The following is a 144179-nucleotide window of genomic DNA, read 5'->3' as shown; positions in this document are numbered from 1 at the left end:
AATATCCCTTGTGAAATTACCTTTTTTCTGGGATTATTATTATAAGTTGTTGTGTAACAGGTGGTTACATTTTCTGCTATCCTGGGTTAAGTACATTTTTGACAGGTTTAATCCTGTCTGGCGCCCGAAGGTTTTCTTTAAAATAATTTATTTAAGTTAGGGCGGCCACCACCGTTACAATCAATTCACACTGCATATTTTGGGATAAATTAGGCCTATGTCCTAACTATTTATCTGTCTGTAGTTTATTAATATGAATCTGTATTTTCTGTTCACATTATAAATATCATTAATAAATTATGGGTAAAATAAATTCTAAACATGTCTTAAAATCTAATGTAGTACACCAAGTTCAATTTAAGATGCCTTATTACTCAATTTACTCATTAAATTATATAAATGTATTTAATAATCAGATTAAATGCATATTTAAACTGTTTCAGTCCTCCATGTGAACAGGTTTTGTGGCTATTAACTTGAATATGTGAATATTCAAGTGTGGATGCGTGAATATATGAATATAAATAATTTTACAATTTGACACTCATGCTTTATATAAAACTCTCAGCATAATCAAAATTAAGGGTAATCACAATTATTTTAGCATATTTACAGCCCTAATTTAAATTGTATTGCATTACTGAATTTTGGAAATATTAGCCTCAACTGACATTTTTTTCAAATTCTTTTTCAATAGATTTGGCCTTGACTAGTCAAGTGAAGAAAGCTCCTCTCATGAGATTGCAACAGAAAGCAAGCAACAGAAATGAAGAAGAAAGCAACAGAATGCTGAAGTGTGAATTGTAAGTGTCATTATATTTTATTCTTTGTGCGGTACAAATTTTATTACATGACGAATGAACATGAAAAATTTAAACCTAACTAAATGATATTGAATTTAGACTTTTATTCACATATAAACATTAATCAACAAACATAAACAGAAGAAAAAGAAAATGGGGACTAAACTGCTTGGTTCATATGGATTAATTTTAAAGGGACTGTATGTAGCTTTTTAGGTATTTTATTATCTAAAATCAATAATTTTATTAATAAATATGCCCTCAATGATGTACAAATACCTATGCCAATGATCAGACTAATCCTCGTAAACGAAGAATTTATTAACTTTATATACATGGGACGGGTAGGTCCACGGAGGCTTCCATGTAGTTCCGCCATCTTGAAAAACTATAATAGCAGAGAGGGACAAAAAGTACTAGGCCAACGCGTTTCCACAACGCGCTTTCGTTCAGAGCCTGCCCAGTCAGCAAATTTCCTTTGGCAAAGATGTGGGCCAGATAAAACAACAAATGTACTCAAAACGATTTATTTTGACAAGCATTTAAATAATTACAGCTAAAGTGTTGTACTTAATTACAGTAATATTCAGTTGAAAACATTTCATAAAAATAAATAAAATTACAGCAAGAGTTGAATAATAATTACAGTAGTATTCAGTTGAAAACATTTCATAAAAAAAATATAATTACAGCAACAGAGTTGAATTTAATAATTACAGTAGTATTCAGTTGAAAACATTTAAGAATACATAGAATTACAGCTACTCAGTTGTACTTATTTTAAGTAGAATTCAGTTGAAAACATTTAAGAATACAAATGAATATTTAATAGCATTCAAAGTAAATTTTTACACCAAAGTTCAAAACACGATCAAAGCATGTATTAATGTTATGTTCAATTAGTCTAATGAGAGTAATACAAATAAATCACAGTAACTTGGTAAAGAGAACTTTAAAGAGAAATTGAGAAAGTTAAAGCAAACTTGAAAGGTAAAGAGTTGAGAAGTGTGTTGATGTGCAGAGAAGTCTCCAATGAGGGTCGGCAATGTGTTGACCTTTTCCAGTAAGGGGATTCTGCCTGACTGCACCTGCAATAAAGAAGAATTTAAATAATGTTAGCAGCAATACAACCTGGAAGCTAGAGCTGCAGGAGAATGAAAAAAAATAATCATTAATGTAAATTTCCTTTAATATTTTAATTGCAATTATTAACAAATTAAACACCTCTGAATTACCACTGTATGAAAGTTTTTTTCCAATAAATTTTCAAAAGGAATTGCAAATTGTATTTTTCAATATGTGGGCCAGAATTATACCGTAATTCCTTATGACAAATTATTTAGATTTTTAGAATACTTTTGCACCAACAACCGGTTAAAATTTACAGCACTGCATGTATTCTGCGTTTAAAAAAAAAAAAAAAAAAAGACATGCACACTCTAATGTAAAAACACCAACAGAGATAGCATTAATGTCATGTTTTAGTCCAAAGACAGAGTCTACAAAAATAAGCGTTTTTACTAACACAAAATAAACTCAAGGTAACCCACAATGATGCGAGACAATTTGGAAGCAGAAACACACAAACAATAATGGGCCAAGTACTGAATGCAAGGAGGAACATAAAGGGTTAGTTCGCCCAAAAATGAAAATTCTGTCTATAATTACCCTCAAGTTTTTCAAACTTCTGTGTTGTACGTCAGAGCGTAAACTCACTATTGCCCGACGCTGGTCATGTGTGGGATGCTGGTCAATCGTGAGCCTACGCTCTGATGTACAACACAGAAGCGCTGCGCTGTTACACTATGTGAACTCACTTAGAGGAAAATGAAGAGTTGAATAAAGTCGTTATTTTTGCTTGTTTTGCGCACAAAAAATATTCTCAAAACTTGATAAACTTAAGGTTGAGCCACTGTATTCTTAAACTATTTTAACAATGTCTTTACTAACTTTCTGGGCTGGCAAGTTTCAATAACAGAGAAGCCTATGGAGGAGTGAGAAATCTCTCAGATTTCATCATAAATATCTTAATTTGTGTTCCGAAGATGAACAGAAGTCTTACGGGGTTGGAACAACATGGGTGAGTAATTACCGACAGAATTTTCATTTTTGGGTAAACTAACCCTTTAAATACACAGTGATAATGAACTAAATACAGATAGTTGTAGGCATGCGCTGGTGTTAGGCTCGATCTCATGGTGCAAATGACCCTATAGGTTGATTTTACTCCGAACCATCCCTTTAAGCTCCGAACCATGAATTTGTGACTATTACTATTACTGAGATAACAGAAATAAAAATGCAATGTTCTGTAAAACGGTTTTGAAAAGTTGTGTAATGTGCAAAGTGCAATACAAATAAAAGTGACTTCTAAAAAAGGTCTCACCAATGACAACTTCCTTTACAACCAGGCGTTGGACACCAATCTTCCCATTGACTACTCTCCAATTCATAACGTGCCACAGCAGTTGTAAAAGTGGCTTTCAGCACTCTCCACATGGTGTCTTTCAGGTCAAAGCCACCAACCTATGGAAGTTTATGTGTAGCAATATTCAATTTGAAATGTAATATGCAAAATGACAATGCAATATGTAAAATGGCAATGCATTTCTGTATTTAAATTTTAATTTCCCCATACATTTGTGCAATGTTTGGTGCAAAATGAAAATGAAAATTCAATTATATAAGTTACATTTGCCATTTCATACACTAGTTTTAATATGTAAATTGAATACATTTTTAACGCTTTATAAGTTGCAAAATTAAAATTTAAATGTATTACAGAAATGATTAGATGTGTTTAACATGTTCAAGCAAAAACTGTGGCAAAATTGTAATTTAAATGTAATTTTTTCTTAATTGCATTTACACTCACAGTTAAGACACTTGCCATTGCATTTCCATTAAGTGTCACGCAATGAATGTAGCAAAATCCAATGTGCATTTTGAAAATGCATTCTGAGCCGATCACGTGCCTGTTACCTCGGCAACAGGTAAACATAGGCTTTGGTGCGTATTTAGAGGTGTTGGAAGGAAACAGTGCGGCGGCAGAGCTGATGCGAGCGTTAAATTCACTAGCAGATGAAGTGGAGCATGGACAGAGAAATGGTAGTGTTTCCGAAGATTATTACGCGTCTGCAGGTGATAGAACCAGTACGATGTTGGACCGTCTGGGTCTGGGAGAATGTTCTGCCTATCAAGCGTCGTCGACACCCATGTCAACATTGCTGCGCTGCTGTCTGATGCTGAACTGTGTTGATGGTTTCGTTTTGTATAAAATATTGTCATTGTCTGATACATGCTTATCTTTATTCTTATTAGCCTACTATTAACTGTAATACCCAATAATGTTGGAGATCCTATAGTTTTTCCTTACAAATGCATAGGCCTATTACCCTGTGATCACATAATATGACAAAGCTCCATTGGTATTCGGTATTAATAGCTACCGAAAAATAAATGTGACCACTTTTTTATTTATTTATAACTGACTGTAATGTTCAATAAAGTGACGAATGTGATGTGACCACCTTTGTTTATTCAGCTGTATAATCATAAAATATGAGGCAGACATATGCGAGTCCCTTTCCATTTTAATTAATACATATGTACATGGTCACGGAATCTGACGGGTCAAATTCATCGACCTAGCCTTTTTTGGGTGAATGTGGAGCAGGTTTAACAACGAAGCAGCACACGAAACTTTAACCGGCACAAACAAGACTATTTGGGGTCAATGTGGAGCAGGTAGGGGGGCTGAGTGACCTCAGAATGACCAATAAATAATATTTTAATATTTAAGAAAGCGAAGCAGCACAAAATAAACGTTTATCGGCGCAAATTAGAAAAAAACATGAGTCTATTTTGGATGAATGTGGCCTATTTTGCCGACGTTTTGCATTGGATTGGGGGCGGAGCCAACTTCACGCAGTGACTGACAGGGCCGGGCGGGCACGTGATCGGCTCAGAATGCATTTTCAAAATGCACATTGGATTTTGCTACATTCATTGCGTGACACTTAATGGAAATGCAATGGCAAGTGTCTTAACTGTGAGTGTAAATGCAATTAAGAAAAAATTACATTTAAATTACAATTTTACCACAGTTTTTGCTTGAACATGTTAAACATATCTAATCATTTGTGTAATACATTTTAATTTTAATTTTGCAACTTATAAAGCGTTAAATTATGTATTTAATTTACATATTAAAACTAGTGTATGAAATGGCAAATGTAAATTTTATAATTGAATTTTCATTTTCATTTTGCACCAAACGTTGCACAAATGATGGGAAAATTAAAATTTAAATACAGAAATGCATTGCCATTTTACATACTGCATTGTCATTTTGCATATTACATTTCAAATTGAATATTGCTACACATAAGCTTCCATACCAACCAGACCCAGATAGGTAATCTGATAGGAAAAAAAAAAAAAAACATTGTGTAAGTGGTTGAAATATGCATTTAAATAGACCACCCTAAAATGAAAGTGCTTTTATATTCAAAAATGAACTATAAACTATTACTTACTCCATCTGAAACCATATTTTCTAGGTTTTTAATATGGAAATATATTGTCATTGCCCCACCTATACCGCACATTAGGGCTGGGCGGTATGACAGTATACCATAGCATGGTATATAATCTCTATCGTTAGAAATCAGAGTAATTATAAAATTTCCTGCCTCTTCCAAGCTTTATAATGGCAGTGAATGGCCGTTCAATTAATTGATAGTTAACAGAAATACAGCAATTCATTGTTTGTTCATGTTAGTTCACAGTGCATACTAAAGTTAACAAGTACAATTTTTGATTTTGAATGTGTTAGTAAATGTTGAAATTAACATTAACACATATTAATATATGCAGTAGAAGTGCAGTTCATTATTAGTTCATGTTAACATTCAGGTATTGTATCGAAAGTCACAATTTTGGTATTGTGACTTGACACTAATAGCCTAACGTTAACATTACAACTTTAATTTTAAAGAGGGAAAAGTCATGAGAAAAAGTCTTGGTTGAATATCATTTCAGAGTTAAATTAAGATACATACAATAATGCACAAGTATTAATGTGTTTATTCTTGGCATTTTTATATTATGATTAGTTGAATGATTGTGAACACAAATTAGGATTTAGGTTTTTTGACACAGTAACACCAACAATGGACCGCGTCTATACTATTTTATATGTGTACGACAGTGTGCTGTTGATTTATAAACAAAAACATCTTAATTTAAAACGGCAAACCAGCGAACTGCTATAGCCTACATTAAACTTTATTGTAAGTTATAGGAGGAAAATATTAGCTAGTTCAACCCCTTCCTCGATGAAACGAATAACTAAACGCATAATAACATGCAATATTGACACATAATGCTGCATATTTCAATTATATGACTTTAAAATGCCAAAACATCACTTACCTGAATACACAGTCGTGAGGAAAGCAGAGTAAATGACGTCAGCTGGCCAGCGTCGCAGTCAAACTCGCGCCGTAGTCTCACTCCACCAATAGGAGGGGAGATGCAGAGCAACCTGAGGTGTGGAACGGCGGATGTCTGCCGCACTTAATTTCAGGATTCCTGTGTTTTTCCACGTATAAGCCAAATGTCAGAGGCGGGTGACGTCACGTACCAGGAAGCTATAAAAGCCGGCCCGAAACAGAAAACGAAAGCTTTCTGAGTCTTCAGTTGCGCTCTGTGTGAAATCTGTCTGTATATTTGGTGTTGTCTGTCTATATCATATATATATATATTCAGTATGGCGAGCGAGCAGCAGTTTAGAGTGTGTGTCCATCCCTGCCCGCGTTATTTAACGGGAGGTGACACACACACTCTTTGTGTTTTTTGTTTGGGAGAGGAGCATGCCCAGTCAGCACTCGAGGGTGGTGACTGTGTGCATTGCTGTGCGCTTCCATTGCGTACGCTCCGATCCCGCTTGGCTCGGTTCAATCCCGACCACGCTCCCCAGGGCTGTCGATCTCAGACCTGGGGTTCACAGATGGATTTATCAGTGGATGTTGAGACGGGCTCTGCCTTATCTCAGCATCCGTCTGATAGATCCAGTGCCTCTTATCAGGGTGTGGAAGCACGCGCTGCGGTTTCTTCCCCCCCGATAGAGGTACCAGTACTGCAACTATCCAGCTCTGAGGAGCTGGATGTTGTGAGTATTGTAGCTGAGTCTGAGGATTCGCCACCTCAGTCTCATGCGTTTGAGGAACTGCTCGATGTCATTACTAGAGCTGTTGACAGACTGTCTATTGAGTGGCCAGAAGATAGGCAGGACGTTCGTTCGAAAAGTAAGCTCGACGAACGCTTCCTGCCATCTCGTGCGCAGCCCCAGTGCAGGAGCCTGCCGTTTTTCCCCGATCTCCACACCGAGGTGTCGAGATCGTGGGCGAAACCAGTGTCATATCGAGTGTATACTGCACAAACATCACACTATTCATCCATTCACAATTATAAAGAGCATGGTTATGGGGAGATGCCGAAGGTGGAAGAGAGATCTCTCTCCAGCAACGGCATCTTCTCTGAAGGCTCCTGCACTTCCATCCAAGCCAGTAAAAGTTACTTCTTCCCTGGTTCATAAAGCTTATGCCGCCGCCGGTCAAGCTGCAGCGTGTTTACATACAATGTCCATAATGCAGGCTTACCAGGCTGAGTTATTGGGTGATTTTGAGGAGGGCGGGGGTATTAGTGCTGATACGGTGTCTGAACTGCGTAGAGCCACGGATTTGTCTCTCAGGGCCACCAAGGAGACGGCTAAATCCATCGGCCGCTCTATGGCAGCCCTGGTGGCCACTGAGAGGCATCTGTGGCTCAACTTAAGTAACATAAAGGACAAAGAAAAACATGTTCTTTTAGATGCACCAGTATCCACGCAAGGGTTATTTGGAGACGCAGTTAATAGTGCTGTAGCGAAGTCACAAGAAGCTTCAAAACAGGCAGCTGCACTTCAGAAACTTCTCCCCCGCCGTTCTTTCTATGAGGCTGCTGAGCGGGAGCAGCCTCACTCCTCTAAAAAGAGCGCTGAGCACCGCGCCACTCAGAAACAGAGCGTTTCCTCCCGTGCTCCCCCACAAAAATCTCGGGGACACGGAGGGCGCTCTCAAACCCAGCAGTCTTCGAGGGGTAAAACGGATCTGCGGACCGTTATTACCGCCAAGAAGGCTGCTGGGAAAAAGTCCTGATGTCTGAGGGCTCAGGACAAATGAGGGTAGTCCCCCCGAAGCAGAGCGGTTAACACCTCTTTTCACGGTGCCCGTCTCTCTTCGGTGCCCTCAGGGGACCGTTCTGCCAACCCTGCCGCCTCCGGCGTTACAGGGCGCTGCGGTCTCCGGCGAGCACATATCTCAAGGTCCACCCGGAAACGTAGTGGCCTCGGGATGCCCGCCCCCTCTGAGGAGGGTGCTAGAGCAGTCTGTTTGGTCGTTCCCTGCCGGTGCGCCGTTACAGGGCGACGAACCGACTGCTCAACAGCAGGAGAAAAATACGGTGCCGTCTCTCTTCGGTGCCCTCAGGGGACCGTTCTGCCAACCCTGCCGCCTCCGGTGTTACAGGGCGCAGCGGTCTCCGGCGAGCACATATCTCAAGGTCCACCCGGAAACGTAGTGGCCTCGGGATGCCCGCCCCCTCTGAGGAGGGTGCTAGAGCAGTCTGTTTGGTCGTTCCCTGCCGGTGCGCCGTTACAGGGCGACGAACCGACTACTCAACAGCAACAAAATCCAGAAACCAGTCTCGAGAGACTGGTACCTCTAGTAGAATCTTTGACAGCGTGGAAGCTACTGTCAAATGTTTCTCGTTGGGTCCTGCAGACCGTGGAAAAAGGGTATTAGATACAATTCTGGTAACGCCCACCGCGGTTTATGGGGGTCCTGCCCACAATGGTGGGCCCCGAGCAGGTTCTGGTTATGGAACAGGAAGTAAACACTCTGTTAGAGAAAGGGGCCATAGAATATGTACCTCCCTCCAACAGGGAAACCGGGTTTTACAGCCGGTACTTCATAGTTCCAAAGTAGGACGGGGGATTGCGTCCCATTTTAGGTCTTCGAGTTGTCATGCAGCTCAAGTTCAAAATGTTAACATTGAGACAATCGTGCCACAGATTAGTCCGAGGACTGGTTTGTCACGATAGACCTCAAGGACGCATATTTCCATCCGTCCGTGTCATTGGAAGTTCCTGAGGTTTGCTTTCGGGGGCAAAGCATACCAATATCGAGTTCTTCCATTCGGCCTGGCTTTATCACCCCGCACTTTCACCAAATGCGTGGATGCAGCTCTGGCGCCTCTGCGCCTCCGGGGTATTCGCATCACGAACTACATCGACGATTGGTTGATTTTAGCTCAGTCGCATTAGATGGCCGGTTCAACATCGAGATGTTGTTCTCGCCCATATGAAAGAGTTGGGGTTACGGCTGAACGCCAAGAAGAGTGTGCTTCTCTATTTTAGAGGACCACTTTTTTAGGCGTGGTTTGGGATTCAGTGTCGATGCAGGCGCGCCTGTCATCGCCACGCTTCGATCCTGGCAGCTGTGAGAAGTGTAAAGCTAGGCCAGCTACTCACTGTCAAACAGTTCCAGAGACTGTTGGGTCTCATGGCAGCAGCTTCCAACGGGATACCTTTTGGACTGCTGCACATGAGGCCCCTGCAGTGGTGGCTCAGGACCAGAGGGTTTTTCCCCGAGGGGCAACCCATTTCGCACAATCAAGGTCACGCGGTGATGCCTACGTGCCTTGGTTATGTGGAAGAAACCTTGGTTCCTGTCCCAGGGCCCAGTGCTGGGAGCTCCTTGTCGTCGCAAACTGCTAACGACGGATGCTTCCCTCACGGGTTGGGGAGCGATCCTGAGGGTCGCTCATCTCAAGGTCTGTGGGAAGACCATCATCGTTCCTGGCATTCTATAGCCTAGAGATGTTAGCTGTCTTCCGGGCTCTGAGGAGCTTTATCACAGGTCTCAGGGGACACCATGTGTAGTACATACGGACAACACGTCGGTAGTCGCCTATATCAAGGGGGTTTGCGCTGGCACGCCATATCCTCTTGTGGTCCCAGGGGAAGTTGCTGTCACTCAAGGCAGCCTACATCCCCGGGGTCCAGAATATAGGAGCAGACACTCTGTCGAGACAGGGGCCGAGGCCCGGGGAATGGTGGCTCCACCCCCGAGGTGGTGGAGCTGATATGGAAATTATAAGTGGGTCTGTTTGCGTCTCGAGAGACGTCTCACTGTCCACTTTGGTTCTCCCTCACGCATCCAGCTCCTTTGGACTGGATGCTATGGTGCAGACGTGGCCGAGGCTACGTCTGTACGCTTTTCCCCCAGTTGCTCTGCTCCCGGGAGTTCTGGAGAGAGTTCGCAGGGACCGGGTTTGCCTGCTTCTTATAGCCCCGCGCTGGCCGGGCAGAGTATGGTTTCCCGATCTTGTGTCGCTCCTCGACGGGCCTCCTCTGGAGCTACCCGTCAGGAGGGACCTTCTGTCCCAGGCGGAGGGCTCGATATTTCACCCCCGCCCAGAACTGTGGAACCTGTGGGCTTGGCCTCTGAGGGGGCCCAGCTCATAGAGTCAGGTCTCTCAACTGAGGTTGTTGAGACCATTCTACAGTCCAGAGCTCCCTCCACGAGGAAACTTTATGCCCTGAACTGGAGAGTATTCACCTCTTTGTGTAGTGACCGTCGGTTGGATCCAGTCAACTGCCCAATTGGTACAGTTCTGGAGTTCCTGCAGGACCGGTTCACTGCAGGTCTGACCCCGTCCACTTTAAAGGTTTATGTGGCGGCCGTAGGTGCTTACCACAGTCCTTTGGGTGGAATGTCTGTGGGGAAAGACCCCTTTGGTATCTCGTTTCCCTCGTGGCACTTGGAGGTCCTCCTCCCTTTCGAAATCGGACCAGGAGGCTAATAATTTGCTTTGCCCTGTTCGGGCGTTAGACGCGTATGTCCACAGAGCTGCCCTGTGGCGTAAAAGTGACATTTGCTCCCCTAACAAGGGAGGTCCAGTGTCTAAGCAAAGGATGAGCAGTGGGTGGTTGAGACTATCTCACTTGCTTATGAGGCGGCTGGACAGCCTTCTCCTTTGGCTGTCCGGTCGCACTCTACGAGGAGTATGGCGGCCTCTAAGGCCCTTATATCAGGAGTTTCGTTACAGGACGTTTGTGATGCGGCAGGCTGGTCCTCACCGCACACTTTCGTCAGGTTCTACTCTCTGGATCTAGACTCTGCTCCAGGGTCTCATGTTTTGTCTTCCTAGTGCTGCTCACCAGATTTCACACAGGACAGACATTTGTAGCTATGGAGGCGTTGGTATAGACGTTCCCATAGCGTCAAACTCGACGCAACGCGAGTTCCCTTGAAAGGGAACGCCTCGGTTACGACTGTAACCTCGGTTCCCTGAAGAGGGAACGAGCGTTGCGTCACCTTGCCATATCTCCTTCATGCCTGTCAACACGACTTCAGACTTTACAAAGCTTTCGTTTTCTGTTTCGGGCCGGCTTTTATAGCTTTCTGGTACGTGACGTCACCCGCCTCTGACGTTCCGCCACACCATTGGACTGATTTTACATGTGCTTCAAGACGTCATCACGCAAAGCGTTCCCATAGCGTCAAACTCGACGCAACGCTCGTTCCCTCTTCAGGGAACCGAGGTTACAGTCGTAACCGAGGCGTTTTGTTTTCACTTTCACATTTCATGTCTTTAATTTTGTAATTTACCTATAGTCAAGGTTCCTGTCATGTGATTCCCTTTTCCCTCATGTGTTCTTGCCATGAGCTCCTCTTGTGAATGTGTCATGTTAGGTGTGTTACATCGGCTGATGTAACCGATCGGCGAGAGTCGCTGAAAACAGAGACGTGAAGTCTGAAGACACTTTCTGCTTCCCGTAGTGAAGCTCACATGATGTTTGCATACTTTACCACAGCTTTACCTCAGATATCAACAACAAATAAACCCCGTCCATCTCCAGACATCAGTCACATCAAGTCTCTCTAGGAATGCTTTATATTCTGAATTAAGTGATGAGAGTCGGCCTGTGGACATTTATCAAGAGCGCTGTCAATCACAACACTGAAATCCCCACCTATAGCAAGTAGAGAGTTAATAACAGATGAAGCCTTTTGCATTGACATATCAGAAAACTCAAACACACTTTTATGATTTGCAAGTTCCCAAAAGTTAAAGGGTTGGTTCACCCAAAATGAAACTTCTGTCATTAAATACTCGCCCTCATGTCGTCCCGAACCCGTGAGACTTTCGCTCGTCTTTACAGCACAAATGAAGATATTTCAGAAATCTCAAATTTCATCAAAAAGATCTTCATTTGTGTTCTGAAGATGAATAAAAGTCTTACGGGTTTGGAACAACATAGGCCTGGTTGTGTTTAGATCCCGAATGATCCCGACCAACCAGCGTGCTCTATTGCTGTGACGTCATCATCGCTGAGGTGGCAGTACTGGTGGATATAAATATGTAGACTGAATACTCTTTAATTATTTAAATGGATGTTTATGTTTGTGGAACATACAGTGGGTATAGAAAAGAATCACCCCCCTTTAAAATAATCACATTTTGTTGCTTTGCAGCCTAAAATGAAAACAGACAAAAACAATTTTTGTTTTATTCAGGTGCATTTACAACTTATAACATCCAAGTGAAAGATATAATACCAACTTGTCAGAAAAAAAAAATACAAATTAAAAAACAGAATCACTGAGTTGGAAAAAGAATCCCCCCCCCCCTCCCTCCTAAAAATGACTTGTAAACCCAACCAGGTGTAGTTAATCACCTTCTCAATAGCACACAAAGCCAATTGACTTTCAACTGTGATCAGCTGTGTTCATTTTGATTATCTCAGCATGAAACAAGCTTTTCCTGAAGCATTTCAGTCCTTGGTAGTGCAACTGAAGAAAACAATCAACTATGGGAAGCAAGGCATTGACAAAAGATCTCTGGGATAAAATTGTGGACAGGAGATGGATACAGTCAGGAGATGGATACAAAAAAATTCAAAGGCTTTATCAGTGCCTAGAAGCACAGTGAAGTCTATTATTAAGAAGTGGAAGGTATTTGGTACAACACAGACCCTCCCTGGGTCAGGACGTCGCTCCAAACTGGATGAAAGAGCCAGGAGGAAACTGGTCAGAGAGGCAACCAAGAGGCCTACAGCAACTCTGAAGCAGTTGCAGGAATTCATGACAAAGAGTGGTCATTGTGTGCATATGTGACGGTAGCCAGCCCTTCTGGATTATCCTCACTCAAGTTTCAGCGCCCCCTTCTGTATGTTTATGGACTCACGTACTTGCTTCCTAGTATGCATTGTTGACTGCTGATTGACTATCACCTGTTCTGATTTAACTCTGATCAGTTAACCTATATCTGGCTTGTTAACCTGGCATCTCTTTGTGCAGTATTGTTTCACTGTTGTGTGCATGTCTGAGCGTTCCTGGTTTTCCTTGTCTACCTGTGTCTTGACTCTTGCCTTGCTGAATCTCTCTGATTGTCCGCAGCCTGCCTAGTGACCCTCTGCCTGTTTCTGGATTCCATTTGCCTGCAGCCTGCCCATGATCTCCAGCGACTGAGCTTTGTCAAAGCGCACCTTGAAGATTCTAAGGCCACGTGGAAAAAGGTGTTATGGTCTGATGAGACTAAAATTGAATTATTTGGCCTCAACGCCAAACGATATGTCTGGCGAAAATCCAATACAGCTCACCATCCAAATAACACCATTCCTACAGTAAAGCATGGAGGTGGTAATATCATGTTATGGGGTTGTTTCTCTGCAGCAGGGACTGAAGCACTTGTCAGGATAGAAGGAAAAATGGATGGGGCAAAATACTGTCAAATTCTTGAGGAAAATTTGCTGTTCTCTGCCAGAAAGTTGTCAATGGGAAGAAGATTTACCTTCCAACATGACAATGACCAAAAGCACACAGCAAAACTGACCACAGAGTGGTTGAAGGAGAAAAAGATGAATGTCCTTGCATGGCCTAGTCAGAGCCCAGACTTAAACCCCATTGAAAATCTGTGGAATGACTTGAAGACAGCAGTCCATAAACGGTCACCATCAAATTTAACTGAACTTGAGCAGTTCTGCAAAGAAGAGTGGTCAAATATTGCAACGTCTAGATGTGCAAAGTTAGTAGAGACATGTCCCAACAGACTAAAGGCTGTAATTAAAGCAAAAGGTGGTTCAACAAAATACATAACAAATTATTTCTGTTGTATAATTTGTTACAGAAGCACACATGTATGCCCAAGTTCTTCAGTAAATAAGTAATATAGATAGATAGATAGATAGATAGACTTTATTGCAGACTCATGGTCCATACTTCATAAAAAAAACAAAAACAACAACAGACAGCACAAAATTAAAACACATCACATTAAATACATATTATAAAAAAAAAAAATAAAAAAAAAAGATTCTATCCTTTCAGAAGACAGTCATACCAGTGTCTCCAAAGTTTAGATGTGTAGCGTATGGCGCTATATTCAGTGTTAGTCAGTATCATAATGACACTATTTCCAGACTCATTAAGTCGACAAATGAAATTATACATTGTGTTTCTCAAAACAGCCTTCAATGTGTTAACTCGAGCAGACACAAACAAGTCACTGGCACTAGTCCATCTCGGCTTTTTTAACAAAAGTCTTAGTGCATCATTATAAGCCACTTGTAGTTTCTGAAGGCTGGCTTTTTTGTAGTTCCACCAGAGATTTGCTGTGTACAGTGAAGTACAATATGCTTTGAATAAAGTTAATTTAACTTCATCAGAACAATAACCAAATTTCCGAAGGAGTACATTAGCTTGTGCATATAACATACGACACTGACGATAAATGTCCTCATCATCAGACAGACGGTCAGTGATCACATGACCAAGATATTTGACTTCATCACAAACCTTAAGGACATTACCAGACAACTTAAAGTCAGGGAATGTCATACATTTGTCCTCTTTCGTTCGACAGATCATGATTACACTTTTAGAAGGATTATATTTGACATCATGTTGTTCTCCAAACTCAGAACACAGTTTGAGAAGATGCTGGAAACCAGCTGTACTGGGACTAAACACTACCAAGTCATCAGCATACATTAGATGGTTTACTACTGAACTTCCAACCATACAGCCCGTTCTGCACTGGTTTAACCGCTTAGACAGGTCATTCATATAAAAATTAAACAAAACAGGGGATAAAACGCTTCCTTGTCTGACCCCATTGCAAACCTGAAAAGGAGCAGACACACAGTTTGCCCACTTGACTTGCATAGTCTGGTTTGCGTACCAGTATGACAAGCATCTAACTATATACCTAGGCACACCCGCTTGACACAATTTATGAAATAATTTTCGATGATTCACACGATCAAACGCCTTAGAGGCATCTAAAAAACATATAAAAACAGATGAATTCTTGCTCTTATAGTCACTTAGTAATTCCTTTAAGGCATAAATGCACATATCTGTGCCATGTTTGGGCTTAAACCCAAATTGATTGTCTGTTGAAGGAATTATTTTGTCAATCCTTGCCAGAAAGATTTGCTCAATAACTTTAGAGAGTATACTAGCAAGTGCAATGGGTCTGTAATTATCTGAGTTGCCCACCTTTCCTACTCTGTCTTTTACTACAGGGACTAGGAGAACCTTCATCATGGAGTCTGGCATAAAACCATGTACAATAAAAGCAGTGAAACATAAGGCAAGAAGAGGTGCTAACCTTAAACTTGCAAACTTGAGATGTTCAGCAGAGATGAGATCCATACCTGTAGTTTTATTTACAGACAAGTTTTTGATTGCTTGAAAAACCTCATGAGTTTTAATTGTGTCCACTACAGTAACATTATCAACCTGGTAAGGTTCACTCTGGACACAGGTGAAAAGCTTACTATAATGCTGTTGCCACAGCTCTACAATCATATTTGTTCCAGAGACTCCGTCTACTGTACAGGGGAGAGAGGGTTTGCTATTATTAATAATTTTTACATCTTTCCAAAAGGCTTTTGTGTCCTTGCCTAAAAGTTTTTTAGCCATGGAATCAGCTCTCATGATTTGTTCATTCTTCCTAATAAATCTAATTGCATATTTGTATTTTGCATTTGTCCTCTTTTTATAGTCAAATACGGGCCCCTGTCTAGGTTTTCCCGCAAGGACCCAAGATGTTGTTGCTTCACGGGCTTCAGTGAGAAACTGAGATACATGTGTGTTCCAACCAGGCCTAATTTTGCCTTTCTTTATACTTTTATTATAAGGTGAACTTGCTTCAAGTAATATTCTAACTATGTCTGAATACATAGAAGAGATATCTGTTCTGTGCCTGATGTTTGAGCAGTTAATCTCTGTACACAGAATAGCATCTCTTGGCAATTGTACGTTGCATAATAATTGATCTGTGCAAGCATAGTAAGAGGCCAATTCTTCTGTAGCAAGCTTGGTCCAGTCTATGTGTTTCTGGTTTGGATTATTTTCAACATTAACAGTAACAGGTATACAATTAGATCTAATTGTCACCTCAACAGGGATGTGATCAACAGTAGACATATTATATAGAATTTTCATCTGTGCCAAAGCAGCATGAGCGTCAGCTGTAGTGATGCAATGATCCAACCAAGATGTAGTGTACCAGGCTTCACTTATATGTGTATAACTCTCTGCTGGTAAAAGCGCTCTGCTCGATAATATTAGATTAGTATCTGTACAAAAATGATCCATATGCTTGGCAAAAACTGATTTCTTATCAGAGATGTCGGCATTCATGTCACCAATTACATAGACACAAGTAAATCTGTCATCTTGTATAAAGGAACTAATAAAAGCAAGCTGACTTAAGTATTCTTCTTCATTGTGATTGCATTCATAAGGAGCATAAACATTTAAAATAATAAATTCTTTGTCATGCTGTGACACGTGTACTCCAATACACCAGTCCACACCAAGCCTAACCACACTGATCACTGAGTCCAGCCTCTTATTCCATAAAATAGCCACACCTCCTGGTATCCTTCCTTTTTTAATTCCCAAACTGAGGTCAGTAGTTGACTCTCCTGCACCAAAAAAACTGCCATTAATGGAGTTTAGACCTTCTAGATCTTGTTTAGCTAGAAATGTTTCTTGTAAGCACAATATGTCACAGTGTTCCAACAACTGATCGACAACAATTCGGCGAGCTTTATCATCAGCGCTCTGGCTCAAGCGCAGGCCACGACAGTTATATGAAACAACTTTAATGTCCATAGCAGTCTTATTCGTTTGTACTCACTCCAGCAGCAGGTACACTTAAAACCCCAGTAGAAAGCGGAACATTAGCGCCAATGCCAGCTTTACGCTGCTCATAATAGCGCCTCACAAAAGTTCCCTCTGGCCACAACTCTGGGTTATACATGACCGCTACATCACTGCATTCCGCAGACACTTTGAATGAAGCATATCTGTTGTTTACAGTAGTGATTTTTTGACACGTTACGTCATGCCCAAGTTTGCCTTCCAAATACGCGCGTAATGTTTCCGTGTCAATGTCTGGATAGAATTTCGAGGCAAAGACACTCACCAGTTTGGTTTTCACCATTTTGATGTTCCCTGCTGCTCCAGTTCCCACGATAGTTTTGACAGCTTTCCTCTGTCTTTCAGTGTAGGATTTCCGGAGTGAGACGCTGGTTTAGTAGCGACAGGCTGACCATGTTGTCGGAGACCCCGTTTCACAACCTGGCTCCACTTTGGAGATCCGGGAATCGGTGTTGTTCCTCCGATGCGCATTGCTGGTTTGTCTCCTTCCACGCCCAAAAGAGATTCTCCCTGTGTCTCGTAGAGGCTGTGTCCCGCGTCCAAGGCTTTAGATCCTCCGGCCAAGACCTCATTGGCTTCCATAGCCTCCAGCTCCCTCGCTGGGGTAATCTGGTCAGCGTATCCATGCTCAGCTCGCAGTTCAAGGGCGCGTACCCGGCTTCTCACATCCGCCGTGACAGCATGCAGGCCTTCGCTGGTCTCATTTTGGAGTTGCAGAGTATGCTTCATAGCAAATACTACCGCATGAAGCTGCTCCATTTTGCGGAGCAGGCCACATATATCCACATTGGTGAACGTCACTGGCGGCAATTCATCCAAGTAATGAGACACAAATCTGGGAACATTGTCCCCACATTCGTTTAACACTTTGAGGCAGGTCTTCACATTATTGATGTCTTTTTGCGCACCTTTATGAGAGATATTGCGCTGCGTAGTAGTGCATAATTCAAAGAGCGTTTTCTTTGATGTTTCTATCCAATCAGAGTCAAATGTGTTGACAGCCAACAAAACAATCTCATCCTGGCTTAAAGTCCTTAATTTAATAGAGAGGAAGTGTAGAAATTCATCCTCAACTATAACTTTGCCGTCAATAGTTTTATATACCTCTGGTTTCAAGCGGGGTCTAGCAAAAATAGGAGCTCCAGAAGAACCTGAAGAGCGTGCAGCCATCTTAGAAAGTCAGCGTGCAGCCATCTTCATATGAATACAGTGTATACTACTAGTATACTATATTACTACTATAATTACTATAGTATAATATATATATATATATATATATATATATATTGTAGCATAAACGACTCAGGGTAAATGCGAATTAGCTCAAGGATATAGGGAATTTTGGAAATATTAATAATCATAACTCATGGTCATAATTCATAAGTCGCATGTACATTTACTTTATCAATTATCAAGATTACCTTGTTCTGTAACTGGTCTGGTCATCAGTCATTCGTCCAGCGAATAAATGTAAGATCATCACAGTTAAGAAGGGGTATTTACAAACTCCAAGAAAGTTTTATCTTCTGGCCACGAACATCAAACTTTCTGAGTTTATTAATTAAAACTACTCAATGTAGTCTATAATATCGAGCTTGTAGCTTAATTAGATCTTTTTGTTTCATTGACTTTATAATGGTGAGTTTTCAAACACAGAGACAGTGAAAAGTATAAATGAATTTTAATAAATGCAAACTAGAGAGATTATATGAGCTACAAATATAAACGTATGTAAAAATGCAAACAATAAAACATACAAACATTTAACCAAACAAAAACATAAGACATAATGTGATCGGAATGAATGAAATGAAAGAAAGAAAGAAGGAAAGATATAGAGAGAAGAGAAAAGCTAGTAATTATTACATACAGAAACCTAAGAGCCAGACACCTGAAATCAGCTTTAGAGAGATCAAAAGATACTTGCAAGTCTGTTCTCTGTTCGGGTGAGGCTGAGACAGGAAGGAAGCGCGGACGGTGTCCTGTTTCTGCTGCGTCTTCCGGTGTCGCGGGAAGCTTAAAAAGGCTCACTGAATGTAATGTTTACCGGAAAATAGGATTCATCTCCCGTGAAGGAAGAGGTAAAATATAACTCAGTTGCAAAGAACGGCAGCTTCTACATGACGCGAGGGTATGCGTCCCAGAGGAGAAGCCAAGGCAAGGCCTGGTCCAGCTGGTTCCGTTGGGAGGAGAAGCGCTGCGCGTGGAGAAGAGGAGGTCAGAGTGAGAGATCAGGAGATGAGAGAGAGCGATAAGAGGAGGTCTCTTCTTTTTAAAAGACATCTGTTTACGCCCTCATTTTGGACAACAGCAAATCAGGTCTTCTGATCTGAAGCGGGAAAAAGTTTATTTGTGTGAAGAAGACACGCCTACTTTGACCATATGTCTTATGAGAGAAAGAATTCATATTTCCTCTTAAGATTGTACACACAGAACAATACATCTTACTGTAATCTCCTATGTGTGACTGATTGAATTAAAACAGGACGGTCAGACAGATACCAATTGACCCTTCGCTAAGCCACGCCCGAAAACCGCCACAGGCCAATCGTGGCTTAGCAACCGTAACTAGGCGCGGGAGGTCTGGCAAGCTTTCGAGCGAGGGAAACATGCCGAAGCGTCGTGCGTATGGATTGTGCAAATCTGATACCCGGTATCCTAAAAGTTTGGACGGGGTGGTGGATTTTGTTCCCTTCCCGAAACCTAAAACCCAAGGGGAGAAATGCCGGGCGTCATCTTCATTTATATAGCGTTTTTAACAATGTAGATTGTTCCAAAGCAGCTTTACATTGATAATAGGAAATTAAAAGTAAAGTGTTTTAGCTTTATAGCAGCTCTAGAATAAAGTTATTGTCCAGCTCGTGGATCAAGCAGTGTGATTAAAGGCAAGACGGAGGCTCACTGACATAACTTAACGTTACTTAAAAATATATTTCAACATTTTGTTAATCGACGGCCAAACCGTTACCCCAATCCGATCGCGACTCTCCTGTTAGTTCTAGTAAAAGTAAAAGGTAGTTAGTAAAAGGAGGGAACATCACGGGGCTTGCCCGAGATCTCCAAGGAAAAGGTTGGTATGCAAACTTAATTAGTTCATAACAGTAAGTTAGTCCGACGTGTGAGCAGTAACGTTAGCCTGGCGCGCTAAAAATATAAGCGGGACAATGGTATCATTGCAAAGTGGTCAGGCTAATGTCTTGTGTTTATTCCACAATACATATGGATAAGCTGTTTGTTTTATAAATATTAGAATATTTTCAAATTTCACTTACCCTACTGGGCATTCACAAAGCTGTTCCTCAAATTTGTGTGTTTCCCATTTAAATGGTCAGCATATGAGGCGGTTGCTGCTTGCGCTGGGACCTAACGTTATGCTTTAACTTCAATTTTGATGAAATTATTCTCTAATCGTTTGCATATTATGTCGTGGATATAGCCCTCGAATGCATACTGCAGTATTGCACTCTCATATTTTCACCTGTTTGCCAAAAATGACTAATTATCTCCTTAGGAATGTCTGAAACCAGTGCATACATACTGTAATAGACGTGCCAGGCGCAAAAGCTTGACAGGCGTAGCAACAGTAACTAAGGAGGGCGGGGCTTAGCGAAGGGTCAATTATGACAGGTAAATATGGGGGAAACATAACGTTACATTTATATGCATAATTACACACAAATAAAGTTTGATTAAACACACAATAAAATTGTCAGTGTTTCCATTATGGCAAGTGAAGACACCTGGGAAACAAAGGAATACGTATCAAACATTTGAAGAGTTTTCTCTGAAAAGTCCCATGAAAAGTTCCATGTGTGTTAATGTGTTGGAATGTTGGCTTGCAGAGGAACTGGATGAGCTGCAGCTTTGGGGTCATAAAGTTTATGACCATGTCGAGGTCGGGTTACAAGACACTATTGAGGAACCTTCTTTCAGTGAACATTTAGAATTCAAAACTATACTCTAGCAAACCACACCTCTATTATAAAGCAAAACTAATCACACATACATATCGGAAGGTATACATTCAAGAGCCATATTTCTAAATGAAGTTGCACCCAAAGGATGTTTTGTGTGTGTGTGTGTGTGTGTGTGCTCTGGAATGTCACACGGCTATAAAGTCACTAGGGGTTCACACTGAGCTGGAGGGGAGTCCAGCCACAAGGGCGCCAGAAAATCATCCCCGAGAGAATAATTAACCAGCGCTGTCTTCCTAAGGACAAAGACGATGTGTTCGACACCCACATGATTCACTTAATGTGAAAAGCAGATGTCATTGTTGCTACAATATATATATATATATATATATATATAAAATACTACTATAAGTACAAACAGTAATATTGTAAAAATATTATTACAGTTTAAATCAGCTGTTTTCTATGTGAATATACACAAAGAGTAATTTATTCCTGTAATTTCCAGCATCATTACTCTAGTCTTCATTGTCACATGATTCTTCAGAAATCAGTCTAATATGATGACTTGATGCTCAAGAAATATTTATGATTATTATCATTATTGAAAACTGTTTGGCTGCATAACATTTTCTGTGGAACCAATGATACCATTCATACATTTGTGATCGGATTAAAAAAGAGACATTACTTTTATTCAGCAAGAATGCATTACATTGATCAAAAGTGACAGACAACATTTATAATGTTAAAAAATATTTATATCTAATAAATGTTTTAATAAATTGAATAAATACACGTGAATGCTGTTCATTGAACTTTATATTCATCTGAAACTGTTCTGGTCAGAAATAGCCCAGAAACTCACTGAGACGTTTCATTTGACGTGATCAGGCAAAGGTGGCAAGAGCGTGGGCAACTCTGGAGGAAGCCTTTAAGAAAATTAAACACAACAATAAATCCACTGGACGAGGTGTCATTAAATGTGAGTTTTACAGTGAGATGGAAGAATTGATCGGATATAATCATGACGTTGACTTCACAGAAAACTTTACACACTTCTACAATCATTTCTGGAAAAGCAGTAGAACGAATGTGCAACTAACAAAATGTTAGTTGTTCAAAACCTTTATGATTCTTCTGTTCAACACAAAAGAAGATAATAAGAAGAATGTCAGTAACCAGACAGCAAAATAAAGAAATTCATACAGGTTTGGAAAAGCTGTAAGTAATGACAACATTTTCACATTTAAGATAGAGTTCACAGTGTTGAGCAGACCAACATTGTTCTGTCATTTTCATTTACATTGTTTAAAGTGCAATAAATGGAAATGCAAAAAGTTCCATTTATTGCACAATAGTTTTAAAGAAGTAATAAAATAGTTTCTTCCATTACAGAAGATTGTTCAACACCTTTTGACATCACAAAAATGATAAATATTCTCTGCTACAAAATTGACAAATTTCAGGAAAAGCCAAAACAACTTGAACCATTGGGTCAGCAAGTGTCAGATGTTCTAGAACGGCTACAGCACCTTTAATGAATGTTCAATTAAATACATTTTCACTGTTTATAAGAATCTAACTGTAACACTAACCTTAACCCTAAGTGTGGATTTCTTTCTCCACCAGATTGTTGAGCGCCAGATCCTCGAGGAGAGTTGGAGATCATTGGAGTGTCAGAAGATGACGAGATGCTCATCCTTCTGGACAGTGAATTGGAAGATTACACTGTACCAAGTCATTTTTACTCTGGCAATATTAATGACTCGGTACAGCAACGTCCAACTAAATAAAAAATCCGGCACATTAATAACCGTATGCTGAGTGTTCAACACCTTGAGTAAATTCAGACCGCAGAATCCCTGGATACAATTCGGGACAGTGAAACAAGTAACAATGAGGCTTAACACTGGTTAAGTTTATGTCATGATCATTGACTTTTATTTTTATTATGTTTTGTTTTCTTAAGTTCTGGTTGCTCTGTTTATGGTTTCCTTCTTTTCTGATTGTGTTCTCGTTTGTTCCTTTGGTTACATATTATCTGCATCTGTCTGTCATTGTGTTAGCCTTGTATTTTTAGTCTAGGGGAGAGCCGGGACAGTTGAAACACTTTTCAGATAAACGTTGTTTTTTAAGATAAGGTTACAGATAGATTTTTTGTTTTTTGTTTTCAACAACTCACATTTGTGTTCTCTTAGTATCATGTGTTACTTGGTACAAATATAGAATGATTTAAGTAAAAATTGACTTTGAAAGGTAGTTGTGCTTCAGGCGGGACGATTGCAACACAGGGGTGGGACGGATGAAACATAACAGTTTAAACGGTACCTATTCATCTAATGCTTGTTTTTATGAACAATACCTGACAAGTAACTTATGTACATATTGTTACAAACATATTTTGTAATTTAATTTAAAGGTTCATATTAACATTTTTGTTCTGTCGCCCAATAAACAATAGGCAATAAGCCCATGCGCATTTTGCGTAATCTTTCTAAAAGGCTATTTTGACGAAGACAGACAAATCCTTTTACGATTCATTTTCTTACATTTCTTCCTTGAGTTTTTTTTTTTGTTTGTTTATTTAAAAGGGACAATGCACATCAATTAACATTTTTTGTTTACACTCAAAATGTAAATGCGCCAGAGTTAGCTAGAGAGTTAATTTTCATCTGAGTCATATTGAGTGTTTGCTACAGTTGGTACTCAACCAGAATAATACTTTTACCAAATTGGGGATGTGTATTTGCTGCCCTTTACCGCTAAGTGGCGCTGTAATCACAGAAAAGTGTCAGTTTATTCTCTCTATGACGTAATCTGCCGCAGCTCATTGAGAGCTGAGGTCGCAGATAAATGCAAGTTAAACATTATAGCTAAACAAATTCATAATCACAGTACTGAAAAGAAGTACAAATTTAGAACTGAAAAAAAATAGGCTTCTATTATTGCATCAAATTTAAGCAAAGTAGGCCTAGGCACACGTTAACATTGTGTGTCCAGTTTTTCTATAATTTAGAAAGGCTATGCATGTCAATAGGTTACTTGTCTTTTACTTCATGTTATTTTAATTTGTTAGATGATTTAATAACTGAAACATAACAGTGAAATAAATTAAAATAAATGATCGTAAAATTAAAACATTGTCAAGACTTGCTAACCGATGTTAGTCGGCAACATTTGTGTTTTTGGATTAATTAAGAATTAAATAGACTTACTTATAGGTTGTTATTATTTGCACAATTTTCTTTAATAAATAATGAAAACATTTCAACATAAACATTGCAATAGAAAAATGTCACATCAATGAGGCTTTGTGTAAGGATAAGACGTTAAGCTCATGCTCATGAGACAGCGTTCAGACGATAGCTGTGTGGTCAACGCTTCAACAAATGCCTCGCGGTGCTTCAAGCGTTCTGAGTTTGAATCTCAGCTCTATCATATTCATAATTTTGTTTCTTGTTTAATATGCTATTTGGCAAAAATAAAAACTTCTGAAATGTTAATTTATTGATTCAAAACACTTTTCAGAGCTTTGTTAGCCTATTCATTGTCTGTCCTTATTATTTATAGGCGTTTACATGACATTGTAGCCTACATGATATAACCGCTGTTAGCCGACAGCGTTTATGTTTTACCGTTCTTGATGCTTAAATAGAACAGATTCAGTAGAAATAGAACAGAACAGAAGTCAAGCATTTTGTTTAATTAGTAATGGCACATCACAACATAAATTTGCTACATTCAGTTGAGCCTCTGTTGCGCTGTAGCCTACAGAGGACAAAACCCGAAGGTGCTGTTGAAGGAGATTAGGCTATCAGCCGATCGCACTAGAAAATGAAGATGACGAGGCTCGAATTGAGACGATTGACAATTCGATTGACAGTGATACCAGGCCATAGCAACGAAAGAACATTTTCAAAACAGATTTGCAACATTTTAAATTTGTATTGACAAAGAAATTGCAGCTTTGTTGTGTACAATTAAAACAGTACAAAATGAAAATAGTAGCCTACAAAGCAACATTTAAGAACGGGCGTTTTTTTCTGCCTCTCTCTCGCTGGATCTCTTTTTAGCAAGTTTCTTTTGTCTCCCTCCCTGCGCGTGCTGGGTGTCTCTCGATATTAAATGTTTCACGGTAGAAACACATCATAAAGCTGATAATACTGTATTTCGCTGCGTGTCATCCACACCAATTACAAAAAATAACTGTAAAAATTATTTAGCCTTTGTTGCTTTAAAGAAAAATAATGCTTTTTTGAATTCACCCTACAATAAAACGAGGTTGATCGTGAATTAAAGAGCTCTGTATCTGCTGCTCACTCGCATTCATTTAGTTGGCATGAACTAGTTTCGTCAACAGGTCATGTTTAGACAAGGCCAGATTGTTGACAATCATTCACACTGCTTCTAAAACTCTACAAAACCAGTTGAAACAACTGGATTGAACCCTTCAATTTATTTATTTATTTATGGAAAACCTATTTGGACACATCGAGAGATTTATCCTGAAAGGAATTTTGCCTTTGCCTGTTCTGTATCATTAGGCTGGCTATCCGACACTCTCCATATGAAAGACGGGACATTAACACTTGGCTATTGTCCTGCAACCCCACGATAACTGAACTGACCAAACCCCCCACAGGCTCTGAGAGGAGTCTGAGAAAAAGAAAAGTCGCAGACATTAGCATTATTTAAGTGTTGATAATGAAGGAATTAAATAATTTAGGCTACATGTAGTAATATTTCTGTCATAAAAAAAGTTTATTAACTAAATATTTCATTATTTCAATAGGCTAATTGAAGAATTAAAACACTACTTCGGTTTAGGCCAAGCAAAAAGAAACACAAACATCAAACTCATGTTCATTTGTTGTCATGAAAAAAAATTTCAACTCAATATTAAATTCCACAGGCATCTTTCAGTCGGGCTGGATCTTTGGATCCTTAAAACCAGGGTGCGATTTGTGAATTAAGCAGAGGGCGGTTATTTTTATTTTCTCAAATAAATCTCAAAACTCAGTGGGTATTTCGTGCTGCTGTTAAACTAAATAACATTTAGGCCTATAGAATAATTATGAACTTAAATGAAACAATATCGCAACATTTCGACAAAGAAATGATTTGATCTATTTTTACATTTTAATTCAGGGCGATTTACATTGAATTTTTTCACTCTTGAGATTTTCACTCTTGCCTTGTCCTTTCCTCATTGGACGCGCTCATAGGCTACACATGATAAACATGTTTGGGTACTCGTAAAACCGAAACACACAGCTTGTATCAAATGCTAAGTTATCTCAGGGCATGTTTTACAGCTAATCTCGGCACATTAGTGGGATAAGAAGAGAGACCAATTGAGAAATATAGTGATAAAGAAGATTAGAAAGACATGAGAAAGTATATTTCCTCCTCCTGATGACAACAATTCCAAGTACAGATGCATCAATATCGTGGAAAAGTTATTTTTTCCCTCCATACTTTAATTTAAAAAGTAAATCTTTAATATATTCTACATTCCTTACATAAAAAGTAAAATATTTCAAGCCTTTTATTGTTTTAATCTTGATGATAAGGGCTTACAGCTCATGGAAATCAAAACTCCAGTACGCCTATCTCAAAATGTATTAGAATTTTAGAACAAAGAATTTTTTATATGTTGCAGGTCAGGATGACTATTCTCAGATTTTCAGTATGAGGAAACATCATGTAAATCCCATCAGGGTCATTCCATGTGAACTTAACCAGAGGTCAAACACAAGAAGTGCGTTTCCCCGTTTTTGAACTGACACCGTTGAATTATAATGCAACAAAGATTTCTAAAGTCAACAGATTTAACTACCAATCTCTGTGTAAAAAATAAAATAATCAAATGACAGAAGTGAAAACTCTCATTTTGGTCCCATTGACAAAACAGTGGATTACTCAGTAAATATATACATCTGTGACATTTAATATTTTGGCTTTCTGAGCCGGGGAAGTTTCTGAAATTTGCTTGTGACCCATCAATCATTCTTGGTAACCGACACGCTATCTGGAAAAGCAAGTTTTTAAACAAGTAAATGTGAGGAAAAAAATGACTGATACTTCTTATCTTATCTTAACTGATCTTCTCTTAACAGTTCGCTTATTTAGGTTTCTTGAAGAAGACAAGATCTCTAATCAGCTAATCAACTCAAAACACCTGCAAAGGTTTCCTGAGAATTTAATCTGTCATTCTTTTCCTGGTGGTGCAGCACAATGACCTTTTCCACAATATTCAAAATGTTTGAGATGCGCCTGTAATAATGTAATAAACATATTAGTATTTACATAATTAAAGGAATTGTTATGGTGAACAGTAATAATGAATAAATAGTAGCAGCAGAGTATTGCTAATTAAATGAATATCACTGTCCACAATTTTATATGTAAGCTTTTTGGACAACGCATCATTATTTTACTATAACATATTACACAATATCATCTATATTCAATATATATAAATATATAATAAATCATACATTTAAATTTAATAAATATATAATATATTTATACTCCCGGGGGAGTATATACCCCCTCTAGGTTTGGGCTAAGCCCCGAATGTTTACATTGTCTGGCTCCGCCCCTGCTCTGTGCCTCTTGGTTTCATATGGATTACATAATCAGATAACATTCTTTAAATATTTTGACATTTGAAGCTTTAAAGCTTTATAGACATAGCCTATTTCTTATTGTGAATGAGCTGAGGCAAGTGGCTTTCAGTTCATTTTTGTGACACACAGTTTCCGGAGACAGAGATAAACTTGTGTCATTAGCCTATTGTGAGTGTACATTAATAAAAGTTTATAGTTTTGAATGATTTACTCGTATCTGTAAGACCAAAATATGGCCTATAGTAGCCTAGCCTATATTAAGTTGTTTTATGAGAAAAATAAATCCAAATGAAAGCGCCGCTGCGTCTGTCGAACACTATTCAACATGCCAGAATAAAACCCGATTTTAGAACAATGTGTAGCGCCACTCGGCGTGGTGTGCCAAAATACTTAATTATAAACTTCAATATTTTATTCAAAAAAATCCCAAAACACTTTGTGACATTTTGAAAAGCCGTGCATGCACAAGGCCACTGGAAACCGGATCGTAACTGAAACGCGTTGCATGTTATCTCTCAAAACAGGAGCATAAGCACTGGTTCTAATTTTATTGTTTGTTGTTTAAACGTGCGTGTTGAATATCTTTATTTTATATATTTTATATGGTATATTGGTGAAGTATAGCATTGATTACTGAGGGGATAAAAATATTTCAGCAAAGGCAGGGATATTTAGACCAAATGGAAATCCCCGTTCCCCTGGCAAATCGCACCTTGCTTACAACCATATTTTTAAAAACTCTTTCTGTATAGGGAACCCCATAAAGTTTTTTTCTTCTGTTTTTAACAGAACTGCTTTTGAAATTACGACTGGAATTATTATACAAATTCAGTTATTCTGTTAGATAATAGCCTATTTGTTCCTTAGTGTAAAATGGAAATACATGCTCATTTTATTTTATAGTAAATATAAGCAAAAAAAACCTATATGCTTTTTTTTGAGTTTTAGAATTCGACAAGTAATAAAAAAATTACAGTAGCCCATGTTTGAACCGGTGTCATCTAAATCATTGAAACCTAAATTATACCACTCGACCACGAATTTACTAGAAAGCCCAGTAGTTCGGTTGTCTAGCAGTCAGTGTGTGTTTGCTAACACGAGAGAAAAGTGCTCTTCATTCGTCTCATTCCTCAATAGAATAGTGAAAATAATCAGCATCATTGCACCTAATTTATTTTCATTGACTGCGAGATACGCCTATAATGGTCTTTTGGTGTAGCCTGGCTAACGAACCACATGTTCATTTTCTCGTATTTGAGGCGTGGTTTACGAATGCCCAGAGCCGTTTATTGGGCGCTATGAATGTCTATCAAATGCGCCTGTACGTAGCTCATAGCCAATCGTTTCAATTATACCAGATGACGTATGTAGAGCGACAGAAATTCAACGAGGAAAAAGACGATGGGTCAAAGATTTATTTGTACACGATGGCGTTTAGCGAATATTACCGTTTGTGCAAGATAAACATGAGGGTAGAAGGTAACGTCGAGTCTGATGCCATGTTGGATCCATAGATATAAACAAACTGCTTCGGTGTCGTCATCGTCTTGCTGCTCCCCGTTCTGTGATTGGTTCCCTTTTTCAGGGGAAAATCTGGTCCATGGTGTCCAGGCTGCCTAGCAGCGTGAATAAAATCGCGCTGCGAGCAAGGCAGCATGGGGAAACCCAGGCTACTTTTGGTGTAGGCTATTTTTTTTTTTTTTTGCTGTCGCGCAGGTCCCCCGAGGAATAGGTTTCTGTTGCCCACCAACGCAGTTTCAACTCCACCAAATCTAAGGTTGTTTCATAATTGTCCTTGAATGTCAATAACTCTTTTTTTATTTTTCATGTTTGTTGTAGGCTTATATGGAAATTACCATAGTTGCAGTATTTCATCCTTACTGTTAATTGACATTAGCCCCACTTACGTTTCAAAATGCGTCAATTGCTGCTGTTTTGCAAAATGTCCCTTTGCGCCACCTCATTTCATGAATGACTTTGAAATGCGACTGGTTTATTTTTGCCGCGGTGACTTTGCCGTGGTGACTTAGCGCGGTGGTAATAGGCATTCTGGTTGACTACATACTGTAAGCGTCCTCAGGTTCGCTCCTGAGCGAAGCTGAGGACGCTATATGTGTAAAGGACGCTATATGTGTAAAGGACGCTATATGTGAAACGCGTTGTTCACTTTGAATAAAATAAAAGAGTCAACAGTGTGCGGTAGAGTGGTCTTATTTTTGTCATTTAAATCCGTTCCTGCTATCTACCTGCACCTACCAGGCTGTACATGGACCTTGGTTTGAACTGAAATATAAATGAAAATGATTGTGACAGATGTGAAGGGGGAGGAGAATTTATACGTGCATCACGTTTAGTCAATAAAACTCTTCCGCATAGGATACACCCGTGTATCCTCACTCATGACTCCTCTGGAAGCTCCTCACTCCTCGATCCTCGCGGTGCAATTAGAGAATTGAGATGTCCTTCAAGATGGCTGAGCTCGATAGGTTTCCAGGTCATAGGATGGAGGACGGAGGAGAGAGGAGACAAGGAGAGATATTGAGAAGCACCCAATGTGTCTCCTCTGACCGTTGTTCTGTCTAATCCTGGCCTGTCCCTGCTCTCTTGACTACATAGCAGGCTCATAATTATATGGCTGAGGTCCGTCATACGAGCAAACATTTAGGCTACAATTTCTTCAGCGTCCGAACTGTCATTGCGATTCATTGCTTTCCTATTGTTTACTTTGGCCGCACTCTCTCCCGTTACGTCACTTCTGGTTTGTCGGTTTTCAAATGTGGAAGTAAAATTTTCTCACAAAAATGACTCCAGAAGCCTAAATAGCGTTTTATAAGTATATGTTTAAATCTAATTCCTACATTATTTTTCTATACATTGGCTCACTGGGTACTCTAACCTGCAATATGCCCTTTAAAGCTGATGGCCAGGTCAGATATTAGATGATTAGTGCATTGCATTTAATTGATTAAACTCGCAATGGGTTAGTAAAAGTTGCTTTTATGCATGTTTGGCCTGATTTTTTTGTTGCATTTTCACTCTTCTCTGGTCAGAAGAGTGAAAATGCAACAAAAAATCAGGCCAAACATGCAGGGGACACCTCTGAATCAACCAACAATTGGTTCAACTGATTCGGAAATTTCGGAATTTCTCCCATCACTACTATGTAGTCTTAACTCACAGTGAAAATACATTATTAAATGTTCCAGTAGCACTTTATTTTACAGTCCTGTTCCCCATGTACATACCTTGTACTTATTATAATAATTGCAATAAATGGGTAATAACTAAATACTAACCCTGAACCTACCCCTAAACCTTACCTTAATCCATGTAGCTACCTAATATTAACCAATATCTTCTTAGGTAAGTACACTATAAGTACATGTAAGTGCACGTACTGTAAAATACAGTCAACCAATGTTCCATACATGGAATAGGGAGAAAATAGACATTAATAAATGATGACGTGGCCCGTGCTGTTCTCTGTGCCAGGAGTTGTATTGACTTGTAACAGACAAAAAGTTACTTGTTAAATTATTGTATTTTAGCTCCTCTATTGTTGTTGATTTCCTAGTGTGATGTATTTGGGTCACATGTATTACCACTAGGAGCAGCTGGACGGCGCTATTGCCTGGAGGTAATAGGATATATAAGCTTGGCCACCATAGAGTAAGTGAGTTTGTTTGGTAGAGGGAAACCACATGGTTGAACTGAAGCTACCTACTTATTCATCTAAAGTAATTTGTAGAGAACTCTTTGAGTTTTGAGAACAAAACCACGAGAATAACAGAACCGGAAGCAACCATAACATGTACAAGAACTGACAAAGTAACAAGTGAAACACAAGGGCTATAAATACACTGGGGCAAACAAGCTTAAAGGGGTGGTATAATGCCCTTTTCACAATGTAAAATAAATCTCTGATGTCCCCAGAGTGTGTGTGTGAAGTTTTAGCTCAAAATACCGCACAGATATTTTTATATAGCATGTTAAAGTTGTCACTTTTTGAGGGTTAGCAAAAACGAACCGTTTTGTGTCTGGCCCTTTAAATGCAAATATGCTGCTTCTCCCAACACAGAGGGCGGGGTTTCAAGAGCTTGTGTGTTAGCAGCTCTGATTACCTCACGCAGACACACACTAAAATGATAGAAACTGTTCTGCCTTTTATGTTTAAACGGAGTCAAACAAAGATGGGGAGACTCAAGAAGAAGTGACGCAGAATGCAACAGGACATTTCTTAATGGTTAGTTGATGAATTTATGTTGCTGATGTGGAGTTAACTATCTTCAATTAGCATATTCTGTCATGATAATCTATAAATCGCTCGTATAGGAACTGTTGTGAGATTCACACAGAGTGACTTTCTATTGCATGTGAAAAGACTGATGTTACAGTTTGAGCTGACTCACAAGTGTGCTTGACTGTGTGTTCCTGGGGGTGGGTTTATGTAAATTTCAGGGTTGGTGATGTCACTAACCCGTGAGGAATGTCGTGTAGTCCCAACCAGTCATTTGTTGTAGTCCTTAAAAAATGATTTCTTTAAAAGCAAATATCTCCCTTTGCTTTGAACTTTGGGCGTTGTAACTTTGCATATGTTGTTTATGCTCAAAAAGCAACACTACACACAAACTAAAGTTAGAAAAGTGAAATCATAATCAACCACCCCTTTAACAAGGTAATGAGGAAACAAGATACTCCTGGGGAGACTGATCAACATGAAAAACTACAAAGAAGTACAGAACATGACACGAGACAGGAAATATCAAAAGACAAGGGGAACACAAGACAGGAACCATACGTGGGTGACCATACGTCCTCTTTTTCCCGGACATGTCCTCTTTTTGGAACTAAAAAAATGTGTCCAGCTGGGATTTCTAGATGAACCTAAATGTCCGGGATTCGGCTTTTGCTTTCTACAGTCGCCATTTTTGCATTGCTTTAGGTCCCGCCTTCTCGCACGCCACCATTGGTCGGTCGGTCATGTAAGTAAGGCAAACATTGGTCAAACTGCATCTCAGTCATTACCCTCAGCAGAGAGCACAAGGGAGAGACAGAGCAGCGCTTGCTTATCAACAGTGGTACATGGCTCCTGAACGGTGTAAAAAAAGCCCAAATGTAAATTCACAGATGATTTACAGAGAAAATTCTGGTGTTTTCGTTTCGGTCGGGATCCGTGTAAAGCAGAATGCATGACCTGCAAAGCTGGCACGTACGTGTCAGTGTCAAATAAAGGTGCTAGCGACCTAGAAGCCCACATAAGGAAAGTATACAAGAGAACAAGGTTAGGGTTAGGAAGTGGTGGAAATCAGGAGATCAGGAGGATTTAAATTATTTGTTACTGAAATAGTGTAGTAGATTTTTTATTTTATTTTAACCCATGGCCATGAAAAGAAAGAGTGTCATGTAAAAGGTATTAAAAGCTAAACTATTATTATTGTTTCTCTATATTATCCTATTGTTGCGGGCCAAACGTTGAATGGAAAGGATGTATTACTTTATGTATAGTTGCAAGGTTGTGAATGCATTTGTCAAGTATTTTTTTGATGCATTCATCCATTCAATCCTGTTTCCTTGTTGCTGCAACCAGAAACCTAACAAAAATATGGTCACTCTATTATATATATATATATACCTCAATTAAATATGTTTTGAAAAATATTTAAAAAAACCAGCAAGGCTCAATCGTCCATTTCATAATGTATTTTAGCACTTCCGTCAGTGAAACAACACACTACAACCTGTAAAACCTTGAAGTAAATAATAGTAATCTAAATAAAATAAGATTATTATTTACATTAAACATTTGTTTTATATTTCCCCACAAGATGTGTAATATAGCTACCGCTCTGCGCTTTGAGAGGGATATGGGACACGAACAGTAAAGACCATCTCTAAGTTTTCTAATATCTTCATGTTTTCTCCTGATGTTCCAAGCAACTGACACTTATTGTAAAAGGTCTAAAGAGCAAATTTTATCTTCTGCACATTTAGGCTATGTTTGATTTTGTGCTGCCATGAAACTAAAATCACCATTGTGTGTGAAATGCGCTATACAAATAAACTTGACGCCATGTCTAACAAGCACAAACCTTTTAAATAGAATTTGATGTGCAAGCGAAAATGTAAATGAGAACCCAAAGGGAGAAACATTTATAATCCGCTGCGGAAATAGGTGAGATGTGAGTGAAGATTTGGAAAAAGAAAGGATTTCATGTCCAGTGAAATAACTAGCCTAATGGAATACTGTTAAATTCGCTGATAATCGGGTGACCAGATTGCAGAACAAAACACAAAGCCGACAAAGCTTAAATTTATGGGCTCACGTGACGTACCTCTCTTATTCGGCATGAATCCAAATGTTTCCATGGCTGTGATGTAACATTTAATTGCTAACCTATTATTTCTTTTGTAAACAAAGTTTTGTGCTATAATCTCATTATGACGCAGAGTTGCCATCCTGCAGTGTGTATATAAACTGCCGAGCGTGATCGATCACACAAATCACATGACATGCACTTGGTTGGAAGACAAAAATTTAGTAAATAATATTATTATTATAATATTTATTAAAAATACAGCTCTTATTAGTGGTTAAAAGTGTACTAATTACTATTTAATCCAATGTCAAGGAAGATAAAAATAGTTTTTGTGCCATAAGGTGAAGTGAGAGCTGGGTGAGCAGGGCAGCAAGGGGGCAGGGTGCCCCATACAAAAATGTAATATATGGCCATATATGTACTTATATTTTAAATAGCATGACATATATCTATACATATATTTGACTTATCTGAGAACACAATATATGACTGCAACATAAATCTATACATATATTTGACTTATCTGAGAACACAATATATGACTGCAACATATATCTATACATATATTTGACTTATCTGAGAACACAATATATGCCTGCAACATATATCTATACATATATTTGACTTATCTGAGAACACAATATATGCCTGCAACATATATGAACATTTATGTGTCCAAACATGTGAAGAAAATATTTGAGTTCATCCATATATGATACCATATATCTGCATATATTACAGTATAGTTTGGTTTCTCGCATATGGACAACATTAATTATAAATATGTGACATACATATTTGTTTTCAACATATTTAATAAATGTATGTAAACATACACTGTAACCCTTTAGCCTACTGTAAATTTACAACGAATTTCTTACAGAATTGTACTGTATTTCCATAATACAGTATTACAGCTGTAAATATACAGCACATTTCTGTTTTCGTCCTGATAAATTCGTTACCATCATACTGACTGAAAAGGCATTGCATTGTGGGATTGATTTCTTTCGCACTCAATTCAGTTCAAATCAGTGTTGCCAACTTAGCGCCTTTGTCGCTATATTTAGCGAGTATTCAGACCCCTCTAGCGACACATTTTCAAAAAAGCGACTAGCGACAAATCTAACGACTTTTGCTGGTGTTATTGGAGACTTTTAGAGACTTTTTGACGTGAAACCGCACATTGTTCTTCAGTTCTTACTCTTCTCAACGAGCCACGGGTGCTGCCGTTTTACCCATCCCCGTGGCAAAGCACTCACAGGCGGCACAGTTCTCGCGCACCAGCCCCTCCCAGCTGCATTTTTGGACAAACCTCAGTAACCTCCAAATGTTGCCAGCACAGTCCTGCGAGCGCGAGGTTTGCTTTCTCCTTGCCGTCACGCACCTCTCTCTCTGCGTCTACCCTGTTCAGTGAATGGTTGAGAGAGGAGCAGCAGCACGGCAGCTAACGGACGTGAATGAGCAGTGTTGTTTCCATGGACTTATCACTTATCTTTTGTTTTATATTTAAAGAATTTAGTTTGACCATTTTTTCCCCTTTCTTTTCTTGTGCTTATCACTTGTAATACTCACTATCACAGTGCTAGTTCACCCAGTTCCCGAACTCTCAATTCAGATAATTTTACACTCGTTCTATTGTCTGACAAAAAAATATAGTAGGCTAAATGAGAACAGCTTTATTGGACATTCGGCTATAGCCTATTATATTATATTATATTATATTATATTATATTATATTATATTAAAATACAGTATGTGAGCATGATTTTAATGAGAAAAAACATTAGGCAAGCAGAACGCAAGTATGCCGCGATGACGTCATGAATATGCTAATTGACGTATTACGTCATTTAGCGACATTTAGCGACTTTCAGGGGAGGCGTTAGCTACTTTCCTTTGAAAATAGTTGGCAACACTGGTTCAAATGTGACGCGTCATGCGAGCAGACAGTAACGTTAGGCAGCTACAACAGGCAAACTTGTTTTGTCAGCGGGATTCAACTGAACAAATAATCATTCCTGTTATCAAGATAAACAATGTCTGCGAATCTGTGAGCAATTTTAAAGCTTTTTTGAGGTTCGGTTCGTGTTTCAAACATTAGTTGCCTGTGACGCAGCAGAAAATGGACGACGTTAACGGTAGCAGCTACCTGAAGACGGATGGAAGAATTTGTCATTGAATAATCTAACCTGCGCGTGACGATAAGTGGGATTTAGAGTTTGAGAAGATGGAGAATTGTTCAACTGAGTGATAAGGTAAGCCAATATATAAGTTTTTTTTTTTTTTTTTTGCGTTCGCATTTCTACATTGTTTTCACGTATTTGGTTTGATTTTGCGAACGCGGTTTACTACCGTGGCCGCGCAACCAATTCACTGACTCTGTTCCACCTGTTTACCAAGTAACGTTAACTTCGACATTTCATATAATAGGCAACCTTTACCATGCTATTTGCATGACGTGCATTTGATATATATTTTTTTCGTTTTAGGCTTTGTAATCTGATGGCCATTGTTAATGTAAGTGCTTTTAAGTAGTGTTACAGTTATAGTCTATGTGGTAAAAAAAAAAATGCTGTCAAATTCTGTCAGTTCTGTGATCGTGCTTTTGAATCGTTGTCAGAATTTTGCTAGCACATGAAAATCCATGTTCCTAATGCTGTTTTCAAATGTAGTAGGCCTATTCCTGATTGCCATCCCATGGTCCTACAACTACTCCCTAATTCAAAGAAGTTAGACGGTGTTATCCTTCAAGCAGATAAGTAGAGATTATTCAGCAAATCTCATTAATTTGTAATATGTTTTATGTTTTGGTTCTGTTGATCAAGGTTGTGCTGTCCTTTTTAAAAATTGTTTCAGGAATTTGCATCGCTGATGTCCAGCAATCTACATTTGCCAGAAAGTCCACGACTTATTTCCTGGTATGTAAACATTAAAGGGGTAGATGAAACCTAAAATGAAAAGCCATCATTTACTCACCCCACTGCAAAATATGTTTTTCTTAATTAGTGTTTTTATTTTGTTTCCAGTCCAGATATCTACAATTCTTACATGAAGAAGCATTTAATAGACACGTAAAAATTGTCGTTTTCTGAAAGAATAAGTCAAAATTAAGTGAGTTTATGCTTAAAACAAACAAAATTATATGCCAGTGCATTTTAGCATTCTAACCAATTTTAATTTTTAGTTGAAAAATTTAATTCATAGAACTATGAATAGACAACTACATCGAACCACAGTGGAACCCACAGTAGTTATTTTAATTATTAATATTATTTATTTATTCTTTTTTTAATTTTTTTTTTATTCCATTACAGGTCAATCTCTAAGCAACCAGTGCTGGATATTAAGTTTGGAAGGTCAAGGTGTGTGTGAAGGATCACAGCCTCTTCATCACTGGCCTGGCAGCGCTGTTTGCCTCCTCCTATAACTTCAGCTTGCAGTACAGGAAGAGGCAGCACCTTGAGTTTGTTCAGAGGTTAGTCACTGGCATATTTGCCATTATATATATATATATATATATATATATATATATATATATATATATATATATATATATATATATATATATATAAGACTGAATTGTGTCACTAACCTTGACTTGACAGTATTTATTATGTTGACTACTGGTATGAACAATATGGCCCTGGTTTCCATACAGGGCTTAGCTTAAGCCAGGTCTAGGCCTTAATAAAATTAGGGTATTTAAGCAGCTTTTATAATAATGTATCATTTAAAAAAAAAAACATTACTGGTGTGCATCTTGAGATAAAACAGTGGCAGTCATATATTTTAAGATATGTCAGTGCAAGTTGTTTTCAGTTAAATGATTAGTGAAAATTCTGTCAGTAATTACTCACCCTCATGTCGTTCCAAACCTGTAAGACCTTCGTTCATCTTCAGAACACAAATTAAGATATTTTTGATGAAATCTGAGAGGTTTCTGAACCACCCATAGACAGCAACGTCTTTGCAACTTTTAAGGCCCAGAAAGCTAGTAAAAACATTGTTTAAAGGAACACTCCGACTTTTTGGGACTTTAGCTTATTCACAGTATCCCCCAGAGTTAGATAAGTCCATACATACCTTTTTCATTTCTGTGCGTTCTGTAAGTATTATTTGACGCACCCACCGCTAGCCTAGCTTAGCACAAAGACTGGATGTAAATGGATAATGGTAGCATACTAATCCCAATAAGTGACAAAATAATGCAAACATTTTCCTATTTACATGTTGTGATCTGTATAGTCACAGCGTGTACAAATAACAAGGCTATATGAGACAGAGACCATTTTTAATCGTATTTATACTGGGAACTATATTCTCACTAGGCATAGGAGCACAGCTAACGTTACTTGGGCGGAGTGATTAGCGCAGCACACGAGACGCCCTGTGGTGAGGAGCAGAGAGTTCGCTCAGAGTTGGAGTAATAGAGTCAGCAATTACTAGATAGTAAATTTATAGTTTACAATCATGAGTGTTCGCTGTATTGTAAAGAGCTGCGACAATAAACAGGGGAGACCAGGTAATACTATGATGTTTCATAGAATTCCAACCAAAAACGCTGACCTGATGAATCGATGGCTACTAAACACACCTGTAAACAGCATCACGAAGTATTTCGTTTGCTCTGAACATTTTACTATAGACGACTATTTTGTAAAAATGCAAGTTGCCACACGGACCATGAAACGCGTGCTAAAGGATACAGCCATCCCATCGATAATAAAGACAGGACAAATTGGATCACCTGTTGCTGCGGTAAGTGTTCCGTTATGTTTTGAGATGACTAACATTAGCCATACTGTAACAGTGCCATGCTAATGTAATGTAACCTTAGTAGTGAGTGACACTATTACGTGAATAGGGGCTCCATGTATCCCCTTTATTGTTATTATTGTGTTGTCATGACCACACTATATGCCATGGCTATACTACAATTTCATTGAACTATGAATGATCATTATAACAAAATCACTTACTTGGTGGACAGCTGACCATTAGGTCATGTTCGTTCTGATTCTCCCTTCTACATCAATCTGTTCGGCATCTTGTCTTACAGCTTCCAAAGTTTGTAACTCCTCGTCTGTGTATTCTGGCTCAAAACTATATGGTTCTGGATCTTGGTTTGATACACAGTAAAATTCCTCTGACAATTCCTCAAAATCAGCCATGATCACGAGTCACGTCTAGCTAGTTAGTCACGTTTGTTTTGTTTACGGAAAACATCAACAGGGCGTCTCGTGTGCGGCGCTAATCACTCCGCCCAAGTAGCCACTCCGCCCAAGTAACGTTAGCTGTGCTCCTACGCCTAGTGAGAATATAGTTCCCAGTATTTATACGATTAAAAATGGTCTCTGTCTCATATAGCCTTGTTATTTGTACACGCTGTGACTATACAGATCACAACATGTAAATAGGAAAATGTTTGCATTATTTTGTCACTTATTGGGATTAGTATGCTACCATTATCCATTTACATCCAGTCTTTGTGCTAAGCTAGGCTAGCGGTGGGTGCGTCAAATAACACTTACAGAACGCACAGAAATGAAAAAGGTATGTATGGACTTATCTAACTCTGGGGGATACTGTGAATAAGCTAAAGTCCCAAAAAGTCGGAGTGTTCCTTTAAATAATCCATGTAACTAGTGCAACCTTAAAGGAGAACTCCGGTCAATTTTAACATTTAAATTTGACTTTAAAAAATGTGCAGAAACCCTGCTTCATAATATTTAGGTTGAACCACTGTAGCTATATATTTACCAATGTTTTTACCACTTTTCTGGGCTTTGACAGTTGCAATGATATTGATTTCAATGGAAGGACAAAACTATCAGATTTCATCAAAAATATCTTCATTTGTGTCCCGAAGATGAACAAAAGTCTTGAGGGTGAGTAATAATGACAGAATTTAAATTTTTGGGTGCAAACATGCATTTTAGTCTGGTAAATCATGTTGTCATATATGCAATAAACATTGCAAGGCTTGCAATTAAGTTAAATTATTTCTGTCACAAAGGTTTGGGCTGGATTCTGGCAGTGTGTGCTCTATATAAACGGAGAGTCTAAAGACTGCCTTTCCACTGATACTCTGATGTAGGGCTGCATCTAACGATTATATTTGTTGTCGATTAATCTATCGATTATTTCTTCGATTAGTCGACTAATCTAACGATTATTTTTCCGATTAATCTAATGATTATTTTTGGGATTAGCTGATTTATCCACTGGGAAACTTTACAATAAATAAGTACAACAATATATCAGCTGTATTTTGAAGAGGGTAGTGCATCTGTATATTATTTTATCATGAAATCTATGAATGATGACAAAAAAATATATTTCAGAAAGGGTAATTGTCATTTTATTATGAAATATGCGAACAGGAAGCATTTTAAGCTTTATTTTTAACTAATGGTACAGTTTCATAAAATGTAAGATACAGTCACAGGCCTATTTAGGAAACGTGTTTAATATAGTCTGTTATTAATTACTTTAGTGGGAGTATGATGATTTACTCAATTAACTTGTCCGAAAATACACTTGTGTTTATCTGCAAAAAGGTTCACATACACTAGATTGCAGCCTAGGCTACTGTTAATGTAAATATAACGTTAGTCGTTTGTTTCTAAAGTCTACATTAGTCCTGCGCGGGACGGATTTCTCCCTTAATAATTTCTAAAAAGCTGACATCTCAGTTCATCGCGATCTCACAAATATCTGTTATTATAAATGAAACTGGCTGCACAATTAATCTTTCATAATATCTACACTTTGTTTGCTATAATCAGATGATTTGCCAGTGTGCAGAATTCAGCACTAAACAAAAAGTCCATTTTGAGCGGTGAGGGGATTCTATAAATGCATCTGATTTGCGTTCAAGAAATCAACACATCTGTCTGTGATTGGCTACATTGTTCAACGCTGCAAACATGTTATAAATAGATAGAGACTCTGGCCTGTAAATCGTTTCTATTTTGTTTGTTATTGTTGCTTTTGTGCAACAGATGAATGACAATTTATTTGTTTATAGATGTTCAATTTATAGATAATTCTATTTTGCGGGAGTCTCGCGAATCGTTTTATTCTCCCGCAACCAGCACACACACACACGGGTGCATTACCGCCCGCGCCCGCACTCGGCCATCAGATCCATATTTCCGCGCCGCACTCTGTTGCGTTGGGTCCCGCGGGAGTGCAGGTCTGCAGTCTACATGTGCATACACAACTTTTAAAAACCGTAGTTTAAAGTATTCCCATACTTTGGATGATCGTGGTCTGTCATTTTCACCATGAAGCAGAAGCCGCCATTACTCGATATTTAAACGTAAATAATTAATGTGACGCGTCGGCGCATTTCATGCGTGTCGACGTATTTTCATAGTCGACGTAATCGATGACGTCGACGCGTCGTTGCGGCCCTACTCTGATGGCACCGGATGAGGGGATGATATTGTTAATGAGCTGGGTGATGAGTAGACAAAAGTTGTAGAATAAAACTTTAAATCTGGCAACCCCACTTCCAAAAATTTAGTTAGTTGACAGTGTGCATGTAAACAGACACATTGAGTTGATGTATTTTACCAGGGCAGAAAAAATATCAGTTATTGATCACAACATCCAACATTGCATTTTTTTTTTTTTTTCACAACATCCAACATTGCATTTTTTTTTTTTTTTTCATGTTGTTCAGTTTTAGACAGCTTTTGTGCCGTCTCTCTTTGTCAAAATATATACACTCAGTTAATAATATTTAATTGTTGCCTTTTAGACGCTTTCTTGACATCAATCCTGAACGTGGATCAAAAACAAAGAAAGGACAAGTAACTTCAAAGAAAACTGGCCAAGTTGTGCAAAACAAGAACACCACTGTAAGCCTACAGGTGTCCTCACTTCTGCGAAACCTTGCAGACTTTGAATGGGATTTCGTTTGCACTTTTATGGACTTCAAAAAAGAAACAGCATTTCACTGTCGTTATAAAGCTTGGAAGAGCCAGGACATTTTTTAATAGAACTCTGATTGTATTCGTCTGAAAGAATAATGTCATATACACCTAGGATGACTTGAGGGTGAGTAAATCATGTGCTAATTTAAATTTTTGGGTGAACTATTCCTTTAATTAAGTGCTAACTGTTACCTGTTTGTTGTTAAGTGTTAAAATTGCATTTTATGTTTAAAAAGTAATTCAGCCAACATGTTCACAGAAGGCAATTTAACTAAATAAATGTTTTAAAACCCAGAAAATGTTGTTTTCTTTTTCCTAGTGTGACTACTCTTATGAAACCTTAAAGTATAATATTTTAATTATGTAATAATAAAAGCAGTATTCCCTGTAAAAATACAATTTATTGCTGTCGACAAGTTTAATAATGTAAAATGTGGTATATACTGTATTTGGTAATTACAGTGGAGTACTGTAAATGCTGTTTACTGTAGTAGTGTTGTAAAAATACAGTATGTGGATGGCAACCCAGCTGCCAGTATTTAACTGTAAATTTACAGTGAAAAGTGACAGTGTACATGCATGTGATACTGATGCATTTTTAAAGCTGTGGCATATGGTTATGGTACTTTGTGGATGTATTTGTCAAAAATGACAAAGAAAACACTGCATTATTGTATTAAAATACTATATTTGGTATTCACACAATAGACAAAATCTCCAACTATAGGCATTTAATTTCAAGGCATTCAGATATAAGATTTGTATCCCTAATATATGTGAAAGTATGTACTATAGAAATAAGTACATATAGGCATGTATACATATATGCGTCATATAGGCATGTATACATATATGCGTCATATAGGCATGTATACATATATGCGTCATATAGGCATGTATACATATATGCGTCATATAGGCATGTATACATATATGCGTCATATAGGCATGTATACATATATGCGTCATATAGGCATGTATACATATATGCGTCTTACATATATTTCACATTTATGTGCATATACGGGAAAATATATGGCACTTACATGAAAACGGCCATTTTTGATATATTTTGAAATATATGTTTCATACATGTGTTTTACATATATGAATTTTGCATATATTCTCATATATGCAGCAGACATACATGGGCACTAACATTATATATGTAATTTACATATATTGACATATATTACATTTCTGTATGGGGCGTTCGGATCGACATGAGTATCGCGGTTCTTACCGTGGGTGGTGTATTGCATTTTTTCGGTTTGGTTTGAATATCGTTACACCCCTACTTATATGTAATGCTGGGAGTCAGATGCAGCCCATCGTTTGGCAAACTTCCCATTAGAGGCTGAGTTAGTGTCAACTGCACTGGAGGCTGATGTAGTGGCAACCTTCACTCCTACTTGTTCATTCTGTGGAAAATACTTCAGAAGTGGCCCTAAGGTGCGAAGGACATTGGCAACGCAGGTAATTCTAAATTCATAGACTATCACATGAAAATCATGAAGAAATGATTTGCTTCTTGCAAATCTACTCTTTACAAGAAGATTCCACTTGTTAACATTAGTTAAATCTTAATGTTAGTTAGTTAATAGACCTGTTTTGGGCTAATGTAGTGGGACGTACTGCTGCGTCTAATTAACCTATGCGTTCGGGCGTGAGTTCAATCATAACGATGCGGGACCATATAAAAAGGGTTTCGAGTCACTAGCTGCGTTTACATGGACCCTTATAATCGGATTGAAGGCTCAATCGGATTGAAAAACCTTCATGTAAACACCTTAATTGATCCGATTGAGCTCGATCCGATTGAAATTTCGATCGGATTGAAAGGGGTGGTTTATTCCTTTTCTAATCTGATCAAGAGAACATGTAAACACTTAATCGGACTGAAAACCAAATCTGAAAGGAATGCGCATGTGACGTAGAAATGACGTAATGACGTATGACGCACTGTTGTTTTTGAAGGGAAGATGGCGTGCGGTAAGCAAAATTGGTCTGTAGCAGAAACCACGTTGTTGCTGAATATTTTGAAGGAAGAAAAAATAGTTGAAAGATTAGACGGTCGCAAGTCACGCAATAATGACTTGTTCAAGCAGGTTTTTGAAAAACTTAAAGAAGCTGGAATTAACAGGTCAGTCGAGCAAATAAAAAAACGCTGGAAAGGGCTTAAAAGTGGGTACTACAAGGCGAAAAACCAAAACAACAAAAGTGGAGAATCCCCGGCTAATTTTCCATTCTATACCATTATGGATGAAATAATGGGAGGAAGACCACTGGTGAACGTCACAGCACATGGTGTGGATGTCGGCTTCCCAGAAGAAGATTCCCTTGATGCGAGTGCTTCTACCGTCCCGGAAGACGCGTCTGGTAAGTTGTGATAATTTTACCGCAGCGTAACGCATGCAGAGATGTGCACACTAACATTACATGTACACTTATTGGTCATATAGTTAGCTATTATTCATAATGATTTTGATATGTAGATATTGAGAGCAACTTTGAGGAAGAGGGAATGAGCAGCTCTGTACACACAGAAGAGGAGACAGCTGATGGCCATGCTCTACCAAGCGCTGCAAAAAAGAGTAAGTTTCATGCCAAATCATTCATTATGAGAAAAAATAACTTGACTGCATTCTACAAATGCTTTTATTAATGCATTATTCATTATTAATTCCTGTGTTGCCCAACAATCAAAGCCATAACATTTGGCATTGCTAGACCCATGGCATTTAGTAATCGAACAACAGGAACATTTTAGTAACACGTTTTGAAACATGGGAACATCCTTGCTTTCTTGTTAAGTGTTTAATAGAATGAAACACGTTTTGTTAGTAATTTCTCCCAAAAAAAAAAAAAAAAATAAATAACATGCCCCACTAAACTTGCATGTTAACTACAGTTTTACATATCCTGTGTTTAAAGAAGAACACAAACTCACAGTCTTGAATTTGGGGTTTGTGGAACATCTATTTTGTTGTGATTGTACAGTAAAAACAACATCTACATCTTGTTTCTTTATCTCTGCTTACTCTCATTTTTGAAATCTGAAAACTTTGGTCTTTAAGTAATGTAAATTTCACATTAGGTTGAATGGAAATAATGCATATCTTTCTGTTCATTTAGGACGAAAGACCTCATCTGGTTATGCCAAACTAATGCACGTTTGGTCAGCTGAACAAAGAGCCTTCTTGGATAGAATTGAACAACACCAAGAAAGAAATCAACAACGTGACGAGATGTTACTCTCAAGGTTTCTGGAAGAAAGCACTCGCTCAACTGAACGTCTGTTGGGACAAATATTTGATGGTCTCAGGAGTATTATTCCGCAACCCTATGAAGCAGCTCCTCATTTCCAGGCACAGGCTCCACCACTCAATCCTTATATGCAGCCTCCGCAGCACTACCCAGGCCAATTTTACAGTAGGCCAGTGCATTATTCTGCTAATGTTCCAAACGGCAATTAAACCAGTAGCTCTGATCACAGCCTGCATGACCTATAGATTAAAATAGTAAAATTAATGCTGTCAAATCAATTAATTGCATCTAACATAAGTTTGTTTTATATATATATATATATATATATATATATATATATATATATATATATATATATATATATACACATACATACATACATACACACACATATATATACATACACACATATATATACATACACACATATATATATACATACACACACACACACACACACACACACACACACACATATATATATATATGTGTGTGTTAGGTGCAATTAATCGATTTAACAGCACTAAATAAAACAAAAACGGTCTTAGTTGTGTAGAGACAGTTGTTTAAGCTATTTGTAAAGAAAGTAATGTAAGCCAGTTGGAGTATTCAACAGTTTTTTTGTTTAAGTGTCACTTCAGTGAAGTGTTTAAGTTTAACAAAATTGTTTTTGCAACTTCACTTTGTTATTGCACCTGTTAACATGAACATTTTTGTTGAAACTATTGCAATAAGTATTGCACTGGCACTTTTAAGAGCTACCTTGTATTTGTTGTATGAAACTGTTTCTCATTAAAAGTTATATTTTCATCTCAGAGGTGTTTTTTAAAGGCTGCATTTAGTGGAAATGTCCTGTACGAAGGGGAAAGTGGGTGGACATGTAATTGGTCAGAGCTATTCTTGCATTGCTACCAGTAGCATTGCACTCCATATTCACTGAGTGGTTAGGTTGAGGATAGATAGCATTGAGGTCACAAGCCTCTTCCAACCACCTGCTGTTGGCATTGTCCTTCTCGGCCTGGCAAAAGTTATGCAGTGCACAGCAGGTAGCAATCACAGTTGGTGTGAAGGTGAAGTGAAAATCGCTTCTTTTTAGCAGCACCCTCCACCTTGACTTCAAAATCCCGAACGTGTTCTCAACTCCCACCCGTAGTGAGCTCAGGTAGGCATTAAAAGATTCTTGCTCAGGGGTCAAATGTGCAGAATTTATGTATCCTTTCAAGAGCCAGTCAAGGAGGGGATATGCAGGGTCCCCAACTATTAAAAGCCTAGTGTCTTGTCCCTCGATGTTCTTCACACCCTAAAAATAAAAAAATAATTACATGGTATTATTAAATTAATATTCCCTTTAAAAAGTAAAGCTGTCACCAGCCTCACCTTTGGTAGCAGGTGGGATCTTTGGAAGAGGTCAGACTGGCGTAGAACATTGGCATCATGAGCACTGCCTGGCATTTTACAGCTGATGCTCCAAAAACTACACAGAAGTGTGTATATATATATATATATATATATATATATATATATATATATATATATTAAATCCACTTAAAGTATGCAAATAGTTTATAAAATTGTATACAAAAATGCAGTTTTTAAAACAAGCATGATATGTTATTACTCTTAATTATTTTTACATTTTTAATTATTTTGAGAAAATACATTTCAAATAATTCATGCTAAATAATAATTTGGCTTACCATAATTTGTGATCAACAACAGCTTGCAAAACGTAAGAAGGCCAGCCTTTACGGTTAACAAAATCTTTGTATCCGTCTGAAGGTGGAAGGATGGGAATATGTGTTCCGTCTATAATTCCCATTATTTGAGGAATGTTGTGCATCTCCTGAAACCTCGTGGCGATCTCCAATGCTTCCTCCTCATTTGGCACCTGGATCAGCTGTTTTAACGGACCTCTCACCATGCCTTTGCAGAACATGTAGATAAATTTCTTCACTGTGCTTTTATGGACGCCAAATTGATTGGAGATGACACTGTATTCCGCACAGCTGCCGAGTTTATACAGTACGATTGCGACTCGCATTGTCAATGGTATTGGTGCTCTCACCGTAATTTCATCGGGTGCCATGTACCCCTCTACCATTGAACATAGGGTCATAAATGACTGTCGTGTCATCCTAAAATTTTCCTTCCACTCCACGTCCGTGAAGTGGTGCAAGACAACGTTGTCCCACCAGTCCTTGCTTCGGACTTTCATCCACAAACGCCTTGTTCTGGGCTCTGGCAGAGGCATTTTAATTGCTTGATAAATACAAGCAGCACGGCACAAAGCATCACGCGCTCGTCGTCTCCTAATTAGCAGCTGAAGTATGTAAATGTTAAATCTGATTTTTAAAACAAAAAAAATAAGCAATGGTAAGAGGGTGGCTGTTATGCGCATCGTGGAACGGTGGCGGGAATCGTCTAGTGCACTGATTGTGCGTAACTGCGCATGTCTAAAACGATCAAATCAGATGTAAAGCTTGTGACATGTAAACGCGCACATCAACCCGATTACTTTATTTGTCGTCCATGTAAACACCTTGTTCGGATTTATTAATCGGATTGATTTCATTCCGATTGAGCCATGTAAACGCAGCTACTGTTTACCTGTGGCTGTCGTCTGCGTGGTGCGTCATTGCCCGGGCACTGCCCCTCCTGGTTCTTCATCCGTTCTCGCTTGGAGGTATGTGTTTGGTTGACTAGTTAAACAGATGCGTGATGTCATGTAAACAATTGTTCCGTTTTAGCTTCGAGGATAAATCGCGGCTGTGGGCAGCTGCTACTCTCCTATGGCGTTCCTCTTGCGCGGTTCCGCGTCTGGTGATGCGTTGCGCTTGAGGATAAATCGCAACTGTGGGCTGTTGGCAGTTGTTACTCTCCTTTGGCGTTCCTCATGGTGTTGTCTTGTGTGCGCGTGACGTGGACGGGCGACTGTTATGAAATGAAGGTACGTAAAACCTTCACTATTGCGTGGCGCTCCCTTTTTTAGATTGCAAGTATATGTTTTGTTTATATTTTAGGAGGAATAGACTGGTCAGTGACACCTGTGGGGCAACGCTGCTTGACGCTGCTGCTTTATATACCCGGATTCCTGCTGTTTGTACGTCCATTCTTCCCGGCCATAACATTTCTCATCAACACGTGCGCTCGACTTGTGCGTCTTGTGTGACGCCTGCTCTCTAGCGCTCCTTCTTGTGATCGCTGGGTTGTTTCTCCAACTAGTCTTTCAATTTGTGTGATTTTATATATATTTTTCTGTGTATTTATTTATGCATGTTTTGGTTTGTTTATGCCGGTTCTGCTTTTGAAAGTATTGTTAGAAGAATCCCAGGTAGCAAACAGACGTTGGCCCAACATTGGCCCGACGTCTGTTGTTGTGTTGGGCCAACGTTGGGTGCTGACGTTGGCCCAACGTAATTTTGTCCGTTGGGCCAACCATGCTATTGGACGGCCAGCAGACCTTCTGCCAACCTAAAAAATACCTTACCAACCTTCTGCCAACTTAAAAACCACTAAAACAACATTGGGCCAACGTTGGGCCAACCATGTTTTTGGATGGCCAGCAGACCTTCTGCCAACCTAAAAAATACCTTACCAACCTTCTGCCAACTTAAAAAACACTAAAACATTGGGCCAACCATGTCATTGGACAGCCAGCAGACCTTAAAACAAATTAAAAAATATAGCCTATTTTAACCATCTGCCAACTTCATAAATAGTAAATCTGCAAACTTATAAATAAATAGGCTTTACCTACCTTACACTCAAATTTTAAGATTTTAACATGGCCTATTCATTGTTGAATTGCATTAAGAGATGGCACAACAAACAAACTGAATTGGATATAGAACCTATTTATTGGTAACAAAATTAACTCATTATATAGACATTATATACAGATACATTCTGCAGATTTTCATTCTGGATTTGCAACGATGAGTCAATCGACAAAAAAGTAGAAAAAAACTACATAAAGGCAGCGGAAAAAATGCAAAGAAAAATAAAACAAAGTCAAAGAAATCAACAAGGAACCAAAAAGTGACAAAAAAGGTGGCAAAGAAAATGCAGAAGAAGACCAAAAAGATTTTTTTGCAGATTTGAAGTGAATTAGAGATTGTGTGTGGCTCTGATGATGAAGACGGAGCAGAGGAGAAGTAGCAGCATATACTCCTGTAAAAAAAAAAAAAAAAAAAAAAACTTTTTAGAACATTTAAGATGTGTTGTTCTATTTTAATTACACAACCCAAAACAGAAAAAAAAGTTTTTTTGCAAGAAATGTATCATGTTGGGGTAACAAATTTTTTATACATCTTAATGCAGTGTACACCTAGATGAAATACACTTCTGTTTAGCGGTGGGGTTAGACAGAGGAAGAAAAAACAATCATTGGAAGACACTTACATTCACTTTCACAGCTGCTGGAATCTGCTTGAGGCATCTGCTTTTCTGTGTTAAAGAAAAAATATATTAATTATCAAAATGTAAATTACTTAAAACTTATATATTAATATATATATAAGTAAGGGATAATGTATAGAGAGGCGGTCGTTATAGCGAATAACAACCCCGACAGGCTGAACAGGACCCCGACGCGAAGCGGAGGGGTCTTGAATCAGCCTGAAGGGGTTGTTATTCGCTATAATGACCGCCTCTCTATACATTATCCCGCTTATTACATGGCTACCTACAAAATAAATAAATAATTTGCCACGAATTATTGATTTAAAAAGGAGTTTATTGATTTAAAAACGATTGTATTGCTTCCGCCAAAGAAAATGTCCGGCAACGGTCTGTTATACTTCGCAGTGGTCTGTTATCAAGAAATAACAGACTGCATTCTACATTGGAATTCAGCCAAGCCATGTAATAATAATTAATAACATATTTGATCAGCCTTAAAAAGGGCTTGTGTACCTTTTTCTGTTGCTCTTTTTTTTCTTCCTCCATTTCGGTCTCCACTATACTTCAGCCAGGTTTTTATTTTTTCCTCGGCTTTCACCACTTTTGTTCCTTGTTTTTTGGCTGCATCTGTCAGCATGAAATTAAAGAAAATTAAACAGAGAAAGGGTTAGCAGACAGATCATATCTGAGGTGTATTTTGTTGAGTTCTGTATGATTAGTGGATTAATTGGCATTCTTTCATTGACTTGCATTGTATTTCATTCAATGACACATTATGTGTATTATATGTAAGGAGTTTTTTAAAACATATCACCTATGACAACTTTTGCTAGCAAGAGTGTAGAAAATGGGCTCTTCTGTCCTCTCCCTTGCCAATTAAAATTGTTGGCCAACTCATTGGTTATTATTTCCCTCATGATTCTGTGGACAATGTCTTTGGCAGATGTTCCACCCAAGCTGGTAAGATATCTTGTCTATGAAAAAAAAAAATGTTAAGCAGCAGTAAATCAGATCTCTACAATGTTTGTATTCTTTTAAGTGAAGTAACAGAACATCATTTGAATTTACCAGAGAACGTTGTGTGTCTCTGTTTGACAGCCTATCCTCCAGATCTTTTATGCCTGTCATGCTCCTTAATGGAAACTGAAACTCCTCATTTACAACTTCAGCTGCATTCTCTCTTCGCATAATGGCCTGAAGGAGGAGCGTATTCTGCCTGACTTGACCCTTTATCTCTTCCAGCATCTGGTAGAGCCGGAGTTCTCTTTCTGATTCAGACAAACATACAATGCAACATTATAACTACACAGAATTGAACGTATAAAGAGAGAGACTGCATCTCTTCTTTTGTTGTCTTTATCATAACATAACTTTTCCAGCCTTTTATTGAATCCATCCAAGCTTTTTTTTGAGACGTGTTGCTGGCATTAAAGGACAAGTTCGGTATTTTACACTTAAAGCCCTGTTTTCAGATCGTTTCTGATGAAATAGAACGGTTAAGATTAAAATTTGGAATTGGGGGAATCAAGCAGTATGCAGTAAAGGATATGCCACAAACCCATCCTTATACTGTAAAAGAAGGACTTTTGAAACAGTCTGTGTAGGAACAATAGTCAATGACTGCCCGGGCTGTTTCACAAAGGATATATCAAGACTTGATGAATCAATGGGATAGGTGAAAAAAGATGACTTGTTTTGGAATTTAAGACAGACTAGATGCGATGCTTCCTTGTCTTTTAAAATGTTTTTCACTATATAAATATCTCCATTGAACAGAATATAGTTGTCTCCCTCTGATAAACTAATTAAAGTTCCACCATTTACATATTTCTTATACTGTGTAAACTGCTGAGATGTCACATTGTATGGAAAAGGCCCATTCTTATGTTCCTGGTAAAAACCATCCTTGCACACCCTTATTTTAGTTCTGACACTTGCTTTTTCTGACAATCTCCTGATGATCTGTTGAAGGGGCTGGGTAGGGGTCCTTATCAATTTTTTTAATGTGTAGAGGAAGTTCTCAAATGGGAAAGCTGCGAAATTATGCAGCACACCAAACTGCCTTGCATCATTGGCAAGATGTGTCAGCCCGTGTATGTTATACACAACGTAATTACCATAAACAGATTGAAAATGCTCGACAAATGTGATCAGTAACTTTTCAGCAAAATCACAGTACTGGAGACACAGTGAGGGGCAGCATAATATTCGAATGGCTACATGCAGAAGCATAAAATTGTGGTATAGAACATTCGGCAGATGGTCTTTCAGTGCTACTGGACCAGTGTACAGGAGGAAAGTTCTGAACTCTGTTGCTTTCCACCTATCTACCTCAACAAGGGATCTCCCTTTCCGTGCAAACTCTCTGGGGAGTCTCATGGCAAAGGACATAAGCACTGCAGAAATCAGGCCTATCTGATGAGCACCTAAACGAGTTGGAAGTGGTCCCCTCATCCAAAACCCTATCAACTTTCTCACAACCCCAAGAAAAACCAGGTGCATAACATCTAATGGAAATTGGGAGACCATACCAATTCCAACCCTTGTCAACACACTGGTCCCTTTATGGTGAAACTCATCGTCTTTATTAATAAAAGACGTATCTGTCCGTAAAGGTGAATCGACTTCAGGAAAAGTCATGCGATTTTCCAACCATGTTCCCTCCTGTGTGCATTTTTCACAGCCGTGGTATGCATTGTGGGCTTTAATGTTTTTTACGAAAGCCCTCGCACTTGCATCGCAAACAAAATTTGAAATTTTAATATCTACACATTTGCCAATTACATCCACACCCTCTAATTTAAGTTTTCCATATTCATTCACAAATGATTCTAGGAACAGATTGACATTCTCTGGTTTTTTAGATCCAAGATATAAAGCGATGACGAATGGTTGCTTTGTTTTGTCTTCCTCTACCAAGCCTAGAATGGGCCAGAGCTGCTTATTGCTGCTTTTGAACAAAGGTAGTCCATCAATATTCACTTGTAAATGAATGGTCTTTGGGAGATGGTCTATCTGGTTTAACACATGCCTAATGCCTTTCTCAATTCCAAAATAATGCATGGTGCCACCAGCAATCTGCTGGACCTCATAATTAGTTGGAGTGCCTAAAAGAGTGCGGGCATCCTTTGGGAGATATGGATGATGTTTTCTCAGGATGCCCAACAGCCCATTTAGATGGCATTGTGGTATTTGGCTGTCTATTGCCCAACCTCTGAGCTCCTCCCCAAGACACTCAGCAGACTCAACAAATTCGTCATCACTTGAGTCAGTTTCTGTCAGAGCATCTGACCAAAATCCATCAATCACGTTATCGTCAACATTAAACTCAGTCTCTAACTCGTCTGATTCATAGGACATGGGCCAATCAGATGCAGCATCTGACCATACATCATCAGCAGGGGCGTTTTTTTCCAGGCATATGTTTATGTCGGCTGCGTCAGATTCAGCATTGAAGTAAACCTCACTAGCCCTCCGCTTTGCCTGACGTTTAAGTGTTCTGTCTGAATAAATGTTGTTTGCAGACATAGTTAGTATGCTGCCAAACAAATAACTAATGTTAATTACAGTTACTACAGCTTATTTCGATTCTGTTTAATCTATACTACGAAAGATACAATGCTTGCTAGGTAGCTAACGTTAACTGTTAGAATCTAGCAGGCTAACGGTAGATAGTTACATTGTTACATTGAAAGTAAATTATGCTGGCTAAATTATAAGGCTACATTTACATCAGATTGCTAACGTGAAGCCATAACAATGCCTTACTAGATAACAGATTTATTATTATATTAAAACAATATATTGAATCGAGCAGATTACCTTGGACTGGCTGGGTTAACGACTGTTCAGTGAAGTCTAGAAGAATGCTGACGGTTTGAAGATAACGGTAATTCTAAATCACCCGATTGTTCTGGAAGAATGAGCTCGCGCCTCAGCTCTTCTGACGTGAGTGCGCGCGCGCGGCCGGCGCTCAGAGGCTTTAAGTCAAGCGCACTAGCGCAGCAGTCATTCTATTCTACATCACTCACTTACTCAATCATACATTGTGATAATATATATGATCACTCACATCAAGACGCCGCTGCGGTGGTGGAGTCCATGCAGGAGGAGCAGCGTTCGGCACTGCGTCGCTTTTCAGCTCGAGCTGTGTGGAGAAGCCCATTTCCACCTCTACTGCGTTGGAGAAGCAATCCCGCGTAAAATTAACCTGAATTTGAGCACACTTGAGCTACACTGGCACCTAATTTCCAAGTCTGAAGCTATGCCGTCCAGCAGTGCTGTTGCAACCAGCAACACTACACCTACGTACCCTCCTGACCACTGTACTAAATATAAATCTCGACGCTAACTTGAAGCTGTCCTAACTGATGCAATACTATGTGTGGTAGCTCGTACAAGGGAGGGCGTGGTGAGCTGGAACCTGCTAACGTCACGTAGTACCGCTTGCGTCATGCAGCACCGTGTACAAAAACGTAAATTATAGTTAGCCTCAAAGTTTTTTATTTGTGTATTTATTTAATTTGTATTATTTCTTCCCCAAGCTCATAAAATTATTTTGTGTCGCACATAAATTGACAGGGTCGGTCGGAAACAGGAACCAAACAAAAAAAAAAGTATGCTAAGGGAAAATTGATTTAAGACCAGATGTAACGTTTACAGCAGACTGTGTGTCACAGCACTTTATGAAAGATCCTGGACTTTACACATTCAATGCATATATTATATTTTGGACATCATGCAATGGTTTGCACATATTTTGTCTTGGTTTTGTATGTTATTACTTAAACTGTATTTATACAGTAAACTTGTTTAGCATAAACTTTAATAATAAATAAAATACTTTTTAAAAAAGGAGAGATTGAACCTGTTAACTAATTTTACCCACTTATGCTACATATTCAGTTTAACACAAAATGTGAATGTAGAGGTAACGTTATCCATTTTTACTGTTTTTATTTTATGTAACCATCTTTTGTCATACGATGTCCTGTCATTTCTTTGTAATCTTTAATAAATACATTGTTCTGATTTCACACATTTGATGCATTGTATTGCTTAGAAACAACGTCATAAAAAGGAGCCAGACACTCTTTTCCCCATGTTTACTGGGACGAATGATAAAACATGAAATGCTGCATGCATATATTTGAGGGAAGTGGTGGGCAATTGCAGCTGACCATACCAACGTTGGCCCAACGTTGTATTTCTGTCAGATAGGTTGGGCCAACGTAACCAACCAATATTGACGTTGGCCCAACGTCTGTTTGCTACCTGGGATAGTTTTGTACTACATGTATACACTCTGTGTTGGCACAAAATTTTAAATATCATTTGTGTTATGTTCTGGTTTGTTGATTACGGAGCCCGGGAAGTCACCTGTAGGAAAAAAAAAAAAAAAAATCCGTGGCAACGGTTTGGCAATCCGTCCGCTCAGTTTATAAACCGTACTCACGAATTCTCAAACTGTTCCCTCGGTTTAACAAATCGTGCCCATGGATTAATAAACCGTACCCACGAGTTTCTAATCCGCGCTCTCAGATTTGTAAACCGTGCCTTCAGTTTTTGCAATCAGTAAGTTACCCACAAATTCATAAACCGTGCCCACGCTTTCGCAATCCGATCCCACGGGTTTGTAATCTGTACTCACGGATTTGTGACTCGCCCTCGTTTTAGAAGAACACGTTGTTAACGAATCCTATTGTATATTGTTTTATTGAATATTAATGGAATACATCAAATTGACATAAGTCTGAATGCTTACAGTGATTCTCAATTGTAGCGGGTATGGGTGGAATATACGATTTAATATGAATGACGTGCATCAAAATATTTTGTTCATTTGTGATAATCTTAGCACTTTATTATTTTCTAACCTGTATTATGACTGATATTTGACGAATTGCTTTGTTCATTTTTTTGTAAGTTTTGGACAAAAGCGTCTTTTAAATGTATAGCCTAAAATGTAGTAGTAGTAATAATAATAATAATAATAATTATTATTATTATTATTATTATTATTAATTATTATTAAAGTTATAAATGAACTATAAACGAGTTAACTTAGTAATACAGTAATATGTTTGTCATCAAATAATTTATCAATGTTTTATTATTATAGGCTATAACCTAACCTTTTACAGTTTTGGATAAAATAGGCCTACATTTTTTTGCATAATTTTTGCTTAAAAATAAAGCATTCATAAATTATTTTATGATACACATATTACTGTCTAGTGAACTCATTTATAGTTATTAACTCTAATAATAATAATAATATTATTATTATTATTATTATTATTACATTTTAGGCTACATATTTTGTCCAAAACTTACACAAAAATGAACAAAGCAATTCGTCAAATATCAGTCATAATACAGGTTAGAAAATAATAATAAAGTGCTAAGATTATATCACAAATAAACAAAAGATTTTGATGCACGTCATTCATATTAAATCGTATATTCCACCCATACCCGCTACAATTGACAATCACTTTAAGCATGCAGACGTATGTCAATTTGATGTATTCCACTTAATATTTAATAAAACGCTATACAATAAGATTCGTTAACGTGTTCTTCTAAAATGAGGGCGAGTCACAAATCCGTGAGTACAGATTACAAACCCGTGGGAACGGATTACGAAAGCGTGGGCACGGTTTATGAATTTGTGGGTACAGATTACAAAAACTGAAGGCACGGTTTACAAATCTGAGAGCACGGATTAGATACTCGTGGGTACGGTTTATTAATCCGTGGGCACGATTTGTTAAACCGAGGGAACAGTTTGAGAATTCGTGAGTACGGTTTATAAACGGAGCGGACGGATTGCCAAACCGTCGCCACGGATTGTGTTTTTTTCTCCCACAGGTGACTTCCCGGGCTCCGTAGTTGATTTAAATGTCTTATTTGTGTGTTTTCTTTTGTAGTTAGCGTCCTTGTAGTATGTTGAAACCAGTGCAGTAATTTCTGCTCTCATTCTAGGAGCCGAGGCTTCAAGGCAGGCTGCTAGTAGGCCCTCACGTGCTGTGGTGGAGGTTTTGTCACAGAGTGCTGTGCGTTCATGCTTGACCGTATTGGAGTGTGCGTGTGATACCTGTGCACAGGGTGGTAAGAGTGATTTATAGGAGCCTTGTGCTCACTAAAGTAGTGTACCTGCCATTGTTAAGCCTCGGCTTCCTCCTTGACGTCTTGAGTATTGAGAGTGTTGCATGACTACCCAGTCTTTTAATGTTGTCTTAAGATTGTTGCTGACTACAATAAAAAATTTGTATCTTTCTATCCACGTCTCTGGCCCTTCCTCGATAACAACGGTCCTGTGTGTCCTTTTTGTGGGTTATTAAATTCATGAGTATTTCCCTGTTAAACAGGGTGGCGTAGTCGTGCATGTAGAGGTAGTCGAGGAGTGCCTCCCCTTGAGCGGCGCCCCGCTACACTAACATGAACTAATAATGAACAGTTGCATTTGTATTAACAACTATTAATGAAGATAACTTAAAGCAATAATAAGATAACTTAAAAGGTGACAGTGTTGATACATTGACGCAGCGATCCTAGAGGCGATTTTAGGATTTCAATATTAGGGGAGCTCAGCCCCCAATGAGGGTATGATTTAAATAATGTGTGTATATATATATATATATATATATATATATATATATATATAATTTAATATATTGTTTGTATACTAGGGTAGGCATGAACAATACAGTAGGTTCAACACTAGCTATCAAGTCAATCCCTGAATATTGAATTATTTTCTAATCATTTTAAATAACCAGCTAATATTCATTGATATTTTTTAAAGAATATAGACAAATGTTATATTACTGTAATTTTCAAGATTGGCAAAATGTGCGTAAAATTAATACATTTAAAAGTGTTTTAAGTGTGCTATTAATACATGTTATTTATGTTAAAGTGTTATTTAAGTGTTATAAGTATGTTTTTTAAAACATACTCACAAAGTGAGATGTTATAGTGAGACCGTTGCAGTGTGTGTTGAAATAATTTGTCCACAAGATTGTTCTGTGTTTTTATTTCCTGTCGTTGTGCAGGCTCATGACAGTTTAAACAGCCCCCTACCTCCATTTCATTTGATACCATTGATGTCTGTTCTAGGATGCAATAGCGCATGTTCCGCATCACTTTTAACAATAAAACCCACGTCAAAATGTTCTTCCAGGAACCAGTAACAAGGCCCATACTTTGAAATTGAGATGGAAAACTATGCATATATATATATATATATATATGCATATATATATATATATATATATATATATATATATATATACATATATTTTGGATTAAAAGTCATGTGTAATTTTATGTTGTTGTTTCAGCAAAATGCTATTATTATTATTATTATTATTACTACTACTGACAAACGTGAAGGGAACTTTTGCTCAATCATTTTTTTGACAGATTCAAACACGTTTTGTCATTCATGGATAATTATGTAAGACCCATATTTGCTCAGTGGTAATGTTTTCTTGTTGAATATGAGGGATTCCCTAATCCAACCAAATAGAACATTTCATGACTTTTTATAACTCTACGATATAAAACTTGAGCCCAATGTCTGATTGGCGTTTATGTAAAGTGTAACTATGCTTGGACAGATCATATGTTTAGAAGGTTACAGGAAGAAGGATGAGTGGCACTCTCCTACTATTGGCCAATCACAGCCCTCTGCTGTCAGGATAGACCAGTCACAGTCGTGATAATACTTGTTATTTGATCCTTCAGATCCTTCAAGCTTAGAAATCGAAACCAAAAGTATTTGGTAAAACGCCATTTTAGACTGCTGCACCAACGACTACAAGTTCTATCATATTTATTGGTAAGTCCAGTAATGTCCTTCTCATAACTTCCATGACGTTTTCATATAAATATCTTGACGTGTGTGTGCATGCGTGTGCGTGTGGTATTTTTATTTATGATAAAACTCGATTGAGAGTTTACTGCAGGGTATACTCGAGGCATGAGGCAAAAGAGAACGTTTATCATATGTAGTACATGTCTGCAAAACATGAATCAGTCCAAGTTTTAATGAGGTTTTCCCAACATTCACATCGAGGTCAACATTTTTTTTCTATTTCCCTCAGTGTAGCCCATAGACTGTAAAAAATAGGTGTAGCCACAGGTTGGGTTGGGCCTTCCGAGGAAACGTGCTTCCATTCTTTAATTGTTTGCTGTTACCATGCTACATTGTCACCATGGAAACATTTGGATTCGTGCTGAATAAGAGAGGTACGTGAGAGCCCATTAATTAATATAGAAATTAAGCCATATGTCGGTTTATTCTGTTTTACGATTTTCCACAAATTTAACAATAATCTATTCCATGAATTAACCTGTTCCCCTGGACAATGACTCTCGTTTCTTTTCCCAAATTGTCACGTCTCCTTTGGGAGAGGATTATTTTCGTTCATTTTTAATCCCCGCATTTGCTATGGCAAAGGAGGAAAACACTATCTTGTTAGTTTCAATCTTTATTTCACATCCAGTTACATTTTTATACAGTTTGTGCTTGTTGAACACGGTAAGGTATGTCAAGTTTATTTGTATAGCATAGTGCATTTCACGCGCAGGTAAAAACTGTTTTTTTTTTTTTTTTTTTTTTTCGTCAGCGCAACAAATAGCTATTCATATCTTGCTCAAGTGGAAGATAAAATTACCTCTTTTGACCTTTTACAATCAGTGTTCATTGCTTTGGAACGTTGGAAGAAACCGCAAAGATATTACCCAGATAGCAAAATACACTCGGGCCAGATCGGGTTAGGTTCTCACCTGCCGGAGATTTACCCGTCGGCCCGCTTCCTTCTGCCGCACTCGTGCCGGATGCCTGTTTACTCACTGGCCGATTCCGGTCCGAATCAATCGGCCCAGATGCAGCAGCCGTTTACTTGCCGACACTGCCGCAATCAACCTGGAATCGGGCCGTCACAAATGCGCACTGCACGCCGGAGCTGGCGCGATTCAATCTTGCCATGTTATTATGACTACCTATATTGATGCTTCTTGAATAACCTAACCCATGTAATCAGTTTTGTGTTGATATGAAAGAAAATGCTAAACGTCAATCCAAAATGCAAACATAAACTTAAAACATTTTAATATTTATCCCATAATTATTGCAAATGATAAGGCCAGAAAATATGAAGAACATATTTATTTATAAAATTGCACATCATGAAAACAACTTAAAACACCCAAGTCATTTAGGCAATTACACTAGTATAAAGAAATAAACTTGCATCAATTTTCGCAAAAAAAAAAAAAGAAAAAAAAAAAAAAAAAAAGTGCACACTGCACAGGTGTAAAGAAACACATTAAAAGACTTAAATTTGAACATGAGAAACATAACATTGCACAAGTTAAGAAATATCCTAAAACACCAGTTTTTAAAAACTTTAATAAAAATAAAAAATATGCCTGTGTAAAAAGCGCACAAGTATGAAGAAACATCTTAAAAGCCTTCTTGAAGCCTGCTCAAAGCACGTTGTTAGATTTAGCTCTTTCCTTCCTTCATCCCTGTCAGGAGCAAGTTGTAGCCATCTTGTTGTACATTTTCCCACCTCTTTATCAGTGGACATCTTGGTAGGGCATTTGTCCTCACTGCATCTGAATATAGAAAACAATAGTCAAAAATAGATAGTTATACTTTGTCATGCAACACAGTGTTGATAAAAATAACATGATTGTTATCAAACAAGTGCAACCTACATATGATGGATTTTTTCCCCTCTAACTACAGATCAGAAAAGACAATGTTACTTAAACCCTTAGAAGAAAAAAAAAAAAAAAACATATTCAACATATTCATATGAAAGTAGTCTTACACAACAGACAGTATAACAGCCTCTATGCGCTGGAGTATATATAACATCAACTTACTGACAAAAGTTCAACAAAAGCTTTCCCAGGATACACCCCACAGCTTCTTTAGTGGAAAACCCACCAATAATTCCAAAATAGGTTACCTTTTTAAAACACACACACAAAACAACAATAACAGAGTATACATAATAATATAATACATACAAGACAAATTGTGTGAAAAATGCAAGTGCTTGAACTTACCAACTTCTTAATTTGTTCTGGCTGATCCTTTATTTGATTTTCAAGCCTTTCCAGATCAGTTAAATCTGACAAAGGAAGGTTGAATGAACTGATGTCTGGACATTCATCACTCTGCGACTGAGCACTGTTCTGTTTTTGCTGATTTTTAAGAACCATGACAAGTTGTTGCTTGATGACCTCTTGTGCTTTAAAAACTTCAGTCAGCAGGCTGCAAAATACAAAAATAATAAATGAGCATAAATGAACTTGAAGCTTGTTTTTTCATATAGTGTTTGGTAGGATAAAGAGTCAGTTAAATCTTAAATATTTACCCACTGGACAACCATCCAAAGAAAAACAATTAGAATAAAACAACTTAACAGTGGGTTATTTTAAGTTTAACAGAACTCTTTTTAGTTTTGTTAAAATTGTTTAGTTGCGCTTTACTTTTTAGTTGAATTAAAAGATGAAGTTGTGTATACTTACAAACACATGAAGAACTGCAACAGGTGCTGTCTCCATCTCCAACTGCACCGGTACATGGACTTAAATTATTCCTAGAGATGTTGGGACTTGTAATACCATATGTGTGTCTGGATGGAGTTCTCAGGGCGTCTACCATAGTCAGTGGGGGTGACGGTATTTGCGGTGCTGCAACAACTTCTGAATGATCCTGAATTCTGCCTGCATGTTTTTTCCAGTCTCTCTGCCTGTTTTTTCCAGTACTTGCTAGCAAAGAAATTATCTTCATCACTCTCACTTGAGTGGTTTCTTTTATTCCCCCTGAACAGATAAATGGGGGATAAAATTAAAATAGTGCCATAGCAAAACATACAGATTATAATGGATGAATGCAATATATGTACAATTTACATACACAAGACATAGTTCACCCAAAATTAAAGTTCTATAATCTATTCCCTCATGATGTTGTTGCAGACTTTTCATTTTGGGGTTAACCACAGGGCAATTCCATGCACAGGTCATCTTTACCATGAAGAAAAATTTACCAAATGAACCATACCCTTTTTAAGTTGTCCAGTTAGGTCTAGATTATTTACGGAGTGGCTGGTATTAAATGCATTTACTGAGAATTTATATTTAAAATAACTGGATCTAAAATAAAGTTAGCCTACTAATCACTGTTACAATTTGACATTGTGAATGTTTTAAAATAACAAGAGTCCGAGTCCAACAGCATATCAAGTAGTAAAAACCTTACCTTTGTGATTGAAATCCAACGTTGAAATGTTGTCAAACTTTTGTGAAACTGGATCTCTTAACGGTGTACCAGTCTATGGCGTGTACACCTTTATCGTCCATTCAATGACCGTCGTCCAATCAGTGTAGGCTACGGAAATACGTCATTCATTATGCAAGATTTGAAATTTGCCGTGCATTGTTCGAGCTCAGCTAAATGCTATAGGCTAGGCTATTTGAATGTGGCATTTACCCAGTTACTTTGAAACTGCTTTTAAAAACCAATGAATGATAACATTATCTGCATATGGCCATTGGATTGGAACAATTTTACAAACAAATTTTAAAAGAACTGAACTGTTTGTATGGTATTAATGAGCACACCTGCTATCACTTAGGCGAATTAGGTGGTAGGAGGATTTCTATGCAAGTAAGTTGCGCTAGCAGCTGTATGTGGTTATGCAGTCTCACGCGTGCTGTTAACTTCCCTTTCAGAGCGTCTGCTAACGTTACATAAAATACTAGAAAATAAAAGTGCATCGATGCTTACCCATTTTTTCTTAGATGATCCCATTTTCGTATGTCTTGCTAAATAATCCATTGTTGTTGTTTTTTCATCCAAACTGCAAAAACATTGTGATCAGCCACCACAGGTACAATAAGACCCCTCCCACTGCTGTGCGAGGGATGATGATGTCACCTGAGCGCACATACGTTTAAAATAGTACATGTAAATAATGATCTGCATGCTTCATTACAAAAAAAAAAAAATCGTTTTGCTATGGTTATATAAATATTAAAGAATGCTGTGCAAAACGACACTATATTATTATTATTAGTATAGTTTAATTTAAGTTTTACCGCAGATATTTTGTTTTGGGCAAGTTCACGGCATTCAACGAGTAGATAGCACATTATCAAATACGTTCAGGAAATTATGTCAATTTTAAAATAATTTTTATGTTAATTATTGCTTCATTAAAACCATTGATTGAACTTAAGCCGAGTCATTTCCAGAAGTGGCCCGGATCTCTACAGCCAGATACGGCGAGCATGAATCGGCCCAGTGCTGTACAGCCGTAACAAAAATGCATGTGCCAGAGTGAGCTGCGGGCCACACTCGGGCCGGTTAACAAACGCCGATGCCGAGTCTGAGCCGCAGGCGCCGCGGGGCAGCCGAGCTCGGGCCGATTACTACATGCTATCTGGGTAGACAAGAGATGGGCTCTGTCCTTGCCTGACTTCCAACATTTTCTATTGTTTCCCTATTCAATGACTTTGCCTATTGTTTTTATTTTTAATACACTTTTAAAGTTTGAATCACAATAAAAGCGTAATTCCATCATTGTTCATTTCTGCATTGCATTCTGCATAACCATTGGTGGTTGACTCTTTATATTAATGTTTACTAATGTGTTCGAAAAAAAGTTTTTTTGAAGTGTTGTTACAGGCCTATGTGTGCGGGTGTGTAGTCAAAAACCTGTTTCACATTTAAAAAGAAGATCTTTTTATCTTTTTTCTTTATGTATCTGCAGTTGGTTTAGCCAGTCTATCTGTTTTTTTTTTTTACCTGGGCCCCTGTCAGTCAAGTTTCAAGTTCAAGACTACGTCCCATATACTAGAGAGAAGAGCGGCACCACCCCTGTACAGTGTTATACAGCCTTGTTGGGCAGGCATTCTTCCTCAGTGGCTACGTTTACATGCACAACTTTTGTTTCAATCGGACTGAATTCATTCCAAATGATGAATCCGAACGTAGTGTTTACATGAACGCTAAACATGTGATCGGGTTAATGTGCGTTTATATGTCACAAGCTTCAAATCGGAATATATTTTTGACATGCGCACACTGTGCGAATATACAGTTTCCTGCTGTTTGCGCATAATAACCATTCTCCTACATTGGTTCTTTATTTGTTTTAAACAAGCGTGCCGCACAAGCCCTGAAAAGTGAAGCCAAAACGTCTCGATCGCCCCCCAGTGACTGGTCCTAGTATAGGTCATAAGCCCCGCCTCCCTGTGTTATTCAACGGGACGTGAGACCAACAAACAATTAAATACACTTCAAATATCTTTTTTCCAAAGGTGGGTTCTTTCATTTGCTGTCGTTTTTATCATGCTGATGTAAGTTCAAGTGTCTGTTTCAAAAATAAGTTGTTTTTTAGTTAGTTACGTGATGCGGTGGTGTAACGTCATGATTGACAGCTGTGATTGACAGGTTCTCTGAGCGAAGTAGTCACTGAAGCACCAACAGACTTTTTTTCGGGATCTTCGGAGGACTGAGAAGATTGTATTTACTTTATTTTAACAAGCCTCTTGTCGTACTGCAATCAATTTTTAAAAAAGTGTGCAGAAAGCACTCGCCCTGAGTGCATTCTGCGAGAGTGAGGGCGGAGCGTTGATTTCGCGGCTTTACTTCCTGCTCACTACTGCGCAGGTCTGGTCCCGGGATCGCTACTGCGCAGACTCAAGTTCCAAGATGTCAGCGCAATATCGGGACACTGGCGGCTTCAGTTCTCATCAATGGAAGAGAGCGAAGGGGCGTCGTCCATCTTTTTTTACAGTCTATGGTTTTAAACAGCAGACTTATAGTCATTTTAAGGCGAGACACTACAGGTGAATAGGGTAAAATTTTAAAATAATAGATATCACCATGAAACTTCCTCAGTTGATTACTTACACAAGTATATATAAAAAAATATTACAAGTTTTAGAAATTTGTATGTTTAATTATGCAAATTAGGCAAACAGATCTCATTAAATATGCACTATTTTGCATATATTTTCCGTAGATAGATCTGAACATATGATAAAGCCAGGTGCAAAATTCTTTTTTCATTTTGTTTACACACAAGATGGAAAAAAAAATTCAGAGGGATTTCAAGATATATGCTTTCATTACCTAGGAAATCTAAATACTGTCCATAGCCTTAAAAAATTGATTTTCGCCATATTCTTTTGATTAAAATGTCACATAAATCAGGTCTGGAATGATTTATTAACAAATCTGCTAAGTGTATAACTGGAAAGTTTGGTGTACATAGGTGCTACATAGGCTGAGATGTTTGTACTGGAGAATGACAAAAAACTCATTTTGAGAAAACGGCAGTTAAAGATTTAAATAGCTCTAATGAGATTTCGTCATTAACTTTAAATCCCCCTTTGGACATTCACGATTGGTTACTGATAGAAAGGAAATGCCCATATTTGGTTTACATAGCATTGTGCAGGAGACTCAGAGCTTTACAGCGATACCGGTCATGACAGACTTCAGTAAACAGACGGATCTCAGCATGTCGCATTGGAATGCTAACTTCTTGGTAAATTCGGGAGAAACTTACTGCCGCAAGTAAACAAAATGTAATAAAATAAACATCTTAATGTATATTTTCAACGTTTTCTTTTTGAAAGAAATAACAGTAAAATACTTAATGTTAAGGTCTAAATGGAACCCATTTAGGCTACCCATGAGCATTAATACATAGAGGCAGGAAGAAGTACTTTAGAAACCAGCCTTTATTAATTATTATTGCAGAGATGGGGTTTGGGGCTGGGTCCGTGGGACTGTTTCTGGGGATTTACTTTTTATTTATTACTTATTATTATTTTATTTTACCTTTACCACTTTTGTCTTCTGCATTCTCCTTACCATTGTCTCCTGTTCTTCCCTCAGACTCGTCCCCCAGAAACAGTCCCACGGACCCAGTCTCTTAAAAATGAATAAAGGCTGGTTTCTAAAGTACTTCTTCCTGCCTCTATGTATTAATGCTCATGGGTAGCCTAAATGGGTTCCATTCAGACCTTAACATCAAGTATTTTACTGTTAAGATTCAACAAGACATTTTCCCCTGGCTATACCCAATGTTTAGATCTGTTGTGGTATTTATGCAAATTAGCACATACGTAATTAGATTATGCACCGTTTGTCCATGTTAACAAACAATTCAAAAAAACTTGTAATACATTTTTTGTTTATCTTGATGTAAGTAATCAACTCAGTAATTTTCATGGTGATATCTAAAGGTTAAAATTTATAAAAAAGAAAATTATGAAAAAGAAAAATTATGAATAGGCTATATTTGGGTCTTTTTCGAATCGTTCCCCTAATGGGATTCTTCGGGGCTTTTTTTTTCCTTACTCAGGACATATTGAGGATACAAAATCAGTTGAGTTTGCTTCTGTTGCAATTTGTTTAACTTTTTTTCATAAAATGACTGGACTATTCATATTTATCCATTTCTGGTCATAATTTGGAGTAAATGAGCATATGAACTGTCGTGCTGATTATATTTATCACACAGTAAAAATGCCCCTTGTCATCTGTGGGACAAACAAGGACTGGTGGAACATTGTCCTGCTCAGTTACTATCCACTTCACAGACGCAGTGAAAGGAGAATTTTAGAATGACAGGACACACATTTATATGACACTTTATTCTACAGGGAAAAACAGCTCGTTCTGCGCGTCATTTGTCATTACGCTATTTCAGCGTCATTGCACATGTGCAGTCCTTTCAGTTTTGGTTTTCTTTCCGATCAAGTGTTTACATGTTCTCTTGATCGGATTAGAAAAGGAATAAACCAACCACTTACAATCCGATCGAAATTTCATTCGAAATTACAATCCGATTACAAACGGATTATTTGGTTGCATGTAATTGTAGCCGGCGTTGGTATTGACATTATTTAGGCTACTTAATTCAATGTTTTAATAAAATAAATTAACTTCATTACCAAAATCTCTCGGCATATCTCTGATCTGCTGCACTTCTCCTCTACTCTCCCCCAAACAACCACTATAATTTCGCAATAGACAGGTGAGTGAGGGTACTAGAACTCAGAAAACAATAAAAATAAAGAAAATCTAACTTAATCTAACCATATTTTACATATGTTGTCGGCAATAAAACAAATGCATGTATAGAGTAGCATGCGCATTCCTTTGATCCAGTATATGGAGCTTTAGATTCCATTAATACTTCATCTCTAATTTATATACTATAACAAAACCAAAATAATATTAAATGAAGGTACATAACCCACTACTAATCCACAACAAAATTACCACCTGCCTGGCATGTGATACTGTGAAATTCACAGGACAAAGATAACAATTCCCTGGCAAAAACACTCTTCATTTTCTTCATGTAATCTGTCATGCTGTTCACAGCTAGTTATGTAGTAGTCACTTTGCAGAGTGCAAAGAAATTTGAAAATCCTATGAGCAGATTTCTTGATTTATTTTTTATTTTTATTATTTGTTTTCTTGTTAATTATGTGAGATTCAGGAACCCTGCACAATAGAAAGATATTGTTTATTAGAATTGTTTTTAATTTTCCTCTTATGTATCATTTATGTTCTCAGTGTTTCTAAAGGGCTGAAAACCATGATTAAATCGTAGGAGAACACCGCTTGTTAAAATGAGTCTCTACGAGGAGAGAGAGGAGGGAGATGTGGTTCAGAACCAGAGAGCAACATCTCCAGAGCCCAGCTGTGTGTCTATGAAGAGTGATAAATCCATGAAACTCCCTGTCACCTTCAGTGATGGAAAAGAGATCCCCAGGTGAGACAATAAGACAGTGAGACAGTACTGTGGACAAGAGAAATAATTATTCATTAAATATCAGTGCCAAATAGAGATCATCAGAATTACTGATGTTTTGTTAGTATCAAAATGCATCATGTTCAGTATCTAGCTGTGTCTATGAAGAGCAGGATTGGGAGGACTGGGTATATGATGTAATTACTTTTGGATTCCTTCAAGGTCACATATGTAAATAAAGTCAAGTAAAAAGCAATATCATAAAAGTACTTTTATTAAATATGAATTTTAAAATAAAACTAATAAAAAACTAGGCTATTAAAGTCCAACTGAAATCAAAATTGACCCTATTTACTTGTTAGCGCATGAAATGAATCCGTGCAAGTTAATACACAGAAAAAAATTGTTTGCCGTCGTAATCTTTAATCAAAGTCTGAAAAGTTACTTACGGTCTGGAAACGCTTAACCACTCCCCTCAAACCGTTAGTCTGCTATGAGCAGAGATGGAGAGGAGGAGCGCTAAAGTAAAACCCTGGCCTCTGTTCAATATTCCTTTTCACTGGGAAATACGTCACAACACTGGAGAAAAGTCGTTTGCAACTTCCGATTCACGCAGACTTTAAAACTAAGCAACCGTGTCTTGTTTCACCAACTAGAGATTACACAACCCTGTATATGTATTTGGGTAGTTGACAAATGGCCAAGAAAAAGTACTTTTTTTGGAAAACATAACTTTTTAAGAAAAAATACATATATTTATGGAGTATGAAAACTGCAGTTTCAGAAAATAGTAGTGGTGACTCATTTTGTCAATGAATTCACGTTTTCACTCAACAGTACTGTAAATCTGTCCTATGGTGTGACATTTAAAAAGTACTAAGAAATTATATTAAATAACATAAAAAAATACTTGAGACAGAATTGTTCACATTATTTTCTTAAAGTGATATTTATTTTACATGAAAGTAATAATTAGAATCATTTTCACCATGGATAGATGAACCTGATAAACTTCCCTACGAATGTCAATAAAACTTTTTCGCCAACCTTACAAAACTGTTTGAAATTGTACCTATTTAAGAGGAGATATTGTTGTAACTCCCCTAATGCCAAACCTGACTCTTTTTTAAAGATATTTTAAAATAAGTATATTTTTCTGTTGTTTTATGTTTGTCACACCATAGGACAAAATGTCACACTAAAGGACAAAGATAGTCATTGCATAAAAAGAGTCAGAATATATAGTGTTTATTGTAACAATAATAAAGGAGGACATTTGTTTTTTTGTTTAAACTTTATATATTTGTTTTAAAAGCTTCTTAAAGAGGTCTTGTCCTATGGTGTGACATCTGTGTCCTGTGGTGTGACAGGACAAAGCGTCACACCAAAGGACATTTCCTGTGACATTTTCTGTCACACCAAAGGACATTTGAGCTTTTGTGGCAGTTAATAACCATGCTTGTGATGTCACTGGTTTCATGTATGTGTAGAGTGTTTAGCACCACCTGTTGATTGTGTGGAGAAAGCAGACAGCTCACTTAATTTTTCCTGTTTTCCTATTGGTTGGGGTTGGTCACATGGTTGGTCTTAGGTGAGACCAGCCATTTTAGAAGTATGTTTGGCATGGCAAGAGGCTTTAGTTGGGCCTCTGGCCAATCTGCAGCATCTGCCTGAGTTGAGCCTTGAAGAAGCTATGTTTGTAAGTAGACCTGACATATTTAATGTTGTGAATGGTTAGGGCTGTATATTATGTCATGATTTATTGTATGATAAGATGTATAACTGCCGTCTGTTTTCACATGCAATATTTACCTCATGGTATTGAGTGTTTGTGACTGATATAACTGTAAACTGAAAGAAAGTTTTCTTGTGTTTTTAGTTTCACAAAGTAAGTGGAAAAGCACTGTAAAAACAAGTGATGAAGACAAACAAGTAAAAGAATTGAACTTTACTTCCACGTCCTTGTCATCTTTAATCATTGAGTGCCCAGTACACCTGTTTAGCTGTCTGTCACTTTGTGGAGAGTACGCACACAGTGGACAGAACAATGCTAATACTAGCTGAACAGTTATTAGCAATTGACATGATACATTTGCATAATATCACATAGTCCTGCTGTTAAAAATACAAATTGTAATTAAAAAATTAAATTTAGGAGTGTCACACTAAAGGACAAAAAAACTTAACAACTTCAGTGGTCTGAAAACATAGTTAAATATTTGAACAATTCTGAGAAAAATACTTGCCATGTGCACTGCTCATGGGCTTCATAGGGGTCTTCAGTCACATGACCTTGAATGGGGTCTTTCAGCTAAATTTAGTTGTCCATGATATTGCCAAACTTAATATCAGGTTATTGCATAACACCAAAGGACATTTTTTTCTGTGACAAACTTTATTAAATTCTTACACTTTTAGAAATGTATGTATAGGAAAAGTGATTGCCACTTAGTGAAATAGACACTTGCACAATTATGCCAGGAGTGTTCATTAAGATGTTTAAACATTATTTTCTTTATTTATAAAAGTTAATATTTATGAAATAATGTTGTCTACCGTCACACCATAGGACGATTTTGAAATTTGGCTCAAAGTTGTAAAAAAATTAAAAATAACTCCGGTATTTAAACAACAAATTCATGTAAAACAAGAAAATGTTAAACCATTTATAGTATTCTAAATGATGAAAATGTGAAATAAATATTTTTTTATCTTCTGTGACGGTGAAAAAGCCACGTCACGTCAACTACCCATTTATATAAAAGGCTATACAGACATGTAGTGGCTACAGTATTATATAACAGATGTTTTTTTAATTATTATTTCTTTAACGTACAAGGAAAAAATAATTATAGTTTAAACACATTAAAAACTCTACACCATCTACATATTAGTCTTTTTCAAAATACATGGGCGTGAACTTTATTAATTTCACTGACTGACCCTGTGGCGTTAGCGGTGGGAGTTCCCCTTTGTGGGGACTCTCGTGTTAATTTCTACATTTTCCATCTAATTTTCTGCTAGAAAGGTTACACAGAACCAGGAACTATAATCAATCAGCGCTTAACATGGGCGTAGATTACGTGGGGGCGGTCCCCCCCCACACACACTTTTTATAAAATGTAAATTCATCCCGCCCACTTTTTCATAGGGCAAGTGTGTTCACGACAATTTGAGGTTTTTGCGGGCCAATGTGTAACTTATACATCCAGATTTAAAATTCAAAGTGTCAAGATAGTCTATACATGACTTTCACGTTTCCATGGTAATCAGTCACTCGTGCATCACGACACGCCCATGCTCGCACCCACGCTGTATCCATCACTTTCATAGAGGTCGCAACGAGTTCAAAATGGCAAAAAACTCTTCACTCCTTTTTGACGAAAAAGTCAAGCACTGTAAGTTGTCATGTGGTATCCGAAATGTGTTGCACAATGATGAATAACTCTGCCTATTTCTCGAGTTGAATAATTAACAAGTTTTGTTGGAAATTGAAAATATTCACTACCCGCACAAACGTGTGATTATTTTCAGTCTTTTTTTTATTCATAATGTCTTTTATTTTCACAGATATGTTATCAAAGCCCTTCCAATTAGAATAAAGATGGTGATTGTTAATGCTGAATTTGGATTTTCATGCATTAACATCCACTATATATCTGCTTGAATCAGGCAGCGTTGTAACATGTGTAGCCTACATGATGTTTACCATATATAATTCGATAACTTTACAATTAGATAAAAAAGTTTGTAGACAAACTTCAAGTTGTCTTGAAAAAGCCTAACCAGAAAGTTTGAAGTAGTTTTAAAAGCTTGAAGTTTGTATAATACAGTACAGTACAATATACATAGTATACAATGTACAATACAGTACAATATACAATACTATGTGCAATATATAGTACAGAACATCTTTCTTTCTTTCTTTCTTTCTTTCTGTTTTATTTCTTTAAACATAAATAGCATATTAAGCCAATTAAGCAAAATCCTGTCAACAAAGGTACAAGTATAACGCTTGATATTCTGTCCCCCTAACTTTTGAAATGATGGCTACGCCCCTGGTGCTTAATATATCATTATGTTAAAATACACATTTTTTTAAGTTTTAAATAAAACCATTGTAATCCTGATAGCGTTCCTATTTTTTACAAAATGTAAATGTAATCTGATTACTTTGTTTTTTGAAGTAACTGTAACGAATTACAGTTACCTTTTTTTGTATCCTGATTACGTAACAGCGTTACATGTATGGTCAACAATATTGTTATGTTAAAGGCCATTATGAAATTAAAATAATGTATATATTGTAAGTTATGATTGCACGGTACAATTAAATACATTTTAAATTCAAACTGGGGTACATGGGGTGACAGAAGGGGGTATGCGAACAAAATGCAGAGTTTTACCATTCATTTAATTTTACCCGACCTTAAATAAAAGTAAAATGCTGTGAATACATGACATCCAATCAAATTACCTCATATTTTGCGGTCAAAACTGACTGCATTCATACAAGCAGCATGCATATGATAGGTTGCGTGCAGATTACGCTGCCTTCCCTTACGAAAAAAAAGTATACTTCAAGTTAATTTTATGAAGTATACTTGAGTAATGTTCAAGTATATTTTTAAGTATACTTTATGTAGTAAGTATAATAATGTCAATATGTACTAGTAGTAAACTTGTAAGTGTACTATTTTAATACCGCTTGGGACTAAATTGGCCCACTTGAAGTATATAAAAGTACATGTTTAAGTGTACTATAAGTGTAACAGTAGTAAACTTTAAGTGCACAACTAGTTCATAATTATGTTTCTCATTTGTACTGCAAGTGAACTTATGAGTATACTAGTAGTTTACTATTTTAATACTTGTAGCAACTTTGAAGTGTACTCTCAGTAAACTACTAGTTTTAGTAGTTTTATACTACAAGTTTTCTTTTAATGTACTCTCAGTAAACTACTAGTTTAGTAGTTTTATACTACAAGTTTTCTTTAAGTGAACTTAACATCATATTTATAGTTTACCATTTATATATTATTTTTGCTCTTTTAGTGTACTCTCAGTAAACTACTAGTTTAATAGTTTTATACCGCAAGTATACTAGAAAGTTTTCGTTTAGTGTACTCTCAGTAAACTACTAGTTTAGTAGTTTTATACTACAAGTTTTCTTTAAGTGAACTTAACATTATACTTATAGTTTACTATTTATATACAATTTTTGCACTTGCAGTAGGCCCCTATACTACTATATTCAAATGTTATTTTTTATACTTGAAAAATACATTTGACTCTAATTTTAAAAACATTTTATTAGCTTCATGCATTCTTTTTTATCAACACTTGAATGTCGGTAAGTTTCATAAAGAAAGGCAACATTTTAAACAAAATAGTTGAGAAAATCACATTTTTGTCAAAGACTACGCCTTGATCAGATTCTGAACGATGATCAAACACAGATGGAGTAGATCCAACACCCCCACAGCTTCAATCGTTTTCTCTTCATGGGTTAGGCCTACGCTTCATTTCATTTGGAAACATTAAGCAGTTTTGATTTACAAGCTGTTTAACCTCCTGAGGTCGGCTATCGCGCCAGCGCGATAGGCTCGCTTTTTTCCTTATCAGTGAAAACAAATAAATAAAATAAAATATTACTTTTTATCTAATATGCTTGTGTTATACATCAATCGATCCTGTTAAATGTGTATTATTTTTGTGTATACTCACAATAAAAACAAAGTGTTGTGCTTTTTGCCAAATAAAGAAAAATAAACACGAAGTGAGTTCTGCCTTCTCTCTGTCCGTGTAGTCCATTCTGAAAAGCTTCCGAAAATGAACTGTAACTCAGCGAATACTCAGTCAAACAGACATACAGACACACAGGCATGAAGCTTGAATTCTCTTATTTTAAATGAAGTAATTTATATAAAAAACAAATATTCTCATCTTGTGAAATCTGCATTAAAAGAGAGCGATTCCAGTCGAGCTAATTAGAGCTCATTCAAATGTTATGTGACTCCGCCCACGGAGAGCGCGCGCTATTCAAACGCAAATGTCTGAGGCAATCCACGCAAACTGTGAACGCCCACATCAGCTCGAGAAAACACATCAGATCATTGTACTTGTTTACACAGTCTCGCAGCGCTGTGAGGAATAATACTATAATGGAAAATTTACCTCAGAAGTACGAGGAGCAACAGATCCGAGGCTATGGAATAATGTAGTACGTTTTTTTTTTCATTCTCAAGTGCGGCGCGTATCTGTGCATGAATGAATGAATGAACGGCAGAGATGCTGCTGTTTACCACAACTGGCAAAAGACGGTTTAAATTTGAATCGTTTCTGTCTGTGAATGTTTTGCTTTTAGCAAACTGTATTGCTATAGGCTACTGAGTAAAAATCGAGTGAAATATGTTGAAATAAAATGTATTTGTATAGGCCTAAGCAACATATTAAACTGCAAATTAACATTTATATTTCTTATAATAAAAACGAAAGTTACTATGTTACAGACATATGAAAGACAACATTTCATTGATTAGTTTTGGATAGATTATACATTTTTACTGTAAAATATCTGCCACCTCAAATAAGCTTTTGTTTGCCAATTTTTGCTCATATGTTAAATATAGTATGTTTTGTCAAAAATAATCAAATAATATGTTATAGTGTTTATTCAAATGTAGCTTAGGCTATATTCAAGTAATGAATCCTTAACTTTGAAATATGTATGATAAAATGTATACTTTAGTTTTTACAAAGAAAGATTACATTTGAATTGTTGTTGTAATTGTAACCTTTTTAATAAAATAAAAAAATACAAGGTAGATGTAAACAAACTAATAAAAGGTAAAAATAAGCCTTTTCTTTAAAATCATTTTTTATTGTGTTTTATTAGTGACAAATTTGGGGAGAGGATAAATATTCCAAAACTTAAAATACAGTATGAGAATTAACTGCACAATTACTAGACATGTTTTCCTTTTGATATTATAGGCCAATTTGCCAGCACAATTTGTGGAAAAATAAAAAAAACACGAGATGCTTCCAACTGTTGCTCTTGCATTCTTTCTTGTGACACACCTGAATGAATGGCTCATTAAGTATGTGGGCCCCATTGTCTCCAGGTGCGAACCACTAAATATGCATGATCGTTGACGCCCACTCTGCATATTTCCTTTCCAGACAGAAAGTGTTTTGCAAAATTTAAATCAATGCATTGTGTTCTGTGAATGATTAGGCAGGATGATTTTCACATAATTTTGAAGAAAAAACACTAGGCGATGACATCCATTAGTCAAAAGTCTTATTGACACATATTTAGAATGTGTTTTATGGCCTTATTTCAGAAACTTTAGTTTTTAGTTTTTTCAATAACCATGCATAAACATTATTCTCTCAAAAATACAAACATGTACATGCATGGTGCTCACATATGATGGTAGCCCTGTTTGTGCTATATAGAGTGAATTTACACCTTTGCCATTAATATGTTTATAAGCAACTGAAAAAAGCAAAAATGTCAGGGCATGTCAGAACATCTCAAGGACCCCAAAAACACCTTAGACCCCAGAGGGTTAATGTTTGATGATCACATTATTTTACATTTGAGTGAGCAATCTTCTATCACTTGGTTCAGTTTCTTCTTCTCCTGTGTTTTGATCCGGATATTCTGTACTAGAAGATGTGTCATAGCGACCCCTACCGTATACCAGTGAAAACATGGATAGCTGGAAAATTCAGTCAATGGTGGGGAAAAGTTGAATTAAAGTAAATTCCTATGCACACCAGTGGACTAGCCTACACAAAAATTCAGATACGCAGAATTAGAAACATCTGTTTTATATCAATATTTAATCAATATTTTCAAACAAAGTTTCATAAGACTGTATATGAAAAACTATGTAAAAAAAAGTATATTTAATAGGCTGCTCGATCAAAAGAGTTAACACAACTACAAGCCAAGTATACTTTGAATAATTAAACTTTTAAGTATATCTCGATCAAAAGATTGAGTACAAGTATAGGCCAAATATTCTTGGACTTCTCTCTCAGTATAAGTCAAGTACACTTAAGTGTAATTAAGTATATTTTTGAGAAGTATATAAAATGTAGACTGAAAGTAAACTTTCTTCTTTTTAGTTGAAAAGTATACTAATAGAACACTTGAATAAACTTATTTTCCATGCTTATTTTATTTACTCTATAAGCTATTCCACCCGAAAGTTTGATAAAGCTGAACATGTTAGTTTATAAGACAGTGTGTAATATTATGTTTTTAAAAAAGTATTTAATAGGCTACTCAATCAAAATAGTAAACACAAGTACAAGCCAAGTATACTTAGAATACTTAATTATACTTTTAAGTATATCTCGATCAACAAGTATAGGCTAAATATACTTAGACTTTTCTGTCAGTATAAGTCAAGTATACTTAAGTGGAATTTGAAGTATATTTCTGAGAAGTACATAAAGTATATTTCTGAGAAGTATATAAAAAGTAGACTGAAAGTATACTTTCTTATTTTAAGTTTAAAAGAAGTACACTAATAGCACACTTGAATAAACTTCTTTTTCGTAAGGGTTGGTAACTCTCACTATACTGCCGTTCTCGACAGTGTACCTTTGTAAAAGTGGGGATTTAGCACTTACTAGCACAAAGAACAAATATAGACACAGACTGCATAGACATCGATTTAAGATTCAATCTCTATTCAATACAAAAACATACCCTGTGTGAGTTCCTGTGTTTAATGTTGATCACATTATACGAATATCCACACGATTGCAAATGTGACATTGATTTTATACAACAGTTCAACAAACGAAAGGTATTAATATTAAGTAATGTTCATTTTAAACACAGTATTGTCAGTATTTTTTGCAACAAAATAGTAAACCACAAAACGAAAGCCACAGCAGAACTGCAGCACACAGCAGTGTTTGTGAACGAATCTGCAGCTTTGAACAATTCGTGTGAGTCAATGATTCAATGATTCATTCATAATTAGAGCTACTTGCTTCGTTACTGAATGAATGACTCGATGACTCACTCGTAAAGACAGTGACTTGCCACCACCTACTGGCGGTTTTAATTTAATATTTAAAAGCATCATTTCGTTTTTACCATCATTGCCTATTTCTCTATTGAACATTTTTGTATTTATTTAAAGCATTATTTATTTTATAGAGGTATTTGTAAAGGTAAAAAAAATGCACTGGGAAAAATCGATTTATGGGGGCAACTATTGTCCCTTATGCCGAGTTCACACTGAACGATTTTAGGCCAGATTTTCGCTCGCCGACAGGTTTTGGGAGATTGCAGACAAATGCCCGAAATCATAAGCAAATCGGTGCTCGTTCACACGAGTGACAATCACGCAGTGTGCATTATCAAAGACGCTATCTGAAAGAATCGTTGACAAGTTGCCGACGCCTGTGAGATATTTGCCATGCTAAATATCTGGACCTGTCGGTGATACAAAATCCTGCTGTTTGAATGTGTTCTGACTGAAAACGTCTCAGGTTACGTATGTAACCCTGGTTCCCTGATAGGGAACGAGACGCTGCGTTTGAGACACGGTGGGAACGCCCTGCGTGATTGCGTCGTGAAGCACATGTATAATCAGTCCAATGGAAAGACGAGACGTCATAGGCGGATGACGTCATCGACCAGGAAACTATAAGGCAGCCCCCGTGACACAGATCGCGTTAGCTTCTGAAAAGCCTGAAGCAAGTCGGTCAGGGCATGCAGGAAGTATGACAGGCGAACGCAGCATCTCGTTCCCTATCAGGGAACCAGGGTTACATACGTAACCCGAGACGTTCCCTTTCAAGGGAACTCGAGCTGCGTTTGAGACGCGGTATATAGCTTCCTGCTCAGCTACTGTTCGGACGCTCTTGCTTACTGCTCCGCGCTTTGCTCTATCGCTTTTACATTTTATCTCCTATTTTTTTATATTTTATTGCCTTTATTTTATTTCCTTTTATCAACTAATTTTAACTTCAGCAAATCAGCACAGTGCTCAGACGACAAAGTTTGGATTACTACAAAAACTGAGAATTCTTTTACCCGACCAGCTTACATTCCGGGAAAGGAAAACACAACTGCCTACAAGGATAAGAGAAAATGCCTCTTCTGGAATCTACTTGCTGCACCAACTGCCACAGACTTTTACAAAGGATTGCAGTTCTTGAAACAAAGTTACTTACGGGACCACCAAACCAGACGGAGCACACAACAGAGCTTCGTCATGGACACCCTCAGCATACCGGTGAGTCCCATGAAACTAGTGCTCCTCGACAGGTAGAGAAACAAGCCGATTGACTTACTAATCGATGGCACAAACAGGGAGCGAGACCCAAAGGCACTCGAGACATCAGATTGTCTCGAGCAACACATATTGCCGCAGTAGCATCCTCTACCCCAGATACAGCTCTGACAAGGATTGCAAACACTGGTCTCCTACCACCGCCTATACATCTTGAGAACAGATTTGAAGTGCTAATGAATGTAAATGAGGAATCCCCAAATGTGATGAATGTGATCGAACACAGACTGAATGGGCCAGTGGCTAACACTGATGCTAACTGGTGCTCAAGGTCGAGCAGACAGCGGCACTCAGCTCAGAGCGCTGCCGAGCCCAGGACTCTGATAGTGGGGGACTCCATAATCAGAAACATTAGCAGCAGAGATACAGCTACGTGCTGCCTTCCACAAGCAACAACTTCGGATATAAACAGGGAACTTCAGAACATTCTGATGAAACATAAGACTGCAAATCGACTCATCATTCATGTGGGGAAAAATGATATTCATAAAGAGCAGTCAGAACTCCTTAAGAAGGATTTCCATGAACTTTTTGAAACACTTAAAAGACTGAAAGTTCAAACATTCATCAGTGGACCACTCCCAGCAAGAGGAACAAAACGGTTTTCACGATTACTTGGGCTTAATACGTGGCTGCAATAAACCTGCAATATAAAAGGAGTTAACTTCATTGACAATTTCAATCTTTTCTGGAGTCAGAGACAACTGTTTCATCGGGATGGCCATCACCCAAACAAACTTGGTTCAAGAGTGTTAAAGGACAATATCTACTTCTCCCTCAATCATCCTTCTGCAGTGTGTGCCAATCCACTCAATCTGAACGGCACACACACACCTGGACACAGTATGAATGACGACGGGACTTCACTTCAGCAGCAAAATGGACATGATAACACCACTCCGCCACAACAACCTCTGCTCACGGACTCAATCTCTGCTGAAACCTGCCCACAGAGCTCACCACAGACAGACATATCAGAACTACTTGAAGATTCAACACCCAAGGACGACTTCCTGGAAAACAGCCAGGGAAGCCAGGACAGCATATCACAGCCTCCGATAACACCAGAGCAACAGGCCCTTTCACCAGACACTCTCTCCCTCTCTCCAGCAACTCCTTTTCTGTGCTTCTCACAGAAAATGGAAGAACTGGTGCATGCTGGAACCAGACTATCCCACTCTTTTGCTGCAAGCCCCCAGATAACAACCAAAAAAAGACGGGCACCATTACCACCCGCATCAAAGCCTGCGGGCCCAGTTCGCCCTCCCCCTCCTGTGAGAGCTCTTCGGCCTCTGCCACAACGCCAGGGCCCACACCCTCCTCCATCTGCTCGAGGTGAACCAAAAACAACTGATACCAGTTCTCAGTGATGTGTGTCGGGTCCCCGTTTTGATAACAGTAACTTTCTCAAATGTTTACAGAACAAGCGGGAACCCAGTGTGCCTGTATCTTTCTCTATTGCTGTTCTATCACAAGATAGAAAGTCTAAGGCCTTCAATAGCCGTACAGCAAACCTAACTAATCTGGTGCCTATTACACGTCAAACTAATATTGCTGTGGGGAAAAGTAAGTCTGTTAAGTTAGCACTCCTTAACATCCGCTCAATTAAAAATAAATCACTTCTAGTCAACGACTTAATAACCACAAACAATCTGGATTTTATGCTTCTGAATGAAACCTGGCTAGAAGACAGCTGCAGTGCAACAATCCTCAATGAAGCAGCCCCCCCGAACTTTACATTTATGAGTGTCTGCAGAGCTGTTAAGAGAGGTGGGGGTCTAGCTGCTCTTTTTAAAGAAATCTATCAATGTAAGCAAATATCATTTGGGAACTACTTGTCTTTCGAATATCTGAGTATTGTGTTAAAAGGTGCTCCACGCATTTTACTTATCATTATTTACAGGCCTCCAAAATACTCTTCAGCCTTTGCTGAGGACTTTACAGAACTGTTATCAACAATTACCTCAGAGTTTGACTGTTTTGCCATTGCTGGAGATTTTAACATCCACATCGATAGTGCAGAAAACAACATGGCAAAAGAAATCAATACTGTTTTAAAAACTTTTGATCTGACTCAGCATGTACATGGACCCACACACAATCGTGGACACACTCTAGATTTACTCATCAGTAAGGGTCTAAACATTTCATCGACTGTTATTAAGGATGTAGCACTGTCTGATCATTTCTGTATTTTCTTTGATATATTGATCTCTCCTGCCACTGAAGCTAGATCTGTGTCTGTCAAGAAGAGATGCTTAAATGAGAACACTAGTGTACTATTTATGAAGGCTATATCCTTAACACCAAGTATATCTGCAGACTCTGTTGATTTTCTCCTTGATTCTTTTAACTCAAAAGTTAAAAGTGTAATTGATGATATTGCTCCTGTGAAAGCCAGGAAGAAGAATGGCAGACAAAAAGCACCTTGGAGAAACTCAACAGCAGTGCAAAATATGAAAAGACAATGCAGAAAAGCAGAGCGCATGTGGCGGAAGACAAAACTTGTAGTCCATTATAACATCTACAAAGACAGCATCCATGCTTTCAATATGGAACTAGGCAAAGCTAGACAGACTTTCTTCTCAAATATTATAAACAGCAATTTAAACAACACACGCACTCTTTTTGCTACTGTAGAGAGACTGACAAACCCCCCAAGCCAGATTCCCAGTGAAATGCTCTCAGACAACAAGTGCAGTGAGTTTGCTTCTTTCTTCTCTGAGAAAATCAATAATATCAGAAAGGTGATCAGCACATCCTTGAGTTGCCCTGGGGTCAGACAGATCAAACCGCCTGAGAAAGTAGTTACTATGTCTGATTTCAAAGAAATTGATGGCAAAATTTTGGAAGAAACCGTACAGCACCTTAAAACATCAACCTGCGCTCTTGACACACTTCCCACATCATTTTTCAAAAGTGTGTTAAACTGTTTAGAAGCAGATCTCCTAGAAGTGGTAAATGCCTCACTTCTCTCTGGGAGTTTTCCAAACTGCTGTTGTCAAGCCCCTCCTGAAAAAGAGCAAGCTGGATAAGACCATACTAAGCAACTATAGACCGATCTCAAATCTTCCTTTCATAGGCAAGATCATTGAAAAAGTTGTCTTCAATCAGCTGAACAAATTCTTATGCTCGAATGGATACTTTGACAATTTTCAATCTGGTTTCCGACCGCACCACAGCACAGAGACAGCGCTCATAAAGATAATAAACGATATTCGCTTAAATACTGATTCAGGCAAAATATCAGTGCTGGTACTACTCGACCTCAGTGCTGCATTTGACACTGTCGATCATAACATACTAGGGGTGTGACGAGACGCTTACTCCACGAGACGAGACACGAGATTGGGTTCACGAGAACGAGACAAGACGAGATTTTTACACAATTTTTAAGAAATCCTCAATGATGAAATATATGAATGGAAAATAGTCTTTTATTCAACTGAAAATCACAAAATGCAAAACAATTTATGTGCATTTTGAAATCAACTTGTAATGAATGTTATTTTACTTCTATTTTAATGAATTCTATGCAGTAAAGGACATGCAAACAATGCAAAATGTTTTGCTATAAACTCTACTTCTCCCTGTACGATTTCACATGAGAAATCTAACTCCTTTCCACAAATCGAACATAAAAAAATAAAACAGTATAAATAAAATAAATATAAATAACTGAAATAACACTTTAAGTGCAAACAGTAAGTGTGTATCCATAATCAAAGTACTGCTCTCTCAAAACTACAAGTTCAAACAGAAACAATTTTTTTCTTCAAGCATGAAAAAGAGATAAATTAACTAAGATAAGCCTAAGATATGGTCATGTTCTTTTTCAAGAATATAAGCATGTCGACGATTTCTGGCAGCAGTTGAGACCTTTGGGCAGGGCTGCACGATATGAGGAAAAGCTGCGATGTGCGATAACATTGTTTAATATTGCGATGTCGATATGATTTAAGCTATACTGTTCCCATGTATTAGTGCTTTAATAGGTTCTTTGCGTGATAGGTCAAATGTTTATTACCTGCCTGGTTCAGATTACACTATTTTAGCGCGATTTTGGCACGATCCGTTTCGTGGAGACCAGTAACGTGCGGTGAAATCTTGTCATGGGTAGGCTGTGACCTATCAATGTGGCATATATTCATTCAGTTAATGTAGCAACCCAAGTTCATATCAGGCATCATCACATCGCTGCCTGCATACAGCAAAGTCAGTCATATGTGAGGCTAATGCACAATCAAATCTAATAATCAAATTAATGGACACATCTATCTTATGACTTATACAACAAAACAAATGTTTTGTGCGGGACACAGTAAGAGGGAGGCGGCGCGGTGTCAGCGAACCGACAAGCAGCCTAGTCACTATTGTGTAGTTTGTATTAATGCCATGGTTCAACAAATAATGTAAAGGTTAAATAATAACTCACTTAGACTTTATAAGAAGCAATTGCGACTTTATTTCACACAATTCTGACTTTATATCTTGCAATTCTGACTTTATAACATGCAATTGCGACTTTATTTCACGCAATTCTGACTTTATATCTCGCAATTCTGACTTTATAACACGCAATTGCGACTTTATTTCACGCAATTCTGAGAAATAATGACAGAATTGCGAGATGTAAACTCGCAATTGTGAGATAAAAAGTCGCAATTATCTTTTTAAATATTTTATTCTGTGGCGGAAACAAGCTTCCATACCTCCTGGCCTCTTCCTCCCATCCATCCTCCCTGACGCATAGCTACCGGGCCGGCCCAGCTATCGGTAGGCGCCGGCGGTGCCGCGGTAATTACCTGAGAAAACGTTTTGGAATAGACGGGCTATGGACCCAACCAACTCTATAGGAGGGGAGGGGAGAACTCCCTCACATGGTACAACCTATGCAGAGGCTGCGCGCTGCGGTGTCAGAATGCGGAACGTGTGTAACCTAATGTAACTAACGTGACAAATGTGGGGAAAAAAATCCTCGACCGGCCCAAAAGTGAAGCGGCCCACCGGGAATTCTCCCGATTACCCACCCCGGGCCTGTTGACAGCCAACGCTAGGCGCCGCTAGATCGGGAAGCGCGGATTGAGTGAGAGTGAGTGGATCACGTGACATGAAGCAAGCTCGGTCTCTGCCTCAATGTTGATAATTCAAGACAGCATGAGAACTGACTGCGCATGCGCAAACCTACGTAAACTACGTTCTATGGACCAAAGAGGCACTGCTAACCTCTGCCTCAATGGCCATGGCCTTGAATTTCCTGCATGAAACAATGGTTTTAGGAGCAAACAATGGCAAAATGAGTATATTATATGTGTATTCCTGAGAATTTTTGTTACAAAAATTAATATTTGGAATAAAATAAATCATAATGTGGTGAATTAATAAAGTTCTTGGAATTAATAAATGTAATGTCAACATTTCCTTTGGTGAGGCACTGCCTACCCTGCCTACCCTGACCGCACGTCCCTGGTGGAGACTCATAAAGGACAACGGGCGTCGGGACGCAAGATTCGATCGTTTCATTTCGTATAGTGTGTCATAGTGGGCGACAACGCGTCTGTGATGCTTCACGACATCACGACAGAAAGACTAGCATGTTTAATTTTAACGGTCCTCCACGACGGGTTGAGTGTGAGCGAGAGTGAGTGAGAGTGCGGTTACAGTGAGTGTGCGTGTGTGTGTGTGCGCGCGAGTGAGTGAGTGAGCGAGGGACAGTGAGTGTGTGTGTGTGATTGGCCCGGCACACAAATGATTTAAAAGTGGCAGGGGCATCTTCAATACAAATTTCACCCTCACGCTCCATCACGCTGACATCACAACAACTCACAAGACAGTTTTTTTTTTTTTTTTTTTTTTTTTTTTTTTACTCACGAGACAAAGTTTCACCTCGACGAGAAATCTCGTCGCGTTTTAATCTCGCGAGATCTCGTAACACGAGATCTCGTCACACCCCTATAACATACTTCTTGACAGGCTGGAAAACTGGGTGGGGCTTTCTGGGATAGTCCTAAAATGGTTCAGGTCATACTTAGATGGGAGAGGTTATTATGTGAGTATAGGAGACCATAAGTCTGAGTGGACATCCATGACATGCGGAGTCCCTCAAGGCTCAATTCTTGCGCCACTCCTGTTCAACCTGTATATGCTCCCAATGAGCCAAATAATGAGAAAGAACCAAATTGCTTACCACAGCTATGCAGACGATACACAGCTCTACTTAGCCCTATCGCCTAACGATTACAGCCACATTGACTCCCTGTGCCAATGCATTGACGAAGTCAACAGTTGGATGTGTCAAAACTTTCTTCAATTAAACAAAGACAAAACTGAAGTCATTGCGTTTGGAAACAAGGATGAAGTTCTCAAGGTGAACGCATACCTTCACTCTAGGGGTCAAACAACTAAACATCAAGTCAGGAATCTTGGTGTGACACTAGAGTCAGACCTTAGTTTCAGTAGTCATGTCAAAGCAATAACTAAATCAGCATACTATCATCTGAAAAATATTGCAAGAATTAGATGCTTTGTTTCCAGACAAGACTTAGAGAAACTTGTTCATGCTTTCATCACCAGCAGGGTGGATTATTGTAATGGACTCCTCACTGGCCTTCCCAAAAAGACCATAAGACAGTTGCAGCTCATACAGAACGCTGCTGCCAGGATTCTGAGCAGAACCAGAAAATATGAACATATCACACCAGTCCTCAGGTCTTTACACTGGCTCCCAGTTAAATTTAGGATTGATTTTAAAGTATTATTACTGGTATATAAATCATTCAATGGCCTAGGACCTCAATACATTGCAGATATGCTCACTGAATATAAACCCAGCAGATCACTTAGATCACTAGGATCATATCAGCTAGAAATACCAAGGGTTCACTCTAAGCATGGCGAGTCCGCTTTTAGCTATTATGCCAGCTGCAGCTGGAACCAGCTTCCAGAGGAGATCAGATGTGCTCCTACAATAGTCACATTCAAATCCAGACTCAAAACACATCTGTTTAGCTATGCATTTAATGAATGAGCACTGTGCCAATGCTCGTCCGACTATCTGTACTGTACTGTACTGTATTTTATTTTTTATTTTTCTAAACTGTTTTAATTATTCTTATTTCTTTTTATTATTTTAATTTCTTCTATGTAAAGCACTTTGAATTGCCATTGTGTATGAAATGTGCTATATAAATAAACTTGCCTTGCCTTGCCTTGCCTTGCGGTGGGAACCCCATACCCACTACGCCATAATGCCAAATGCTCGTTCTGTGTGAAGTCCTTGCGCACACTAAGAAGCAAGCAACCTGGCCTCAGGAGTGGAGAGGTCTAGATCATAAAATCTGACAAATGTATGTGGTGAGGACCAGCCCGCCGCATTACAAACATCTTGAAGAGAAACTCCTGAAATTAAAGTCTTAGAGGCAGTCATACTCCTCGTGGAATGAGCCCGAACAGCCAAAGGTGAAGGCTGTCCGGCCGCTTCAAATAGCCTCAACTACCTACTTGCTCATCACCTGTTTAGATGCAGGGCAACCTTTCCTAGTTGACCCAAAGCAGACAAACAATTTTTCTGATTTACGCCACAGGGCAGCTCTGTGGACGTAAGCATCCAAAGCCCGCACAGGACATAACAGATTAAGATTTTCCTGATCTGGGGTATTAAATGGTGGAGGATAAAAGGCCTGCAGCACTATTGGCCCCGCAACACTAGTAGGGACCTTAGGGATGTAACCCGGTCTAGGGTGAAGAAATGCCTTCACCATACCAGGTGCAAACTCCAAACATGAAGGAGCAACCGACAAGGCTTACAAGAAATAGCGAGAAGAAATAAAGTTTTTAGAGTGAGGAACTTTTCTGAAACCTCTTCAATGGGCTCGAAGGGAGCCAAGGCCAGACCCTCAAATACAATGGCCAAATCCCAAGCCGGTGCTCTAGAGTGCAATGCAGGTCTCAACCTCAATGTACCACGGAGAAAACAAATAATTAGTGGATCTCTCCCAAGAGAAGTGCCCCCCAGAGGGGTGTGGTAGGCCGATATAGCCGCCACATATACTTTCAAGGTAGAAGGTGATAATCCAGCAGAGAATCGGTCTTGCAAAAAATCAAGAACTGAACCAACAGGGCAGTTAACAGGATCTAGGTGACGTACACCACACCAGGTAGAGAATAATTTCCATTTCAGTGCATAAAGTTTTCTCGTGGAAGGGGCTCTGGAATGGAGAATGGTCTCAACGACCTCAGTCGAGAGACCGGATTCTATAAGCTGGGCCCCCTCAGAGGCCAGGCCCACAGTTTCCACAACTCCGGATTGGGGTGAAATATTGTGCCCCCTGCTTGGGACAGCAGGTCCCTCCTGACAGGAATCTCCAGGGGAGAGCCGTCCAGAAGAGACACTAAGTCCGAGAACCACACTCAAGATGGCCAGTGAGGGGCTACCAGTAACAGACGGACCCCTTCCCGGCGAACCCTCTCCAGAACACCCGGAAGCATTGATATTGGGGGAAATGCATACAGGTGTAACCTCGGCCACACCTGCACACACAGTCCGAGAGGAGCTGGGTGCGTTAGGGAGAACCACATGGGACAATGTGACGTCTCTGATGATGCAAACAGATCGACTTGAGCTTGACCAAATTTCTCCCAAAGGAGCTCCACCACCTCGGGGTGAAGTCTCCACTCCCCGGGCCTCAGCCCCTGCCTCGACAGGATATCCGCTCCCAGATTCTGATGCCCCGGAATATATACTGCCCTCAGTGACAGCAATTTCCCCTGGGCCCATAGGAGGATCTGATGGGCCTGCCAGCATAAATGACGTGACCTCAGACCCCCTTGATGGTTGATATAAGAGACCACCGATGTGTTGTCCGTGCGGACAAGCATATGGCGACCTCTCAGGCCTGGCAGGAAGTATTTGAGAGCTCGGAATACCGCCATCATTTCTAGCCGATTTATGTGCCAAGAACGTTGATGGTCCTGCCAAAGACCTTTCGCCGAGTGGCCACTCATGACCGCCCCCCATCCCGTGAGGGGAGCATCCGCCGAAAGCGTTACGCGTCGACAAAAAGCCCCCAGCACTGGGCCCTGGGCGAGGAACCAAGGTTTCTTCCACATGACCAAGGCATGAAGGCATCACCGCGTGACCTTGATGGTGCGAAATGGATTTCCCCTCGGAGAAAACCCCTTGGTCCTGAGCCACCACTGCAGAGGTCTCATGTACAGAAGGCCAAAAGTGATTACGTTGGACGCAGCTGCCATGAGCCCCAACAGTCTCTGAAACTGTTTCACAGTGAGTGATTGGCCTAGTTTTACCCCCTTTACGGCTGTGAGAATCGCAGAAATACGTGCAGGAGACATACGTGCTTGCATTGTTGTCGAATTCCAAATTGCACCTAAAAAAGTGGTCCTCTGAGCTGGGAGGAGCACACTCTTCTTGGCGTTGAGCCGCAACCCCAACCTCTTTATGTGAGACAGAACGACATCTCGATGCCGAACTGCCATCTGCTCTGACTGAGCTAGAATCAACCAATCGTCTAGATAGTTTAATATGCGAATGCCCTGGAGTCTCAGAGGAGCCAGAGCTGCATCCACGCATTTTGTAAAGGTGCGGGGTGATAAACCTGGGCCGAAGTGAAGAACCCGATACTGGTATGCTTCGCCCCCGAAAGCAAACCTCAGGAACTTCCTGTGATGAGGATGGATAGATACATGGAAGTACGCGTCCTTCAAGTCTATTGTGACAAACCAGTCCTCGGACTGAATCTGTGACACAATCTGTTTGAGCGGAAGCATTCTGAACTTGAGTTTCTGAACTCTACTGTTTAATTGACGCAGATCTAGAATAGGACGCAACCCCCCATCCTTTTTTGGAACAATGAAATAACGGCTGTAAAACCCTGACTCTCTGCTGGGAAGAGAAACCCTTTCTATAGCCCCTTTTTTTTTAGAAGCGTCAGTACTTCTTGTTCCATAACCAGAGCCTGCTCGGAGTTCACCACTGTGGGAAGTACTCCTTGAAATCTGGGCGGACGAGAACCAAACTGAATTCTGTAACCCTTTTCTATTACATTCAGGACCCACTGCGAAATATTTGGTAGAAGTTTCCACGCTACCAGAAATTCCGCTAAGGGAACCAGTCTCTCGAGACTGGCCTCTGGATTTGGTTGAACAGTCATTTTGGTGCCCTGAAACGGCAAACCGGCAGGGAACAACCGAACTGACCGTCCTACGACCCTCCTCGGAGGACCGTATGGGGACGCTGACACTCTCCTCGGAGAATTGCCCCCCAGAGGGCGCCGAGGAGGAACGGTTCCTCAAAACCGTCCCTCCCCGGAGGGAACCACCCTCAGAAGCCTGACAGCCTTGGCGTCAGGACTTCTTCTTAGTCCAAGCTCTCTTAGAGATGACGGTCCTCAGATCTTGTCTACCCCTAACAGGCTTGGACTGCGACCGTCACCCAGACTCCCCAGGTTGTGGAGGAGCCCGAGCGGCGACGCTCTGCTTTTGTTGCACTCTGTGCTGCTGTGAGGAGCTCGTAGACAGCCCAGACACTCTTCAGATTTAACAATACGAACAGCAGTCTCGGAGACATTGGACCGGCGAGGAAGAAACCTCTGGAGCGCCGCAGATTGTTTTTTCGTTTCTTGAAACCTATCGACGACACAATTTATAGCGTCGCCGAACAGACTTGTGAAAGTGGCGCATCCAGAAGAACAGACCTATCTTTATCTTTTATACCTGAAAGATTTAACCACAAATGACGTTCCGTGGCCATCAGGGCTGCCATAGATTGACCCACAGATTTGGCCGTCTCCTTGGTGGCCCGGAGAGATAGATCTGTTGCGCAAGGCAATTCTCAAATTGCGTCAGCGCTGACTTCCTCACAATTGTCCATGTCTTTCAGCAGGTCAGCCTGGTATGCTTGAAAAATAGACATCGTATGTAAGCATGCCGCGGCTTGACCTGCTGCCGAATATGCTTTACCCACCAGCGAAGATGTAGCTTTTAATGGCTTGGTGGGTAACGTCGGGGCTTTCAGAGATGACGCTGTCTCGGGGGAGAGATGGCTCGCAAGTGTCTCTTCTGCCGGAGGCATTGTCAAATAACCATAGTGAGAAATATCTTTTATTTTACTATAGTTAGCTGTCTGTGGATTATGTACTCTGAATGACACTGGTTTATTCCATGATCTCGACACCTCGGTGATAAACTCTTTCGATTTGATTCACTCTCAACTTCATCTGCTGGCCAGTCAATATTTAATTTAGCAACAGCACGAGTCAAAACCTCCATAAGCTCCTCATCAACATGGGAATAAGCTGGCGAGGACTCATATTCCCTTTCTGTATCAACACCGACGACATCCAATTCCTCAGAACTGAATAGCCGCAACATTGGTGCCTCAACTTGGGAAGGAGAAGCCGCAGAGCGGGCTCCTTCCTGGGCAGAGGCACTGGATTCAGCGGGTAAGGGCTGAGAAAGGGCGGTGCCCGTCTCAAACCCCGCTACTAAATCCATATGCGAACCCCAAGATGAAAGCCTCCTCAAAGAACGCCTCAGCTTTACGCAATGCTCACAGTCAGCTCCCTCAAGAACTGACTGGGCATGCTCCACTCCCAAACAAGCAACACAAAGCTGATGTGTGTCACCACCCGTGATGTAACGAGGGCAGGGAACAACACATTGCTTAAAATCTTGCTTGCTCGCCATTATATATATATATATATATATATATATATATATATATATATATATATATATATATATATATGTATATGTATGTGTGCTTGAACTCTGACAGACAACAGTAAATAGACAAGGACAGATATACAGAGAGCGCTTGCTGAAGGAACAGAAGCTAACGCGATCTGTGTCACGGGGGCTGCCTTATAGTTTCCTGGTCGATGACGTCATCCGCCTATGACGTCTCGCCTTTCCATTGGACTGATTATACACGTGCTTCACGACGCAATCACGCAGGGCGTTACCACCGCGTCTCAAACGCAGCTTGAGTTCCCTTGAAAGGGAACTACATTGGCGATGATCTACAGCCAATAAGAGAGCAAAAAACAGAACAGCGGGATGTTCGGCGAGGAGTTATAGATCAGAATATCAGTATTTTAATATATATATATTTACAATTATAACAAAGATAAACAAAGCACACACATTTGCTTGACCAGCAGCAACAGCAGCACATTGCAAAATTATATATTTACCCCCAACTGTCTTTGCAGAACACACAATCTTTGTTCCCCTCGTCTCCCCAACCATTTCCTCCTGCAAAATCTTTTCTTTTTCTCCTTTTTGCTACAAATCAGCACACAGACAATTTGGATCGCAAGCTTCTTGCAGGCTATAATTTTTAATAACAATTTCATTCTTGTGCGAGAGCTCCGGTCTTACACACCCGTGAACTTGCGTTATTTCCTTATCACTTCTTGTGTGTGTTTGGTTGTGAAACGTAGTTTGAGGACAAGACACAAGTTGTCTGCGATTCTTTCTTTTGTAAAGTCATGCAGTGGGAAACCTCCTGTCGCCGATCAATCGTGCAGTGTGAACACAGCAGCAACTGAATACTGCCCCAGATAGTTGTGCAGAGTGAAAAGAACAGTGACCTAACTTTGAAAATTGTGCAGTGTGTACTCGGCATTACTGAAAAAGGTGTGACTGCAGAGAAGGGGGTATGCAGAAGGATGTCACACCAAGGGGGTACGCCACTCTAAAAAGTTTTAGAAGGACTTTGCCTCAGAGCATACGTTAACTGAATTAATTGAGAATCTCACCTGAAAATCAAATAACAAATAAACTCCCAAATACACAAGTGGCTGGCGAAGTGCGAGAAGAATAGAGTCAATTTTATAGTTACCTACACAATGTCTAAACACGTCATCAATTTATAATTTAAAGGATTGTTATTGCCGCTTCCACAGACATCAATATGTATTTTACGAACTATAAATGTTGTTTTACTAGTACTTGTGTATTTTAATGTCTGAAACCTAAAATAAAGCTTGTGTGGTTGAAAACACTGAATAGTTGTCATGACACAACGCTGAGTGCGTCTGTCTCTGGCTCAGCGCCAGCCAACGCGTGAACACAGATTTGAATTTAGAAGTTGATGATCACGCGATCTGAACATTAACCCTCTGGGGTCTGAGGTGTTTTCTGGGCCTTGGAGGTGTTCTAACATGCTCTGACATTTGTGCTTATTTCTGTTACTTGTGACATTTTCATGGATAAAGTCTAATTACACTGTATTCAGCACAAACTCTGCTACAATAATATATCAGCAGCATGTGTGTAAAAGTTTGTTGTTTTGAGATAATGACATTTATGCGTGGTTTGTGAAAATACAAAAAAAAAATTCTCACTGAAATAAGGTCATGAAACCCATACTGATTATTTCTTCACAAGACTTTTGAAAATTGTATGACGTAGCCTAGAATATTTGCTCTAAAACTATGTGAAAATCACCCTGACTGCTCATTCAGAAATTTTACGACGAGTTTTGTGTGAAAAAGCTTTATGCGGGAGCTCATTAATATGTAAGCTTTTCACACCTGAGAAAGACAAAGACCCTCCCCTAACGGCCCTATTAGGAGCTATCAGGCCCTATCATTCTGAGCAACCTTGCACAAAGAATGAGGAGATTTAAAAAAAAATGGCTTTTAGATTGTTTGATTTATTTACAACACAACATAATCCAAAGATACAAAACAAATGACAAAAAAGCACTTATTGAACACACTGATCCAAAGACAGAGACCTTTGTGCCATTCCTAAAAACATTGTGCATACCTTTCATTTCCAAGGTGTTTGATTTTCACTTTACCATGTTCATGTACAGAGACTCATGTGAATGTTGAAGTCAGCAGGAGTGGCATCTGGGCCCTGAAAGTAAAAAAAAAAAAAAGTGAACATACTGATATCAAGAGAAACTATAGGCCTGCACGATTTTGGGAATAAATTTTAGATTTTTCTGGTTAAAATAGCTTTTTAAAATTCACAGAATACACACATACACACACACATAAATGTTTCCAACAATATATAATATAATGAACACCAGGTTTGTTGTGCCTTGTAGGCATAGGCTATGCGCAGTACTGCATAAAGTAATAATAACAATAACCATAGCAGCCTATAAATCTTCCAAAATATTTCAGTAACTAAGCTAGAGAAAAATATATTGATTATCATGTTACTTCAAATGTTTCCATTCGTTATGATGATATGAAATGAGATAATAGTAAAAACATGAAGCCGTTTGGTGCTTTTCAAACGCGATCGCGATCCAAAATATGATACATTCAAACGCGATCGCGCTCAAATATAAAACATTATGGTTACCATATACATATCTACATTTGAGCAGATATCCACAAACACAGTAACAGTAAACACGGGTCTAAATATTATAATATTCACCATATATCTAGCAACAGTTCAACTGCAATGTGAAATTTATGCAACAATAACAAACTAATATGTAAGAATTTCTTACCTTACATCTTTCTTGTCTTCAAATCGCGTTCTTCTTCTTCTGAAGTAATTCCAATGTAAGCTCACGGCGCGTCTTTCAAACTCGACGAAAAGCAGAGACTTGTGAAGTGTTTTGGTGTTTTGTTTTTGAGGTAACGAGCGCGTTCGCGTTCCATGTGGAGATTTGCATGTGAATATCTTTTGCGCGAGTGGGCTTGTTCAAATTAAAAATAATTAGGAAGCGTTTGAGAAGCTGGACATCTTGTTGGTTTTATACAAATTACTTAAACAGAGAATATTTGTTTTCAGTTTGAATCCGATCATTTAAAAGTACACACTTAAATGTTTATAAAGGTATATGGCTCATAAATGTGTGACAAGTATTCGCTGAGTTTTGTTTCAGTTTATAGACGTGCTCAAGAAAAAAAAGTTCACCGCGACGGAGAGGCAGAACGCACACCCTGTTTATTTTCTTTATATTACAAAAGCACAATGTTTTGATTTGATTGTAAGTGGACACATACAAAAGTAAAAATATCACAGATTCTTTTTTTATATTTCTTTTTTCTGTATGACCATAAATGACGGAGTAATTTAAGTTTATAGTGCTACAATGTGAAGAAAATCCGGCAAAACGCGCCGGCGCGTTTGCTGACCTCAGAGGGTTAAGCACACCAGTGTGAACAATCATACGCGTCAAAGGGTTAACTAGCAATCACATGCAATGATGATGTTTCTTACGTCCGTTTCGGAGAATCAGAGGGCAGTTATTTCAACCGACAGCTGAGGCATTAAGTGGCACTGAAATCTGCGTTTTGATTCGGTCCGGTTACATACCGGTTACTTAGATACCGGCTCTATATCGGAGCCCGGTTTCGGTACCCAACCCTAGAAGAGACAAGGTATTTTTTTACAGAACTCTGATTGTGTTTGGCTGAAATAAGAAAGTCATGTACACCTAGGATGGCTTGTGGGTGAGTAAATTATGGGATAATTAAAAATTTTGGGTGAACTATCCCTTTAAAGAGGACCTACTATGGCCTTTTTTTTTTTTACAAGATGTAAGTCTCAGTTGTCCCCAGAATGTGTATGTGTCAAAATATGCTACAAATCACTTATTATTCCATGTTCTAAATGCACTCTTTGTGCATGAGTGTTTCTTTAAATGAAAAATAACCTGCTGCTTCCCACCCCCCTTTCCAGAAAAGGAAAATATATATATTTTCTTGTTTTCTTGTTGATTGTCTGAAATTCGGCAGAATGATATTGTTTATTAGAATTGTTTATTATTTTCCACTTATGTATCATTAATGTTGTCAGTGTTTCTAAAGGGCTTAAAATCATAATTAAATTGTAGGAGAACATCAAGTCTCTACGAGGAGAGAGAGGAGGGAGATGTTGTTCAGAACCAGAGAGCAACATCTCCAGAGCCCAGCTGTATATCTATGAAGAGTGATAAATCCATGAAACTCCCTGTCACCTTCAGTGATGGAAAAGAGATCTTCAAACTCAGGTAAGACAATAACCAGTACTGTAGACAAGAGACAGAATTACTCATTAAACATTTCCAGAAAAGGGCTGTGCCTTTACAGCTCAAGCTTCAGATACGTCGGTAACAACAAACAAATCATCTGTCTGTTTTTGATTATCGTTTCTATCGCACTCATGCTAACATGACATCGCAGTTCTTTTTCATCATTAAAGTTTATTATTTGCATGGGTTTTAAAACCTTGTTGGTTTAAACTTCTGACATGCAATTTTCTGAGGCGTGTGCACAGAAAGCCGGCTGTCGTGAGCAGTGTTGGGGGGTACGTTATGTACTTCATTCAAGTAATTAGTAAATTAATATATTACTTTTAAATTTACAATAAAATATGTTATATATTTTATATATTTGAGTTCTTTTGTTTCTTCTCCCATTTATTGACTGACTGGTTTAAAAACAACCGATGATCAGGGCTGATATCCTATCAATCAAAAGAGTGCAGGAAAAACGTAGGTCTGGCGACAGGTTTGGTAGTAAGTACACACTTTCAAGTTCCTAATGGTGATAGGCATCCATTTTTTGAATTTCGTTTAGGCCATCGCTCTACAGGCACCAGGTTGAGCTCTGCAGGTCTCCTCCCTGTACAAGAGTTTTTAGTAAGGTTGGACAGTAGACCCTGTTAAAAAGTATTAGAGGTGTGTTAGGTAGGGTTTTTATAGGATAGGTAAAAATAGGGCCCTGAAGTTCCCATATATAGGTAGGCTATGCATACCCTTCCCATAGGCCTCCTCTTATTTAGAGTCGTCAGGTTTATATAGTGGGTAGTGCCAATCTGTGTTAGTGAACAGGTTGGCTTTATTATATGGAAAATTTCTAGTGAGGCCAGCGTTCATCCGAACATCAAACAGACATTTCTGTGTGAGATGGCTTCCTCCCTGTCGGAGTTATTCTACTAAGGCCATCGCTCTGCCAAGCTCCAGATAGAACTACAAAATCAAGCGTTGGCCCTTGTCGGGCCACCTTGATAGCCACCTTGTACTACAGCAGTAGTTCTCCTCTCACTACAGAGAGTCGTTCTGAGATTATAGCTTTGAACTTCCGACAAGGCCCGCCTTTTGCATTAGGTGAAAAATGCTAGTGGTGTTACAGGGTAGATAGCAGCATAGGTAGCAGGCTATCTTCAAAAAGCCTCCCATGCAGATATCTCATGGGTGTTGACAGGCCTTTCTCTCTAGAACGTAAGAAGCAGAATGCTCAGGCCTCCACCCTTTACAGCATCGAGTATAGTAGCTGGTATATCCAGCAAGGTTCCTTAAGTTGAAAAATGATTTTTCCTCTGAGCCCCTTGAATGAAAGAATTCAAATCATAAGGTTGAATGCCGTTGGCCAGTTACTGAGGTCTCCACTTCCATGGTAGTCCCTCGATAGTCCGGTAGCGTAAAATTGTACTCCCCTTGCTTTAATCTTCTGAGGTTTGAGGTGTTTTGAGGTGTTCTGACATGCTTTGACATTTGTGCTTATTTCTTTTACTTGTGAAATTTTCATGGCTAAAGTCTGATTACACTGTATTCAGCACAAACTCTGCAAAAATACAAAAATATGTAAGCAGCATGTATGTAAAAGTTTGTAGTTTTGAGATAATGACGTTTATGCGTGGTTTGTGAAAAAATACAAATAAATTGTCACTGAAATAAGGTCATGAAACCCATACTGATTATTTCTTCACAAGACTTTTGAAAATTGTATCACGTAGACTAGAATATTTGCTTCAAAATTATGTGAAAATCATCCTGCGTACTGATTCAAATAAAATGATATATTGATTTAAAATTTGTAAGACATGTTTTGTGTAAGAAAGCTTGATGAGAGGAGGTGTGAATCATCATGAATATTGATGTGTTTCACACCTGAGAAAGACAAAGACCCTCCCTTATTGGCCCTATCAGGTGGAATAGGGCCAATAGAGAAAATAAAGGGCTGCACGATTTTGGGAATACATTTTAGATTTTTCTGGTTAAAATTGTGATTTAAAAGTTACTATATATATATATATATATATATATATATATATATATATATATATATATATATATACACAGTGAGGAAAATAAGTATTTGAACACCCTGCTATTTTGCAAGTTCTCCCACTTAGAAATCATGGAGGGGTCTGAAATTGTCATCGTAGGTGCATGTCCACTGTGAGAGACATAATCTAAAAAAAAAAATCCAGAAATCACAATGTATGATTTTTAACTATTTATTTGTATGATACAGCTGCAAATACGTATTTGAACACCTGAGAAAATCAATGTTAATATTTGGTACAGTAGCCTTTGTTTGCAATTACAGAGGTCAAACGTTTCCTGTAGTTTTTCACCAGGTTTGCACACACTGCAGGAGGGATTTTGGCCCACTCCTCCACACAGATCTTCTCTAGATCAGTCAGGTTTCTGGGCTGTCGCTGAGAAACACGGAGTTTGAGCTCCCTCCAAAGATTCTCTATTGGGTTTAGGTCTGGAGACTGACTAGGCCACGCCAGAACCTTGATTCTTACAGAGCCACTCCTTGGTTATCCTGGCTGTGTGCTTCGGGTCATTGTCATGTTGGAAGACCCAGCCTCGACCCATCTTCAATGCTCTAACTGAGGGAAGGAGGTTGTTCCCCAAAATCTCGCAATACATGGCCCTGGTCATCCTCTCCTTAATACAGTGCAGTCGCCCTGTCCCATGTGCAGAAAAACACCCCCAAAGCATGATGCTACCACCCCCATGCTTCACAGTAGGGATGGTGTTCTTGGGATGGTACTCATCATTCTTCTTCCTCCAAACACGTTTAGTGGAATTATGACCAAAAAGTTCTATTTTGGTCTCATCTGACCACATGACTTTCTCCCATGACTCCTCTGGATCATCCAAATGGTCATTGGCAAACTTAAGACGGGCCTTGACATGTGCTGGTTTAAGCAGGGGAACCTTCCGTGCCATGCATGATTTCAAACCATGACGTCTTAGTGTATTACCAACAGTAACCTTGGAAACGGTGGTCCCAGCTCTTTTCGGGTCATTGACCAGCTCCTCCCGTGTAGTTCTGGGCTGATTTCTCACCTTTCTTAGGATCATTGAGACCCCACGAGGTGAGATCTTGCATGGAGCCCCAGTCCGAGGGAGATTGACAGTCATGTTTAGCTTCTTCCATTTTCTAATGATTGCTCCAACAGTGGACCTTTTTTCACCAAGCTGCTTGGCAATTTCCCAGTGGCGGTTCTAGGGGGGGGGCCCGGGGGGGCCAGTGCCCCCGTGTCACCAAGCTTGGCCCCCCCTCTGGCCCCCCTAAATTTGGAATCGTAAAATCACACCAAACAACTGCGCATTTTATCAGTTGCGGCGCCTTCATCTATAGGCTACACTGCAGCACGACGTATATTCACATCAAATGTTATGGCAGAGCAACGGGACACTGCAGTTCACAAAAGTTCATTATTTGCATGTGCTTTAAAGCCTTGCCGGTTAAACATGTCATTCGCTGCTGATGCGCTGTTCAAAAATGCGCTTTACTGAGCGCGTACACTCGACGCGCACATGCACTAAAAGCCTGTTAGGCTACTGGACTAAGTTATCTTTTGAGTCTTATATTGCGCTAATACTGTCAAATACAGACAATGTTTACATAAAGTTGGTTATGTCTAAAGTGAACGCAAACAGAGAAAATTAATTAAAATCTGCTTGTCATATGCGTGTATATTAGACGCGTTGCGTGCAGTTCTTAAAGAGACAGTAGCCCTAATAATAAACATGCTGCCGCTTGTCCTTAAAGAGATAGTTCACCCAAAACCAAACAGTTGCTGGTCCCCATTGACTTCCATACATAGTAGGAAAAAAAAATACTATGGAAGTCACAGGGGTACATCAACTGTTTAGTTACTCACATTCTTTCAAATAACGTTTATTTTCAACAGAAGAAAGAAACTTATTCAGGTTTAAAACAACTTAAGAGAGTAAATTATGACTTTTTTGGGGGAGAACTATCCCTTTAATGTTAATAAAACAACAAAACACACAGAGGAAATCATTCACTGCTCTTGACTGGAGCTTTAAGTCTGTTGTGTTTTATTTTCATATTTGTTCATTTAATTACTTTCTTCAATTCTACTGTTAAATACACCTATAGCTGAAAAAATAAAGCACTGTTTATTTCATTTGTATATTAAGTTGTGTATGTGTAATATGTATCTCTGTTCTTAATTTTTAATAACAAAGAAAATAGTGACAAAGATTTTTATCTTCGCCACTTTGGCCTAAATGTCTGCCATTCTTTTTTCTTTTATATTTTGTTACCTATATTTTGTTACCTATAAGGCTTTGTTTTTAAAATAGGGACATTAGTTTGGCTGTAATGCTCAGTCACATGCAAAATAGTAAAACCAACATGAAAAAAGAATCGTGATAAAATCGTGATTTTCCTGAAAAAAAAAAAATTGTGATATGATATTATTGCCATATCGCCCACCCCAGGTGTAAAAAAGTGCCTAGATGTGCTTAGATGCTAAAAATGTGTTATTATTGATCATTATATCACACTACAATTAAACATAATGAAACATTCATTTGAATTGAAATTGTTTTATTAGCTTAGCTAATATAATTTATTAGCTTTTTCTAGAGATTGCAGTCATGCATGACATGGTGAAAAATGACTTGAAATAATACTGAAAATAGGTTAAGATGAATGTTAAAGGTGTGCCCCCTAAAAGCACAAGTGGCCCCTGCCTGGCCCCCCCAGTTACTGTGGTCTAGAACCGCCACTGCAATTTCCCCATAGCCCTTTCCAGCCTTGTGGAGGTGTACAATTTTGTCTCTAGTGTCTTTGGACAGCTCTTTGGTCTTGGCCATGTTAGTAGTTGGATTCTTACTGATTGTATGGGGTGGACAGGTGTCTTTATGCAGCTAACGACCTCAAACAGGTGCATCTAATTTAGGATAATAAATGGAGTGGAGGTGGACATTTTAAAGGCAGACTAACAGGTCTTTGAGGGTCAGAATTCTAGCTGATAGACAGGTGTTCAAATACTTATTTGCAGCTGTATCATACAAATAAATAGTTAAAAAATCATATATTGTGATTTCTGGATTTTTTTTTTTTAGATTATGTCTCTCACAGTGGACATGCACCTACGATGACAATTTCAGACCCCTCCATGATTTCCAAGTGGGAGAACTTGCAAAATAGCAGGGTGTTCAAATACTTATTTTCCTCACTGTATATGAAGAGTTCAGATGCAAAAGCCTCTAAGTGCCATCTGAAATTTTCTTCTAGAATGATCATTTTTATAAAGCTTGTATATTTAAGTTAAGTAATTTCACTTAAATGACAATTAATAGGTAATTTGCATTGCCATTTAAGTGAAATTATTTAACTTAAATATACGAGCTTGATAAAAAAATAATCATTCTAGAAGAAAATTTCAGATGGCACTTAGAGGCTTTTGCATCTGAACTCTTCATATATATATATATATATATATATATATATATATATATATATATATATATATATATATATATATATATATATATATATATATATATATATATCAAATGCAGCACTAAGATCAAGTAACACTAATAGAGACATACAACCATGATCGGATGATAAAAGCAAATCATTTGTAACTCTAATGAGAGCAGTTTCAGTACTATGATAAGGTATACATCCTGACTGGAAATCCTTGCAGATACAATTTCTCTCCAAAAAGGAACATAGTTGTTAGGATTCTGCTTTTCCTAGTATTTTTGACAAAAAGGGTAGATTTGAGATCGGCCTGTAATTGACTAATTCTCTAGGATCAAGTTGTGTTTTTTTAATAAGAGGTTTAATTATAGCCAGCTTAAAAGTTTTCGGTACATATCCTAGAGACAAAGAAGAATTAATGATATTAAGAAGAGGATCTATGACCTCTGGAAGCATTTCTTTCAGTAGCTTAGTCGGTATAGGGTCTAACATACATGTTGTTGGTTTAGATAATTTAATGAGTTTAATGAATGGATTTTTTCCTCAGGGACACTACAATGCACTGCAATACTGTAGTAGATGGTTGCATAGTTATAATTTTCTCTCTAATATTATCAATCTTGTAAGTAAAGAAGTTCATAAAGTCATTACTGCTATGCTCTTTGGAAACTTCTGAAGTAGAAGCTTTATTTCTTGTTAATTTAGACACTGTGTCAAATAAATACCTAGGGTTGTGTTTGTTTTCTTCTAAGAGAGTCGAAAAATAAGAAGATCTAGCAATTTTTAAGGCTTTTCTGTACGCAATCGTGCTCTCTCTTTCCACGAAATTCGAAAAACGTCTAGTTTTGTTTTCTTCCAGTTGTATATAATAATAGATTATGATGGAATTTCAAAATATGACACACAGACACACACACACACACACATATATATATATATATATATATATATATATATATATATATATATATATATATATATATATACATACATACATACATACATACATACATATATATATATATATATATATATATATATATATATACATACATACATACATACATACATACATACATACATATATATATATATATTTATTTGGGACCAGCATTGGAAGCGGGAGTGCTGGTGGATCAGCTACATCTGCTCAGTTTTGATTGAGAACAGCATGACTGTGTTGATCCACTAGCTAGACCAGCATTATGCCAGCTCTAACCAGCCTCGACCAACATGAAATTCATGCTGGATTTTTCAGCAGGGTTGTGTCTCAGTTGGTTTTGAGAGTGACACACATGGCTTTACTCGAAGATTTTGTTGCTTGTGCACTTATTCATTCATTGTGTTTTTCTTCTTGTTTCTGCTGTGTGGATAGAGATGATCAGGCGGGAGAACTGCAGGATTCTCAACTACCAGTATATGATGAACTACAGAAAGTCAAAGACCAACACAAAACCAGCATGAAGAAAAAGTATGAGGGGTTATTTGAGGGAATACAAGAGAATCAAACTCTCCTGAACAGGATCTACACACAGCTGTACATCATAGAAGGAGAGAGTGAAGGGGTGAATGAAGAACATGAGGTTTTACATATGGAGAGAACTCCCAGAACACAACACTCACAAGACACTCCAATCAACTGCAATGAGATCTTTAAACCATTGCCTGAACCAGGATGTGAGGAGAAAAAGCAAATCAAGACTGTTCTTACTAAAGGCATCGCTGGAATTGGAAAAACTGTCTCTGTGCAGAAGTTTGTTTTGGACTGGGCCGAGGGAAATGCCAATCAGGATGTAGATTTTATGTTTGTGCTTCCATTTCGAGAGCTGAACTTGATTAAAGATCATCAGTACAGTCTTCACAGACTTCTGCTGGACTTTCATCCTGAACTTCAAGATCTGGACTCAAAAATGTATGAGGAGCGCGAAGTTGTGTTCATCTTTGATGGTCTGGATGAAAGCAGAATTACACTGATGTTTTCAGACAGTGAGAAAGTTTCTGATGTAAATGAGTCTTCATCCGTGGGTGTGTTGATGTCAAAGCTCATGAAAGGAGAACTGCTTCCCTCTGCTCACATCTGGATCACCTCCAGACCAGCAGCAGCCAGTCAGATCCCCCCCAAATACATCAACCGTGTGACAGAAATTCAAGGATTCAGTGACCCTCAGAAGGAGGAATATTTCAAGAAAAAAATTTGTGATGAGCATCAAGCCAGAATCATCTCACACATTCGAAGATCAAGAAGCCTCCACATCATGTGCCACATACCTGTCTTCTGCTGGATCTCAGCCAATGTGCTTCAAAATCTCTTGAAACAAGATGACAAGGCAGAAATCCCTCAAACTCTGACTGAAATGTACATCCACTTCCTGCTCATTCAGATTAACATGAGGAATCAGAAGTATGAAGGGAGAGATCCAAAGAAACTAATGCAGTCCAACAAAAAAGTGATTTTGAAATTTGCTGAACTGGCTTTCAAACAGCTGATGAAGGGCAATGTTATGTTTTATGAGGAGGATCTGAGCGAGTGTGGCATAGGCATCAATGATGGATCAGTGTATTATGGGATTTGCACTGAGATCTTTAAGGAGGAATCTGTGATTCATCACAGGAAAGTCTACTGCTTCATACATCGGAGCTTTCAGGAGTTTCTAGCTGCTTTATATGTTTTTTACTCCCATCTGATGAAGAAAATGGAGTCATTGCAGTTTTTTCTGGATAAAAGAAAAGAGAGCTACACGTCTAAGCCAAAGTCTTTGTGTGAGCTTCTAAAATCAGCAGTAACTAAAACTCTTCAGAGTAAAAATGGTTACCTGGATCTTTTTCTGCGGTTCCTGTTGGGCATCACACTGGAGTCTAATCAGAGTCTCATAGAGGATCTACTGACACGTACAGAAAAAAGCTCAGAGACCATCAGAGAAACCACACAGTACATTAAAGACAAAATAAAGGAAAGTTATGGTCTCTTAGCTGACAGATCCATCAGTCTGTTCCTCTGTCTTCTTGAAGTAAATGATAAGACTCTGTACAGAGAGATTCAGGAGTTTGTAAAATCAGGTGAACATTCAGATAATAAACTCTCCCCCGGTCAATGCTCAGCAATAACCTACATTCTTCAGATGTCAGAGGAAGTGCTGGATGAATTTGATCTCATGAAATACAACACATCAGATGTGGGTAGAAGGAGACTGATACCAGCTGTGGTTAACTGCAGAAAAGCTCTGTGAGTATTTATTTATAGACTCATCTTAATATTCAGACTACAGCTAATGCCATGTGACAGAATATTTGTTATGTAATCAATTTTAGTAATTTTTTGTCAACCACACAATACAGAAAATATTAGCCACCCATCTCCTCCTCACTCCATTGTTATCCTTCACTACAGACTTGATGGATGTCACCTGTCTATTCAGTCCTGTGAAAGTTTGTCTTCAGCTCTGCGATCATCAAACTCCTGTCTGACAGAGCTGAACCTGAATAACAATAACCTGCAGGATTCAGGAGTGAAGCTTCTCTGTGTTGGACTGAATAGTTCAGACTGTAAACTGAACATACTGAGGTTTGAGTTTTACATTGATTCATTCATTATGTTGAAATATATTAATGAATAGTTTGTTTAAATAAACAAGGTAATGTCATACTCGCAAGTTGAAAACATGTTGCCTACGTACATATGCTGCATTTGATTATTACAGTTCTCAATCAGATCCTCCGAACCTCATTTCCAGCTGCTTGACCATTTTTTATTTTCCTCTGTACCACAGCTCAGGATGTTCGTAGTTCCTTGGTCTTTTAAGACATCAGTAGCAGTATTAGTTTCAATGATACTGGCCTACATTCATAAAAAATTACAACAAATATTTGTTGAAATAAAAATATAAAATATACTGTCTTTAATAATTTGGAGGGTAACTGAAATTATAATAACAATATACAAATGTGATACATTTTTTTAATCGATTGACAACACTAATATATGTGTATATATATATATAGACAGAGAGAGAGAGCACATTCATAAGTTATGTAATGATAATGTTAAGTATATATAGTGTGTAATACTGCTTGTGAATGTAAAATATCAAGTGCATGACAAATGTCATATCTACCAAAAGAAAGAACCGATTCTGCCTGAAACGCGTTGTCAGTAATTCCATAATTCTTAAAATCATTAACTTACAGACTATTTATGTTTCAAGAAAAGTCTGGGCGAATTACTTTTATAAAATCAGTCAATTCTTTTCCAAATAGAAAAAAAAAAACTTCTATCTTGGGTTCTTTAAAAAAGTTTCAAGTCTAGTTTATTTATAGAGCCCCTTCCACAACAGAGTAGTCCAAAGGGCTTTACAGTAAAAGATAAAAGTCTACAAATAATAATAAAACAACATGGCAAAAAAAATACCAAAAAGAATGAACAGAATTAACAAAGAACAACAACTGCCGTAGTTTCAACAATTAAAAGCCATACAGAACAAATGTTTTTTAATAAATGTAAACATCTAGCACATAACTTTTTGCCTAAAAAGAACTCAATTGTGTTAGAACCACATTCTCCAATATTTTTGAAATGCAAGTCAGCTTTGAAATTAGCCGGTAATTTGTGAACAGAGAGCATGTGAGCGGAGCGGAGCGGTTATATTTCCTCCAGAGCGGAGAGTGCCTTTCTGAAGAATCCGCTCCGTACCGCTCGCTCAACCCAGAATGCACTTTGGTGATTTGCTAGTTCGAGACAGTCTGTAAAATAGCTAAGCACAAGCGGAGCAATAGGTCATGGAGTTCAAATATTGTTTTAGTGAAGTTGCAAGCCTTATACATACATGCACAGTAAAAATAAAAGTTAAGAACGAGCAGGGATGAAGAAATTGAAAGGGAGTGTGGAGAGACAGTGCGAGTTGGCAAAGATTCATATTAGAATCTAAAGCGGCACATTGGCAGAAAGCAAAAGGATGTCCTATGCAAACATAGTGCAGCAAAAAGTGAGCTATGTATAGGCCTACGATAATAAATTAGATAAATATGTAAGGTAGCTATTGTGTTGTACCCCGCTCTTTATACTCGAAATTGAGTTTTTACGTGCATATGATATACGCATTTTTCGCGTGCATATGATACGCACTTTATTGCATGTAATACACACGCATACCACAACACTAATCCTACCCAAACGTATAATACATACGTGCCCACACCACTACTAAACCTACCCATGCATTTCATATGTACGTAAAAACTCATTTTCGCATATAAATTGAGACGCATTTAGTGTGACCGTGGGTTGCACCACGAATTAAGATTTCCTTCCCATGAATTTAAGAATTCTTTCTCTCATTTAGGCTAAATCATGGCCACAATTTAAATTTGTTCTCTGGTTTTAGTAAATTATGGCCATGTTTTATTAAAACAAGGGAACAAATTATTACAACGTGGCCATGCACGATTTACTAAACCAGGTAGGCTAACAAATTATTATATATTTAATTGTGTGTTCGCTTTAATTAAAATGAGGAAACAAATTATTAAAACATGGTGGCGTTGGGTGGGAGTAATGAATTGTTAATTCAGTATGCAATCATCATATCAGTGCAACTAAAAATAACTTATATAGCCATAGCCAACATTCAAACATACCTTATTTATGGGCAAGATAATCCAGATGTTTTTTGTGGAGTTCTTTATGCATTTCATCTTTTTATTTATTTTTTATGTGCCTGTTTTGCAACGGCAGTTATGTTCACGGAAATAAAATCACGAAAATCTAATATACTTTTTCAGTTATTGCATTTTATAGGCAAGTTTACTAAAGGGCAATGTCATGTTTTTTTAATTGATAAAGTTAATTTAATGCATTTAAATGAATAAAAAGTACAGACTGTCACAGAATGTCATATCGTATCTGCTATATATAATCCCACTATTGATACATTATTTCAAGAAATCCAATACAAACAGAAATCAATTAGCCTACTACAGAGAAATGTAATGTCGGAGCGGGATCTGAGTGGGATTTGTTTTGCCGGTGAGCGTGAGCGTTTTGTGAGTGGAGCGTTTGCTTGGGCCGTGAGCGTCTGAGCAGAGCTCACATGCTCTGTTCGTGAAATCAAAAGGATCCAAAGCAGACTTCAAAATAGAAGAGGCTGAACAACCGCTTGCTTAAGATATGATGGAAAAATACCTGTAGAAAGACTACTGTTCACAATTGATGTAATACTCGGTTCAATAAAATCAGTTGTCTCCCAAAGTAAACCTGAGGGCAAGACATCCCAACTGGGAGCTGAATGATTTTACTTTTCTTCCAAGTCCGTTCTGCGTATCCTACAATGCTTTCTAAAAAAAATTCTTAAGTTTATTTAACCAGGTCTAATAATTTGCCTTATGACTCTTAATCTTACAAGTAACAACAGAGTCCAAAACATCAGAGCAAACAGAGTTAAAAGCATTAAGTAACTCCTCTGGATCAGATGTGGGGGGTGCAGACTCCAACCATGATACACCAAAAAAGGTACTAAACATCTCACCAATATCCTGGGATGTTGAAGGACCAATTGCAAGGGAAAATACATAAGAAGCCTGACTCACCCTCATTTCATTTAGCACATTCATACTAAAAATGACAGGCATATGATCAGACATGCAAAAGTTATTAACATCAACATCAAGAAAAGGAAAGCTTTTCCATTACATATATATTATGTAATAAATTAATATAGTCTTCAACTATAGGTGGCTCTGGTTTTAACCATTTTAACCACTGTAATTACGTTTTTAGTGGCTGCCAGAAATAACATCAGTTTCTTATCTTTGTTGTTCCACTCCTCAAATGAAATATTAGCCAGGTAGAAATATTCACAATTAAAAGGAATCACCACCTCGAAAAGGCCATTGTTCTCAGTCGGAAAAGTGTAGCTTGGCTTGAGGTTGGTGGAGAGTTCCTGCCTCAGTTCAAGTACCTTGGGGTCTTGTTCCTATAGTGAGGGAAGGATGGAACGACAGACAGATCGGTGGGTTGTGAGCTGTGGGTCATGACCGAAAGGACAAGATCCTGGATATGGGCAGCCGAAATGAGTTTCCTCCGCAGGGTGGCCGGGTGCTTCCTAATGCTGCGTTCACACCGAACACGAATCGAGCGTCTGAAGCGAGTGATTTACATGTTAAGTCAATATTAGTTGGAGGTCCTGCAGCGTGATATATACGCGCTTAGCACCGTGCAATGGACGCGATTTTGCCTCATTTGCGTGTCCAGTTCACGTGAAAGAGGCGAATTGAATGATTTTATTTGGTGCTTTTTGTGCATTCACGCGTTTGAAGAATCTGAACTTTGGCGTCTGTTCGTGCCACATTAACCAATCAGGAGTCTGCTTGCTGCTGTCATGTGGTGAAGTGACGTGATAAACGGGGGCAGGCCCGCCCGGAATCAATCATTCAATAATAACTCAACTTATTTTATATGTTTGGCCTCAATAAATTATTTTGTAATGTAACTAAATGCCTGCAGGTGTGGTTCTAATGCACAACAAAGCAAATATTTTATTTATTTCAATATATGAGGCATATTTATTTTGTATTGAATGCTATTTATTCTATATCTAAATCTAGATTATATGAAACATTATTCTAATGTAAATACAACCAACATACTTTAGTGTTGGACTTTAGTGTTTAGTGTTTAGTGTAAAAAAAAATCATAGGACAGGTTAATTACTTTTGGAGGCTGGCTCCATTTATCATCAAAACAAAATCAAAATTACAGATTATTTTACAGTAATAACCTGAACAAAGAAATGGCACAGACCTATAGAATTATTCTTTTGCGCGAGTGGATTCAAAATGTTCAAGCGTCCAACTAGACGAGATAGAAGCGAATTTGATGCTCAATTCGCGTTCGTTGTGAACGCAGAATTAGAGATAGGGTGAGGAGCTCGGTCACTCGGGAGGAACTCAGAGTAGAGCAGCTGCTCCTCCACATTGAGTGGAGCCATCTGAGTTGGCTCAGGCATTTGTTCCGGATGCCTTCTGGACGCCTTCCCTCCTGGACGCCTTCCCGGGGAGGTGTTCAATTCAATTCAATTCAATTCAAATTTATTTGTATAGCGCTTTTCACAATACATATTGTCTCAAAGCAGCTTTACAGAAAGTGCATTTCAGAAATGTACATAGAAAAATACAGTTAGTTAATCATACATTAATTTAGGGCATAAACATATCGCCAGCGTCGAGTCGTCTCTTCACAGGCTTCGAGTCGTCTCTGCACGGGTGTGGGGGCATCTGTAGTTTCCATGGGAGGCTGGATACAAACTGGAGCTGACAATCTGTGTTTACCTCGGGACTAGCGTCCCGAGATAACAACAGAAAAGCAGATGGGAAATAATTAGCGTAGCTGCTGTTCATAACAATAATGCATTCAATCTGATTCAACTGTAATATAAAAGGTAAGTATTATGTGAATGCTTGGCTAAAGAAATGCGTCTTTAATCTAGTTTTAAACTGGGACAGCGAGTCTGAGCCTCGAACAATATCAGGAAGGCCATTCCACAGTTTAGGAGCTAAATGTGAAAATGCCCTCCCTCCTTTAGTGGACTTAGATATCCTAGGAATGACCAGAAGCCTCGAATTTAGTGATCTTAAAGAGCGCGATGGATTGTAGGGCATTAGAAGTTCCGTTAAATACCCAGGAGCTAAACCATTTAGGGCTTTATAGGTCATTAGTAATACTTTGTAATTGATACGGAACTTTATAGGTAACCAATGTAGAGATGATAGAATTGGTGTTATATGGTCATATTTCCTTGACCTAGTAAGAACTCTAGCAGCTGCATTTTGTACTAACTGTAGCTTGTTTATTGAGGATGCAGGACAACCAGCTAATAAAGCATTACAGTAATCTAGTCTCGAGGTCATGAATGCATGAACTAACTTTTCTGCATCAGAAACTGATAGCATGTTACGTAGCTTAGCAATGTTTCTAAGGTGGAAAAAGGCTGTTCTTGTAACATATGAAATATGACTTTCGAAAGACAAGTTGCGGTCTAATATAACACCCAGGTCTTTTACTGTAGAGGATAAAGTAACAGGACATCCTTCTAAAGTAAAGTTGTATTGTAAGAGTTCTGTCAGGACCACTACCGTCAAATATGATTGACAATTAGCATACAGTTTGGATTGGCGGAATGGTTCCGTTCTGGGCGAGAACTCCCTGCGCATACATGCAGCCTAGCATGGATAAGAGCAGGGAGAGCAGCAATAATCCCCCTTGGGGTAAACAGAACAGAACCAACATGAAAATTTGCAAATATATTTAATTCAAGATTTTAAAGTACAACATTATTCTAAAATTATTCTGATTCAAGGGGAATCAGAATGTCAAATCCTGACTGGGCGAGAGGAGGAGCTGGGGATGGAGGAGGGTAATTAGCTCCTGAGAAACGCGATAGCTGTTGATAATACTGAAGGAGCTTATATATGTATACGGTGATAGGTGTCGTATTCCTATAGGTAGATGTGGATCAGCTGATGCGAGCTTGACTAACGTGACCTGCCAGAACTAACGCTACGCTTGATTTCTGTCAGGACCACTACCGTCAAATATGATTGACAATTAGCATACAGTTTGGATTGGCGGAATGGTTCCGTTCTGGGCGAGAACTCCCTGCGCATCCATGCAGCCTAGCATGGATAAGAGCAGGGAGAGCAGCAATAATCCCCCAAAACAAAACCATATGCCAATATCCCCCAAAACCAACTGACAGCGCAATCTGGATGCTTTTGTAGTTACCTGAGTGAGCCAAGGCAACAAGCATGTTGCCAATACCTGAAAAGCTTGAGCAACAGCATGTTACCAACAATACCAGAAGCCTTAAGCCAGTATGTTGCCCTTACCTAGATGGCCTAAATGAGTATGATGCCAATACCCACATAAGCCATAGCAACAAGCATGTTGTCAATACCCGAAATGTTCAGCAGTAAACATGCATATTGCAATGAATGACATACCACCTGAAATGAAGAAGTTAAAGTTAGATATCAAAATGAATCAGCTGCTTGCTTGTTGTATATCCGCAGTCCAGTTCCAGTTTCTTGAGTGATGCCTGTGAGCTAGAGATGAGAGATGGAGATTTAATTTTCAATGATCTTTTTCATTGGAAATAAGTACTGAAGTACACAATACTGAAGTAATCCTGGTGGAAACTTCTGGTTCACCCAGAATTAGCAATACTGAATTAGAATTAGCTGGATGGTTTAATGTAACAAGCGTGATGCTGATGCTTGGATACATTTACTCACAAAGTTATAGACAAGTAATTTGTTGACGTGTACTGCGTACACTGTAACCTGTCAATGACGTCATAACCTTGTTATACTTGGTTGTAGTTTACTTCTGTAGAAAAGAGAAAAAAATATAAAAATTATATACACACACACACACACATTTTGTTATTATAATTTTTACACCCACCATGTCTGAGGCTGATAGAATGGTTACATCCTGATTTAAGCATCATATGTTGAGCACTATATATCCAATCTAATTGGGGAAGCATCACACCAAGCTGGAGCAAGCAAGGACACATGGCAACAAGCGTGTTGCTGTAGCCAATTTAACAATTGTATGGGATCTATTGGGGGAAGCTTACACCCCTAGCGGCAGCAAAATCTAATACAAGCATGTTGTATAATCGCGGAAATATTGCTAAAACTAGTGTAGTTTGGCAGGGGAAGCATACACCCTACAGCAATAGCTCCGACTAGCGGCAACAAACTAATACAACAAGCATAGTGTGTAAATCACAGAACTATTGCTAAACTAGTAGGGGTGTGACGAGACGCTTACTCCACGAGACGAGACGAGACACGAGATTGGGTTCACGAGAACGAGACAAGACGAGATTTTTACACAATTTTTAAGAAATCCTCAATGATGAAATATATGAATGGAAAATAGTCTTTTATTCAACTGAAAATCACAAAATGCAAAACAATTTAGGTGCATTTTGAAATTAACTTGTAATGAATGTTATTTTACTTCTATTTTAATGAATTCTATGCAGTAAAGGACATGCAAACACTGCAAAATGTTTTGCTATAAACTCTACCGTCTGGCTTCTCCCCTGTACGATTTCATATGAGAAATCTAACTCCTTTCCACAAATCGAACATAAAAAAATAAAACAATATAAATAAAATAACTGAAATAACACTTTAAATGCAAACAGTAAGTGTGTATCCACAATCAAAGTACTGCTCTCTCAAAACTACAAGTTCAAACAGAAACAGATTTTTTCTTCAAGCATGAAAAAGAGATAAATTAACTACACAGAACAGACTAAGATTATGGTCATGTTCTTTTTCAAGAATATAAGCATGTCGACGATTTCTGGCAGCAGTTGAGACCTTTGGGCAGGGCTGCACGATATGAGGAAAAGCTGCGATGTGTGATAACATTGTTTAATATTGCGATGTCGATATGACTTGTGATATGTGAATGTTAGCTATACTGTTCCCATGTCTTAGTGCTTTAATAGGTTCTTTGCGCGATAGGTAAAAAATGTTTATTACCTGCCTGGTTCAGATTACACTATTTTAGCGCGATTTTGGCACGATCCGTTTCGTGGAGATTCGTAAAGGACAACGGGCGTCGGGACGCAAGATTCGATCGTTTCATTTCATATAGTGTGTCATAGTGGGCGACAACCTACGCGTCTGCGATGCTTCAGGACATCACGACAGAAAGACTAGCATGTTTAATTTTAACGGTCCTCCACGACGGGTTGAGTGTGAGCGAGAGTGAGTGTGCGCGAGTGAGTGAGAGTGCGGGCAGGGTTGCCAGATGCCAGCAAGGTTTTCCAGCCCAAAACCTCGTCAAAAACCGCAAGAATGCACAAAAAACCGCCCAATTTTTTTTATTTTTTTTTTGTGTGGCTTGTTTCTCATTTAAACACATTGAAATCACTAACAAGCTTTAAAATTACCCATTTTTCGACTTAGCCTATCCGATTTTAGAAACAATATTCCATTAAATGAATGCAAAAGTAGGCTGTAACAGTTACCTCAGTCAGACTTATGTTACGGAAAATATTGCGATCAACTTAGGCTATCAATGAGTCTGTTTATTGTCAATAAAAGTCGCTTGGAAGCATTCAGTAACATAAAAAACATTGAGTGGATATATGGACATAAAAAATAACCCACTTTAACATTTCAATTATTTCAAATGGCAACATGAAACATGCACATAAAGGCTGGGGAAAAAAAATCGATTCACCTATCGCTAGGTATTTTTTTTAAAAAGATTTTAAAATCTTTTTTTATTGTTTATTACAGAATATTACAGATATTAATTCAAATTAAATTGCTTTATTTTTGCCCTTGCTTATAGATGAGGTTGACAGAAGTTAGCCACTTTCGTTTCAAAAAAGTTTCAGGATGAAATGTGTCGTTATGGAGCTGCACGATTCATCTTTAAAAGACTGTGATCTCGATTCAAACACCCACGCAATCTTTTTCCATTTCGTCTGTCTATTAAACCTTTGACAAAATCATATCGCAACATTCAAATCTGTGTTGGCGCTGCCGCTGACCCAGAGAGAGTTGTCATGAAACCGCAATGTCAGTCAGCGAGCTAAGTAAGTTTGAACTTTCAAAACCCCGCGATCTAGTGTTGTTGTTTGAGGGGCGGGCGCGTGCATCACTGAATGTAGTGGGAGGGAGTGTCTGTTATGAGGTTAGGGGGCACGTAATGTGTGTGTGTGTGTGTGTGAGAGTGAGAGTGAGTGAGTGAGTGAGACTGCTGCCTGCTGAACACTGGGTCGCAGGAAGAAGGATCTGAAGTGCCGGTGTTTCGGCAATAAAAACCCGCCGAACTGATCCGAAACCAGCCCAATTTTTATCCACCCGCCCAAACCCATTTTTGCCCGCAAAATAGATTGCAAAACCGCCCAATTGGGCGGTAAACCGCCCAATCTGGCAACCCTGAGTGCGAGCAACAGTGAGTGTGCGTGTGTGCGCGCGAGTGAGTGAGTGAGCGAGGGACAGTGAGTGTGTGTGTGTGTGTGCGCGCGGAGTGTGTGTGATTGGCCCGGCACACAAATGATTTAAAAGTGGCAGGGGCATCTTCAATACTAATTTCTCCATCACGCTGACATCACAACAACTCACGAGACAAAGTTTCACCTCGACGAGAAATCTCGTCGCGTTTTAATCTCGTCACACCCCTATAAACTAGTGTAGTTTGGCAGGGGAAGCATACACCCTACAGCAATAGCTCCGACTAGTGGCAACAAACTAATACAACTAGCATGTTTGTATAACCATAGGACTAGTATTAAAACTAGTGTAGTCCAGTCGGAGAAGCATACATCCTCTAGCTCGGAGTCAGATGCAGTGTGCACTGCACAGCTAAGCAATGACATACAGGGCCCTATTTTAACGATCTGAAACGCAAGTGTCAAAGCGCAAAGCGCAAGTAACTTTGTGGGCGGGTCTTGGCGCTGTTGCTAGTTTCCCGGCGGGATAAATGACTCTTGCGCCAGGCGCAAATCTAAAATGGGTTGGTCTGAAGCAGCTTCATTATTCATAGGTGTGGTTTGGGCGTAACGTGAAATAAACCAATCAGAGCGTCATCTCACATTCCCTTTAAGAGCAGGCGCGTTTGTTCTAAAGCGGATTCCTATTATAACGGCGGATTTGCCAGGCGCGCGCCAGGAGCGGTTCACAGCCGAGGAGAGCAACGCTCTTGTCAGGGAGGTTGGGGATGGAGAAACCCACCCAAATTAACTTCGGTTAAAAAGGCGTATGATAATTTGGGTAAATGTGTAAGCTAGATGTATGCTTTTATAATAAATTGTCTATCTATCTATCTATCTATCTATCTATCTATCTGTCGTAATAATGTATGATTTGCAAAAATGAAAACAGCTGCTTCTGTGTAGATGAGAGAATCAAAGTGTATGCGCGTTGTGCACACGCTTCATTGATTATGGCCAAGCATGCGCCCTTAAAATAGCATATGAATAACATGCGCAACGCGCCACTGACTATAAACTATTTTTTCCTGGTTAGTGGCGCAATTGTTTTCTAAACCTGCAAAATAGCATGAAGGAACGTTTGCGCCGGAACACACCTCCTTTTTTGCGCTGAACCGCCCAATGAGCACAAGTTCATTCCCTAGTTTAGCGACGTGCTTCTGTGGAGGGAAAAACGCGCTTTGCGCGGGTGCAAAATAGGAATGATACATGCGTCGCTGTACAAAGTCAATTGCGCTGGGTGCAAGATAGGGCCCATTGTGTGCTTCCTCATTAATGAATATGATTACTGCTCCCGTCCTACGGATTCCTTCGGCTGTGGAGGTGAAGATGACGACTCCCATGATTCCACACTCCTTCACAGGACCATCAAACTACGATGTTGTTAGTGTTGTTGAATACCAGACCTCTGCGGTGAATGTACTGTGAATTAAAGCACAAGTATGTTACTGATATCTAGATAGCTTTAGCCACAAGCATGTGGTAACTAACACATTACGTTGCAATCATCTGATTAATTATCAGAATAATCAATAATCAAAGCACAGGCATTTTTCCAATGCAACCAGATAGCACAAACAACGCTTGATTATGTTGCTGAGGACAGTATGCACAAGCCGAAGTAACAAACACATATTCGATAACATTGATCTAGTAACCACCATACAGTACTGATAGCAAAGTTGCTGAAATGACAGCATATTACTGATGCCTGAAAAATTTAGCACAGCATGTGACAATGACACCAGGTATAAGCCTAAAACAAAGCCATGTTCCAAATAACAACTGGGCTAAAAAACCTTAAATAAAAGAACTATGTTTCAATAGCAACTAACTTTGTTTTTTTTGCTCTTCTTTTACATAGGCTATACACAACTTAAATATACCATCATGTTGAATTTCAGCCTATAAAGATGCAAGCCCTTAAAAAAAAACAAAAAAAACAATGCAGTAAAATGAAAGCACTGTAAAATACAATACACTGTAGCTTTAAGAACGACGTGTTTCCGAGAACTAGATAGACCAAGTGTGTCCGAAGTGACTCAACTGAATTGTGACTGTTTACGGTGTCTTTTAAAGCTGTGCCACAGCAGAATATTTCCATTTGCACCATGAATTGTTTATTCATATCAAACAGCTGCTTGAATCTGCGCTGCATAGCGCTAAAAGCACAGCGTGTGCAACGTGATCAGTTGCCAATGACAACACATAGTAGTAACGCACATAGCCATATGATCGCATAAGCCTAGCAAGAGCATTTTAATGAAAACGACTAAGTTAGAATAGCCCAAGCCACACGTATAGCATTAGCAACAAGCATGTTGCCAAAACCCTGATAGATTTTAACAATGAGTATTAAAAAGTAACTTAGCTTTGTGAAAACTTTCAGAGATGAATGGAGAATGAATCACGTCGAGTCCTGTGTCAATAATGCAGCGATGCGAGCAGAAATGCAGACTGAGGTCACTTCCAAATCAGGCAACTTAGGCCTATGATCAATGCGGCAAATCTCGTGTTCAAGTTTAAGATGAATCTGAGGCGAATCCTTGTGGGGAATGAATTCCTCTTGCTAAATTCCCGATTGCACGATTCCTTGTGAGATGATGTTGTTTGCCTGACGAATTTCGCCATTTAATTAGCTCCTGAGAAACGCGATAGCTGCTGATAATACTGAAGGAGCTTATATATGTATACGGTGATAAGTGTCGTATTCCTATAGGTAGATGTGGATCAGCTGATGCGAGCTTGACTAACGTGACCTGCCAGAACTAACGCTACGCTTGATGTTTTGTGGGCAGTTTTTTTGACCAATAAGTAATACCTCCGTTTTATCTGAATTTAATAGCAGAAAATTACACGTCATCCAGTATTTTATATCTTTAACACACTCTGTCAATTTAGATAATTTATTGTTTTCATCTGGTCGTGATGAAATATATAATTGAGTGTCATCAGCATAACAGTGGAAATTAATTCCATGTTTTCTTATAATATTGCCAAGTGGCAGCATATATATTGAGAATAATAGAGGGCCTAACACAGATCCCTGCGGCACTCCATAGTTTACTGACGTTATCTTCGATTTTTCCCCATTTAAACAGACAAAATGGTAGCGGTCTGATAAGTACAATCTAAACCAGCTTAATGCCTGTCCATGAACACCAGTGTAGTTTTGTAGTCGATCTAAGAGTATCGTGTGATCTATAGTATCGAACGCAGCACTAAGATCGAGTAAAACTAGTATTGAGATACAGCCTTGGTCAGAAGCTAGAAGTAAATCATTTGTAATTTTAATGAGCGCAGTTTCTGTGCTATGATGCGGCCTGAATCCAGACTGAAACTTTTCATAGATGTCATTTTCTTGCAAGAAAGAGCACAATTGAGCGGACACAACTTTTTCTAGTATTTTAGACATAAATGGTAAATTTGAAATGGGTCTGTAATTTGCTAGATTATTATGATCTAATTGTGGTTTCTTAATAAGAGGTTTTATAACTGCCAACTTGAATATTCTTGGAACATGACCTAAAGATAAAGACGAGTTAATAATATTGAGAAGAGGCTCTTTCACTACAGGTAACACTTCTTTCAGTAGTTTAGTTGGTATTGGATCTAATAAACATGTTGTTGGTTTAGATGCAATGATAAGTTTATTTAGCTCCTCCTGTCCTATAGTTGTAAAGCGCTGTAGTTTTTCTTGAGGGGTGATAATTGAGGCTGAATCATAAGACACCATTAAAGATTGTACATTTACAATTGTGTTTCTGATTCTTTCTATTTTCTCAGTGAAGAAGTTCATGAAATCATTACTGCTAAACTGTAACTGAATATTTTGTTCGGGTGACGTCTGTTTATTTGTTAGTCTAGCCACGGTGTTAAATAAAAACCTTGGATTATTTTGGTTATTTTCTATTAGTTTGCGGAGATGCTCAGCCCTGGCTGCTTTTAGGGCCTTTTTATAACGTGACATACTGTCTTTCCACGCGATTTTAAAGACCTCTAAATTAGTTTGTTTCCATTTACGCTCTAAATTATGAGTTTCTCTCTTGATAATATGCGTAGTATTGTTATACCATGGTGCTTTAGTTTTCTCTCTAACCTTTTTTAATCTAATTGGTGCAACAATGTTTAATGTACTAGAGAAAATGGTGCTCATAGTGCTAGTCATTTCCTCTAGTTCATCTGTTTGTTTGGGTTCACTAATCAGCTGAGTTAGATCAGGTAAGCTATTTGGGAATCTATCTATAGTAGTTGGAACGATTGTTCTGCCTGGTCGAAAACGTGGCGCAACCTGGCAAATTTCAGCAGTACGTAGTATGCAAGTGACCATGTAATGATCAGTGACTTCATCACTTTGCGGTATAATATCTATATCGGTTGGATTGGTTCCATGTGATATAATTAAATCTAGCGTATGATTAAGACGGTGAGTGGGACCAATGACGTTTTGCTTGACCCCAAAGGAGTTTAATAAATCTGTAAACGCAGCCCCTAATGCATAATTTGTGTTATCGACGTGTATGTTAAAATCTCCAACAATTAATGCTTTATCGACATTGACCAATAGATCTGAGAGAAAGTCTGCAAACTCTTTTAGGAAATCAGCGTAAGGCCCAGGCGGTCTATATACGGTAGCCAAGGCTAGAGATAATAGGGATTTCTTTCTTACATCTAAGAGAGTAACATTTAGTACAATTACTTCAAACGAATTAAACCTGCGACCTGTTTTCTGAGTAACATTAAGAATATCTCTATAGATTGTTGCAACACCGCCGCCACGACCAATCAGACGGGGCTCATGTTTATAGCAGTATCCCGGAGGAGTAGACTCATTAAGACCGAAATAATCATTAGGTTTAAGCCAGGTTTCAGTAAGGCAAAATACATCGAAACTATTATCTGTGACCATTTCATTTACAATAACCGCCTTAGGTGTGAGCGATCTAATGTTAAGAAGACCTAGCTTTATAAATTGTTTTTGTTCACTACTATTGAGATTTTCTGGTTTAATCACAATTAGATTTTTCCTGGATCCTACAGTAGATTTAATGTTTGACCTCACTAAACGAGGAATAGACACAATTTCAATATAATGTTCTACACTGGTACTTATATCAATTAAGTTTGGACAGCAAAGAGTGTGATTTGGACTTTGACTTACTAGTCATATGGTGTGTAACGTCTTGGAGATGTTGTCTGACAGAAGAGCCGCTCCGATTCTGCTGGGGTGAAGGCCATCAGCACGGAAGAGCCTAGGTCGCTCCCAGAACAGATTCCAATTATTTACAAAGAGCAGTCTCTGTTCATTACACCATGACATTAACCATTCATTTAGAGCAAATAATCTACTGAACCTTTCTTGTCCTAGTCGGTACGTGGGAAGCGGTCCAGACACGATGATCGTTGTTTCAGGCGATGTGCTGCATACCGTCTCGATCTGGCTCCTGTAGTCCTTCTTCAGAACCTCAGTCTGCCGTAGCCTGATGTCGTTCGTTCCCGCGTGCAGCACGACAGCTCCGACGCGCTTGTCACTGTTCAGGATCTCGGGGACCTGCGCAGCGACATCAAGAACACGAGCACCAGGAAAGCAGTGAGTGCGCACCTTACCTTTACCTGAGGAAGCGTGGACATGCCGGACAATGGAATCGCCGATGATCACAGCGTCGCGTTCCGTCTCGCATAGAGGGGAGAAGCGGTTCCGGGTGGAGATCTCGAAGGCCGGGAGGGGCGGAGAGGTCCTAGCTCTGGTCCTGGCTCGCGTCTTCCGCTGTGGAATCACCCAGGGTCCGTGGTGTTGTGTCGGTGCCGGAGTGAACGAAACCAGGGATGATCGCGTCCTGGCTGCTCGGGTCCTGTGCAGAGAAACACACGGAGTAGACGAGGTCGGAGTCAAAAGGTTACTAACCACTGACTTGTGAACATCGGCGCGTGATGTTTCAAGCGTGGATCACCGATCTCGCAGCTCGGCCTGTCTCTCTAGTAGGTCGCGGATCTGCTTCTCCACCGACTCAAGCTCTAACTGCACAGCATGTAGCTCGAAGGTGTCCTCACCTGCACTCAAAGGTAACGTTAGACACACATCCGTTGTATTCGCCATTATAGCAGATGCGCTATAATGGCGAATTATAGCTTTCAGTGATACGGGTGTAAATAAGACGATCGATAGGCGCGACCACGCGTGCAATGCTAGCGGGCTAAGGCTAGTAGCGGAAGTTCGGAAGGTTGGATATAAGTAGTGATATCAAAGCGATCCGATTGTTTTTTAAAGAGAATAGTATTCCAGATATGTTCAGACGCTATAAAATGAAAAATGTTCGTTTGTAAAAGAGTGTAAAGAAGAAAATCAAGGTTTCTGAATTAATTCGACGGAGCTCCAAACACAACAACGTTCCAGGGCACATCCCACCGGGAGGAGACCCTGTGGAAGACCTAGGACACGCTGGGAGGATTATGTCTCCCGGCTGGCCTGGGAACGCCTCTGGTATTCCTCCGGAAGAGCTGGAGGAAGTGTCTTGGGAGAGGGAAGTCTAGGCGTTTCTGCTTAGACTGCTGCCCGCGACCCGGCCCTGTATAAGCGGAAGAAGATGATGATGATGATGACGACCACCTCGAAAACGGCTTCTAAATTCCCTTTGATCCCTTGCCAAAGCTGGGTTAATTTCTGACACTCCCAAAAAAATATGATAGTGATTAGCTTCCCTTTCACCACATAACCTCCAACAGCTAGCACCCTTCCCTCTGTATCTTTTCTGTGTTGGTGTAATAAAAACCTAATAACATTCTTCCAACAGAATTTTCTCCATGTGGCTGAGTTTGTAGATTTCCATTGTGTCTTACAAATTTCCCCCAATCATCATCTTAGATATTAATTTTTCCCTCCACCCTCCATTTGTCTTTAAAATATAATGTATTTATCAGGCAATATTTGGAGAAATCTATCATATCATTTTTTAAATGATCTTATTACATTATTGAGCCTTGCTTACTACCAAGAACACCTTTAATATTCCTGTCTCTACAATTTCGAATACGGGTCTGATATTACAATCAATATATCTTACTTGAAGGTATCTATAAAAATAATTTTGATTAAGCCCATATTTTACCTTTTAATGATTCTTTGGATTTTACCTTTACTAAAACAACCCAAATTTGGAATCTACCATCTACTTTGTTTTGGACAAAATCTGAACCAAAAGGACTCCATCTTAATATTCTCGATGCATCTTCCAAGCCACATGTTTTCTTTGTCCCAGGCAGGGGAGACCTAACCCACCCTTTTATTTACTTAGTTGAAATATTTTAAATCTTGTTCTTCCTATCACTAATTCCTGGAGGGCCACTGTCCTGCAGAGTGTAGCTTCAACCCTAATTAAACACGACTGAAGTGTGAAGTGCTATAAACTTCGAGGCAGGTGTGTTGGAGCTGGTTGAGGCTAAAGACAGTGCAGGACAGTGCCCCTCCAGGAGCCGAGTTTAACAGCCTGTCATAAAGTGTTTTTTGATTTACCTCTTTATGTGATAGTTAAAAAATGACATCTTATAATTATCATTTATTTCTATTTTAAATTACTGTACATATCTGTTGGTTATCTATAGTCCTTATCTTAACAAAACATTTATATACTAAAGTATTTTAATATCCAATCCGAAAAGGTGATTTTTGTTAATACAGATTTAGTATCAGATTTTGTAATTGTGTACTCACATGTTATAATTTCTGATTAATTTGTTTTTCTCCAGATTGACAGGTTGTAGATTGACTGGTGAGTGCTGTGAAAGTTTGTCTTCAGCTCTACAGTCACATCTGAGAGAGCTGGACCTCAGTGACAATTGCCTGCAGGATTCAGGACTGAAGCAGCTCTCTGTTGGACTGAAGAGTTGTCAACTGAACATACTGAGGTTTGTCTTTCACATTTAGTTCTAAATGGGAGATTTTAACAAACAATAGCTTGTGAGTAAAAAAACCAAATTCAGTTAAAAAAATAATTGTCACACCCATGGTTGCAGCACAGGAAGAAGCAGCAAACTGAAATGCTATTAATAACATATAATTTGCATCACACTCTGCCCAAAAAACCTACTGCTGCAATTAAATATAAAAAATAATATAATTGAATGGGTACACACAAAATCTAGTAAAATAATACATGTATATATTATGTATATATGCTTTAATATATGTACATAATACAGTTGTATGCAGGCAAGTAATTTTCAACATAAAACTGCCTAGTAGAAAAAAGAAGAAAAAAGAAACGCACTACAAGCACCACACAAAATGTTGGATTTTTTTTCTGATCAGTTGGTGAGTTCACACTTTTGTATGTTCCCCCACATCTTCTGTGCTTGTTTACATGTGCCATGTACATGTGTGGCCACCTGTTCTTCAGTGATTTTTGCATATTGAATATAAACTGCATTCCAAACTAAATAAATTATTCCCATGTAAGGCAATTGGAAGGGAAAAAAAATCTCTTAAAGGGACACTCCACCCATTTGCATTAAGCTTTGCATTGTTAGAAACCCAGTCATACTATTGAATGGTCGTGCAACACTCTCTCATTTTCCCCTGAGACGGGAGAAATCCGTTATTTACCTCTTACACTTCCTCCTACAATGACGCAAAAATCGTCATTTTGTGTCATTGTAGGAGGAAGTGTAAGAGGGGGGGATTTCTGTTGAGACTACAGACACTCGTTCCTCATCTTTCCCAGGGGGCGGGAACCGCTCACGCTACAGACCTATTACAGATCAGTGGGTGGGACTTTACTCTCTGAAACTGAAAGCAATATCCTCCATCTTGTTTGAAGCTAAGCTAACAGGCGCTGTGGAGACAGATGTAAAGTTATGACAATAGCGGAGGAGAGTACTCAATATGATATAGAAGAAGAGGATTTCGGAAGTCTGATGCTTGAATCAGGTGTTTGTGGCTACCTTTACAAGCCGCATTATAGCGAAGAGCAGCCGAGGCAGAAGACCTGCCTGCCGCGGACGAGGAGCCCAGACTGGCTCGAGTTAGGGCGGACTGGTGGCGCCGGTGATCTCACTATGCAACTACGAACCGCTACGAACACAGAGATAGAGTCCGTCTGCGGCAAAGAATTTAAACGATGACAATTTCTCCTGGACGAAATCTCTGAATCAGACGAGGACACGGACGTTTGTGTTGTGAACTATCCTAGTTTCGCACCGCATATGTTCTGACTGAACATCCAGGTAGCATGCAATAATTCACCTTTTCGAAAGAAATACAAACGAGGAGTAATGCACTAATGAGTTCGCCAACTAACTAGACATTTTGTGTAAAATGAATTTCAAGCTCTGGTGGTAGGTAGCCTTGTAGACGGAAGAGTGATTTCTCTTATAGGCAGATATGCGCTTTCTGGATTAGTGGGAGTGGCTTGCGGAACTGTGCAATGTGGTGCATTGTCTTTCCTCGGTCACGAAGGCACCAAATTCAAAATTTATTTTACATTTCGACTACATATATGACCCACTTTAAATAAAAAACAATGTTCAAATGGGTGGAATGCCCCTTTAACCCTCAGAGGTCGGAGATCACGCCGGCGTGATCTGTTCGCTTTTTTCCTTATGAGTTGAATTGAGACCCCAAATACTCTTTTGACTTTGATTTTACAAAACAAGTTTCATACATCAATCGATTCTGTTAAATGTGTATTATTTTTGTGTATACTCACAATAAAAACAAAGTGTTGTGCTTTTTGCCAAATAAAGAAAAATAAACACGAAGCGAGTTCTGCCTTCTCTCTGCCAGTAAAGTCCATTCTGAAACGCGTCCGAAAATGAGCAATAACTCAGTGAATACTCAGTCAAACAGGCATACAGACACACAGGCATGAAGCTTGAATTATCTTCTTTTAAATGAAGTAATTTATATAAAAAACAAATATTCTCATCTTGTGAAATCTGTATTAAAAGAGAGCGATTCCAGTCGACCTCATTAGAGCTAATTCAAATGTAATGTGACTCCGCCCACGGAGAGCGCACGCTATTCAAACGCAAATGGCTGAGGTAATCCGCGCAATCCTGTGAACGCCCCCATCAGCTCGAGAAAACCAAAACACAAGTTTATTCAGAACATTACTTGTTTACAACGTCTCGCAGCGCTGTGAGGAATAATGAGGAATACGAGCTGAGGAATACTAGTAAGTTTTTCCTTCTCGGGTTTCTGTTTATGAATGAATGAACGGCATAGATGCGCGCTGTTTACCACAGCTGGCAAAAAACAATATTACGTGACAGTTCTCCATTATGGACGCGAGCGCTCTAAAAAAAAGCACTACAAGACTTTCAAACTTTCACAGAGACCTCAAAACAGAAAGTACAAATCCTTTCTTTAAAACGAATTTCGTTTTGTATCAATTGACCCTTCGCTAAGCCCCGCCCTCCTTAGTTACTGTTGCTACGCCTGTCAAGCTTTTGCGCCTGGCACGTCTATTACAGTATGTATGCACTGGTTTCAGACATTCCTAAGGAGATAATTAGTCATTTTTGTCGAACAGGTGAAAATATGAGAGAGCAAGACTGCAGTATGCATTCGAGGGCTATATCCACGACATAATATGCAAACGATTAGAGAATAATTTAATCAAAATTGAAGCTAAAGCCTATAACGTTAGGTCCCAGCGCAAGCAGTAGCCGCCTTGTACGCTGACCATTCAAATGGGAAACACACAAATTGAGGAACAGCTGTTCATGCACAGCAGGGTAAGTGAAATGTGAAAATATTCTAATATTTATAAATCAAACAGCTTATCCATAAGTATTGTGGAATAAACACAAGACATTAGCCTGACCACTTTGCAATGATAACATTCTCCCGCTTATATTTTTAGCACGCCAGGCTAACGTTACTGCTCACACGTCGTGGGTCATATAAGTGACTACTGTTATGAACTGATTAATTTTGCATAACGTTACCAACCTTTTCCTTGGAGATCTCCGGCAAGCCCCGTGATGTTCCCTGCTTTTACTAACTAACGTTACCTTTTACTTTTACTAGAACTAACACCGGGAGAGTCGCGATCGGATTGGGGGTAACGTTACTAGTTTGGCCGTCGATTAACAAAATGCTGAAATATATTTTTAAGTAACGTTAAGTTATGTCAGTGAGCCTCCGTCTTGCCTTTAATCACACTGTTTAATCCACGAGCTGGACAATAACTTTATTCTAGAGCTGCTATAAAGCCAAAACACTTTACTTTTAATTTCCTATTATCAATGTAAAGCTGCTTTGGAACAATCTACATTGATAAGAGCGCTATATAAATGAAGATGACGCCCGGCATTTCTCCCCTTGGGTTTTAGGTTTCGGGAAGGGAACAAAATCCACCACCCCGTCCAAACTTTTAGGATACCGGGTATCAGATTTGCACAATCCATATGCGCAACGCTTCGGCATGTTTCCCTCTCGCTCGAAAGCTTGCCAGACCTCCCGCGCCTAGTTACGGTTGCTAAGCCACGATTGGCCAGTGGCGGTTTTCAGGCGTGGCTTAGCGAAGGGTCAATTGTATCTTAATTTTAATAATTTTTTCATTAACAAATTTCCTGGATTTAAAGTAAATATAGGCTAGCAATCACAACAAAAGGTGCTTGAACTGTGTGAATGAATGATGTTTTAGCAAACTGTATTGCTATACTGAGATGAGTAAAAATCGACTGAAATATGTTGAAATAAAATGTAGGCTATTTGTATAAGCAACGTATTAAACTGCAAATTAACAATATGCCCTAATATTTCATGAAAACAACGTTACACAGTCAGGCGAAATATGAAAGACAACATCTTGTTGACTAGATTTGGGTACAGTTTTTACTGTAGAGTATACTGCCACGTCAAATAAGCTTTTGTTTAGCAATTTCTATATATAAATTACTATTTTTGTCAAAAATAAGTCATCAACTAAGATGTTAGCTGTTCCAATGTTGACTAAATTCAAACTAATGAATACATAGATAAAATGTAGGCCTATAATCATTTTTTTTTTTACAAAGAAAGAGTACACTTGAAATATTGTTGAAATTGTAATTATTGTTGTAATTGTAACCTTTTTAATAAAATAGCAAAACATATTTACAAGATATAGATGTAAGCAAAATCTTAAATGGTCAATATAAGTCTTCTTCTAAATATATCTTTTGTCCTTGCATTGTGGCTCAGTCAGTTTCACACCTGAGTGAATGGCTCATCATTATGCAGAGTGGGTGGGACATTGTATTTCTCAGGTGTAAACCACTCCTCGTTCACGCCCCCCTCGCATATTGGCTTTCCAAGCAAAACCTGTTTTACATCAATTTAAATCAATGTATGGTTTTATGTGAACGATAAAGCAAGACTATTTTCACATAATTTTGAAGAAAAAATTCTAGGCGAGGACATCCATTAGTCAAAAGTCTTATTGACACATATTTACTATGTGTTTTGTGGCCTTATTTCAGAAATTTTAGTTTTTAGTTTTTTCAATATCCATGCATAAACATTATTCTCTCAAAAATGAAAACATGTACATACACGTGGCTCACATATTATTGTAGCCCTGTTTGTGCTTTATAGAGTGAATTTACACCTTTGCCATTAATATGTTTATAAGCAACTGAAAAAAGCACAAATGTCAGGGCATGTCAGAACATCTCAAGGGCCCCAAAAACAGCTCAGACCCCAGAGGGTTAAAGCTCATTTGCCAGATTTACTAACAGTTTGGACCAGAGCAAACTCTTTTGCCCTTTTAAAAAAGTACTCAGGATTTACCTTAACCCATTACGACCTGACATCGTGTCATACAGGTTTCAGAGATGGTCACTTTTGGGCAGATATTCCATAGCTTCAGCTACTGATACAGCATTTCGTCCCCTCACTGATAGGCTAGAATGGCATGCTGCAAGTCCTCCTATATAGTGCAGCCCTAAGGAGTCTAGCACTGCTGAAGGAAGTTGCCAACCCTAATGCACTGGACCATAGGGGAACTTGTGGTCACCAGACTACCCTCCTTTACTTGAACCAAAGCTTCCCGCCACTCCATTACCTTCACTAAGCTCTTTCTCACCGCAAGTTATACTACTCATAATGTCAAGTTATTCAACTACAGTTCCTTTACAGAAAATTTGAAGCAGTTATCTACAGTACAAGCTAATGATGTCTAAATTAATGTTACTAATTTATGCCAAAATAAAAAAGATGTGACAATACCGTGATTGATTCCAGTGCTAGGTCCCAAAATGGGATATTAGCAAAGTGAGAGGGCCTGAGCCATCTGGTGTCCCTTAGGTATCTGCTGACCAAGGGATGTCTGCCACTGACAAACTGTCAAGAAGGTCATATTCAGCTGTTATGGAGCAGCATTATATCAACAGGATAAGTGACTGAATTTCCACATATGATGAGAGGTACTCTTGAGTTGACCTAGCACTGGAGAGGTCTCATGCATAAACAGGCATGAACTGCTATCCACTGGAACATTCACATCAGCAGAGCTATGTCAGACCTTGGTCAAGCAATGCAGAATGGACTGGAAATGAGTAACAAACCCACATGATCGGCTCTGAAGCGAAAGACAACTGGTGCTTGCATCCACTTCTGTATTTATACCCGCGCTGCGGGGCGGAGCGTGTGATGCAATTCACGCACGCCAAGGTCGACTTATAGTCAGGGTCGTCTTATATTCAGAACTATGCGGTAATACGCTGTGTTCTCAGTGGCTCAGAGACCGGGGATTTGTGGAGACTCTTACGTCCATTATGACAGGCAACAATAGAACAGTTATGTTTAGGTAGCTGAAGCATTATATCACTAGCTGCTTTAACAAGGAGATAAACATGGCGGATTGTGTGCGGCTCACTCAGAGCGTGATCTATGCTAATAGGATAGAAATCGTCTCCGGTCGTGGGCGGGGCTTGCTCTACTGTAACATCACAGTAGGCAAAAAAACTGGGAAGCTGGTTTTGAGACATTGTTTCTAATTTATGGGGATTATAAAAAAAAAAAAGTGTGGATTTTTGCCATTATTCGGTGGTTACACACTGCGGACACACATTTAAGTTCAAACACCATGTAAAAGTGAATTTTACATTATAGATCTCCTTTAAAGCTGCACTCCGTAGCTTTTTGGGGTTAAAAATTATCCAAAATAATTTTTTGAGCAAGTACATAACCAGCCAGTGTTCAAAACTATCTGCTTGCCGTAGCTCGATTCAAAATGGTAAGCCTGTAATAATGTTTTTCATTCCAGTGGTACTGGTGGATTTCCGCAGGAAATTCGAGTATGTCTTTGCGTCATTACGTCACATCTGTACACATAAAGAAGGTGACTCAGCTTGTAGGCTATATTGAGTGTGAGGATGTTGGTGGTGGAGTGACAACTGGAGATTCACCCGTTGTAAAACGTGAAAGACTTCGGACTTGGGAGAAAAAAGAGACTGCAACCGGGCCCATGCGAAAACAAGGACAAATATCGGAAGGGCATTAAATGTAGTCACGCAATGCTGATGTTGTTAATATTAACAATTTGAGAACAAAGTATAATTTCACGGTTTGATGTGATATGATAAACGTTAGATTTAATCGGCGCGATTTACTGCAATGCTTTTTCCCCCTTAGTTGGTCAGAACAAAAGTGGATGTTACTTACTTGTTCAGACGTCATTTTCCGGTGAAAATTCTTATGTTGGTCATACTTCCAAAAAGTAGAATCTGTGATTGCGAATGACAGTATCCACACCACCAGCGCGGTGATTGACAGCCGTACATTCTCCTCAAAACATTCGATTCATCCGCACTGTGCCATGCCGAGGCAGAACGCACGTAAAGTTGATAATTCCGCGAATAACTGCAATTGCAGATTTCGAACAGAGATGGCGACAAAGAGGAAAAACTGCAGACTGCAGCTTTAAGGTAGAAGTGATCACTGCAAATGCCAGTCAGAATGTGTCATTAATGGTTATTGTGACAGGAGTTTCTTACTGCTTTATTGTTTTGCTTAGATTGGTCACCTGCAGTATCACTGGTCAGTCCTGTGAAAGTTTGTCTTCAGCTCTACAATCACCAAACTCCCACCTGAGAGAGCTGGACCTGAGTAACAATGACCTGCAGGATTTAGGAGTGAAGTTGCTCTCGGCTGGACTGGAGAGCTCACACTGTAAGCTGGACATACTGAGGTATTTAACAGATTTAGATGGACTTACATGTCAGTTTCATTAACTTCCTTAATGGTCAACTTTACAGATATAGTATATTTTCATGCATAGTATATGGAGACTGATGATTTGAGAATCATGTTGAGTTGAGCTACAACTGAGCAACTAAGCATCAGATATCAAAATGCACTCTGGACTCTTATTTTTTAGATATTTTTAAAATATACAAAAGAGATAAGACATGCACCAGATTACTAAATTTAGTTTCATAAACAAAGTGATATTTATAATAGGGCTGTCAAAAATAACGTGTTTATTTCTGACTAATATTTGTTGTTTAATGCATTAAAAATTATTAATGCAATTAGCCTTATTTTTTTGTTTCTGTGTGCTAATGCTCCTTTCCTCACATCCTTTGACTAGCAATACTGTATTTGATCATGATCTGTAGACTCTCATCAGCTTTGTGAAGTGAGAGCGAGCAGCCATCATCAGCCGGGCACACCACGTAAAAGACCCACATATAAGATGCCTGAGCATTGCAAGGTCCATCTGGCTGCTTGTTTTTTATGTCATTAACATGCTTGTCTCAATGATTAAGATACACAGGTGTTAGTTCACTTCATTTGACAAAATGCATTCATTCAAAACACCCTGCAATGTCATTAAACTAATATGAAGCTCCAATAGTGCATGTTAGAGAGGTTTGAGGTATGATGGCATATACTTTGGTGAGTAAATACAGAATACATTGCAGCTTCAACTTTTTTTTCACTGCCTTTATTTTATTCATACTTCTTCAAATGCTGGAGTAATGCTGTTAGCAGTGCCTTTTTAACTGAACAAGAACACAGATTAAAATCTCACCTAAGGGTTTGAGAAGCACTGACCTATATGAACAATATACATCAAATTACTAATTATGTGCCATTGTTATTGAATACCTCCAGTTTTGCAGACCACACTACATCAGAAAACAGCATTTTCCCTGGAGAAAGTTTTCTCCAGCATCCCTCCCCCTGGGAGAGTTTTTTCAATAAGCTCTGTTTTCACCATTTTAGTCTGGAAGGCCAAAACATAGAGAAAAATATGCATTTTCAAATCTATCCAGATCAGTAGTTCCCAACCTTTTTCAACTCGCGATCCAGGTTGTGAAGGTACTTGTTTAGCATTTACTAAGTGCTGCATGCAGTGCAGGCTGAAGAAAAGAAAGTTGCAAATGGAGATCAGGTTTGACATGAAGCTTATTCCAATAAAATAATGTGGACAAGCTTAATTTTTGTGATAGCTGCTCGTTCTCCACTCCCACACATGTGAAAACTAGTCACTACTGTAATTTCTGTTTAGCTTTAAGTTTAGCTTTTTCGATATCAGGCATTGTTTAAGATTTATTCTTACTTGTAATGAGGAGATTGTAGATGTATTTTTCCTGTTCAACGACCCTGTTTATAACCATTATTCATGTTTAAATCTATTGTAGCCTACAATTACTGTATGTCACAAAAGTTTGGTCAGTAAATTGACGAATTATTCTTAAAGGGATAGTTCACCCAAACAATGAAAATTTTGTCATAATTTACTCACCCTCATGTCGTTCCAAACCTGTATGAATTTCTTACTTCTGTTGAACACAAAAGAAAGATACTTTGAAGAATGTTGGTAACCAGACAGTTGATGGACCCCATTTACTTCCATAGTGTTTTCTCTGCTACTATGAAAGTCAATGGGGTCCATCAAATGTCTGGTTACCAACATTCTTCAATATATCTTTCTTGTGAGGATGAGTAAATTATGGAAGAAAAAAAAAACATTTTTGGGTGAACTATCCCTTTAACACAAACAAATCAGCAAGTTTGAATAGTGAATGCACAGTAAAAGTTTAACATTTATCATTATTTAATTATATATTGAATTAGGATATTTAATTATGACAGTTTTACATATATTACCAAAATTATATTTATTAATAATAATAATTTCCTGCCCCCCTGCAATACTGTTGCAACCCACTGGGGGTGGGACATAACCTGTGTGAACTGCCAAGGCCAACTATGGTAGCAAGTTCCGTCGTTACCAATAGAGTTCAATGGAACTTTTGACCATAGTTGGCTAACAATGCTTTTGGGAAATGCACCCCAGGTAAGCAGTGATAAGTAGTGATTTTTATTTGACAAATTGGACTGTTGTTGTGTATGTCTGTAGATTGTCTGGCTGTATGGTGACAGAGGAAGGTTGTGCTGCTCTGGCATCAGCTCTGAGTTCAAACCCCTCACACCTGAGAGAGCTGGATCTGAGCTACAATCACCCAGGAGATTCAGGAGTCAAGCTGCTCTCTGATAGAATGAACAATTCAAGCTGCACATTAGACAAACTTAAGTATGTTGACACTACTATGTATGCTTGTGTGTGTTTCATGAATGTATCAGATCTGCAGAATGTGTGTTTTACATTTGTGTTTTACAGTGTGGATCATGGAGGAGAGTTGAGGATTACAGCAGGACTACACAAATGTATGTCCACACACACACACACACACACACACACACACACTTACTTGTATATGTGGTTTACAGGGACTCTCTATAGACATAATGATTTTTATACTGTACAGACTGTATATTCTCTTCTCCTACACTAACCATACCCCTAAACACTGTTTAGTATTTTTAAGCCATTTGGTATACAAGGACACAGGGAGTGTTATCATAAACCATGTTTATGTTGTAATATCCATGTCATTATATACATTTGAGTCCTCATAAACCATGTATAAAAGAACACACACACACCTTTTGTGATTGTTTTATGTTTCTCTTTTTATGTTCAGATGCCTGTGATCTCACACTGGATCCAAACACAGCACACACTCGTCTCATTCTATCTGAGAAGAACAGAAAGGCAACACATGTAGAAGATGATCAGTCATATTCTGATAATCCAGAGAGATTTGATGGGTGTCCTCAGGTTCTGTGTAAAGAGAGTCTGTCTGGACGCTGTTACTGGGAGGCTGAATGGAGTGGAAATGTTATTATAGCTGTGACATATAAAGGAATCAACAGGAAAGGAGGAAGGTGTACCTGTGAATTTGGATACAATAAAAACTCCTGGAGTCTGATATGCTTTAATGACAAATGTACCGTCTGGCACAATCTTATTTCAATTGGCATATGTTTCCCTTCACACTCCTGTCGGAGAGTAGGAATATATGTGGATGTGTCAGCTGGCATTCTGTCCTTTTACAGTGTCTCTAACACACACACACTCACACACTTACACACATTCAACAACGCATTCACTGAGTCTCTCTATGCTGGATTTACTGTTTTTGATTCATTGTCTCTGTGTCAGTAAGTAACAAAAAAGCCAATGAGTAACAACAGAGGCATCCCACATTCCTGACTGAAAGAAAATACTCTCACTTTATATATGTTTGTTAATTTTTCCAACTGAGCTGCCTTTCTCCCTTCTGCCCCAGACTGAGTTGATGTATTCATGTGTTCTGTATGTTGTATGATTGTATTGTGATTGTGAAATCTTGACTGGAGGTAAAGTTTACTGGAACTGAAGCCCAAAAGTTGTAACTACTCTTTGCTAAGCTAATTGTTTAAAGCTTACTTGTGGTTTGACTTTTTTAACTGCGAGGAAGATATAAGGAGTTGAGCACCATTTACTTTTGTTATTTTTATTTTGCCTATTTTTTCTGTTGTTACAAAAACATTAATGTGTGGTCTAAAAAGCTGAGATGGGAGCTTAGTAGGGAAAGCCAAATCATTTACTTATTTATTTGTTGCTTCTCCCAAACCCTAGATTAGGAAGGATGTAAAAAATATTTAACTTGAATTTGCATATACAATACAGTAAATGTTTAGGCAAATGATTAAGCTTTCAAATAATGTTTCTTGAGCTAGGAATAAGTATTTTTTCAACAACAATGCTTGCTTAGAAGTAATGAGGTCATATTTATGTGGTATAATGTCATTGCCCCAGTCTTTATGTGATTTACTCTTTATGTCTCTATATATAATATTCCATGTACACCCTAGCTACATTATATGTGATAAGGTGATAGCCTGGTTTCAGAAACGGGGTTTAGATTAAACAAGGATTAGGCCTTATTTCAATTAGGACATTTAAGTAGCTTTTATAAACGTGCCTTAGAAAAAAACATTATTGGTGTTCATCTTGACCCAAAACAAAGACACTGACAGATATGTCATTGCAAGTTTCTTTCTGTTAAACAGCTCAAACATGCATTTTAATCTGGGACTCGGTTTTAGCCTGGTCTGTGAAACCAGGGGAACATCTCAGAATTATACATCTGTATATTACTGTACTATAGTGCATGATTAAAATGTAGTTTTCTTGTGTTATATTTCATTTTTGTGTAATTCATATGTATGTCTGCACTTCCCTTCTGCACCGTAAACTCCTGTCACTAAGACAAATTCCTTGTGTGTTTGTTTGTTTGTAAACATATTTGGTAGACTGGGTAAACCCAGCCTGATCTGCTGGTGATTTGATTTCACCCTGGAGCTCAGGCTAGAAACCTGTACATATATCTCAGCTGCTTCCTTTACAAATTTGCGGAAACCAATCACAAACTGGCTTATCCAACTGGCACGCTATTGGTGGGTTTAATCAAATCCAATTCCAGAGCCATTACGGCTCTGTCCAATTCCTTTTAACCTCTCGACGATGCTCACTGGCTTCTTTTTAGCAAATAAATCGCTCGAGTGGGTGTAAATACCACCAACTTTCTTGTTTTTTTTTTTTTCATAACCTGCAAAAATCGCTTGATTCCATTGCTGCTTCTGCAAACCGCTGATCAACACATTTGGTTACGCATTTCCTGCCTGGAGTTTCCGCGTCGCTCTGCAAAGTAACCTGGATCGTTGGTCTGATTGGTTGAAGGACTATCCAATTGCGTACAGAGTCATTTGAACTATGCCCGTTGATCACGCCTCTTGTGCAGTAGAAAATACATAGCAGACTCTCCAGACCAATGTTAAATCTTAAAAGATTGACCTTGGTCTGGTGATAGCCAGTCTACATATTTGCCAATTTTTGGCAACAATCAAAAAAGCTCTTTCTGATTCGGATTATTTATATTTGAGAAATGCCGAGATGAGAAAGGCAGAGATGTAGAGTAATTGTTTGATTTTGATTTGAATTAAGTCACAAGTTAACAAAACTTTACAAAAAACTAATTTAAAAAACCGTCAAGGATAAAATAAACATAATAAAGCTAATGCTTATTTCCATTGCAGTCCTCAATGTTATTAAAAAGAATGGAGGCATTTACACAGGAGATGAGGCAGTATCCCTTCCGGTACTAATTCTAAAATAACACAACATCACATACTGTGCATTCAAAAGTGACCAAAATAACCCATACAATATACTATCTATAATCACCCAAAATCCTCATCTTTTAACCACTGTTTATAAACTTCCAAGTTATTACTTGTTATTTGTTAGTTATGGACTGTATATGTATGGGCCCCTCCTTCTCATGGGTAAACACGTACATAACTAACAAATAATTCTGACTGCCAGCACAAAGAAGTGTGTTCAAGGACACAAAGAACTGTGGTTCTGCTGCCAGAACCTTAAATGAACTTCAGACATCTTGGTCGGGTTTGTGGGAGTTCAGGATTGTGAGGAGGTGAACATTGCTCCTCTGAGTTCTTGAGAAGGATCTTGGAAATAATATTGGAAGAAGAATTGTGGAAATGTTGGGAACTTATGTGAATCAAGAAGATTACCTAATGTCTGTGGTAAACAACAGGAGTATAAAAAAAAGTTGATTGCGTCTTTGGATACTGAAACCTTCATTGCACCCAGAGCTGAAGACAAGAAGACCAGAGCTGACTACACCTTTGATGGAAACTGTGATTATTGTATTTTATACTTAAAGGTTGTATCAGTGATTTCAGGCCCAAACATAAATGATCACATTCATCTAATCTTTCCTAACGATCCGCTAGCTGCCCGCCCCATAAGCAGGCCGTCAAAAAAACACGTCTCTGTAGGCAGCCTAGGCTGTGAGATCTGCACACAAAAATAATCGGTTTCACAAACCACTCAAAACCAAAATAAAGTGTTCCAACCAATCACCGACAGGGGGTGGGTGTTGTGAGGTTTTGTGCTCGTGCACGGCTGCATGCGAAAACCTCACAACACCCACCCCCTGTCGGTGATTGGTTGGAACCATATTTATTTTGGTTTTGAGTGGTAGTGAAAGCAATTGTTTTTGTGTGCAGATCTCAGAGCCTAGGCTGCCTACAGAGATGTGTTTTTTTGACGGCATGCTTATGGGGCGGGCAGCTAGCGGATCGTTAGGAAAGATTAGATGAATGTGATCATTTATGTTTGGGCCTGAAATCACTGATACAACCTTTAAAATTTTTGTTTGCCTCTTGTAACATCTGCATCCACCATCCATTCCTCCAACCTCCAGAGGGAGCCATCTCCTGAACACTGCCGGTTCTTCTTGCATCCCTTCCTGTTCCTACCTGTTATAAGCCATGTTTTTTGTGGTAAAGACTAGAAGGGATACAGCTATGGCCACCGGGCATGCGCACATCAATATTGCGTAATTTAATTACTGTATTTACAGTATTGTATGGGTAGGTTTAGGTTTGGTGTAGTAATAAAACACAATCTGATAATTAGTCATTTTATTTATTTTAATTTTATTGTGAGATGTTGCCTCATTTCCGGCCGTTCTTGTATTCCTTCTAGCCACTAGCTGTTTTCTGTGGATCATGTTGCTAAGTATTGCCAGTCTACCCTGTCTTTACAGAGCGTTTCTGATACCTTGTTTGTTTGTCACGTTGATGTTTCTCTACCAGCTTTTGGATTACGGACTTGGGCTGCGTTTCCCGATAACGTTGTCTCTTGGCGCACTACGAAGACTCTTAACCCTCAGAGGTCGGAGATCACGCCGGCGTGATCTGCTCGCTTTTTTCCTTATGAGTTGAATTGAGACCCCAAATACTCTTTTGACTTTGATTTTATAAAACAAGTTTCATACATCAATCGATTCTGTTAAATGTGTATTATTTTTGTGTATACTCACAATAAAAACAAAATGTTGTGCTTTTTGCCAAATAAAGAAAAATAATCACGAAGCGAGTTCTGCCTTCTCTCTGTCCGTGTAGTCCATTCTGAAACGCGTCCGAAAATGAATCATAACTCAGCGAATACTTCTCACACAGGCACGTGAGATATGTCTTTATGAAGCTTGAAATCTCCTCTTTTAAATGAAGTAATTTATATAAAAAACAAATGTTTTTAACTCGTGTAATCCCTTTGAAAGCAAGGAGAGGTACCGTTTTTCCTTCTCCCTTCATTATCTCTAAATGAGCTGCAGCCGCCCCGCCCCCGGCGCGATTCACATGTAAATAGTTTACCTGATCTAGTATGCATCGCATACGCCCCCCGATCAATGCCATAAAAACACAGTTTGTTCATCAGACTTCAGACTGATAGTTCATCGCGTTTTGAGTATGACACGCTTCTCCGGTAATAAAGACTCCCTTCAGATGATTCTGGACAGCGAGGAAGAATGCACCTTTTCCTCAGAGGACGAACGGCAGCATTTTGAAGAGCGAATTCCGCCGAGAACACAATTTCGGAGTAAGTTTTACTTAAAAGTCTTTTGTCTTTTATTTTTCGTGTTCGCATTTATGAGGAAAAAACAATATTACGTGACAGTTCTCCATTATGGTCGGGAGCGCTCTAAAAAAAGCACTAAAAGACTTTCAAACTTTCACAGAGACCTCAAAACAGAAAGTACAAATCCTTTCTTTAAAACGAATTTCGTTTTGTATCAATTGTATCTTAATTTTAATAATTTTTTCATTAACAAATTTCCTGGATTTAAAGTAAATATAGGCTAGCAATCACAACATAAGGTGCTTGAACTGGAGATCATCATGAACCAGACCGTATAGCCTACTCGCCTCACATGTCTAAAAAATGTGAAATATATTTACAGAAAGCTGGTTCTAAACAAACCATTCAAAACACTAGCCTACTGCGAAGATCGCGAGTCAATAGCCTATGGTCAACTTCATCTTTGCCAGAAGTTAAATTTAAATCGCGTGTGTGAATGAATGATGATGTTTTAGCAAACTGTATTGCTACTGAGATGAGTAAAAATCGACTGAAATATGCATGCATACATACATATACATAGATAAAATGTAGGCCTATAATCTTTTTTTTTTTTTACAAAGAAAGAGTACACTTGAAATATTGTTGAAATTGTAATTATTGTTGCAATTGTAACCTTTTTAATAAAATAGCAAAACATATTTACAAGATAGATGTAAGCAAAATCTTAAATGGTCAATATAAGTCTTCTAAATATATCTGTTGTCCTTGTATTGTGGCTCAGTCAGTTTCACACCTGAGTGAATGGCTCATCATTATGCAAAGTGGGTGGGACACTGTAATCTAAGGTGTAAACTACTCCTCCCCCTCGCATATTGGCTTTCCAAGCAAAACCTGTTTTACATCAATTTAAATCAATGTATGGTTTTATGTGAACGATAAAGCAAGACTATTTTCACATAATTTTGAAGAAAAAACACTAGGCGAGGACATCCATTAGTCAAAAGTCTTATTGACACATATTTACTATGTGTTTTGTGGCCTTATTTCAGAATTTTTATTTTTTATTTTTTTCAATAACCACGCATAAACATTATTCTCTCAAAAATGAAAACATGTACATACACATGGCTCACATATTATGGTAGCCCTGTTTGTGCTTTATAGAGTGAATTTACACCTTTGCCATTAATATGTTTATAAGCAACTGAAAAAAGCACAAATGTCAGGGCATGTCAGAACATCTCAAGGGCCCCAAAAACAGCCCAGACCCCAGAGGGTTAATGTATAACTTAACCATAACCATATACCATTTCTAGGCGTGTTCCCCGAACCATACCCAGTGTTGGGAAGGATACTTTCAAAACGTATTTCGTTACAGAATACATGCCCCAAAATGTAATTTCTAACATTCTGTTACGTTACTCAATCTGAGTAACGTATTCTGAATACTTGAATTACTTCCACATTGAATTGCATTTTATAAGTGTAGGAATGTGGTGCGGTGATGCGGTGATACGGTGGTGACGCGTTCATGTAATGTAAGGGTGGCGCTGCCAATAAAGCACCTAAAATCTGTCACAAAGAACCAACAAAAGTAATGATTATGAATATGTCAAATTTAGCAAGGAGATATTTTAATTGTTTTATTAATAAACAAGTGTTTTCTGTGTCAGTGTCGGCGGGTAGGCTGTTTGATTTATAATGTACAATAAACAGTGCGTTGTTTGTTCTTGTGCGTGTATGTTTTGTTTATTTCGTTGTAGGAACAAACTTGCCATCGCAGTCGCTGACTTGATATGACGTTGTGAGAAAATCAGAACGGATACAATTGAAAGTAAAAGGCGTTTATTGAGGTGGTCAGAAACGCACAACACAGATCGGGGAAAACAAACACTCAGATGATGATTGTGGCGCAGGGACTTTGATGGCATCCGGTGGTGGTGAAGTGATCGGCGTGCTCGGGAAACCAGGAACCAGTGGAACATCCAGACGAGGTGACGAATAACAACGAATCCACACAACGATAATCCACAGCAGGGAAACAGAGAGCCACACGGGAACAGGACACGACACCGGGGAAACCACAACGATCTGACAACATGAGATGGGAATTACTGCACATATAAAGGGAACGGGGATTGATCACAGCTGGCGACACTAATCAACACAATGAGTAACAACACCCACACACAGACACACACACACACACACACATCAGAAATGAGACAGCCGATTCATGAACCGTGACAGTACCCCCTCCCCTAGGAACGCCTCCTGGCGTTCCCAGACAACCTTACCTGTCGATTGTAATCATCGATAAGGGAGTGATTCAGAATGTCTCTAGCAGGTACCCAACTTCTCTCCTCCGGACCGTAACCTTCCCAGTCCACCTAGTACTGAAATCCGCTTCCCCTCCGTCTCAAGTCCAGAATACAACGTACCGAATAAGTAAGTTCCCCATCTACGAGTCGCGGTGGGGGAGGAACAGGGGCGGGTCGGATTAATGCGAGAATAAAACACGGGCTTGATCTTTGATACGTGAAAGGCGGGGTGAATTCTCCTGTACGCTGGAGGGAGTTTGAGTCGGACTGTCACCGGACTAATAATCTTGGTGACAGGGAACGGGCCGATAAATTTGGGAGCTAACTTGTTAGAAACGGAACGGAGTGGAATATTTCTGGTACAAAGCCACACCTTTTGACCCACGACATATACGGGAGGCCTTGACCGGTGGCGATCGGCCTTGGCCTTCATGCGCCCCCCTGCTTGGAGTAGAGTCTCACGGGCTCTAGTCCAAGTATGGCGGCACCTCTGGGCGAAAGCGTGAGCGGAGGGGACCGCGACTTCGGATTCCAGACTCGGAAAAATTGGTGACTGGTAACCTAAACTACACTAAAACGGAGAGAGGCCTGTAGATGACACTGGTAACGAGTTATGGGCGTACTCCACCATAGAAAGTTGTTGGCTCCAGGACGAAGGATTCTTGGCTACCAAACATCGCAACATTCTCTCAAGATCTTGGTTGGCCCGCTCAGACTGACCATTGTTCTGGGGATGATAATCCGAAGACAGACTGACCGTAGCCCCCAATAATTTACAGAACTCCTGCCAAAATTTGGACACAAATTGGGAACCCGTCAGAGACCACATCCGTCAGGAGGCCATGTAACCGAAAGACGTGATCAATGACCGTGACCGCTGTCTCCTTGGCTGAAGGTAATTTGGGCAAGGGAATGAAATGTGCCGCCTTTGAGAACCGGTCCACTACGGTTAAAACAACCGTCATGCCATTGGAGGGCGGGAGGGCGGTGACAAAATCTAGCACGATGTGGGACCAGGGTCTCGAAGGGACAGACAGCGGTCGAAGTAACCCATCAGGAGGTCGGTTAGACGTCTTACCAGTGGCACAGACTGAGCAAGCCAAAACAAAATCGTGAATATCACGAGCCATTAACGGCCACCAGAATCGTTGCTTAACTAAATAACTGGTGCGAGTCACTCCTGGATGACAAGCCACGTTGGAGCAATGACCCCATCGAATAACGTCGGACCGTAACCCCTCTGGAACAAACAAACGATTCGGTGGGCAACCGGGCGGAGGCGTTACCCCTTCTAAGGCTGTCTTGACCTTCGACTCGACCTCCCATACGAGTGTGGAGATAACTACTTTCTCAGGTAAAATGCACTCGGGAGTCACCGGGCGTTCGGATGGATCAAAAATACGAGATAAAGAGTCGGGTTTGATGTTTTTGGAACCCAGGCGGTATGAGAGAACAAAGTCAAAATGTCCGAAAAAAAGTGCCCACCGAGCCTGCCTGGAGTTGAGTCTTTTAGCAGATCTAATATATTCAAGGTTCTTGTGATCGGTCCAAACGATAAAGGGTACCCCTGAACCCTCTAACCAATGACGCCACTCCTCCAACGCTAACTTGACCGCCAACAACTGTCATAGTTACGTTCGGCAGGCGATAATCATGTAGGGATGTATCTTGTCGTCTGAGGAAGCGCGTTGTGAAAGAACTGCTCCTACCCCCACCTCTGACGCATCCACCTCCACCACAAACTGATGTGTGGGATCAGGGGTGACAAGAATGGGGGCCGAGACAAAGCGGCTCTTGAGGTTGACAAACACTGCCTCAGCAGTGTTCGACCACCTGAACGTCGTTCGGGGGGAGGTCAAGGCAGTCAGAGGTGCGGCTAGTTGGCTGAAGTTGTGGATGGACCGCCGATAGAAATTGGCGAACCCCAGAAACCGCTGTAGGGCCTTACGGGAATCTGGGCTTGGCCAATCCACCACAGCCTTAACTTTGTCAGGATCCATGCGCACTCCCTCAGAAGAGATGATGTACCCTAGGAAGGGAACAGACTGTGCGTGAAAAGCGCATTTCTCCACCTTGATAAAAAGCCCATTCTCTAACAATCTCTGGAGCACTCGTCTGACGTGTTGAACGTGTTCCTGGAGAAACGAAGAAAAAATATGTCATCCAGGTAAACATATATGAACTGATCTACCATGTCTCTCAACACGTCATTAACGAGTGCTTGGAAAACCGCTGGGGAGTTGGAAAGCCCGAAAGGCATAACCAAATATTCAAAGTGCCCCCTAGGGGTATTAAAAGCGGTTTTCCATTCATCCCCCTTCCTGATGCGAACCAAATGATAGGCGTTACGTAAGTCCAATTTTGTGAAAATGGATGCTCCCTGTAACCTCTCGAAAGCTGAAGACATCAACGGCAAAGGATAAGTATTCTTTACCGTGATGTTGTTCAGCTCTCGGTAATTAATACAAGGTCACAGAGAACCATCCTTCTTCCCAACAGAAAAGAACCCCGCCCCCGCAGGAGAAGAGGAAGGCTGAATGAACCCAGAGGCTAGAGAATCAGAAATATATTTCTCCATGGCCTCCCTCTCCGGGACAGAAAGAGAGTAAAGTTTGCCTTTAGGCGGAGACTTACCTGGCAGTAAATCTATAGCACAGTCATAGGTACGATGCGGAGGAAGAGAAGCAGCACGAGACTTACTGAACACCTCCTTCAGGTCGAGGTACTCCACGGGGACGTTAGACAAATCCGTTGCCTCACTCTGAAACACAGAACCAGACACAGAAGAACAAGCAGACACCAAACAGGACACATGACAGTGGTAACTCCATGTGGAAATAGTGTTAGTGCACCAGTCGACACAAGGATTGTGCTGAGTGAGCCACGGGTGTCCCAGAACCACTGGGGCAAGTGGTGAGTCCATGAGGAGAAATGATATGAGTTCAGTGTGATTGCCAAAGTGATGAGTGTGATGGTTTCAGTAGAATGAGTAATCCGGGGAAGTTCCTGTCGATTGAGTGCGTTGACGGTTATCTTGTGCGGGAGGGGAGTGATGGGAATCTGAAGCTTGAGTGCAAGTTTGAAGTCCATGAAATTACCTTCCGCTCCCGAATCCAGTAGTGCTTGAGTGCTGTGTGTGGACGTTGGCCATCTCAGTCTTACCGGGAGGTGGGTCGATGATGGTGATGAGGTCTTCTCGGCGGAGATCCCACCCGATAGTAGCCTCATGCTTACTATCGGGCTTGCTCTTTTACCGGACAAGAGTGGATAAAGTGACCAGCCCGGCCACAGTACAGGCAGAGTCCTTGGGATCTCCGCCTTTCCCTCTCCTCCCGGGAAAGCCGAGCTCTCCCTACCTGCATGGGCTTGTGGTCGAAAACAGGGCTGACCACGCTCACTCCACTGGGCTGGTGGTCCTCCGCGCCGTGCTGGGGACGATTCGGACGTGCCAGTCTTGTCACACGATTCAGGCGGACATCCACTCTCAACGCCAGCTCCACCAGTCCATTAAGAGGTCCAAAACGTAGATTTCCCTTTGAACGCGGTCAGCCAGCCCATGCAGGAACCTGTCCCACTGCGCCTCCTCGTTCCAATGGCACTCTGCGGCCAGGGTGCGGAACTGGATGGAATAATCCGACACCGAGCCTTCACCTTGACGCAGATCGGCGAGTAATCTGGCCGCCTCCTTACCCGCCACTGCGCGATTGAAAACCCTCCTCATCTCCTCGGAGAATGCCTGGAACGAGGTGCAGCATTCGTCCTTATTCTCCCACACCGCCGTTCCCCAGAGAGCAGTGTCAGTACGAACGCCACCTTGGAGTGTTCGCTATGAAAGGTACGCGGCTGCAATGCAAAGTGCATGGCAGTAATCAGGCTCACCAGAATATCCCTCCGGTGTGGGTAGACGAGGCTCAGGTTGATTCTCTGGTACTGGTGCTGGTGGGGGGGGGGAGCGGGCGGTGTGGGCGGCGCAGTGGGAGCTCGTAAAAGTTGTAACTGTTGGGTGAGCTCGGGCACCTGCGCCACGAGTGCTTGAACCGCGTTGGATATACTCTCCTCTTGTTGATCCATACGCGTGATACTGTGGGAAATGAAGTCGCTCAGACGAGTCGCGCTTGCTGTATCCATATTTGGTCAGATCGTTCTGTGAGGAAATCAGAACGGATACAATTGCAAGTAAAAGGCATTTATTGAGGTGGTCAGAAACGCACAACACAGATCGGGGAAAACAAACACTCAGATGATGATTGTGGCGCAGGGACTTTGATTGCATCCAGTGGTGGTGAAGTGATCGGCATGCTCGGGAAACCAGGAACCAGTGGAACATCCAGACGAGGTGATGAATAACAACGAATCCACACGACGATAATCCACAGCAGGGAAACAGAGAGCCACACGGGAACAGGACACGACACCGGGGAAACCACAACGATCTGACAACATGAGATGAGAATTACTGCACATATAAAGGGAACAGGGATTGATCACAGCTGGCGACACTAATCAACACAATGAGTAACCACACCCACACACAGACACACACACATCAGAAATGAGACAGCCGATTCATGAACCGTGACAGACGTGTTCAGTCTAATATAGGAAACATTGTGGAGGTAATTTAATGTATTATATGTTTTTATATTTTATTAAAAAACATGTATAACCAACTGAAATGTATGATCTAAATGCAATCTGTTTATTTTAATGGTGTATGAATGTAGGTGTATTAAACATGTGTTTTATGTTTTGGCAGACTTATCTGGGAGCTGATTGTGAATTGTTTCCCAAACCTTTTTTTGCCACGGCACAGTTTTGATAAGTAAAAAATCCCACGGCACACCACTATATAAAAACTGCAAAATTGTACAAACATTCATTGATTCAAATGGCATATAAAAACTAGATATATTAAAAGTAGGACTCATTTAATGTGAAACATTAAGTCAGGTAGGAACACAATAAGATCATAGTATGATATTGTTGATGATGTTAAAACAACAAATTTATATATCGTCATTGTCGAGTGGAAACCTCACATTTAAACACTGTCGTCGAAGTTGGTATTGTGGCTTTATATAGCTATCACAAATACAAATTGTGGATTTCTGTACCTGATGGTCTGAATGCTGTGCTATCAATACAATTAGTTTGGAGTTGCTATTTTCAGTGTGCGGACTTCCCGCTTATACAGTGAGGAAAATAAGTATTTGAACACCCTGCTATTTTGCAAGTTCTCCCACTTAGAGATCATGGAGGGGTCTGAAATTGTCATCGTAGGTGCATGTCCATAATCTAAAAAAAAATCCAGAAATCACAATGTATGATTTTTTAACTATTTATTTGTATGATACAGCTGCAAATAAGTATTTGAACACCTGAGAAAATCAATGTTAATATTTAGTACAGTAGCCTTTGTTTGCAATTACAGAGGTCAAACGTTTCCTGTAGTTTTTCACCAGGTTTGCACACACTGCAGGAGGGATTTTGGCCCACTCCTCCACACAGATCTTCTCTAGATCAGTCAGGTTTCTGGGCTGTCGCTGAGAAACACGGAGTTTAAGCTCCCTCCAAAGATTCTCTACTGGGTTTAGGTCTGGAGACTGGCTAGGCCACGCCAGAACCTTGATATGCTTCTTACAGAGCCACTCCTTGGTTATCCTGGCTGTGTGCTTCGGGTCATTGTCATGTTGGAAGACCCAGCCTCGACCCATCTTCAATGCTCTAACTGAGGGAAGGAGGTTGTTCCCCAAAATCTCGCAATACATGGCCCCGGTCATCCTCTCCTTAATACAGTGCAGTCGCCCTGTCCCATGTGCAGAAAAACACCCCCAAAGCATGATACTACCACCCCCATGCTTCACAGTAGGGATGGTGTTCTTGGGATGGTACTCATCATTCTTCTTCCTCCAAACACGTTTAGTGGAATTATGACCAAAAAGTTATATTTTGGTCTCATCTGACCACGTGACGTTCTCCCATGACTCCTCTGGATCATCCAAATGGTCATTGGCAAACTTAAGATGGGCCTTGACATGTGCTGGTTTAAGCAGGGGAACCTTCCGTGCCATGCATGATTTCAAACCATGACGTCTTAGTGTATTACCAACAGTAACCTTGGAAACGGTGGTCCCAGCTCTTTTCGGGTCATTGACCAGCTCCTCCCGTGTAGTTCTGGGCTGATTTCTCACCTTTCTTAGGATCATTGAGACCCCACGAGGTGAGATCTTGCATGGAGCCCCAGTCCGAGGGAGATTGACAGTCATGTTTAGCTTCTTCCATTTTCTAATGATTGCTCCAACAGTGGACCTTTTTTCACCAAGCTGCTTGGCAATTTCCCCGTAGCCCTTTCCAGCCTTGTGGAGGTGTACAATTTTGTCTCTAGTGTCTTTGGACAGCTCTTTGGTCTTGGCCATGTTAGTAGTTGGATTCTTACTGATTGTATGGGGTGGACAGGTGTCTTTATGTAGCTAACGACCTCAAACAGGTGCATCTAATTTAGGATAATAAATGGAGTGGAGGTGGACATTTTAAAGGCAGACTAACAGGTCTTTGAGGGTCAGAATTCTAGCTGATAGACAGGTGTTCAAATACTTATTTGCAGCTGTATCATACAAATAAATAGTTAAAAAATCATATATTGTGATTTCTGGATTTTTTTTTTTAGATTATGTCTCTCACAGTGGACATGCACCTACGATGACAATTTCAGACCCCTCCATGATTTCCAAGTGGGAGAACTTGCAAAATAGCAGGGTGTTCAAATACTTATTTTCCTCACTGTAGGAGAACATGGGCTAGTGGACAGTCTCCAGTCTGGTTAAAAGACTATGCTACAGAGTAAAGGGGGAAAAGGGAAGAGTGAATAAGGGAAAACT

General features: G+C 39.1%; 2 protein-coding genes and 1 long non-coding RNA gene across 7 annotated transcripts; all 3 read left to right on the top strand.

Annotated features, from left to right (window-relative positions):
* Positions 1-35882: 35882 nt before the first annotated feature.
* Positions 35883-42440, top strand: LOC311081061. Of its 3 annotated transcripts, XR_014605789.1 has the most exons (5): positions 35883-36213; positions 36448-36475; positions 36631-36876; positions 37273-37433; positions 41727-42440. It is a non-coding gene; the product is annotated as an uncharacterized lncRNA (long non-coding RNA). The 3 variants fall into 3 exon arrangements; XR_014605788.1 differs by lacking the exon at positions 36448-36475; XR_014605790.1 differs by having other exon boundaries at positions 35883-36475.
* Positions 42441-43883: 1443 nt separating this feature from the next.
* LOC311082036 (uncharacterized protein) lies at positions 43884-45446 on the top strand (the record flags this gene model as incomplete). Its single annotated transcript, XM_084112782.1, has 3 exons — positions 43884-44280; positions 44397-44495; positions 45037-45446. The coding sequence occupies 3 exons, from the start codon at positions 43884-43886 to the stop codon at positions 45375-45377; spliced, it is 837 nt and encodes a 278-aa protein (XP_083968908.1). The 3' UTR covers positions 45378-45446.
* Positions 45447-58328: 12882 nt separating this feature from the next.
* Positions 58329-131734, top strand: LOC311081120 (NACHT, LRR and PYD domains-containing protein 3-like). 3 transcript variants are annotated; one of them, XM_084111525.1, is made up of 11 exons: positions 58329-58417; positions 58709-58827; positions 67205-67403; positions 93549-93704; positions 100562-102409; positions 102575-102748; positions 119949-120107; positions 127205-127378; positions 129560-129733; positions 129821-129867; positions 130185-131734. In XM_084111525.1, the coding sequence occupies exons 3-11, from the start codon at positions 67261-67263 to the stop codon at positions 130706-130708; spliced, it is 3399 nt and encodes a 1132-aa protein (XP_083967651.1). In that variant the 5' UTR covers positions 58329-58417; positions 58709-58827; positions 67205-67260; the 3' UTR covers positions 130709-131734. The 3 variants fall into 3 exon arrangements, with proteins under 3 accessions (XP_083967651.1, XP_083967653.1, XP_083967652.1); XM_084111527.1 differs by lacking the exon at positions 58709-58827; XM_084111526.1 differs by lacking the exon at positions 58329-58417 and having other exon boundaries at positions 58691-58827.
* The last annotated feature ends 12445 nt before the right edge of the window (positions 131735-144179 follow it).

Source organism: Abramis brama (genome assembly GCF_963993115.1).
Source record: "Abramis brama genome assembly, chromosome: 4".
In the NCBI taxonomy this organism is placed as follows: Eukaryota; Metazoa; Chordata; class Actinopteri; order Cypriniformes; family Leuciscidae; genus Abramis; species Abramis brama.
The sequence above is the reverse complement of the archived record's forward strand: the minus strand, read 5'-3'. Positions and strand labels throughout refer to the sequence as shown.

What these genes read in the sequence shown, in the direction of transcription:
- LOC311081120 (XM_084111527.1), top strand. Translation starts at nt 67,261, where the DNA reads ATGAGTCTCTACGAGGAGAGAGAGGAGGGAGATGTGGTTCAGAACCAG. An exon ending in GATGGAAAAGAGATCCCCAG is followed by an intron (nt 67,404 to 93,548) that starts GTGAGACAATAA and finishes ATTAAATTGTAG; the next exon opens with GAGAACATCAAGTCTCTACG. An exon ending in GTTAACTGCAGAAAAGCTCT is followed by an intron (nt 102,410 to 102,574) that starts GTGAGTATTTAT and finishes CCTTCACTACAG; the next exon opens with ACTTGATGGATGTCACCTGT.